At 40.1% G+C, this 144,179-nt stretch overlaps 2 protein-coding genes across 3 annotated transcripts; both read right to left on the bottom strand.

The window, feature by feature from the left end:
* Positions 1-195: 195 nt before the first annotated feature.
* Positions 196-2,429, bottom strand: LOC148009158 (protein PHLOEM PROTEIN 2-LIKE A10-like). The gene has a single exon (XM_087673758.1). It carries the CDS (start codon positions 2,254-2,256, stop codon positions 505-507), a length of 1,752 nt encoding a protein of 583 aa, XP_087529884.1. The 5' UTR covers positions 2,257-2,429; the 3' UTR covers positions 196-504.
* A 19,681-nt stretch (positions 2,430-22,110) lies between these two features.
* LOC148009159 (tRNA-dihydrouridine(47) synthase [NAD(P)(+)]-like) lies at positions 22,111-83,557 on the bottom strand. 2 transcript variants are annotated; one of them, XM_087673752.1, is made up of 9 exons: positions 83,031-83,555; positions 68,377-68,493; positions 64,862-65,101; positions 62,574-63,167; positions 62,215-62,487; positions 25,234-25,512; positions 24,997-25,117; positions 22,972-23,141; positions 22,111-22,886 (listed from the first exon to the last, which is right to left on the bottom strand). In XM_087673752.1, the coding sequence occupies exons 1-9, from the start codon at positions 83,427-83,429 to the stop codon at positions 22,788-22,790; spliced, it is 2,292 nt and encodes a 763-aa protein (XP_087529878.1). In that variant the 5' UTR covers positions 83,430-83,555; the 3' UTR covers positions 22,111-22,787. The 2 variants fall into 2 exon arrangements, with proteins under 2 accessions (XP_087529878.1, XP_087529879.1); XM_087673753.1 differs by lacking the exon at positions 64,862-65,101 and having other exon boundaries at positions 83,031-83,557.
* Positions 83,558-144,179: the final 60,622 nt, after the last annotated feature.

Here is a 144,179-nt window from a genome sequence, read left to right on the forward strand (position 1 = left end):
GCATGAGAGTAAACACTCACAATAGCCCATACAAATCATACTTTGCTCCATACCAAACTCCATTGACAACAATTGACCTTCCTGGAATAACTCACTGACAGTTGTACATTTATTGAGTAAACGTATCTTAATCAGTGGCTGATATAAGACATAATATACATAAATTTTGAAGCAAAGGAATAGATAGAGACGAACTTTACATGAGTAATCAATGAGTCAAATTGAACAAGTATACCCGGCAAATGATGTAAGATATTATGTACATAAGCTTTGCAAGCAAAGGAATAGATAGAGATGCACTTTACACTAGTCATCAATCGAATTGAACAAGTATACCCGGCAAATGCCACTGATGCCAAGGACAATTCAGCAGGCAGTACCAGAAAAATTGAAGGCATTAAAGGACACTATGCAAAAGTTTGCTACAGTTTGACTGCAATGGCATCCTTATTTTTTAAAATTTTGCTGTGAATAGGGAAATGCCAAATAGCTATTCATAAAAGCTTAGATGTGTTCCATTGCACAAACTCGTGCAAGAACATGCAGGCATATGGCTAGGCATATGCTTGAGAGAAGCAATGCCTTGTATGTCAAATATTTAGATTTTAATTGCAGCTGATGCCCTTCACTATTCACCTGTTTTGCAAATAAATATTTCGCTTTATTCCATCCTCCACCTATGTTGGTGGAAATGCAATTGCCAGCTGTGGTGATAACAACGTCAACAAATGACTTAACTGCCTCTGCAGTCATGGTTCCTGCCACATCTACCACAAGCTTTCGGTTGCTTGGAACAGCCAAGGTCCTTGAGAGCCCGTCAATGAAGCTCTGCATGCCATTACTGCTGCCTTTATCACTTTGGCTGCCGTTGTATATTCCTCTAGGTGTTTCATTTTCTGGGCGGAACTGTGTCCCTCTGTCACCTACATCATTTGTAGTGTCTTCCAAAACACCATGCTCTACTGCTATCTCCTCACAAACCCTATTTGATACACCACTAGTTACCCATGTATGCACATTCGTTGGGAGAATTGATGTGCTTGGTGATTTCTGGATACTGTGAAACTCTTCTTTCAGCTGTCTAGCATCAGAGCCCCCTGAACTTCTCAGAAACCACACTTCGTGCACTGTTCTTACCCATGTTTGTACTGCACAACTGCAGATTGAGGTCAACAAATCTTTCATTGGATCTCGATGTAAGGGATTTGTAATACCAGCCACCATGTCATCATAGAAGTTCACATCCTTGGTCTTTTCAATGTAGACTGTAACAGCTGTGCTTACTAATGTCTGGATGCAATCGCCAATCAATTCCCTGAACTTATCATTACAAAGGACATCAATAATCTTGGTATTTCCACCAACCCTTTCCTTATTAGTGATCTCTGTCTCTGAGTCAGAATTTTGAGTCCGAAAGTTGTCAAAGAAAGCCAACACACAATTCCGAGCAAGATTTCCTGCCACAGCTGAAGCAAACCCAACACCAGGCTCGCTAAACATTTTCGACAGCAGTCTTTCCATGAAATCATCTTCTGATTTCTGCTGTCCTCGTCTAGCCCTGTCAATTAGAATCCCAACTTTCCGGCTCCGCTTTCGGACAGTATCACCGCTTGAGAAGCTCTTCTCAGGGATGTCACTAGAACCGGGCCATGTGTCCTTTCTCGACATTGCTTCCAATTCTGGCTCTGGACAGCTTGCCTCATTGCCTGTGGCCGCAGTATAGCACACCTCTCTGATCTCCCTACAGGCCAAATCATCTGTGGGATCAGTCCAGTTCCTTACCAAGACACGAGGCGCTGAGCCAAGGGCATCATACATCTTCCTTCCTCTTTGCTCGAGCTCCTCTTGTGCTGCATCCTGCGACAGGGATCTCCCTGCCTGCCCTTCCCTTTTCTGCTTCTGTTTCGCACCACGGAGCAGCCCCGCGGTGAGTGCAGCCGAGAGGACCGTGATGGTCTCTTGGAATTCCGAGCACTGCCCAATCTTGAAGGCCTGGCGGAGGCTGCGGGGGACTGTGTCAGAGTCCGAGAGGAGGAAGGATCTGAGTTCGTAAGAGAGGATGGAGAAGGACTCGGCAGAGTGCGTGACAGCATCGCTAAGCGAGCAGGCGGCACGGATGATCTGGGCGAGGCGCTGGCGCTTGCGGGCAATGGCAGGGGAGTGGTAGAGGCGATAGGACGCATAGCCACCGGCTGCGAGGGCGAGGGCACCGAGCAGGATCCTGCGCCGGCGGCTGGAGAGGGTGAGCAGGGACATGGCTGTCTTCTCAGGTGTTTGTCGGCTTCCTATTCTTCCTTCTGGTCCTGCTCTTCATCCAGGAATCATGTCTTGATCGGTTGATCTCTGCGTCTCTGTGCCTCTCTCTCTCTCTCTCTCTCTCTCTCTCTCTCTCGCTATGCCTGCTCTGCGTTTCAAGAGAGATAGACATGACAAAAGCTCGAGCGATAAATCAAAAGACCACCCAAAAAGAATTTATTTTTTATCCTAATTCAAATATTTTTATTTATATCGAACTTCAATTTTAAATTTTAACTTGGAAACATATTTATAAAATTTAACAATTCCCTTCACTTGCACCAAAATACCTTCATCTTTTAGCACAACTCAAATAATGCCTTTTGCACAAAATTGCATGTTATTTTGACACAACTTTAGTTTTGGACTTTGAAGATTATTTAAAATTTTCAAGGTATTTTGTATTCTATTCAATACAATAAGAATATTTGAGAATATAAATATTATTTAAAAATATATTTTCTAAATTTAACGATGCACTTGACATTGAACCTCAATCCAAGCGGAGTGTCTGCACCAGACTGCATTCTTACACAGGCATACCTCAGATAATGCCTTTGTACAAACATTCTCTCCTTTTGTGGGCACAATTATTATGGGGGCTAACCCAAATTACCCTCTTTTAATTGTCACAATCTAAAATAATGTCCCATCCTTTTAGAGATGCTCTAACATTTATGATACTATGCTTTGCTTCTTCCATCCACCAAGTGACATTCATCTTTGGCTAATGCCTTTTTTAGTGTAAACTTTGAAGTCTCTCCCTCTTGGTCTCATAATGAAGGACTATGTTTTGGAATATCTTCACTCCAAAAATATCTTTTTTAGGTAGCCTATATTCCTTGCTTGAAAAGCCATGTGATCTCCTTTCAAGCAAGAAAAAAGAGCACAAATTGTAACTTTCTAAAGGAATGTCCAACCTATTGTTTCACTATACATGAGTTTCAAGTTTGGGAGACGTACAAGGGGACTTTGAAGTTGATAATTAACTCGAAGTTCTGCAGATATACAAGTGCCCTTTTCCTTGTGTGTTAAAAACAAAGATACATTTGTCTTATATATGAGCACAACATCAATAGTTAGTATATATCTACTCTATTTGGTATTATACATTCACCTTAGTCTTAATGGTCACAATTCTTATCATAATCATGGTACAATCCACAGCAATGTCTATTTACTCTATCATGTTTTTTAGCGAGTAGGCCATGATTTATAAGTAGTCTATTTTTTGTTTGGTTTTGGTGCATTTTCTCAAGTATAAGGTGCTTTGGGTGCATGGAGGATGAAGATTGTAGCATTTTTCTTTAAATACAATACAAATCAATGTCCAAATACCCTAGTTAATGATGTGATGCCCAAGTTTTGTTTGCAAACTTAATTATGAACTAGTGTTCCTTGCATAGGCAAGGAATGCTAAGCTAATTCGCAACAACTACCATGAAGTGGTCTTGCAAGGGAAGTGAAGTTACCATGGTACCGCATGGCAACTTCCCTTCCCTCACTTCTTCCCTTGTCCTCCCTTTCCTCTTTTCTTATTTTCTCTCTCCCCTCTTTATTTTTATTTTTCTCTCCTCTTTTTTCTTATTACCTCGCTCCCTCTCTCTCTGTCTCTCTCCCCTTCATTCTCTCTCTATCTACCTTTATTTCTTTCTCTTCTCTCTCTCTTCACTTTCTAATACATACACACACACACGTGTGTGTGTGTGTGGTTGTGTGATTTTAGTTTCTTTCTTCTTATTCCTCTCTCTCTCTCTCTCTCTCTCTCTCTCTCTCTCTCTCTCTCTCTCTCTCTCTCTCTCTCTCCCTTAAACTCTCTCTTTCTCTCCCATGACTATTGCCACATGGCCTTTGCTACCACCACTAGAGCAACTTGCCTATAGTGTTGCATACTGTTGTGGGGACTTGGTGTCCCTCTTACCACTGCAACCCTCATGCAATGCTTGCAAGAGCTGCCACTTGCTACCTACTTGAGCTATCGCCCCCTCAACACTATCTCCAACTAGGTCTTTAAGACCCTGTAGAGTTGGGATCAATAGCCAGGAAGGCACCCGATGAAGTGAAGTGATTGTGACAAGTACTTTTTGTAGAAGTAAACCCATCCAAAATAAGTAAATCCAACCAAGCATGTAAACCCAACTAGTCGGAAAGTAGATTGGTTGTTGCTAGTTTTTTATCCACACATGTTGCTTAAGCCCCAGCAAACTCATCAAGTGGTGGTGTAACATTTTGTGGCGTCCACATCCACATTAAATGGAGCGGTGTGGAGTCCTGTGAATCTAGTCATGGATAGCCTTTGACCAAAAGTAAACCCAACACAAAATGTAAACCTAGTCAACGAATCTAAACTGAACCAACCAAAATTCCAAAGGTCGCCCGAAATTGTTTTTACCAAAAATGCTATTGGTATTACTAGTAAAAAATCTCTACACACAAGCCGTGTTGAGTGAATGTCTAAAATGAAGCTATGATGTCCTTATTCAAGCCATACCCAATCTATTATCGTGATAGTCATCACAATTCAGCACCTATGACTTCCACATCAAGTTACATCTCTCTCTCTCTCTCTCTCTCTCTCTCTCTCTCTCTCTCTCTCTCTCTCTCTCTCTCTCTCTCTCTCTCTCTCATGTTTCGAATAGATGCATTATGACATTGTGATCATTTTTTAGGGATATATGCTTCTATAGTCAATGTGGATGGACTACTGAGACCAATCTTAACATTGAGGACCTCAACATGGATGAAGAATTATCAAATGGATCATCAAGTGAGGAGATTGAGATGCATGAGTACTTTGCTAAAGATAATGATATGACATCACAAGAACATGGTGGCATTGCATCAAGTGAGGAGATTGAGATGCATGAGTACTTTGCTAAAGATAATGATATGACATTAGAAGAACATGGTGGCATTGCACCAAGCCCACTCAGTTTTACCTCGTCAAAGTACTTCCCTCTCAAGAGAGAGCTATAATTTGATGCTAAGTAATTTAAATGGAAAAAAAGCCATCACATTGGAGGTACTCAAATCACACAACAAAACGGAGTTGCTAAACTTGAAGAAGTGGAGAAGGATCAAAGAAAGTCTTTACGCTGACATAAATGTTATTGGTCAACTGCTGGCCTTGAAATCAAAACCATCGTTGCAATTTCATCTTTGGAGGATTAGGAGAGCATTGTCTCAATGTGACAATCGACTTTATCAAATCCAAGTGGTGTATCGATGTGAGGAAACGTGACATTCCTCTTTTTTATGTGAAAGAGCTCATCAATTCTTGTACTCACAAGGTGTCTACAAAGTCCAGTGACTGTAATGGTTCTTTTCTATTTCTAGCAAAGGGGACGAAAGAAGAACACCTATCTTGGAGCTTATGTTAGATTGATCTCTTGTGGAGCACAAGCTTTAAGAGATAATGGTTGAACACAAAGTTAGATTTGGCATGCTTCATTCAACCAAAATGCATGGTTCATCCAAGACAATAGTGGAATATGCATGCCATCGCTATGGTAGCATAGCTCAAAAGGGCCCTCAAATATGTAGATTGAGAACCTTTAAAAAAGGTGGTTGCCCATTCAAGGTGCAAATCAAGTGCACAAATGATCTCGAAGAAGTTATTATATGAGTGCATGCTCTACATGAGGGGCATATACCAAGTTCTCACGTTGATTTGTATTCATTTACCAATGCATCCACATGTTATTGATTGCTATAAGGAGGATTTGTTTAATGTTGGAACATGCCGCCACGTTGCCAAGATGAGCATGGCAATAGAGTAATTTCATTTGAAAAGTGCCTTAGCATTGGATGCCATCTTTAGGTTCTTCATGATCCCAAAGAAAGTGTAAACATTATCTTATCAAACATGAAATTAAGCTATGTTCTCTTGTTTTACACTACAATTTTATGATCTAAGAGTTTTTTGAACATCAATGGTACTACTACTTGTAGGCAAGCTTTCCAAGGATAGTTGGACAACAATGTACTTGGAGGCTCTTCATCTACGAGACCAAAACAAGTTATTCACCTTAATACTTTTCATATTTGGGTATTATAAATTTTACCAAATCTATGAAAAAAAGTGTTTTTAATTCCTATGTGGGTTGTATTTGCTAGCCATATAATCCACATGCAAAAGAGGACAAGGATAGATCATTTGTATTGGTTATCCAAGATGGATGGATGTTAGAAATTGTTGAAAACATGGATCTAGAGAATGGCAGCTATGGAGGTTGGAAGATGAAGACTAGATTCATAGTGACATGGACAATGAATAGACCAACTGTTAGACAAGTGAATTAGGTTCCAAGATAGAAGCTTGGACTCATAAACACAAGCTTGTGTAAGATACTAATAATGACAATGATACTAATTGAAAGTACAAAGCATCATGATATTGCATTACTCATCTTGAAAGTGATAGTCGAGTACAATGCTTTATAGTAGTTGGGTTGTTCCACTCTCCTCATTGTGCATATGGGATTTAGGACATCTCTTCCTAGAGCATACATCATTTGTCATTTCTTTCAACACCCCCCCTCAAATGATGAGTTCCTACACTTGCTAGCTTTTGCCCCCCTAAATGATGACATGGGCTAGGAGACTAGCTCATAGGTAGCCTAGTCAAGTTAAAGCTTGAAACTTTACATCTTTGGCCAGGGTTTTATTTTACAAAGCAAATCTACTAAGGGAAACAAAATACACTATGGGAAAACATAAGATCCACTATGGGAAAGATAATTTCTTCAAAACAATCTATCAGAATTGTTGTTGATTGCAGAAGCATCTTCTTCATTCATGAGCTGATTTTGATTGTGGTTACCATTCTACACCTGTTGTGCTCTTTTACAATGGAAACATTCACTGGCTATATGGCCAGTCTTACCACAATAATGACATGGCATCCGATCTTTGTTGTCAGAGTTAAATCCTTAGCCTCAATCCTTTGCTCCATAATTTCCTTTGGTACACAACAGACTATCTTTCTGTGTTGAGACAGCTCCCTTTGCATCCTTGTTTTTATGTTTAGTTTCTTCATCAAGTAGAGAATGCTCAATGTCCTTAAGTGAGAGATTTGGAGCATTACTTAAGGTAGATACAAGGTTTTCATATGGCTCTTGATTTACACTTGCTAGTAATACTGCTATGGCTTCATCTTCATCAATGTTCTTATTTAGAGTAGCAAGTTGAGTTTTTAGGCTATTAAACTTATTAATGTGCATGGTCATAGAAGAACTATCTTTTACATCCAGTTTGTAGAATTGCATGAGTAGTTTTACCTTGGAGTTTTTTGCTTGAGTTTCAAAGATCCTGTCAAGCTCATCCCATGCCTTTTTTGCATCTTTGATGCGGGAGATATGGTGCAATACATCATCAAATAGTCCCCAAGCAATGATGCCTAGAACCTTGTTATTAATCTTTTTCCACTCTTTTGTCTTGAGCCTGACTTCTTCAATGAACCCATCTTCATCATCTTCCTTGTTGTTATCTGCATCTCTTGTATCATTCTCAAATAGATCCCAAAGATCCTTCCTCATGAGATGGTACATTGTCTTTTCTTTCCAGATATGAAAGCCTTCACCATTTAATTTGGCTATTTGCTCAAGTTTAGACATTTTGAAGGAGGTCTTACCGCGAGTATACTTGGGCAGTGTCTATCCTTTTACAATGAGATTGAAGCTTACAAGGGATTTAATCTGTTGGGTATTCCATATTAAAAATCTTCATGTTTGTCATTGCAAGTAAAACTAGCAAATAAATTGTTCTTCGATGTGTCAAGAAACATAAGTGCCAAGAAGCACTAGATAATTATCAAGAGATAATATCTTGATGTGAGGCTTGATGATGCCTGATCTTCAAGTAGGTTGCTTAATCTTCAAGTAGATTGCTCGATCTTCAAGCAGGTCACTTCAAATATTCTTCTTGAAGTTTGCACTTGTTGGAACTGATAAGATCTAAATGATAAAAACTCCAGCTAATTGAGAAGGATGAGAAATTGAAGTGGGAGAAGAGCTTGAGTTTGGTGGCTATGGATGCTTGGTCTTCTCTTGAATCTTTTTCTTGCTGACTTGGAGGGAAAATCTTGCTAGGAACTTCAATGACTCAATGAATCAAAGTAGCATGGACTTCTTTGAGCTAAGAGAGGCAAGAAAGTGAAGAGATTTTTAAGCTTGAAATGAGGAAGTTATGGCTTCCCTATTAGGGTTTGCAGGCAGCTACTAGTTTTCCTTCATGTGTAGCTTGTAGAAGAATAATTTCTTGGATATATTTTATGGGGAGATAGCTTGGATATGGAGCTTTAAAAGAACTATAGTTATGCAGAATGAACCGTGGCGTGCAGGAGGAGAATCGACGGTACGAACAACATTAGGAGCAAATAGGACAATGACTATGAATTTTTGAAATGTTCAACTGCATAGTGGCTAATGTCTCACTGTGATGGGCCAAGGAGAAGCACAGAGTCAAGGGAGACAACTCTAGAAGGATGCTCAAAGAGATAAGGCTTGAAGAGAGATATAAGAGCTCAAAGTGCTACAGGTCTAGTCTAGCTATGGCTACCAAGCAGTGAGTGTGAAATTCAAGTGAGAAACTGAAGTCATGCATTCAAACTGAGCTAACTTGAGGTTGAGTAGAGCTGAGAGGAGTGAGAGGAGAGCGGAACCATGCTCAATTGACCTCTGATACCATGTTGAAAACATGGATCTAGAGCATGGCAGCTATGGAGGTTAAAAGATGAAGACTAGATTCATAGTGACATGGACAATGAATAGACTAATTGTTACACAAGTGAATTAGGTTCCAAGATGGAATCTTGGACTCATAAACACAACCTTGTGTAAGAGACTAATAATGATAATAACACTAACTGAAAGTACAAAGCATCATGATATTGCATTACTCGTCTTTAAAGTGATAGTCAAGTACAATTCTTTATAGTAGTTGGGTTGTTCCACTCTCCTCACTATGCATATGGGATTCATGACATCCCTTCCTGGAGCATACATAATTTGTCATTTCTTTCAACAAAAATGAGTAAGAGTTTCTCCAAGAACGATGCTTGGGTGATTGATAGTACATTTGGGACCAATGTGTTTGGATTTCCACTTCATGTAGTTGTTTTACCAAATCAGCATGGAATGAGCATCCCTATCTTGTTTATGTTGTGAACAAGTGACAATAGTTCCAACCAAGAGATTGTGCCATTGTACATCACAATAAAGTTAGTGCTCTCTAGATTGGGTGAGGTGTGCCTTGCTACTCTTATGATTGACAAGTCCTAACAAGAGCTAGAGACACTCTCCATGGTTGTTGCAGATGATCCTCATTGTTAGACGATTGACTACCTCAATGGTGATAGACCTCAAATTTGCATGTCATAATATCTTATGTTGGTTCCATACAAAAAAAGCTTGGGTTGAGAATCTTTTCATGCATGTATACATTATTTTCACTTTTAATATTACTACATATGTGTGTAGAATGATTTTGGAAGTGATTGGTTTTGATCTTCTTAATATATGTCCCTCCAGATAAGCATGACTATGCTTACATATCCTTGTCCAATCTCATGCACTATCCAACTGAGTTACAATTTGATGAGATGTTTCAATAAATGGTACAATGTTATTCTTTCCATCTAAGTGTGGTATGTTATACCACTAATGGATGGTGTGGGCACACTTGTATAGAGGATGGCCAAAGTTTGGTCACATGTTTCCACATGGTAAGGTTGACATAAGTAAGCTCATTGAGAGGTTATGGCAATACATCTAAATGCACTCTTCTTGATGCTAGGATCAATAGGTTTATACTTTCTCCTCTTCATGCCCTTGTGGGAGACTCATCTTTAGGGTCCAAAATGCAAGGAATTGTACTTGAGTTTTTCAAACAAAAGTAAAAGATAGGTAATGCCTTCTATTTCTAAATTTGATTTTTGTTGTCCTTTGAACATGGTTGTATTGAGTGGTTGAGTCTAAGCAGACTTGCTTTTGAGTAGTTGAACATGGTTGCATTTGAGCGGTCTTGTTATGTCATTGAATAATTAGACCAATTAGTTGAAAATGATTTCCAACAATAGGAAACTTTGTATCAAAGTTGCTAAAGTTCATGCATTTCAAAACTCAATTTGACTAGCTTAGTCATTTTATGTGATCAAGTTAATTACATGTTTGAATATCTTCAAGATTGCATTCAAGAAATATTGAATATCTTAACACCTTATGTTCGCCTATGTATAACATTATCTTCATACCCTTTAGTCCAAACAAATCTAACAAAGCAATAAAAATCATAATGTTGCCCAATAATTAAAGGTAGAACCCTCACTTCCAAACTACCATGTAAATATTGTTCATGGAGCCAATTGAGAACATAAGGATAACCTCACCCAAAATCAATAGGTTTAACTTAACCTTACTCTAAGGCACAACCCTCACTTCCAAACTACCATGTAGAAGTTTATTCATGGAGCCATTTGAAAACATAAGCATACCTAGCCCAAAATCAAAAGTATAACCTTACCTAGAATCAATAGGTTTAACATTACTCTAAGGTACAACCCTCACTTCCAACTACCATGTAGAAGCCATTTTATGTGATGAAACTGTACATATCAATTCCATGACATCATGAGACTCAATGTACAACCATACTTGTGTGTCCTAATGAAAATGCCATACTTATCAATTACCTTGATAACACATTACAAGAACAAACATACTTGCACAAATTCTACATAGACAAATTCCTTACTTATCAAGTACTTGCAAAAACAAACATACTTGCATAAAGTTCTACATAGGCAAGTTCCACATAAAGTAGCTATAAATAACCATGAAGTCATTGCACTACACAATTACATTGTGCCAACATCTAACAACCATTTGTACAGCTCCTCTTTGATGACACAAACAAAAGCACTAATGAACTAAGCCCTTCTCAATTAGAAGCATGAAAAACAAAGATGATTAACCACTCATGCATTGAAATATGAACATGTAGAATGCGATGTTTATATAAAATTTTGTGTGCAATATGTCTACCCAATTTCATGATGGTTCTCCAATGACGCCACCTTCAATGATGGCTTTCATGTATGCCATCACAAAAGCCACAATCCATGGCACTGTGTTGCTAGGGACCCTGCAAAATGAGAAAAAACAACGAGATTAGGAAATGACAAAATGAGTGGAGGCTTGCATGCTTATTTATCCTTTAATGGCCTACCTTTAAGTTGATGAGCTTTACTTAAGATACAAGACCCAAAGCCTGAATACTGTCAATGTTTAGAAATCCAATGATTGCCATGTCACAATAAAAAGCAACATAAATTTTTTCTATCCCATGAAAAGTACCAACATAAATAGAAAGATTAGAAAATTACCTCCTAACACAATGTAAGTATTTCATAGGATTTACATATCCTAGAGAGTCCAAAAATATAATGGCCCCTCAATCACTGGGCAATCGGGTAACCTCTTTGAGATGTGGGTTCTATACAACAAACAAGCACCAGCGACCTTTGCAGCAATTGCATCTTCTTACTAAGCCTAAACATTAATTTGTAGCAAATACTAAAGTAATGGAAACAACATTCTTACCTCAATACCACAAGAGGTAGGAAAATAAATACAAAATGACTAGCATCAATGTCCTCAAAGTAGTTGTGCAAGGATGTCTCATCATCCTTGTCCTCAATCACATTGAGGTAAGGATACCAAAGGCTATCCACCATGAAGCACACTAAATGGAGGTGTTGCATCCAACTATGAAATCAATCAAATTTAGGCAATCAACACAATCTTATGAGAGACATGTACTAGCCATCGCAAAAAATAAATACACATGGCAAATAAGTTCATCCTTTTTGTTGACATCTCCTCAATATGCAATAGTATGTCTATCAAGTGTGTGTCAACATGAACTCGAAGCTTCAATTAGCTTGCCATGAACTCCACATGTATACCCTACTCTAATCTAAAATGGGTAACAAACATATTACGAAATCATAAGAAGGTAATAAATCTACACCAAGTAGGCACTATTCATAATATAAACATGCCTCACCGTTTCCACTTTTTTCCCCCTAATCTTGATGGGACTAATACCATCGTTTGGTATTAGTATCCGACATGAACACATAGTGGGAGGCATATGGGGTGTATTGCTAAGGAGAGGAGATGCTAATAGGGGGTGCGACACTCTCTAAGATGACTTTCTTGATCATTGTATGGTGATAGAAGTAGCACCATGAAACACTTCCCCTCGCCTTACAAATGCATGGGAATAAAAATTTATATGATAAATTAATATAAAAATGCAAGGGAGACCTCAAAAAAATGTAAGAGAATTCATCTACTCGCAATCATAACGCTTAAGAACTTACCAGTAACACAGTGTCGTTAAAGTGATTGGCAGTCCATCCCAAAGCATGCCATCTAAAAATTGGCCTTCAAACTCTACAACTCAAGACCATTATGAATGGCCTCACGCTGATCAAGATCAATCCCCTCACCCTCAACTTGTGGCACTTCCTCTGTTTCTTGTGTGCATGATCATTTCTACATAGAAATTCATACATAATTAGGAAAATGTGAATGAAGAGTTTTATCATTTAGATCATACAATACATGGTATTGTTTATGTCAATAGTAATAATAATCAAATTTTGTTCAAGCTACTTACATGATTTTTGTAGCCCTCACCAATGAGATTTTGCATTCTCTAGATATGATATTCTCTTTTTGAGTCATTCTCCATGGCTCTCATACAAACGCATGTATGTACTCCTCCCATGCTATGGTATGCTCTAAATCTTCCAGCAAGTCCCATAAGGAACTTCTCTTATTGTGTTGAGCCTTCTCGTGCTTTTTTCAAGCCAGATGCAACTTTCTTTCCAAATTTTCAAAATGATTTTGTGCTTGATGGTGCCATGAATCTATAGCAACATGAGCATGAGATATTCCTATGAGATGGCTTTGCCAAGTATATCAATGTACACAACATGCTCAACTCTCAGATGCTCAATCATCCTCACTCTTCTAGTAATATTCATGTGTCTTTTTAGGCAAAGAATGTTAGCACGACACTCACATGTAAAGGACCATCAAAGAATGCAACCTCTATGCATGGCAGGTGTCCTTACATAGAAAGTATATCTAGTTCGTAGTGGACTTGAGGCAGGTAGAGAGCTCTAACAAGATTCTACTCCGTATCCTAAAGAAAATAGTTGAGGATAGTAGGAAGGATTGGGATGCAAAGCTGGATTTTGCTTTATGGGCTTTCAGGACTGCATACAAGGTGACACCAGGACTTACACCTTTCAAGTTGGTTATGGATTAGAGGAAACTGTGCCAATGGAGTTTGTGGTTCCTAGCTTAGGAAGTATATTAACTCCTGAACCCCCATCAAGAAGAACATCATCATGCTTCTTTCTTGCATATTCAACTTGAATGGTCAAAAGTTGATAGTCTACAACTTCCTTTTGTGTGGCTATTACTACCTGACATTCAGGACCTACCTGATCTTGAAATGAATTGCATTCAAGAACCTCTTATTGCTTTTGATGAATCTTCAAGAGTAACTTTTCTTTGAACCTAGGTATTAAATCTAAAATCTAATCCAAATTCAATTGCAAATGAGCATGTTGCTAATGCTTGAAATAACTCTTTTGAACCTCCTTGAAACTTCCCTAAAGTCTTATCTTTAGGATAATAATCGTGCTAATCAGGATTCAAGGTACCATGCCCCTCTTGATAATCAAACTCCTCAAGTACTACTTTTCCTACCATTTTATGTAGCTTCTTGACTTGCTTAGTTTCCCTTTTCCTGGCTTTCTCCTGTTCTTGCCAATCAAGTTTCAAACCAACTTGGCTTCTTGTAACTACTAGTACCATGGCAATCCTCTACTTCAACGCAGTTAGAACGATCACAATGAACATGCATACTTACAACATTAGAGTCACCTAGCATCTCCTCCGCCCTTCCTTGATCTTGCTCTTGATTAATACTCTCATAGCCAACAATCTTTGCCTCTTCATTGCCTTTGCTCATCTTCATTAGGTAGTCCTATCAAGAGTACTACTATTGGGGTGAGTGAATGTTGTTGATGAGGTGCTCCTGCAAGTCTTCCAAGATGGTGGGTCCTTGCTACTACTAGCATTCCTCTATGAGTCCTATGCCTTCCCCAAAGTTCACAGTTTGGCCCTACAAAGTGTCCTTGACCTCCACAATAATGACATGCTCCCATTTGAGTAGTTTGTTGTTGTGCTTAGAAATTTTCCCATGGCTGTCTTGCTAGCATTCATCTAGGTCCCCTCCTAAAGGGTCTCTAAGGCATTGTATCAGTAGTTAATTACCCAATTAACTACACCTGGCTGCACAACTCTTGGCCTAAACTACTTCATTATTGGCACCTGCTATGCCATCTTAATATTAGGATTGTACCACCACGTTTTGGTTTCATGACCATTCCTATGGCATATTTCATAGTACTTGTCCTTCCTCTTAGTTTTAGAAAGACCCAAGTCTTTAAAAGTCTACTTAATCTTCTTATCCAATTTACTATCCTCTATCTTCTTCTTGATTTTCTCCTTTGTCTTCTTCTTCTTGCTCTTGGACGAACTTGATTTCTTCTTCTTCTTGTGCTTCTTTTTGCTGAACTCTTCATTGTCCGAATCACTAAATTCATCTTCTATTGTTGACCTTGACTCAGTACCCTCATGCTCACTATCACTTTCTAATCTTGAATTTGAGTCTAAATTAGAATGTCAATTTGAAGAATCATCATCCTCACGGGTCTTTGATTGGGAGGTACCCAGCCTCCTCTCCACCCTCATAGCAGCCCTTATCATGGTATCTAGTGTATCATTCTAACCGATCTCCACATTAGCAATTGGATTCTCCATTTTATACCTCAAATTTCATGAAATAAATAATATGTATCTCTACTGATTGTGCATGTGCAGCATCCAACCTATTAAGCAAGTTCTTAAGCTTTTGAGCATAATCTACAACCAACATATTCTTCTACTTGATCTTCCTAATCCTTCTCAAGATGTCTCCAAGAGTTTTATCCTTCTTGAACTTGTCTAAGAATGCAGTCCTTAATGCATCATATGTATCAAATGCAACCATGCCATAATTGCTAAACCAATCCATGGCTTTCCCCTACAAGGTGGCTGCAAACTATTGCTTCTTAACTTGATGTCCATACATTTGGTTCAATCCACTTGCTGTCCACCTTGTCTCAAACCGCGAGTCACATGGTAGCCATGATCTTCATTCTTTTTACTTGGAAACTTAGAAGTTCTCACCTTTGGGTTGACCAGTTGATTTTGATTCATTGTAAAATGCTTTTGAGACTTCCTCAATGGTGGCAAGGGATTAAACTTCAAAGACTTCCTTGATTGAAGTCTTGTACTCCACAAGAACATTATCCTCCCAAGCACTATATACTGCAATCTCTTAAATGCTTGTTTAGGAGGAGTATCACGATCTTTAGGTGACAATATTGATCCATCATCATCCAACACATTTGGTAGGCTTGAATGAGTTGGAGGGGTTGGAGGAGACTTTATAGAGGTAGAAGGGAATTGTATAGTATTATTGCGGTACTTGTACAAGTACCCATATCTTGACAGTCCTATCTATCATTTGTGAAATGTTCTTCATCCAACCTGCCTAGTCCTCCTACTTCTCCTCTATTATTCAGCAATGCATCATACTATTGTTGTCTTGCCAATACTTCCCTTAATTCCTAGGATTTTCTTGTTAAAAGAGGATTTGACAAGTATGGATAATGTTTTGACATATATGTTGTCCATGAAAGGTACCTGACACATCTTCAATGCCATTAGCATTGTGCACTCCTGTAGCCTGTTGATCTTGTAGTAATTGGTTCTATGCCTGATGCGTAATTCATGCAAATTATGCCCATGAAACCACAAGGATTGCCAAAACACAAACCTGCCTAAAATATCCCTATTGCTGCAGACAACTTCTTGAATCGATTTATAGCCATATTAAACATATAATATTTTGGACTGATATGCAAACATAAAACACACATTATAATCTTTCAAAAGCACTGCTCTCCTAAAACATATCAATCAAATTACTCTCATTATGATCATTCCCTGAACATATAGCTTATCACAAACATCATTATTTTCAGGGGAACAAGTAGTACATAATAGAAGAACCAGACATATGCGACCCAGTATGGACACCATCCTGAAGATTTTCACATTTCTTATCACAAACATCATTATTTTCAGGGGAACAAGTAGTACATAATAGAAGAACCAGACATATGCGACCCAGTATGGACACCATCCTGAAGATTTTCACATTTCAAATGATCCAATATATGAAAAGATATAATCATAATACACACAATAGTCACCACCCTTCAAGTGAAGTCACACATTTCCAAGACACTTTTTTACATATGTTGATTTACTGACGCCTACATGCATATAAGCATTGAGGGGAATGATGCAATTCGAGCCCTAACACTTTACATCACAATGGCATTCCACTATTTACAATGAGTAAACAATATAAACCACTTAGAGAAGAATTGGAATTTTTGTATTAACAAAAAAGGTGATTCAACAATGGCTTTTTATGCTCCTACACCTCTAAAAGTGACACTTAGACAATGATTTAAATAGAGTTTATGTCAATGTCTTCAAGCTTGCTAGATGATCTCTAACTCATTGAATGGATGATCATGATTCTAGGAAGGCTCACCTTCTTATGACCCACGAATATGGTAGGTCAAATTGATTAATATGCCATATTTTCTACTTTCTTTCAATGTGGCATTGACCATGTCTAACATTTAGGAGCTTGACAATGGGATATTGCAATCCTTATTTTTTTTTAAACTACATCACTTGTTCTTGGCACATTTTTCTCACGTGGATGGCTTTACCTCTCACTCTTTATCTCTATCTCTTGCCTACTTCACTTGTCACCCCATGTTGAATGCAAGAAAACAAGAAAAGAAAACAAGAGAATGTGAGAAATGCTACTAATGCTCTCCTTCTCCATTGTGTTCTAGATTTTGAAGGTGAATCTTGAATACTTACTTGATTCAAGGAAAGCAATATGTAGAAGCTCATTTTTCCTCTACTCTTCCTTGATCAAATCTTCCATTCCTTAGTCAATGAAAGCGAATAAGAAAAATAGAAGATGAAAGCTAGAATTCTCTCTCTCTCTCTCTCTCTCTCTCTCTCTCTCTCTCTCTCTCTCTCTCTCTCTCTCCCCCATGGAGTAGAATTTAGAAAGAAGAAGGTAACAAGAAGCTAGGAGCTCACAAAATTTGCACAACCAAGAATTGGATCTCTATTCATTTTTTGTACTTTAAATGTAGGATTACAAGGTTTGGTACCCGCAACCCTTTCCTTTCTTGTCATATCCATTTTAATGTGCATAAACCTTTGCACCTTGCCCATGAGACTCAAATGTAGAGTATACAACTATCCTAATTTTTATAAATTTGCTTGTGGATTCAGATAGTTTATACTACTTTTATTTACAAGTGGAGAACAAATTTTATCTGCACATGACTTATACATGGAGAATAGACTTTATCGGTATATTAATAGAATACGTAGGAAAGTGAGTCAACATTCCCAATTACATTAGATAAATTTCCTATACTACTAGAGTTCTTTGAATCGTTGTTAAAGTTTATAGAACATAAAAAGTAATTGGAAAGCTCTACTTTCAACAATGCCAATACCTAAAATAATTCTAAAAATTACACTTCATTTTATCATAAGAGGCATTCTTCTGTATGGAACCAACAAAAGTAGAGAGAAACAAAGAGATATGTTTGCACAAAATCTAGCATTGTTTAATACAAAGTTATTAAAGAACTCTCTACACCACACTGATTACATTGGCATATCACAAAAACCCATCTATGTATTTTAAAAGGACATAAGTACTTACATCTACATGTCTTTACCTCTACATAATAACATAACACTAGGTCTAAATATAACCTTAACTAAGATTTCAATCACATAATAATAAGCTTATGAGCAATGTAGAATAATGTGATATTTTCAAAACAAATCATACAATGCATATATATTTCTTGCCTCATGTATAATTACATTTTCTCAAAAGAAAAATCATCCTATTAGTATATCTTCATCTCTCTTAACCACTCAAATTTTTCTCCCGATTTTGGTAAATAGCCTATACATGTTCATTTATGGAAGCAATTCATTACAAATAGAGCTATTATAACTTCATTTTCTTATATTCCCTTTGACTTTTGTATTTTACCAACTATTTTTTCTTTTTCTTTTCTATTCATTTTCCTACTTACTCGAGTCTCTATTTTGAAAGCTATTCAACTTTTATTTCCCTTGTGAGTGTATTTTTGAGTTATCAATTAGCTATTTATTAGCTCTTATTTTATAGTGTAATTAAGACAATTGATGTAGTTGAGATACCCTTAAACTAAGATGTCATTAACATACAAACTCACTAATTAGTAAATATAACTAAATAATTTTTTAATATTGTTACCATAATATATGTGTTGATGACATGGCTACATGTTGAGGTGTAACATGTGATCAAATAATGTTAAAAATATGAGGTCTAACATGTTGATGAGATATAAGGTATATAGTTGATGCATGTATACGTGTTATACCTCATATTTTTATATCAATCCCATATTTTACATCTAATATGCATCCAACCTAGCTTCCAAGCCTCAATGCCTAGCAATAAGACATATGAATAAATTTAATTGTCTAATATGTAGGCTATATATTGATATTGAGCTTGTTAATATTATCCAACCTTTACTTATGATGCTAGAGAGTACTTCAAGGTCAAAGAGTAAAGAACCAAAAGAGGGAAAATGTGGCAAGACCAATTTGGAATTATGTCTAGTTGTTATCATTAATTAACCAAAGTAGATGTGCTTGGCAATGCATCAAACGAAGGACATAAAACCAACTTGGAGAAACAAATTTTTAAAGCTTATTAAGAAGACACCAAAGTATATATGGACAAAATTTTGATGATGAATGGCTACTACTAGCCAACATTGATATATGCCTTAATATATGCATCAAAATAAACATTGGATTATATCAAGGCTTAGTCAAGAGCACATATTGAGGGTTTTATGTCCACACAATGTATATATATTGAGGTATATACCGACATCATTGAAGAAAAAAATATGACATTATTCCTCTCAATCTGCAAAAATAACTACAAATTAAAGGCACAAAACATGTGTAGCAAGATACTTGCTCAATTGAAACCAAAAAGATGAGATTACTCCTTTGGCTCAATCTACCAAAAACCTGCATTTTAAAGGCACAAAGACATGCAACAATATACTCCACACTCACTTTCTCATTTTCTTACACACACACACACACACACACACACAAAAGCATCTACGATTTCAAGGTTTCATAAGTTCTACACATGTTAGAGAGAGAGAGAGAGTAGTGTACATGACTATGGTGTGTGAAAGAGAGAGAGAAAGAGAGAGAAAATGTTTAACTACTGTTCATTAAGAGAAACAAGTAGTTCAATTTAGAGAGAGAAATAAAGAGAGATAAGCTTGCATTATAAGCGTGAGCTTAGTATGTCATACAAATGTTAGTGCATATAGAATAGGTAGAGTATGTGTGTGCATGAGTAAGTGTGAAGAACAAGAAGAGAATGAGTAAGTGTAATTTATATGTATAAACCAATCATGTTTTTTTTTTAAATTTGTACATGCAATTACTAATTGAGGAACAACGAGAGAGAGAGAGAGAGAGAGAGAGAGAGAGAGAGAGAGAGAGAGAGAGAGAGAGAGAGAGAGAGAGAGTGTGTGTGTGTGTGTGTGTGTGTGTGTGTGTGTGTGTGTGATTTTGATACCCAAATACACAAACATTTAGTAAATATTAATTACAACATAGATGGACCAATAACACTAATTGAATTGGACTAATCAAATATACAAACACCTAGTAAATATGAATTACTATGTAGATAGACCAATGACACTAATTGGACTAATCTCTCTCTCTCTCTCTCTCTCTCTCTCTCTCTCTCTCTCTCTCTCTCTCTCTCTCTCTCCCCTTAGATCCTGGCCCACGTATCTGTAATATATTCATAAGAGGATACAAGAGATTATTGCTCGTACTATAGTTAAGCCGCCCCATGTACCTCTATGATATTATTAGTCTTCCATGTACACAGCTTCATCACTTATAATTGAACCAACTAAGGATTTTCTCATAAGTTACATTTATTATTTTTTTGTATCACCAAGCATATGATTGTAACACTTAGTCTCACAAGTCATTTTTGCCTTTTGCAAATGTTAATGAATCATTTTCTTTCAATTTTCTCTCTCAAAAATATCTAGCACCTCCCAAAACCCTAAGCCTTACTCCCAAATATAACCTTGCATGTGAAAACTCTAAATTACTCCCATCCCTTTCTCTTGCCCTCCTCCCTTTTGATCAAGAAGCTATCCTAAGTATGAATAAAAAAGTCTAGGGTCCAAAAAATAAATTTAATAAACATTTAGGAAGCCTCTATATAAGAGTTAAAAGCTAAGAGAATATATTTCATCCGAGTCTTGAGTTCTGTATGTTAAAATCACCATTGCTGCAAAGCAAACCAGCCTTTGTGCAATATAGTTATTCTCGTGTAAACTTATTTATGCTAATTCGGCATGGGCCCATCAAGCTTGTAACAACACAATTTCACAAACAACAAACATTGCTTGCAAAGTGAGCAAGTTGTTATTTAATTTATATACATATATATGCACTACACTCTTGCATGCAACCTTGCACTTCCAATAGAAAAGATATACACACACTTATATTTGGTTGTTGGTAGTATTATCACATGTCATAAATGATAACTTCATTTTGCAAGAGAACACCCAAGGACACAAAAAGAGACATAAAAGGTAAGGGACTGCGTATATAATCCCCTAAAATTTTGGCAAAATGCAAGGTGCTAATACACATATCTACTAGCTTGTGACCTATAGGAAGCACATGCATTTTTACACCTAAATCACCTTCTCTAGCCTTCCAAACCCAATGGTTAGAGAGAACATTTTTGCCATCCCCTATCCCTACTCCCTTATCATCAAGGAATAGTCATCATCACCGACTTTGTCTTACACAACAAAAAGAAGAGCCATGATCGCCATGCTTTTGGCTTTTGCCTCTCACAATGGACTTGCACCCTCGTAAAAATCTTCAAAGTAAACTTGTTTCATTCCCCTTGATGACAACCTTGTTCATTGGCGTTAGAGTAGGTTCACACTCAACAATAGACAAAAAAAGGCAAGGGATGCTATCTAATGTGTGTACTTTTCATTTTAAAAAAAATACAAAAACACAATACTTCAAACACCATAACTTGATTCAACATGTGCAAACTTTTGTAATTGGTGGTGCTTTTCAAGAATAAAAGGCATATTACCATACACTTTTGTCACTAGTGTGAACACCCATGGCAAATCTCAAAATTGTTAAAACTTTTGCCACCTTAGTGTGAACCTAACCTTAATCTCATCTCTTGGGATCTTTGGGACACCAAGGGCCACTCAACAACAAAAGACTATATACAACAAGTAAGCGTTGGTGGAGGCGTGTCCTTCAAGAATATGCCGTTCTACTTCCTATTTTTGGTTAGTTTATGAGGTCAAATCAACTTAAACCCAATGCATATCTTTGCTATGTCCTAGCAATACTTACGTGGCATATTATATTGGGACCCCAAAGGTGCTCTCTTTCAAACTCCATCAAGTATCACATATTTAAGGCTTTTGATTACCATGTGATGACGTGGTTGCATAATGCTTATTGCATAGAATGTTTTAATGTGGTTGTCTAGTCTTAGGCACAACTGCATTGCTGCAAAGTAATCCCTATAGACATTAAGTTGTAGACAATGCAGTAGGATGGTGATAAGTAGGGTGGCAGAGCTCCCATCTCCTGACCAAATGAAATCCCTCATGAGGCCCTTCATTTGGCCAATACATGACCAAGCTCTTCAAAAGTCACAGGAAAAGCATAAGAGAGTGGCAGACTACACACAAGTAGTAGCCATAGTGGCTTTGATGGCTAGCTACTAAGATAAATGTTGGAGGCATCCATTCCACAAACATGCCTCTGCATTCAAAAAAAAACATTGGCAAACATGAATTTATATGAGTGAAGCTTATAGGCCTCCTGGTGTGATTTCACAACCTCAGCCAACTACAAAAACAATCGAGTGCAGATTATACCACATCTCAAACTGAGCATGAAGTGCATTCTGTAAGTGCATTCTGTAAGATTGCTTTCAAGCTAAAGCCCTATTTCTAGCCCTTAGCATCCTCTCTAAATAATGAGCACATCCTTGTGTTCATTATTAACCTTGGCAAGGTCTGTCGGCTGCAGCAATTTGAAAAACACCACGCTTGCAAGGATGGCCAGGTAAGCTCAGCCATTTTCAGGCCTATCATATGCATTGGACTTGTGACGTGGAGTGAAAGAAAAGTTTCTGGGGGCAGATCCCAACAGCATTTCAGATATTCGAACCTGCAATAAAAACGCATGCTGACTATGAACAAATAGATTTTGTACAGCTCGAACAAATGTGTACTGCACTAAAGAGAAAACTGACCCAATCTGCAGCACTATCAGATGCCATAAGAGTTTCAAGTTCATTTCGCCCATAATAATGTGGAGGCCTCCAATTGAGCCTTTGAGGCAGAACTTCCAACAAGCCAACAGGAATATAGCGATGCATATAGCTTAGCCATTCCAACAGGAAATGCCTTGTTGTCTCCACGCCTGCATAAAAGAATATGTCAGAATATGCAGTTCACTTGAAACTTGCCTGCAACTGCGTTATGTTGACAAGAAGCATGTCAGGCTTTTATACACTTATGGACTTAACTGCCATATCACCTTCACAATAAGCTTGTCCTCATTCGATTTTGTCTTGTGGCAAATGCAAGAGTGCAGTAAAACAATAAACTCTGAACCATCTGACAGATTATCCAGGTTTGCATAGCAAACAAATGAAGTTAAAAGTTACTGCTATCAGCGTGGAATAGGTGATAACTTGCTGACTAGCTCTGGTCAAAAATAAAAGTATTGAACCACAATCCTATTGAAGGAGTCAGGAGGAAAAACAAAAAGAGCATATTCATTTCATCGCCCAAGTAAGCTATTCTCATCTCTTCCAAGTGAACATCTACAGAACAGCACGTTTGGAATTCCTTGCAGTCCGAATGATCCAGAAGGCCTAATATTGAGTCAAGTTGGAAACAAAGCATGCAAGTACAGCTACATAGTAAATCCACCAAGCCCCAATTTTTCCTAAATCCACCAAGACCAAATTTTTCCTAAATCCACCAAGCCCAAATGAAAATTTTGGGCTTGGTCGATTTATTATGTAGCTGTACTTGCACGCTCTGTTTCCACCATGCCTTAATATCTAGTCAAGTTGGAAACAGAGCGTGCAAATACAGCTACATAGTAAATCCACCAAGCCCAAATGGAAATTTAAGAATGCAATTAAGCCATTCATCTGACAAAATCTCTGCAATTTGCATCATAAACTAACCCACCCCATATTGTGTATATGGCAGTTTCAACTGACTGTTGGCAGCTCCAAAAAATCATGAGATATTTTAGTCGTAATGGATATCAGTCAGGCACAAAACTCCAGGATAGTATCCCAAAGACTTGAACCGCCTATCTGAGTGAACCCTAAACAAGATAGATGTGGGATGAATATGGCTACTCGAGCCAATTCTCAGATAGGGCATTCTCCACTCCTACATTTTCCTCTTTCAAGAAACTTGACATCTTTGTCTACAGAAAATGCTTTATGTCACACACACGACCCTTAATGACAGAAATATTCTGTCGCGCACAAGATGTCACTGAAGGATGATAATCACACAAGAATGTGGAACAAGAATACCAACTGGTACACGTGAGAAGCACCTATTCCTTTTCTGAAAGTTCATTCACCTGTTTCATGCTTTCCTCTTGTTGATTTTAGCTAACCTCATAAAGAGGCCTATCAAGAAATGAGCTCCCTAGAACATAATTAATTCATGATTCTCACCTGTAGATAAATTGTGACTCTGGCCATCAAAACCCTAAACTTGAGATTGGATCTATCATACCATACGGTGATAAACTGATACCAAAACCGCAATATTTTTTCTGCTGGAAACAATTCCTTTCATGTGAACATACAGAAACCCAATATGATGATTTAACCAATCTCCTGTTGACGAAGTAAGTGTCAAAATGACAACATTATACAAAGCCTTGAAAGTCATTCTGGGAATTGACCCTGAACTTAATTGCTATTTCCCAGCTCGGCAACTAAAGTAATTCATCAGACAGCTAGCACCAAGGCCATAAAGCATGCCTTTCTTATTCACTTCAGTAAATCCAGTACAATACATCTACAGGTCTGCAATCATCCAGCAAATAGGTGAAACCTGATAACACATGACCACATGCTAGCAATTTCCATCTAACTTGGATTCTCTCTAAAGACTTCATTGTTATAAAGGAACATACACGGTAAAAGCAAACCAGTTGAAATTTGAAGAGTCAAAGAAAAGACACGTTTCTCATAATCGAGCTTGTGAGCGAAAAAGAAAAACTGAGAAAGGGGGACCTTTAGAATCTGATCCCCAATGCTCAAGTCCAAAGCGCACATAGTCCTGCAAGATCTTGAATCTCTCATTTGAGGATATGTCCCAATGACGTTGCTCCTTTATTTCTGTAAGCAACCAAGGCTACCCAAATCTTCTAGGTTAGCTTTAGAAGATGGCTTACACTACAAAAGCCATCTATGTGAAAGGATTCCATGTTCTATTTTCACTTTTCCTTGAGCATGCTCCTCTAGACTTACCTTTATTAATACACCCCTGGCAAGCATGCAAGTTGACAATTTTGATCTGCTCAAATGGTCATTCCAATCTGTGTAAGAAAAAATGTCCCCATTCCCAATAACTTGCAACTGATCAGATGCAAGGGAGCCAATTTCATAGACATAATTCCAATCAGCAAGCTTGCTGTATCGCTGCTGACGTGTGCGTCCATGAATTGTTAAAGCAGAGGCTCCCCAATTGTGAACATCAGTAATGAAAGAATGAACACAATTCCTCCCTTCAAAGTAACCAGTGCGAACCTGAGAATAAGCAACACCAATTCTGTCAAAAAATGCCAATTCTGGCAAAGAAAACTTATTGATATGTCAAGATTATTATTCTGGATATGACAGCATTGGTTTGTTTACTGGTTTGGATTAACGTTGAGAGGACAATATACTTCTTTGTAAAAGCAGTATGTGTTTGAACAAATTCTAAGAGCTCCAAAGTTAAGACTGCATCCTGAGGTAAATGTAAGGTTTGAGAGCTTTTATTGACCCTTTGGCACTACAATATTCTATGAATTGTCAGTTTAAGCTAGTATGAAGGTCAATTGAGCAAAAGACCCAATTTGGTGTTCAAGGTCAAAAAAAGATAGCATGAAAGCCTATCGGGAAGGTTTCAGATTAGATATTTGCCATTCTTCTTGACCAGTTTACTAAGCAGCTTGGGTTTTAACCATAGTCACATGGAACAGGAACATATAGATGGAGCGAGACTCCTTTTTGAAATTGGAACAAGGGCACGAGATATATTTGGGAACGCCACATTACTATGATGCATTGGCAAGCTTTCAGCATAAGATGATACAAAGGCTCAAAACATACAACTATGTCAGCGCAGCATTGCAGAACACTCTCGTATGATTGAGAAGTGATTTAATTTTAGGATTCACCATATAAACGCTAAGGTAGCTTCATCGCACCATGCGTGCTATGGAAATGGAAATGGTGATGCTTATGGGACGTGTTCCAAGTTCCGTAAGCCATGGAACAGAGTTCCATTGGCTATGGAGCTTTTAACATAGACAGATAACCAGTCAGAAGGCCAAGAAGAGGAATCAGAATAAATTAGTGATGGATTTAATGCAATGAGTTGATGGTGAGAACCACTTCAAGGATAGAAATATGGAAGTGAGTATGCAGAAATGTAAGTCAAATAATCATATCTGGGAAATAGGTACAGGAATTATAGCAGTGTCATTCCCAGATTTATAATAACCTGTAGAATTTTAAAAGAGAAATCAGCCTTTGGATGTGAGATTGGTGAAGCATCATGAAAAGGAAGTACTCAAAACTTCAATCATACCTTGATCTGTGAGCCACAGAACAAGTTGCCAATTAGAAAGAAAATAAGCAAATTCAAGGACACCTATAATATGTTGCTGCAAATACACATGGACATATGAAGAAATACAAAGCAGTACGTTCAACAAGGAAGATAAGTAGACAATAAAGATGCAGGATGTACATAGAAGGAAATTGTAATGGAGACAGCATGGAACCCAAATTTTTCACCTAGAGACCATAGAAGATCAGGTATTTTTTGTTTAGCAATGATGGTTTTATGACAAGTGCAAATAAAAGGAGCTTGACAAAGTTTTAACTTAGAAACCACAGAAGAAGACAACAAATTAGGTGAGTATCTTTCGTTTAGAAGTGACGGTTTTATGACAAGGTGTGAAAAACATGAGCTTACCTCTTAGAGCAAGTTGGCTCTGACAGAGTTTGCAGGAATTTAAAAAGCTGCCATCAAAAAAAGATGTGATTTCTGACAAGGATTCACTGAAGCCTTAGCAGGTGGAAACACGAGTGCAGAGGAATTTGGACAAAGGAAAGAATGAACACAAGAAATGTGAATGCCCAACAAAATAAGGATCGCACCTGGCAAAGCTGAGATAATGAGAACTGTCGATACGATCGTGGCATGTGGTATAGGCACAGATGCTAAGATGGTCCAACCTGAAATGTTGTGAAATATGGCCAACCTAGTTACCCTTCTCTGTCCTGGATTGGCAGTTGAGTACCGCTAGTTGGTAGAGGACTTTGGGTGCCCCTCCCCTCATTTGTTGATGCAGTGATGGCTGCAAGTGTTCCAAAGGTACGGGCGGCAATGGAAGACACCAAAAAATACCCAAGTTCTAAGAGATCGAGGTGGGCTGGCACACATTTAGACAGCAGATTATTGTGATAGGGCAGCCTCGCCAATGCCTGTGATGCCATGGCTTATTCAGGCATCAAGCCCCTGAATGTTCTCAGTTTGGGGCAAAGGCATCTCAGCCTATGGCCCCACATGCAGCTGATGATGGCTTCACAAGGGTTCAGCAGCGACAGCAGGTGAGGAGGTAGGATGGTGGCCTCTCAGACAGTGCTTCTGATTGTGGATGGACCTCAGTTGGCCTCTCAGACAGCCCCTGCAGCAGAGGGCAGGACAGGAGGTGACCACCCGCCGATGTCCCCAAACAGCCACCACACCCCCGTCTGCGGGAACACATACACCCCCCTACCCCACTCACCTATCCTCACCCGAGACAGCCTCCCTCTCACCTGGTCACCCCACCCCAAGACTAGACACACCATCCCATCCACCGACCCCTGCCTCCTGAGTCAGCTCACCACCCACTCACTGCCCAGCCCACCCCCACCACAAACCTCTTGACAGCACAATCCCCACCCCCCAAAAAAAAAGAAAATTCTCACCCCCCATTTCCCACCCCCAGCCTCTTCCCACAGGAGGTGGTGAGCCTCACACACCCATCTCTTCTCATCAGCGTCCCCCCCCCCCCTTCAGGCAAAAAAAAAAACAACACAGTCACTAGTGCAGTCACCCCGGCAATACGCTGCACTTTCCTCGGACAAGCACAACTCATCCCGCAAGAGTTCTTCCACAATGACCCTTGGTCCTACATGAGAGTTGTGGACCAAGTAGAGTTTTCGCTTCCTCTAGAAGTGGGAGCCTTTATGGTCCACAAGGTGAGGGGCAGTTAAGGCCCATTTATTAGCACCACTAGATGGGCCGAAGTATAGATTCTTCCTCTTTACTTCTAACTCTACGACATGGATGCCAACACAAGTGAAGGAGATTGTGAGGGACTACATAGCAAACCATGTCTCTCTATGGCTGGGAGAGGTAGGACTAGCATTACTAGCACAGTAGTGGCCGGGATGCATGATGGACATTCATCGGCATTGTGGGGCAAAGATCCCACACCTCAGCATTATTTTCAGAGCTTCTCCACTATAAATATTACCGATGGATGTAATCAACTGGACACTCGCACAAGCTACCCAATTCTACCAGACCACTAAGTCATGCCTCTTAGCCTAGCTTACGGAGGCCCTTGTAGTAGTGCAAGGGGCAACCATCAACCCCCTTCTCCACCCTAGGTCCACCATGGGGGGATGTAATTTTCCCTCTAGGCTTGCTACGAAGTGCATGTGCATGCCTCACAGTTCCTCTTCTTCATCAGCTTCTTCTATGTCGAACAAATGCCTAGAACAAATGCCTATTCTTGAGAAACCCTGCACCCGCAGTTTGCGTTTTTTGCGTTTCTGCATTTTGCGTTTAGGGTTTGCAGCCCCAAAAAGGGGCGTCATCCTAGACTGACTATGCCTATTTATAGGCCACTCTCTCATTCATTCCTTACAGCTCATTCACTCAGTTAGTCACCTCTTCTCTCCACTACCCTCACACCCCTTCAGGAGGACATTGAGGTTCGTGGTTCGTGGCTGTCTTCATCATCTTCCTTGTGCTACAGCACCCTTATTCCCTTGTATCACATTCACTCCATGACTCAGGTCTTCATCATTCCATTCATCAAAGTTTCTTCTCTCTTCTCTTCTCTTCTCCATGTTTGCCAAGTTCACTCCGTGTTCCTCCCCGCAAACCCTGCTGTCTCATTGGTACGTCATCTTTTGACATGGTATCAGAGCTGGATCTGCTCAAACAACGGCAAAGATTCTCCACTCCAGTGAAGGCAAAGATCGGTGGCGGGTTCGGCATCCACTTCCCTTCTTCTTCCATTGCATCAAAATCTTGTTTTTCCAGATTTCAATCTCTTACTGCTAGTCGCATCCTCCTCCCACTAGCAGCTCACTTCCAGCCTTTCCACTATCCTCCCACCCCTTGAGGCGGACATTGCGATTCGTGCTTCACACTGCTCTCACACCCCTTGAGGCGGACATTGCGGTTCGTGGTTCATGGTGGCTGACCTCTTCCTTCTTCAGCAAGGCACACTAGTACCATGGTGTCTCCCCCAACAGATTGCCCTTCTACTGGGCGTTCCTACTGCGACACGAACGGTCATCCCACCAAAGATTGCTAACTTCGACCCTTGCTCCCCACCCGACGGAGTATATGCGTCTTCCACCAGGCACTCCTTGTGCCACCTCTCCTTTCTGGGCCACAGAGATCGTTCTGCATCGGCTATCAGAGTACTATGCTCAAGGCACTAAGACGCATCCAATGCGCACTAAGTCCTTTCGAGCACATGGAGGATTGATTGGCGCTACAACCTCTTGGAGATCGTCACAATGCCAGCGGTAATCTTCTCCCACTTATTTTTAGGTATAGTGGCTTCCACGACCTACGGATCTGCAATCCGCTCCATCGAGAGACAATGTGTAAGAAACTAGGAATAAGGACTTAGTGTAAAAATAATATTGATATTATGCCATGTCACACTGACATTGGTATAAAAGGAGAGGACATGTAATTTTTCACATCTTTTTGACACATTAATACAATTACTGTCATTCTCTCCCATCTTGCTCACAGCTTCCATGGCTTCTCTCTTTCCTGTCTTTCTCTCTCCAAATCTAGTCTTTCTCTCTCCTCGTCACTCTTCTTCTCTCTCTTCCTGCAGTATTTTTCTCTCTTCTACAGTCTTCTCTCTCCTCTTTCTCTCTCTCTAGTTCACTCTCTGACAAGTGGTATCAGAGCATTGGTCTTTGATCCATTTTTCCTTCTATTTTTCAGTCCTATTTTCCTTCATCAAAATCAATTTCAGACAAGTATTGTACAAGATAGTGACTAGTGGAGTGATGCAAACCATCTACAGTTAGTAAGAGACTACATCTAGAGATATCCAAGGTCAGATATGACGGAGGATGGCTAAAGTGGCAAGTCGTCATCAAATTTCATGCAAAACTGGAGGTAACTAGGGTAAAGGAGAGTTAACCGGGCTTAGTTTGAGGTTAAACTCCAGTTACTTTTCAAAAGGGAGCTTCTCTTCTCTCTCTTCCAAGCTTTTGGCTGAAGCTTCAATGGTGGCTGCCAAAAAATCTTCCAAGTTCTCTCTCTATTGATCATTTCTCACAATTAAATCATGGAGCAATGATTCCTTATCATCTGAGCTTCAAGTTGAGTATCCTAGTCAGGTAGCTAATGCAAAAGATGGAGCAGCATGAAGCCCAAAATTTACACCAAAAAATGCGTTGATTTTCCTGCTCTCAATCTCTTCCTAATCTGCTCAAGATCTTCTATAGATTGATTACTTGCTTTGAAGCACTTCATCAGGCTCTATTTCAGCAACCTCCAGCTGGAGGGGAACTCTAATCTTCATCTCCTTTGTTCAAAACCCTAAAACACAGCAGGGCAGCCATAGCCACAGACCTGGAAGCTCAAATTTCTTCAAATTTTGGGCTTCTCCGACCTCCAAGGTTTCTCTAGTACTATGTACAAGTCGGATAGACTTCAAGATTGAAGACATTGTAGAGATTTCAGCTCGTGGAGGGCATTGGAGCTCAAATTGAAGGATTATTTTGGGGCTTTTCTTCAAGAGGCTTGAATCTTTAGTATTCAAGTATTCAAGCAAGCCCGGAGCATTGATTCTTCACGAATTTGATCATATTGGAGCTGGTATAGACTGATTCTATGGATATTTCAAGCTTTATGATGGATTTATGGTGGATTTTGAATAATTCTTCCATCAATGGAATTGGAGCCGACATCTATCATCTTCTTCAAGCTTAATTGAGGTATTTCTTTTACTTAATCTCTGAAACCTCTCAATAATCCACTTGCTAATACTTTTCCACTTATTGATGGGAGATTATTGATCGATTAATTCTCTGAATTGATCAATAGATCAGAGATTAGTGTTATTCCTCATTAATCTCAGCCTATTCCATTGAATTTCAGTCTTGATTCAACCATTACTTCATCATAGATATCATTTGCCAAGTTTGATGCATAACCTTGACTTGTTTTGATTGAATTATTTTGTCCAAGCTGAAATATTGTAAAAGGATAAGTACTAGCAATCAATGAGTCACTGAATTGCATTGGTAAGATCCTTTCCCTATCCAAACCTTCAAGATTTTATTCAATTGCATCTCATGAAAGGGGCTGAATGAATATTTCAGAAATTCATTTCATGTTGATTGATTAGATTAGCAAGCTACTGCCATGTTGATATACCCACCGAGGAAAAAGGTGGATGCCGGGAGAGATAGTGGGACAAAAGAGAGGTGACCCTCCCTCACTATCAAAGATCCCGAAGGGATGCAACCAACCGACTCGGGGGAAACTTTGCCCACCTCCCAGTGATTCGGAGCCCATGTAGGAAGCTTGTCATTCCATTTTATCCCTCACACAAGTACAGCGAGTGGAGAATTGAAGATTGAAGACTTTCCAAAGACTCAAGTATCTTCAGGATCAAAACAAGGTAAAACAAGGATTTTACAAGGCACTACAGGGAATTTACAAGTAGTTACAAGTACACCCTTCATTACTGAAGTACAAGTGCAGGTACAACAGGGTACCCACAGGTCCTATTCAACCTTCTATAGAGTTTGGTAACCATTTGGGATTACTATCTTACCTTACAGGGTCAAAACAGGGCACTTACAAGTTAAAACAGGGTGCAGGCCTAGACAGTTCAAACTCAGAAATCAAGTTGCAGAATTTTCTGTCCTAAATCTGTTATACCATGCTATAGCTCATCTCAAAGAGGGCATTCTTGGCTTCGATTTGAACTAAAAAGTTTTGAAATCGAAGTTCCCTAGCAAAATTTATAGCCATTTTTCTGACAAGGGGTACTGCAGGACTGCACTATTATGGCAGGACACAAGGGTAAATATAAAGTCCAAGAAGATTATGCTCAGCAAATCAGAGATTCCATGTTGGATAATGCACCTCAAGAGAGCCCTGAAGAGCCTCAACAACAAGGAGAAGTTAGTATATTCAATAATACCTTGTGCATACATGAACAAAGACATAGGGAACGTCATGAGGCCATATTATCAAGAATGGAGCAAATGGTTTTGTCTACTGATCAAATGAAGTCTTCCATTGAGAAGTTATTAGATTCAACGACTCAAACAAAGACTTCTATTGATAAGTTGGTGGAATCTAATGCTCAAATTATGGCACAATTCTCCCAATGGATGCAAATGCAAATGAGATCCAAAGAAGCTAAGAAGAAAGCTTATTCAAACAGTGAGCCTTCAGTCCCACTTCAGCCATCTAACCAAAATAGTCATGGTCATGGGATTATTGGAAGAACAGGCATCCCAAATAGCCAATATGAAGTAGGTGAGACTTCACAACAGCATGATGACTATTTGGGCAGTTTGAATGGAGCTAACTCTTAAGCTTTTGGGCTGAATACTCAAATTCCTAGGGGTCCTCTACAAACAGGAAGATTGCATAATGGTTCTCAGCCACCTATTGGGAGATTTTCACCTCAATTTGGGGGTTCCATACATGGTACTCATGATCAGTCTATTTTGGAACAGCAACCATTCCATGAAAGAGAGCTAAAGGACAAGATTGTTCTAGCCAAATTTAATGGTCAGTCATCTTTACCATCTGATTTAGAGGAGTGGACCTCTAAGATGGAATCCTACTTTGACATATTCCCTAAAACTGATGACATGAAGAATTGCTTCCTTGCATTTGGAGGAATTTGCCCATACTTGGTGGAGGTATATAAAAAAAGAAAACATACTTGTAGAGAATTGGGAAGCTTTCAAGGCACTTATAGTTGAACTATTTGCCTCCTCTCTTGAAAAAGAGAAATTGGCACGGAGATGGTATGGTTTGGAACAAAGAGGCCTAAGTGTAAGAGAGTACACTAACCAATTTCTCAACCTAACCATGTATGTAGAAAGCATCGGTGATGAGACTAAGCTCCACAAGTACATGTATGGTTTAGAGCCATCTTTATCAGCTGATGTCATGGCACAAAATCCTACTTCCCTCTTTAAGGCTATTGAGCTTGCGAAGCGCTATGGAAGAAAATATAGAAGAGAATCTTCATTTTAGCCTGGTTTTGGACAGCCAAGGACTGTTTTTAAACAAGGGCAAGTTGGTAACACTTATGGCAGCAATCATGTGCCAAATGGGAGCTTAAGGGTACCAACTTATCCACCATTCAATGCTTCTAAACCTCAAAGTAATTTCAGGACAGCAAACAGTCCTAGAGTTGACTTCAAACAAGGGGACAGCAAGCCTAAATCCATTTCAGCCAACATGAATCCTAAGTCTATTCCTATGGATCTTTACAAAGAAAGAAAGGAGAAAGGCTTATGTTTCAAGTGTGGGAAAAAGTATACACCTGATCATGCCTCAAAGTGTGTATACAAACATGTCAAGCCCAAGCTTCATAGTATGTTAGTCTTTGAGGATTTTGAAGATGAGATGGATGAAGCTAATGCAATTGCACTTAATGATGAAAATGAAAATCTTGAGGAAGAAGTTGGGCAAGAGTATTTCTATGATCCAGCCGACTCTTTTCCTTTTAATCCAGGTGGAAATGTTCCTTTTGATCCGGGTGGGACTTGTCATGAGTCACTTACTGCCACTAATTGTTCTATTTTCATGGATACTTGGACAGGACCTAAGAGCCCTAATACACTCCGTATGAAGGGAAACATTTGTGGAAAGCCAGTGTTCATTCTGATAGGCATCATGGACAAGCTGAATTGTATTCCCACAGATTTACAGCAGCCCATTAGAATTCAAGTGGCCAATGGTAAAGAGGAAATCAGCACACAGATATGCCCACAGGTTTCTTTACAACTGGCTGAAAATTTTGAAGCAAAAGTAAACCTGATCACTTTGGAAATGGGGCCTATAGACATTGTACTCGGTTGTGATTGGTTGATGATATTAGGCATGATCACTATGGATTTCTCACAGTTGTATATGGAGTTTATCTTCAATGGACAGCTTATCCATTTACAAGCAAGATCACTATGGATTTCTCACAGTTGTATATGAAGTTTATCTTCAATGGACAGCTTATCCATTTACACGGAATTCCTAGTAGATCAAATTTTCAGCTTATTACCATTCAACAACTCAAAAGGGAGTACAAGAGGCGCTCACAAATATTTGTTTTGCATTTGAATAAAGAGATGCAAGACCAGCCCAATAATTCAACAAACCATCCAGCCTTGACAGCTCTTCTTGAGGAGTATAGCAATTTGTTTGAGGTGCCTATTTCATTGCCTCCCAAGAGAGCAGTAGATCACCCCATTGATTTGGAGCCCAACTCAAAGACAATCAATAAGCCACCTTATAGATTATCAAAGTATGAACGAGAGAAAGTAGCCAAGCAAATCAAGGAACTTCTTGAGATGGGATTCATTGAACCAAGTTCTTCACCTTATGCATCTCCAGTTCTGTTAGTCAAAAAGAAAGATGGATCTTTCAGAATGTGCATTGACTACAGGGATCTTAATAAGATCACAGTGAAGAACAGGTATCCGGTACCCAGGATTGATGATTTGCTTGATGAGCTCAAGGGGGCTCGATTCTTTATGAAGATTGATTTGAGGTCCAGGTATCATCAGATTCGCATGCGAGAGGGTGACGAAGTCAAGACTGCTTTCAGAACTGATCAGGGGCTCTATCATTTCTTAGTGATGCCATTTGGGCTTACAAATGCTCCAGCTACCTTCCAAAGCCTGATGGATAAGATTTTATAGCCTTTCCTCTTTCAGTTTGTCTTGGTATTCTTTGATGACATTTTGATCTACAATAAGACTTTTCAGGATCACTTGGCACATATGAGAAGGGTTTTTTATGTTTTGAGACATCACAGGCTTTTTGCTAAGGAGAAAAAGTGTTCTTTCATACAAACTGAAGTGGAATACTTGGGACATATTGTCAGTGAAAAAGGAATACAGACTCATCCGAAGAAGGTGCAATGTATAAAAGATTGGCCAACACTTACTACTACTACTTCTCTTAGAGAATTCCTTGGTTTATCTTCATTTTATCGCCGATTCATCAAGCATTATGCGGCCATTGCAGCTCCTTTGACTGATAGGTTGAAGAAAGAGGCTTTCTTTTGGAATGCTCTTGCAGATAGTAGCTTCAACCAATTAAAAGGACTCCTTACCTCTACTCCTATCTTAGTATGCCCGAACTTTTTCAAAGAATTTACCATACAATGTGATGCTAGTGGCCATGGCATTGGGGCTGTTTTGTTACAGGAGCATGGAGTGATTGCCTTTAAGAGCCGTAAGCTTATAGATAAAAAAATAGCCATGAATGTTTATGACCATGAGATATTGGCTATCTTACATGCAATTAAGAAGTGGTACCATTACTTGTATGGCAGCCAATTCAGAGTACACGGTGATCACAGGGTTCTTAAGTATTTCCTTACTCAGTCCAATCTTACTCCTAAGCAGCGTCGGTGGGTTGCTACACTACAAAATTATGATTTTGACATCACTCATACGAGGGGCAAAGACAATATAGTGGCTAATTCTCTTTCTCGTATGTGGGCTTGCAAAGTTTCAACTATGACTAAATTGTATAATGATTGGATTGAAGAATTACAGGAGGCTTATCTTCTGGATGAAGAATTCAGCCATATTTTTCAAAAATTACAACAAGGTCTTATGGAAGAAAACTCGTATTATCAATTCAAAAATGGCCTTATTTAGTTGAAAGGCAAGATTATTATTCCTTCTACCTCTTCCTTTACACAGAAAATTATGGAGGAACTACATTCTTCGCCTTTAGCTGGACATTTAGGAGTTTTCAAGACCTGTGACAAGATCAACAAAAGTTTCTATTGGAAATGACTGTGGAAAGATGCCAAGGACTTTGTTATGAAGTGTATGCCTTGTCAACAAAATAAGGACAGCACCCATAAGCCAGGAGGTTTGTTATAGCCATTACCTATTCCTACAGGTAAATGGACTACTACCAAGAAGGGATGGAATAGTATATATGTGGTAGTAGATAGACTCACCAAGGCAGCCCATTTTATTCCAACAAGATTCAGTTTACTGCCTCTCAAGTGGCCAGTCAGTTTATGGAGCAGATTTTTAGACTACATGGATTACCGCAAGTGATTGTTCATGATAGAGACTCAAAGTTTATGAGAAACTTTTGACAGGCGGTATTTACATCTATGGGCACTAAATTGGCTCCATCTATGGCCTATCATCCAAAAACTGATGGACAAACAGAAAGAGTCAATAAATGGTTGGAGACTTATCTTCACCATTTCTGCTATGATGTTCAAACCTCATGGGATTCTTGGTTACGCTTGGCTGAGTTTGCTTATAACAATTCTACCCACGCTAGTATTGGAGTTTCACCCTTTGAGGCTTTGTATGGTTACGATGTGCCCTTACCCACAATCATCTTTAATGAAAGGATCAATCCTCATGGGAAGGAAGAGTTAGAAAGAATGCAAACCCTTCTTCAGCCATGCAAGATGAATCTTAGGAAAGCTCAAGACCAAATAAAGATGTATACTAATGAGAAGAGGCGGCCTTTAGAGTTCCAAGAAAAAGAGTTGGTCTTACTGAAGGTGCCCAAGTCCACGTACTCTACATTAAAAGATGAATCTAGTAATAAGCTTGCCCACAGGTTTTATGGCCCTTACCGGATCCTTAAGCGAATTGGAGACTTGGCATACAGATTAGAGCTTCCCTCTTCCACAAAGATTCACAATGTCTTTCATGTTAATCAGCTCAAGTCTTTTTATGGTAATCCAGTGGATATAGTTGATGAGTTGCCACCTATTGATGAAGAAGGTCTTATTTAATACATCCCAGAGGCTATTATAGGTTAGCATGAGAAGAAGCTTCGATCTCGTTCTATCATGGAATATTTGATCAAATCGAGAGGTTTACCGCTTGAGGAAGCTTCTTGGAGGCCTGATTCTATATTGGATGAGTTTCCTTTCTTAAGGATACATTGGTAGCTGAAACCTATTGATTATGGAGCTAGTAATGATGCAGACAGGATCAGGATAGCAGGCTGTTTTAGAATAATTTTTATCGTGCCTAATTTTCAGAATTAAGCCATCTACATGGGCTTAAAGTACTCTTCAAGAGCTCCATTTGGATATATGGCACGCCTCATTTGGACACTTCTACTAGAAGTTATGGCAGATTTGGTCCAGCAGGGTTTGTTCACACAGCAAGCTGTCTACGTCATTTTGAGATTATCTGTTGAAGATTTTATGGCTCCATATACTTTTGAAGTATTCCAGATCATGTATATAGCTGAAACCTACTCTTATTCTTCAATTTTAGTCCATATGTTAATCATTCTTCATTCATTTTCCCATTTGTAAAGCTGTAAAAATAGAGTAATACTCTGTTCTATCCATCCTTTACTAGTCTTTCAAGTTTGTTTTTGAGGACAAAAACTTTTGGGAAGGGATGGATTGTAAGAAACTCAGAATAACGACTTAGTGTAAAAATAATATTGATATTATACCATGTCACACTAACATTGGTATAAAAGGAGAGGACATGTAATTTTTCACATCTTTTTGACACATTAATACAATTACTGTCCTTCTCTTCTATCTTGCTCATAGCTTCCATGGCTTCTCTCTCTTTCCCGTCTTTCTCTCTCCAAAATCTAGTCTTTCTCTCTCCTCGTCACTCTTCTTCTCTCTCTTCCTGCAGTCTTTCTCTCTCTTCTACAGTCTTCTCTCTCCTCTCTCTCTCTCTCTAGTTCACTCTCTAGCACAGTGATTGTTTGATACCGTCTCCTCGTCAGTTTGCTCCTTCGAGAGACAGTGGCTGCTCAACTCCTTTCTCTTCTTCGGCTACCCAGCCTGCTCCACTGAGAGACAACGACTATTGCCTACCTCTTGCTCATTCTAAGCCCCATCCTCGACTACTCAGGTTCAAGAGGCTACCTCTGGGAGCTCTTTGGCACCCCAGATACCTTATTCAGCACGATCGGCAGCACTTCCTTCGTCATTAGACATTTCGAAGTCCGTGATCCATGAGTTTTTGGATTCCCTATCTACTTCGAAGGGGGATGTTATTTCTTTGCCCTTGGAGGGGGCATCTACTTCTTCTTCGACTTCAGCGGTGGCCCCTTCACCTCCCACCTCAGAGGGGAAACCTACTCCATATGAAGTTCTTCACCCATCCTCTACTTTCTTGGGGTGGCTGTCTTCGATTAGTCATCTCTTCTACTGATACTCAGGATCTTCAGGTACCACCTAGATCGGGACCTCAGAGATTCAGCCGCGACTTGATGACGAGGCCTTCGTATTCCTTCCAGCATGGATACACGGAGCTAGTGGCTTTTCCCGAGGTTGAGTTTCAAGTTCTCCAGTTCACTCTGTCTACTGTTCTTTACTGCAGGTTCCCTTTCCGATGGAAATCTTGGATCTTAGGGATCCTCTACATCTTGCTTCTCTTCTCTTCTTGCCTTGGTCACTTGGTCAACATGGAGCCAACTCCCAATATGGAGTACGGGCATATCCTTATGGTTCTCCGCACCACACAAAGTCCGACATTCCTCCTATGCATTGCATGTTTTCATCATCTTTGTACTAGGGTGCTTGGGCAAGTGAACAATTTTCCCACGAGGAACACTCTCCAAGTGACACTTGCTGCATGAGCATTCTTTGGCATGTAGCATTGCATCTCCACCTCACTCTTCTCATGTTCCCCTTTTTGGGCCTGAGAGGAGGTGTTGAGAAACCCTTCACCCGCAATTTATGTTTTCGCGTTTCTGCGTTTTGCATTTAGGATTTGTTTAGGGTTTGCAGCCCCAAAAAGGGGCGTCATCCTAGACTGACTATGCCTATTTATAGACCACTCTCTCATTCATTCCTTAAGGCTTACTCATTCAGTCCGTCACCTCTTCTCTCCAACCTCTCCACTACCCTTATACCCCTTCAGGAGGACATTGCAGCTTGTGGTTCGTGGTTGTCTTCATCATCTTCCTTGTGCTACGGCACCCTTATTTCCTTGTATCACATTCACTCCATGATTCAGGTCTTCATCATTCCATTCATCAGAGTTTCTTCTCTCTTCTCTTCTCTTCTCCATGTTTGCTGAGTTCACTCGTGTTCCTCCCCACAAACCCTACTGTCTCGCTGATACGTCATCTTTTGACATATTAAGAAATACCCTAACACAGAAACATAAACAGAAACCGTACGACAAAGCACAGACTAATAAAAGAACATAGTTAGGATTAGGGTAACTCAAAGACACTGAACACAATGAATAAATGAAGTGATATAACTACTAAATAATACGAAGCTCATGCAACAAACACACTATGCAGTGAATGAATATTGAACCTCGAACTCCTGTAGCTCAAGAATCAGGGCAAGGGTAATGAGCTGAAGAGTGTGTCGTACTCTGAACGGATCCCGAATCGCAACAAGGCAACCTTCGGATGTCAAACAACAACAAACACAGCAGTGAGAAGTTGGATCTTATGCAGACAGCAGTGAGATGAGAGAAATACTAAAAACACAGACAGGACAGCCTACAAGAGAGAGAAATACTAAAAACGTAGGCAACAAGTAAGAGAAAGACTCAAAAAGCAGGCAGGACAGCCTGCAGGAGAGAGAAAGGCTAAAAACGCAAGCATGACAGCTTGCAAGAGAGAGAAATACTGAAAACGTAGGCAACAGGACTGTGATGACGTGGCAGGCTGTACAGCAGTAAGTCTGCACAGGAATAGCAGTCGCCTACCTGAAATCAGCTCCAAACTGCGTGAAGAGGGCTCGAAATCAGACGCCAACTAATGGAGACAGCAATGGACAGCTTCAGCTGAGATGCCCTCCACGAACGAGGTGTGGATAGCAAGTTGAAACACTTGAAATCTGCAAAAACGAGATTGAGGGAAGAGTGGAAGGCTGGCTGCCAATTTATAGAAAATTAGGATTCTAGATGCTCTCCCACTTAACTCTCTCGATCCGCTCCCCATTTTAGGGTTTTGGCTAAAATAAGTCTAAAATAAGCATGTTTTGGGGCTGTTTAAGTAACTAAGTGCATTTCTTAGCACAACACTCTCTCTTAATCCCAAAATAGAACTAGAAAAGTAGGCCAACCTAAATTTTGATTTACCCCAAGGCGTCCCATCCCAAAGTAGCCAGGGCATCGGACAAATGTTATGCGTCGACTGCCCAGTGGCCTACCAAGACTACAGAGACGATGGTTATCTTACCAAGGGAGCCCAAGTGATCACCCCACAGAGGCGAGGACATCGGACCAAGGATGCACGTCAGCTGCCCAAGGGCCTACCAAGGCCTACAAAGGCGGATGGATACAACAATGGACTGTGTTGGTTGTATTTTGGTTTTTTTTTTTTTAACGTTTTAAAAATACATAAGGAATATAGGGAAAGCGGCCGATTAAGTGACAGATAGGAAAGGATAAAGAGAGTTTTAAACCCAAGTCATTCACAAAACAAGCAAGCCAATCCCTCGCACTGACTAGGATAAGTACTTAACGATGATAAATGTGTGTATGTGTGTACCAATCATGTGGTGAATATATGTAGAGGCAAAAAAGATGATGGTGGACTTAGCAAGACAAGCAAAGCAAGGGTAGGAAAACTGCCTTTTAGAAGAACTGCCATGTGTTATGCCACAAATATGGTGGATCCTAGAGTCGACCACTCCAAAAGACTGAAGAGAGATAAATGCGCGCAGGTGCATGTTTACATGAACAGAATACCAATGCATAGGGTAATGCAAAGGGAGATGCAAGATGACATGCTTATGCAATATGCTATGCAACGGTGCCACTTGGGCAGTGCCCTCACAGGGAATTATTCACTTGTCCAAGTACCCTTTTACAATCATGTCATCCTGACAGTGCGGATGAAGTTACAAATGTCCATAATGCAATACAAAAGAATAAATGAATGTAATGTCTAAAAAATGTAAGCATCATCATTGTCACTATCAAGAGTAGAAGCCGCCCCCTCTCAAAGTGAAAGGGAAAGCAAGAAAGAAGCACCCTCTCCCCGTCAAGCTGAAAAAGTAGAGGAGAGTGTACCCAAGCCGATCCTTGGTAGAAGGTACTGAAGAACCGGCCGGATGACCGCTTCGGTCAAAATGTCTACAAAATTATCTGATGAAGGCACGAACTCTAGGCAAATAGTGCCTAGCTCAACCTCCTCTCTTGAACCCTAATTTTCTATAAATTGGCAGCCAGCCCTCCACTCTTCCCTCAATCTCGTTTTTGCAGATTTCAGGTGTTTCAACTTGCTGCCCACATCCCGTTCGCGGAGGACATCTCAGGCGAAGCTGTCCATTGCTATCTCCATCAATTGGCGCCTGATTTCAAGCCCTCTTCACGCAGTTTGGAGTTGATTTCACTCAGGCAACTACTATTCCTGTGCAAACCTGTTGCCATACAACCTGCTACGTCATCACAATCCTGCTGCCTATGTTTTCAGTCTTTCTCTCTCCTGTAGGCTGTCCTGCTTGCGTTTTTAGTCTTTCTCTCACCTGCTGCCTAAGTTTTTAGTCTTTCTCTCTCCTGCAAGCTGTCTTGCCTACGTTTTTAGTCTTTCTCTCACCTGCTACTTGCGTTTTTAGTCTTTCTCTCTCGTCACTACTGTCTGCATCAGATCTAGCTTCCCACTGCTGCGTTTGCTGGTGTTCAACATCCGAAGGCTGCCTTGCTGCGATTCGGAATCCGTTCAGAGTACAACACACTCTCCAGCTCATTACCCCTACCCTGATCCTTAAGATACAAGAGTTCAAGGTTCAGTATTCATTCACTGCATAGTGTGTTTGCTGCATGAGCATCATATTATTTAGTAGTTATATCACTTCATTTATTCACTGTGTTCATTGTCTCTAAGTTACTCTCACCCTAACTGTGTTCTTTTATCAATCTGTGCTTTGTCGTACAGTTTTTGTTTATGTTTCTGTATTAGGGTATTGGCAAACACTAGCTTGTCCCATGAGTATGCACCTAGCATCCTAGAATGTGAACAGCCTCCACAATAGTGGGGTGCATAGTTTGAGAAAGCTAATAGTGACACAAGAGCTAAAACTAGCTCTTAGTGGACAAGTTGACATCTTACTTCTCCCAGAGCATAAGATCAAATAGTAGGGTGGGAAGATATTCCCGAGCAGGTCATACACTTTTCCTGTTGAAGCCCACAACAAGGTGGAGCACATACCTCTATTGGCCTAAGTTTGACAACTTGTGTGCGAAACCATGGGAAGATGGTAGCAAGCAAAGTCCTATGGATTAGACTTGACTTGGGGTCTCGTGTCTTAGGGACCTCAATGTCTATGCTCCAATCCACACATACATCAGTTTTTAGATGAAGATTGCAACAAGTCTTCACGAGGTGGACTATTGGATTGTTGGAGGAGACATCAACAATCTAAACACCTTAAAAGATTAGTAGGGCCACTGAAACCAACCTTCCTCCTTGAAGATAGTGGTAATAACTTGATTAATCAACAATCACATCTAGCATAAAATTCACATAAACTGAACATACACATTTTACCTCTTAATTCTTGGACAATGGAGAGCCTGTTGGCCCCAAAACTAGCACCCCTTGCAATACTCCTTTAACTTCTGTTGCAAATAGATGGAGTATAACTGAGATTCTCTGATCTCCTCCACTAATCCAAGTGCCTCCTGCTATCAAAACTGACCAAAAAGCCTTCAAACCAATCAACCCGTTGGTTTGCTTGGGAATTAGCCTCCACCCTGCTTCTTGAAAGACAAATTTGTTAGAGCTCAGCTAGTGAGCAGCAGTTCAAGGAGTGTGTTGGTATACAAAGAATAAAATGTATTTATACTTAGGGCACATAAGGGTGCATTCACATATACAACTAAATAATGTACGTGTACTATACACGGAGGTGAAAAAGGGCCTTTATCCCAACAACCTCCCACTTAAAGGTCCGAAGTGAAACTCTAACCAACGTGATTAGACCATCTTCCAAAATCTATCTGATAAAGTGATATCGCACATCTATAAGCTTTGTGCGTGAATGATACATGGCATTCCTAGCCAGATACACAGCACTCTCACTATCACATCCCAACACTACACTACCAATAGACATGCCGAGATCCTCTGCAAGTCTACTCGACCATATAGCTTTCTTAGAAGCTTCAGTAGTAGCTGATATATATTCAGCTTTAGTAGTACTCACTACTACGATGTTCTGTAACATAGAACACTAAGAAACGGCCCCACCAGCAACACTGTAAAGATATATCCACTAGTGGACCTACGAGTGTCCAAGTCACCTACCATGTCGGCATCACAGTAACCCTACAAACTAAGTGCACCCTACCCATAGCAAATACACTTTCTTTGTGTACCCTTTAGGTATCGAAGAATACACTTGACAGCCTCCCAATGTGTTTTGCCAGGATTTAACATAAGCCTCCTAACAACTCCCACTACATAAGCAATGTCTGGACGAGTAGCAACCATAGCATACATAAGAAAGCCACAAGCTGATGCATAAGGGACTCCCTTCATAGCATTTGCTTCCACGTCATCTTTTGGCCTATTGGCTTTATTAAGCTTAAGGTATGGAGGTCAGGGCATCCCAAAAGGCTTAGCTTCAGCCATGTTAAATCTGTCCAGTACCTTTTCAATGTACTTTTCTTGAGATAAAAACAGCAATTTCTGCATTCTATCCCTGCGAATTCTCATGCCCAATATACGCTCTACATTCCCCAAATCTTTCATGGAGAAAGCTGATTTCAGCTAATCTTTGAGAGTATCCAAGCTAGTCTTTCATTTCCCAGCTCGCAACATATCATCCACATACAAAACAAGTATGATGGGGCTGCCATCTGTATCCTTTTTTCATGTACAAACAATGATCTGCATGGCTGCGTGTAAACCCATGAGAGAGTATGAAAGTGTCAAACTTTTAGTACCACTGCCATGGTGCTTGCTTCAGCCCATACAAGCTACATTTTAGTTTACACACCATCTATTCTTTTCCAAGAACTACAAAGCCCTCGGGTTGTTTCATGTAGATCTCCTCATCAATATCACCATGCAGAAAGGCTGTTTGCACATCCATATGGTACAGCTCTAAGTCCAAGACAGCAATGAGACCAAAAAGCACACGTAGAGTGGTCATCTTCACAACAAGTGAGAAGACCTCTTGGAAGTCAATCCCTTCCTTTTGTGCATACCCTTTGGCAACCAGTCTTGCCTTGTACTTGGGTTTCCCATCAACTGTCTTTACTTTGTAAACCCATTTATTTGGAAGAGACTTCCTTTCTTTGGGCAACGACACAAGATCCCAAGTTTCATTAGCATACAGAGATTTAATCTCTTCCTGCATAGCTAGCTCCCACTTACTGCTGAATTTGCATAACTTGGCCTCCTTATATGTAAGAGGCTCACCCTCATCTATAAGCATTACATAATGCAAGGAGGGGTCATACCTATGTGGTTACCTTCTTACGCGTGTAGACCTGTGTACCCAATGATCTACATTTTCAAGAATTGGGTCTACATCTGGAGGTATGTCATTTTCAACATTTATTAGCTGCTGCAAGCCATTTTCAGCATGTTGTTCATGCTCTACAGCACCTTCATTTTCATAATCAGCAAGTCTATCTTGTTATCCATGACCTCCTTGTGCTTCTATTTGCTGTCCATCATCATATGGCTCAAAAATAACTGGCTGATCATCAATTTCAGTCTGTGGTACAGCATCATGAGGCTCATCATCTGAAGTAATAGGTGGCTGAATTCTGAAATTTGACCTTTTTCATATCTTCATTAGAGGCTAAAATACCTTTCAGCAATTTTACCTCATTAAACACAACATTATGGCTGCCAATAATTTTCTTGGACTAAGGTAACCACACTCTGTAGCCAAATTTACCCTCATCACTATAGCCCATGAAAATGCCTTTGGTGGATTTTGGGTCAAGTTTGTTCCTCAGCTCATCTCTAACATGCACAAAAGCATCACAACCAAATATGCGTAAATGGTCATATGAGGCCGATTTGCCAGACCAAACCTCCTCACGGATGCCATTATTTAAGGACCTGTTTGGAGAGCAGTTGCAAATGTGAACCACCGTTTTAAGTGCCTCTCCCCAAAATTCATGAGGCAGATTAGCAGTGGACAGCGTGCACCGCACTCTTTCACATAATGTCCTATTATATCTTTTAGCCACCCCATTTGAAGAAGGGTTGTAAGGAGTTGTAAGCTCCCTCTTAATTCCATGCAAGTCACAAAAGAACTTGAATTCAAAAGATGTGAACTCACCCCCATTATTAGTTCTCAAGCATTTCAGCTTTCCACCTTTCTGAGTGGTCACAAATGCATGAAAAGTTTCAAAGCTTTTCTTTTTCAACAGATAAACCCAAATCTTCCTGGAAAAATCGTCAATGAAAGAAACAAAATATGCAGCACCACCCAACGATTTCATGGGCATACTACATACATCAGAATGCACTAAGTCCAAGACATTTGACTTACAAGAGATACCAAAGTAAAAGGAATTTTTCATTTGCTTTCCAAACTAACACTCATTACAAAAGTCAAGTTTAGAGCCTTATCCATCAACCCTCTTCAAAGAGGTAAGGGCATCAAGTTCTTTCTGGCTCATATGGTATAATCTCTTATGCCACAACTCCAAATGACAACCAATTTCAGCAACTACAAGAAACTTGCCATTCAAAGCTTTACAGTGCAAACAATACAAAGTGCCATTCTTGGTTCCTTTTGCAATCAGCATGAAACCCTTTTTCAATTTCCACAAACCACCACCAAACAATATAGTATAACCATGTAAGTCAAGCTAACCAATGGATAGTAAACTCTTTTTTATGCCAGGCACATATCTGACATCTTTCAACACAAGCTCTTGCCCATTACTAAAGACAAGTGTATAGTGCCAATCCCATCAATGCTACAAGCATGGTTATTTTCAAGGTACACTTTTTCATAACTCCCTGCATTGAACATAGCAAAACACTCCAAGCAAGGACTTACATGGAAAGAGGCACTAGAGTCTACAATCCAAGTCTGAGTGACACCATCATTAACTGACAAAAGTGCATCAATCACATTAGTCTTGGTAATTTGCATATCTTGCATGTAACATACAAGGGCATCATAATCAACTGCATATAATACATCAGTCTTTGTATCCAAAAGCTCCTCTATGACTACACTGGAGGCCACATTGGCCTTTTCCTTGCCTTTGATTGCCTCAGATGCATTTGTCTTATCCTCTTTCTTCTTTTTGTCTTCTGCATTCTTCTTTCTCTCTTGTTCCTTCTTGTAGTTCTGCAATCAGGCTTCTTGTGGCCCCTTCGACCACACTGATAGCAAGTAATGTCACTCTTTTCCTTTCCTTTGCTCTTGCTTTTGTTTCTCTGTCCAACATTTGCATTTTTCTTTTCAGCCCTGCCTCTTACAATATAAGCTGAGTTGTTGCCTTCTCCACTAGACATAAGTCTAATTTCTTCATTCAAGATTGAACCTCTCACACCATCATATGAGAGATTGGGGTTATTACTGAGAGAAACCACCAAGGTCTCCCAAGAATCAAGCCGTGTCATGATCAAAAAAATCGCCCTCAACTTATCATCAAAATCCAAATTTGCATCCTTGAGCTGATTTAAAATGCCAATAAATGCACTCAAGTGCTCAACTGCAGGTTGTGACTCATCCAGTCGCATATTTACCAACTTACGCATTAAATACACCTGATTAACAAGTGTGGTGATCTCATAGGTAGTTTTCAGCTTCTCTCATATTGCATAACATGTAGCTAAACCTTTAATGTTTGTCAAAATGTCATCAGTGACACCCATCTTTATGTAAGCCACAGCCTTTTTGTTAACTCTGGCCCAATCTGCATCAGACATTTGTGTGGGTTTATCTTCCTGCAAAGCATCCTCACAATCCTTTAAGAACAATATGCCCTACATACGGTCTTCCCAAAGGTTACAGTCATGACCATCAAACTGTTTGATTTCCATCAAACTCTTGATGTCTAAACTGGAAGAAGTTGCAGCTATTTTTATCACGAACACAAGAATAAATGCATTAAACTGCAGAAGCAAAAGTTGAACCAGTAAAATACACTGATGTTCTTTCTCAAACAGTAATAAGTCTCTACTGTTTATACATAAATCAGCCACCACACGGGTAAATACTGCAGAAATTTACCAAATTCTGCACAAAATCCCAAAATTCCGGGTCCAACAATGCATAAATGTCAGCCAATTTGTCCCAACTGAGTAAAATTTCATCAAAATATGAAAAGCCCCAATTTTTTTGGGGTCCAATGTCAAGAAATTTTACTTGAAAGAGCAAAAATCTAACAAATTTGGCAAAATCCCCAATTTGACTGAGGTCAACACGCACAATGTTAGCAATTTCTAACACGAATGTCATTGCCATGCCTAGATGAGATCAAAACTGGAAAAACCCCCAAATTTTCCAGACTAGATATCACAACTCTATAGAAACAGAATTTGTATCCTTTTTCATTAATTTGTCTATATAATGATTTATTAAATTTGTTTCCTTTGCACTAATTAAATATAAAGAAAAGTGCATTGGAGCTGGCCACTGATGAGTGGTCACAGGTTATGGTGGACCCACGCGGTGGGTTAGAGAAAAGATAGATCACACTTCCACCTATATGGCTCGATTGGACGCCTGTGACCAAAACTCACGCATATCAGGGTTAGACTCGCACACAGAAAGAATTAATGCCTTGAAGTGTGGGCTAGATCCGCCAGAATAGACAGTTATAATCAACAAGATGGCATGATCATGAAATGCTTGTACAAAGTGCATGTGTGGGCTGAAAGCTTGAAATGCACATTTCTTTGCATAGGAAAGTCACATGAAGATTCTGATACCGTTTTTGCGATATACACAGAAAAAGCTTTCATATGACACCCATATTAGGGGGTCCCTAAATTTTAGGAACCTCGAATTAGCCTAAAAATGCTAGTCCTAAAAAATAGGGATGTCATTTTAAAAATAGTAAATTCTGTACTCTGACTGTGCTTACTAAATTTGGTTGTTTCTATTCTTGACAGTATTCAGCCCAAAAAGGAAGGCCATAGAGAAGAGACAAGTGTCAAGACACTTGTCACACAAGTTTCCAAGTGTCCCACCACTTGTCACATCTCATGACATGTGGTTGGACACTTGTCTTGTGCTACTCCACTTTCCCCTTTTGTACTAGCTTTTCCCTCTCCTATAAATAAGAGCTCATTTTTCTTCATTTAGCATCATTTTTCTTTGCCGTAAACTCATGTACAGCACCCACAGATAGCCAGAAACTGGCCCCATCCATCCCCATCATCATCCCCCACTTCTCCATTATCAAATTCCTCCATATTGCCTCTTCTATCACTGCTGTTTTACAGGACAGCAAGCCTGTAAATTCATTACAACACCTCCTTCTCGAGCTCTTTCTTCCATTTTAGCAACAAGAAGCAAGCCCTATCCGTATATTGCTGATCAACGATGGAGAAAGGCTGATTTCCCCTCTTTCTTCTCTCATACTGTAAAGAAATCAGTTCTTATCATTGCATAATAGATCATGCATGTGTGTTTGTACATCTTTGCTTTTACATTTTCATAGCTGAAATTTTGTGAGTAATTTTCATTTTCAGCTTTAAGTGTTCATTCTCTTCTATATTAAGTCTCAAAAACAAGCGAATTTCATAATTGTTAAGCATACTACGTTGTTCGGGGCGTTTACACTAGATTTGCACAGATTCGAAAACTGTGCTTTCACGTGCGAACCCCTGTTAAGGCAAAAGAGGAAACTTTGAAATTAAAGAAAAAAAAATTGTTTTGATTTCTTTGGAAATACTGACCACAAGGGGAGTCTGTTGACCTGCCGACTCCTCACGTGCTGGTCGCCGCTCTGTCACGCCTGGTGCCCATCCGCCTTTTGCCGCTGGTCGCAGGTCACTACAACGTCGCCTGCACTCCACACGCATGTTGGTCGTCGCGTTCCTGTGCTGCCCGCTGAACGTCACGCTCAATCGCCTACAGGTGGTCATCGCGTTACTATGCTGCCCGTTGAACGTCGTGCTCGGTCGCCTGCAAGTTGTCTTTGCAATGTCACATGCTCATGACCCATTGTGAGCCCCATCTTCTACTTGACCTGTTCGCGAGCTGACTGTCGCCTATCAATCTTGCAACTAACAGCTTATGCATGTGGTCTCGAGAAGCGCGCACAACCTATGCTCTGATATCAGTTGTTGGAGCTTAGCTAGAAGAATGAGTAGCAGTTCGAGGAGTGAACGTGACACAAAGAGAGTGTATGAAAGTACGATTAGATTTAGGTGTACCAACAATGTGTTGGTACACAAAGAATAAAATGTATTTATACTTAGGGCACGTAAGGGTGTATTCACATGTATAACTAAATAATGTACGTATACTATACACAGAGGTGAAAAAGGGCCTTTATCCCAACAAAATTAAGCCCCATATCTGATACAAGCTAGCTGGCCTCTTAAATCTCCTTGAATTTTTTAAATTTCAACTGCTGAAATTCAAATCCTAGGCCCTCAATTTTGAGTACGTATCCCAAGGTGACTGTCAAACCTTAATTTTTGCTATAAATTAGGGTTTACAACAACATAGATTTTCCAATATCTCCACCTCCGATGCCTCAAATGGCTAGATTTTGCTGAGATAACTTTGAGAGATGGCTGTAGGATGAGAGAGAATGCTATAGAGAGAGAAATTTCAGAGTTTTTATCGTAAGAAAGGCTGAAAAAATACTACTACTCTGCTCAAACAACCATAGAAGCTATCACCTACAACTTAGGACCACCAAAGAGGCTGTTATCCCCTCTTCTATGCTATCACTTGCACCAAAAGGACTTTGGGCTACTATCACTTGTATCTAGAGGGCTCCAAACTACCGTCGGCTACTATAAAACTGATCACTTGCGGCTGCAAATCATATTAGCAACATCTCCTTGGTCTCTCGCAGCCTCCTTCTCTCTAACAATGGGTGGAATATACTTCCACCAACCCCCAAAAATGTTTTTCCCACTTGCATGAACAAGTTGCTAAGTGGCAACCTCCTAATCTCATTTTCTAGCATTATCAAACGCATTAAATTAATTTTCTAGGACTACCCACCTGCATCATGAAGAATAGGTCATGGCTGCCCCAAGTGAGCAAGAAATGATGAGGGAGCTCCTTGTGCGCTAGAGAATCGCCCTGCACCTAGTCCCAATGGCCATAGAGGGAGTGGATGATGAAAGTTGGCCAAGGTCGATACTCATAGGCACTCTATGCAAAATATCATCTGACAACATGCCTTCCAAATGTGCCACCTTGTGAGGCTCCCAATGATCTGCAAAAGTGTGCTGGAAATCTGCTATATATAGCAGAAAATAGGGAGCAGCAAAAATAGCAGTTGGCCTGCTAAATCTGGCCGACATGTGCCAAATTTGACCAACTACAAGAAAAAACTGTCCGATTGCTAACACGTGGCAACCTGTGGCCAACTACTTGATTGCTAATGTGGCATCCTGCAGTAAATGCAACGACTGTATAGGCTGATCAAACTGCTGCAAGACACATACCTATCCAGGGGATGACCAAATGACCATATCTCTAACACCCCCTCTCAGATCTTAGACACAACATGAGGTTGAGGGGTTTGGAATGCTGACGAAGTAAAGCCAAGGGAAACACCTTCGTAAACAAATCTACTAGGTTGTCCTTTGTCTTGCAATAAACCACATCGATAGTCTCATCTAGAGGCTTCTCCCGAATGAAATGGTACTATACCTCAATGTGTTTTATCCTAGTATGAAATATTGGGTTTCGGACCAAGGCAATACAACTTTCATTGTCACAATGAGGTGTAGTAGGACTTATTGGGTAGCAGCCAAGCTCCTCCAACAACCGCTGAAGCCACGTTGTCTCACATGTGGTAGAAGATGCCGCTCGATCCCCCGCCTTAGTCGAAGATAAGGCAACCACGGATTGCTTCTTACTACTCCATGGAACAACACCTACACCCAAGGTAAAGCAATAACCTGTCATGGATCTCTTGTGGTTCACATTGCCAACCCAATCTGAATCACTCCAACATATAAGCACAAGATTTGAACCATCTATACCTATTGGATACAAGATCCCTAGATTGCGGGTCCCCTTCAAGAACCACAAAATCCTCAAAGCAGCTTGCCAATGTACCTCTTTAGGTTCAATCATGAACTCGGCCAACAAAACTAGAGAGTAACACAAATCAAGACGTGTTGAGAAGCCAAATCAGGGACCCAATAAGTTGTGTGTAATGGGTAGCATCTGCCAAAGGTCAATCAACATGGGTTGTGGCCTTCCAATTCGGATCCATAGGAGTCAATAGGGACTTGCATCCGTCCACCTCAAACGTAGTCAAGAGCTTCTACACATACCGCTCCTAGGAGATGAAGATGCCCAATGGAGTCTGATAGATGTCATGCCCAAAGAAGAAATGGAGAAGTCCAATGTCCATCATCTCAAACTTCTCATATAGTGCTGCCTTGGTTGCCTTGACCATTTGTACATGATAACCTATCAAAATCAAATCATCCACATAGAGCACAAACAAAGCATGTGCCCCTTCTAAAATGTGGACATAAAGCTGTGGATCGGCCATGGAGCACCAATACCCCAACCTTTGCTGGAGAAACGAGTCTACCTTCTTGTTCCAAGCATGTGGAGATTGTTTGAGGCCATAGAGGGCCTTCTTCAACCTATATATTTGTTCATCTAATGAGAAAAAGCCAAGAGGCTATAACATAGATTTCCTCCTTCAAATCACCATTGAGGAAGGCAGACTTCACATCAAGCTGATAAACCGGCCATCTCCTACGGCTAGCTAAGGCAAGGATGGCTCTAATAGTAGCCATACGAGCTGTAGGTACAAAGGTATCATGGAAATCCAACCTTGGCCGCTATGCGAAACCCTTTGCTATGAGCCATGCCTTGTGCTTATCCAAAGTACCATCATTGTGATATTTGGTCTTGAAGACCCATTTGACACCAAGCACCTTCCTATGAGCAGGTTGAGGCACACGATCCCAAGTGCCATTTTGCTCGCTAGCATCCAACTCGTGCTCCATAGCCGGCTATTCTTCCAATGGGGTGATTGCAAAGCCTCCTTCACGAAGGTGGGCTCCTTATCCTACATAAGACAAGTCATCAGACAATAGTTAGAACAAACAAGCTCAACGGAATGTACTTGGTTCCTCCAAGAACGCCGCAAGCCGTCCTATGGCTGCCACTCCTCAAGGACCCTCTCAATCCCTACATCACAGTGTACCGCGTGCCCAATGAGGAGGAGGCTGGATCTCTCCTCGCGTCGCTCTCCATCTACTGAAGTCTCTGGAACATCCACCACCAGCAATGGCTCATGTGGGATGGTTGGAGGTGAAAAAAAAATCTGAAGAAAAAGCATCCCCAAGAGGCATTGGCTCCAAAGGAACTGTCTCTAGTGCCCAACTATCTCCGGGATCTCCAAGTATAGGGTGCTTATCACCATCCTTTGAAGCTGGAACCTCCATAGATCACACATCACGACTTGTGTAGACATCCCGCTTAACAGGATCATACAAGCAGTAGCCCTGGAATTGCAAGCTATAGCCCACAAACACCTATTGCTTCAAAGCCACTTCAAATTTGTCCCTCTAAGTCTTTGGGATATAAACATATGAAGGGGATGCAATGGCAGTGGAGAAGAAGAAGAGGAAGATGCGGGAGAGAAGAGCACACACAATATAGGTGCTGTCCAACTGAACTGACAGCCTTACTGCACTATCATATTATATATGAATAAAGAATGGGCGGTCACAGTATACACGGGTAGACCCAGAGGCCTTTTACCCCAACAACCTCCCACTAAAAGGCCGATGTGGCTAGGGAGTGAAAATAAAGAAAAGAAAAAAAAAAGACAAGGTGAGGAATCATAACATCTCACCCAACGCCCAATCGGAAAGCGAGCTGTGCAAGAAGTGTCGGGAACCTCTACAGAAGAAGAGTCAAACATCCTCGAGTCCATGGTATCCAAGAGATAAGCGATCCCGCAGCTCCATACAACGAAGCAATCCAAGAATGCTTCTCACTGCTGTAAAATCAGCCATAAAGCGTACTGAACGCTCATCAAGAGGGCTAAGAGGTGTCTACATCTCATAGAAGACAACATGATGGCTGCGTATGACTTGCTGGGCATCCAAATCCCATAATCTGTAGGCCTTAAAGTCACCATCTCCATAACCAAGGAGGATACATCTACGTGACATAGGCTCATGTGGCATACGTACAAATGCTTGGCAGCCAAACATCCTCAAGTAATCATAGGAGGGTTGCATGCCACTCCATGCCTCATGGGGTGTAATATCATCCAAGGTCAAGCACGGCGTCCTGTTAACCAAATAGATTGCTATCATAAGAGCCTCAGCCCAAAAGCCATAAGACAACCCAGCTGTGGTAAGCATAGAAGCAACCTTTGCCTGTAAGGTTAGACACGTGCCATGAGCAATCCCATAATACCGTGGGCACAAGAAATCAATCCCATATTGCTGACAAGAGGTCCGAAAGCTCGGAGAGAGAGCATGACTCTCATAATCCATCTGCAAGCACCTAGACCTGCTACCAGCAAAATCCATAAACCTGTCAAGCATAACTGCAGCATCCTCAATCTACACCAAGGGAAAAGCCCAAACACGATAGGTAGCATGATCAACAAAGGTCACAAAGTACGACGCTCCACCAAGTGACTGGGAAGGCATAGGTCCATATACTGCACAATCGACAAGATCTAGAGGAGCATGCCTCATACGATCACCATAAGCCAAGGGGACTCTGCAAGGACCAAGAGTGCAATCAAGGCAAGCATCAAGATCTGTAAGTGACATAGGAGGCAGCAATGAGTCTAAACGAGACAAGATCTCCATCTCTCTGTGGTGCATATGGCCTAGGTGATAATGCCATAACAATGCATGTGGTATCCGCATAACTGCAACCATAGAATCTCCCACATGAGAGACATGCACTAGATAATGAGAACCAACTCGAGAACCTCTGGCCAAAACCAAGCAACCATGACAGATCTTCCATGACCTATCCTGAAGAGAAACAAAGTAACCTGCATCATGTAACTGACTGACAGAAATCACGCTCTTGCTGAGCATGAGAACATGTAGAACATCCCTGAGCATAAGAGAAGTCCCATTAGGCAAAGCTAGGTGTATGTTCTGTGTACCAACAATAGCATAAGTCTGCTCAAGGCCTAGATCAATACATCCATCAATCTCCCTGTAAGAAGAGAACCATGCTACTACATGACAAGATGCCATAGAGTCGAAAAGCCAATCAAAGGCATGGGCCTGATCATTGAGCAAGTAAGCTGTAGGGAAACTAGATGACAGGAGGACATGCTCAGTTGCATCATCATGGGTAACTGCATGTACCTCACCACTAGAAAGAGTAGTAATACCTACTGCATCGCTGACTCTCTGCTCATGTCGAGTCCGTCTCTGTCTCTGCTGCTCTCTAATCCGTCTAAAGCATTTTCTTTGAACATGCCCAAGCTTCCCACAATGGAAGCAAATAACATCTGAAGTAGAAGAACCTGTAGAAGATGACAAGGAATCCAAGTCATCATGAATAGGGCTATCCATAGCATCCATGGAGCTCAAGCAATCAAGGGCTGTCCCAACATAGGGAACCTGCTCATAAAGACAATCATCTGCTAGTATATCAGTGGTAGAAGCATGCTGCAAATGCTCATGAAACCTCAATGGATGGGAGGACATAAAGGTATCAATCAAGGATGCAAAAGCTCCCACATGAAGAAGAGTCGTAGCCAACTGCATGACATAACCAACCACAGTACAGTAAAGCATAGGACATCTATCATAAGAGCATATGATATTCAGCCATGAAATCAGCCCATAACCATATGCATACGCATAGCTTTGCAGTACATCATGCCACTAAGAAACATCCAAGTCAAGTAAAGACCGACAAGTGGCAAAGCATCCTGCAAGAATCAAGCTCCAAGTGAAGCCCAAACATCTATACAACAGCATCCAAATAAGTAGCTCTGTAAGGTATACAACAGTAGACCATGTGCATAGACGAGTAAGCATGCATAGCATCTGCTCTCTAACATGGATGGGCAACAGGAGTCCAACTAGCATAGAAGCTAGACAACAGAGGAGCAAGAAATCCATGACTGTAAATCCCAAGCACTATCCAAGTCCACTGATCAGTAAGTATCCCACATATCAAATGCAAACGAGCAATCACAACTCAATAGGCAACTGCCAAAACAAGGGAGCAGTTCACTGCTCAATACCTGTAAGTGTATCCAAGTAATAGCCAAGATCCATAATCGGAGCATCAAATCCCATATAGCATCCAAGGTCGTAACGGAAAAAGCCAAGTTAATGTCCAACTGCTCAAGGAAATACTCAAATGAATGTGGAGATGAGCTCAAACAACTGCCATCCACAGCCAAAGCATAAAGCATTCACCAAGACATCATAACCCGTACTGGGTAGCCTAGGCATAAACCATGTCATAGATGAAATGCCAGCTGCAAAGAAGTGACAGTCAAACCCAAATCGAGCTCTAATCTCAGCTCAAAAGCATTCCGGAGCATAAATAAGACATGTGGCATAGTCCAAATACATCATAACATCATACCGAGTAGCCGGGAGCACCCCGTAACCAATAGGCATAACCCAACTGTAGCATAAATAGCTTCAGCCCTGAAGTTTCCAGCAGCATATAACCTCTGTAAACTGAGCAAATCAGTGCTCAATCCAGGCTCAAATCCATAGGCAAACCATAGGCATACATTCCCGTATGTATAGGCACCAATCGGACATAATCGGGCATCAAATGCCAAGACCTGTGAGCATAAAATTGAAGTAACAGGTGGCTGCCCTGTTTTGGACAGATCTGGGATTGTTCAAAATAGTCAATGGCTGAGCTAAATCAGCTCCAAATGCGTCTCACATAAGAGGCATAACATCCACAAGTGATCCGGTATCAATAGACATCAATAGAAGCATCACATAAGCCATAGGCATATAAATACATGCTGTCTCAGACCTGAAATTTGTTGCAGAATATTCTGTCATCAAAATTTGGCAAATCCGACATCACCATTGCGTCCAGAGCGTGCCAAAACCCCAATTCAGACTCTTACCTTGCTTGAATCGGGTTCTGAATGCCAAAGATATAACAAAAAGAGTGATTTTTGGGCCAGATTTTGAAACATGCACAAAAAAAACGTGAGCTGGCTGGGGAGGTCTGCTGTCCCACGTGTCAACAATGGGGCCCAAAGGGGGCACAAATGGGGGCCAAAGAAGGCCTACACCAAGCCTCAACAAGCCTTAATAGGCTGGAACCAAGATCTATGTGAAGAAAGCTCCAAGAGGTGTGAGCTATGGCTACCCACAACCTGTGAAAAACCCTGTTGAGCTGAAAACTGAGTGAGAATGAAGATCTCATATCTCGTGTGGAAGGCTGGAATGAGCTCTTGAAGACCCGCTCTGATACCAGTTGAAGGGGATGCAATGGTAGTGGAGAAGGAGAAGAGGAAGATACGGGAGAGAAGAGCACACACAATGTAGGTGTTGTCCAACTGAACTGACAGCCTTATTGCATTATCATATTATATATGAATAAAGAATGGGCGGTCACAGTGTACACGGGTAGGCTCAAAGGCCTTTTACCCCAACAACATAGGCTTCACATCCAAAGATCTTGAAATAAGAAACATCTAGCTTGACTCGAAAATAAGCCTCACAAGGGGTCATACCAACCAAGACCGAAGTAGGTGACAAAGATCTTAAAATAAGAAACATCTAGCTTGACTCGAAAATAAGCCTCACAAGGGGTCATACCAACCAAGACCAAAGTAGGTGACCAATTGAGGATGTGGACAGCAATAACCACAGCCTCGACCCATAAACACTGAGGTGTCTTACGATGCTCCATCATGGTCCTAGCCATCTCAACCACACTCATGTTCTTCCGCTCCAACATGCCGTTCTCCTAAGGTGCGTTTGTATTTGCAAACTCCCAGTAAATACCACAATCTACACAAAATCTAGCAAGCTCGTTAGAGATAAACTCTCCACCTTTGTCTAACTGCAAGGTCTTCAACTTCTGGCTTGATCAGTTCTCCTCGAAGAGCAACCAATCTTTGAAATTGGAGGCGGCCTCCGACTTCAGCATCAAGAAGTACGCCCATGTCATCCTACTAAAATCGTCAACAATGAGCATGAAATACAAACTCCCCTTAAGGGACTCCATCCGCATAGGTCCACAAAGATCTATAGAAACAAGCTCCAAGGGTGCTGAATACCGCCGCGAAGCCTTGCTGGGAATGGCATCACAATGCTATCTTCCATGAATGCAAGATACACAAGGCTACTGGCTCACCACTATGTCCTCGAACAAGCTATCCCCAAGAAACCTTCCAAAGGTAGTCATAATTCAAGTGACCAAATTGAGCATGCCAATGCTCGAACTGTGTCTCTAAAGTATAAAGAAGAGAAGTCAAGGCACGCGACCTCAACTTGTAGACTTCATTCTCCTTATAACGTATAGAAAGCACCTTTCTCCAGCCACACTCAAGAATCTGAAAAGAATCTGCATCAAACTCAACCAATAGGCCAAGAGCACAAATCTTGTGCATGAAAAGCAAATGGTAACCCAAACCTCGCACATAAAGCACCTCGGATATATGAGTACCTACTACCACCTCATCCATCTAGAATCACTTGCATATCACCCCTACCCTGCATGGAAACAGAAGAGCTATCTCCTATGAGAATCTGCCCATACGAAGACCACAAATGGGCAACACCTGCAAAAAAAGGGGTAATGTGCCAAGAGGCATCACTGTCAATAATCCATTCATGGGGGTGTGGGGTCGTCAACACAGCATCAGAGGCCTTGGAGGTCAATGCCTAAACCATCTCCAAATGGAGGAAAGTAGTTGATGAGGGAGTGGCCACCACTCCAAAATCCTTTAAAGCCTTCACCTTCTTGGTGTCCTTCTTATCCTTGTCGGAGCAATCCTTCTTTTGGTGATCTATCTTGCCATAGATGTGACAAGTAGAGTCCTTCTCTTTGTCCTTCTTTGGTTTATCGTCCTTCTTCTTCTTGTTACCCTTCCCCTTCTCCTAAGAGGACTAACCTGTCAATGCCTCTGACTTGGAAGCATTCCGCCCTTTAAATTGTTTCTCTTGGTCCAAGACCATAGGAACTAACTCCTCCCACCGAAGAGTCGACTCCCACCCTAAAGTAATCAAGGCAGAGTAAAAAGCATCAAACCTAGGTGATACCTGTGACAAAAGAATCATCACCATGCCTTCAGATGTGATCACCTTCCTTGCATTGGAAGTTCCTATAGCCTGTTCACATGCTCCCGCATATAAGATGACTTGTTAGGATTCAATGTCTGCATCTACACCTCCAAAGACACCCATTTCATAACGGTCATTTGGTTGTACAACTAATCGAGCTCCAACCATATGTCCCTAGTCACCGTCAAGCGTTCAATTTGGACAATCACAACTAGAGTACATGAAAGGAAGAGAAAAGAGCAAATGTAGACATTCAACTGATCCCAATGTGCCTAAACCTTTGCCAACTCCACATGATCATTTGTAGAAAGTTTGGACTCGTCTATCGATGTAAGACGGTCAATGACATCCGTAACAAGCTCCGATAAATCATAGGACTCCAAGATGGCAAACATCATAACATGCCAGATGCAGTATTTCTCACCATCGAGCTTCTAATCTGATGGAAAGGCTGGTAGGACGGGCACCTTCCGATCCATAATCGCTTGAAACTCCATATCGGTCTCAGAAGATATCTTCACCTGAAATACCTGCAAAAACACAAAAGCAGCCCCTTTGACTATGAAAACACAACCTGCTAGGGTTCTTCACTGCTTGTCTTGCACCTTTTTCACCTACCAGAGGCAATGAGAAGGTCTGCAATTGAATACTCAAAACGCAGCCTTCCTCCTTCCTATACAGCAAAAATCCGCAGTACAATCAACAACTTTGCTCCTGTCCCGAACGCCCACATTTGTCTCAAACTTGTTTCAATGCACAGCCCTCCCACTCACCCTCGAATGCTGAAAACACAACCTTGTGTCGCGCTAAAAACTCCTCTTCAAGTCTACCCATGATAAATCAATCTTTGCGCTGCTCTAATATCGTGTCAAAGTGCAGCGGTGCGGAAGCATATGACCGAGATTGAGGAGATAGATTGAACACGGAAAGAAGAGAGAGAGAGAGAAAGAGACAGAAGAACATAGATCTCCAATATGAAGAATGCTGAATAAGGAATACAAAAACATACACAGATGTGGTTCGTATGTCTGCGTATCTCCATGTCGATGATGTCACCCTGCCGTACACCTCGAAGTCTGCAGCAGTCAGCACGATCTCTGCCCCGAACTGAGCCTGGAATCTGCTATCATAAAGTGTGAAACTGTGCTGGAAATCTGCCATATATAGCAAAAAATAGGGACCAGCAAAAATAGCAGTCGGCCTGCTAAATCTGGCCAACCTGTGCCAGATTTAGCCAACTGTCTGACTGCTGACATGTGGCAACCTATGGCCAACTGTTGACGTGGCAACCTGCTGATGAGTCCGACTGCTGATGTGGCTGACTGCTCGACTGCTGACGTGGCATCCTGCAGTAAATGCGATGACTGTACAGGCTGATCAAACTGCTGCATGACACATGCCTGCCCAGGGGATGACCAGATGACCATATCTCTAACAACTCGGTCACCTCAGACATAATGCAAAGATGATTTATGATATCAAACACCTTGGAAAGGTGGAAACCTGTGAAGGCCCCCTCTAGAGCGATGTGCTCAAAGGCTAAATTAAGGTTACGGTTTAGGATGTAGACCACAATGCCGACAGACTCTGCCCGAAAACCATCATTTAATTGTCTCCCCTATAGCATGGATCTAGCCATCTCCATCACAATCCTATTCTTCCACTCTAGTAAGAAGTGTACAAGATAACTGATGCTTTGTGCATGTATCTGTACAAATCTTCTCAAAATTTCATCGAGTGAACTCTACCCATTGTCACTACTATCTTGATTCCTCCTCCAGGTTCTAGATGTTCAATAAAACTGAGATATTACTGGATTAGAGGCATGTGTGATGCAATATTATCTAAACATGCATGAAAACCACACAAGCTTAGACAGGTAGCCCATTGTGTGTACAACTGTAGAATAGAAGGTGGTGTCATGCAATTTTAGCAACATATAGCAACCCCCAAAAAGACAAATCTCAGAGACCAGTAGAGTTTCATGCCCATGCAATTGTTGAGGCCAACGTGTAAAGCACTCCTGGACTTGACAATGCTCCAAACTTGATGTGATTCTAGCACAGTAGCATGGCACGGCCATTTTCCAACTTACCATCCCAATCCCATCACATCTTTATGCTATCTCTGTGCCATCCCCATATTAGAGCCCCCTATCATGGTGACAGGGGATGGCACTTCTTGTCCCCATCCTTGTCCCCCAAAACCCATCCCATGTCATAGAAGGTGTCATCATGTGGGAGAATTTTTTTTCTATGAGGCAGCAATGCATGTATGCACTTCCTGCAACTGATTAGAACTCCCATGATGCTTTACGTTGTGAGCTCAAGGCATTTTTGCTGGCAACCTGTTGGCCCCTTTACCCTAGTAATCAGTAAAATATAGGACACAAGTTCTAGGATGCCCACAAATTCATCCCTTCATGCTTCTAATCTGTCTTCTAACCCAATGTCTCACATCGGCATAGAAACATAAAACACCATTTTAGCCCATTGAAATGATACAGATCTCTCTTAAACCATTTCAAGGTTTCAGAAACAACATAAGTTGGAAGCAACACAGGTTATTAATAAACAAATCCCCTTCATTGCCTCCATGCACCATTCACTTCTTACTTTTGAAGTTGGAATGTAATTTGCTGAAGCATGAGTTTGAGGTTATGTTGTAAAGGAGGATTACACATTTCAAGCCTTACTCTAGTAGCTACTACCTAGTAAAAAAGTGGATCCTACTTGAAAAGTCAAGGATTTTCTGATGCACATTCTAAAGCTATAGCTACTAAAAATTAGCACAAAACTTTTGACCAGATAGAAACTCCCATTTTCTTTTCGATGTCTGAAAATGCGTGCAACTGTGCCCACACATTGGTTTGAAGTGATATTGTGTTGTGCTAAACATATGTTTTAGGACTGGGTGTCTGTATGTCTGCCTTCCCATACTACACTTCTTTTCTCAGCAAATATAGAAGTTCTGGAGATCCCTCTGTCCTACTTCTGCCCACTGCACATTGGAAGTTCTTTCACCTCCTACTGCATACATGTGAGGAGGAGAGGAAGGGAGACACAAAAACAGATAGACAGGGCAAAGGTTCTATCTCCATCATTTGCAAGTCTAACTAGACCAAATTATAACTATTGAAAAAAGCAGCACTACGTTATACAGTGTCTGCACTGCATTATTAGATATTGCACATGATTCTGTAAAGCAAATTGGAGTACATCTAGAATAAAAATTTCAGTATCTGCAATGTACTATGAGGTATTTTACATAATTATGTGGAACAACGTGGAGCCAAATGAAATAAGCATTTCTTCTAACTGCTACCTGGCTAGAGGAGTAACAAGCAACACTTCCAAACAGGCAGTTACCTTCAAGGTGAAAGGATTGTCAGTTGAGGCAGAAGCTGCCCTGACTATTTGTTGAAGCCTCATAGGTTTCGTCAAAAGACAGGATCCAGCTCCCTTATTGACAACCAGGTCAATAGGGCAACCAACATTTAAGTCAATAAAACTAACTTGGCATTCTCGATCTATCAACTCTGTAGTGCGTGCTACTGTGTCAGGATAAGCTCCACATATCTGTACTCCAAAAACATCTTCACTGTGATGCCGCCTCAATAGAGCCCATTCTGAAGCCTGGCCCTGTGATATGATAGCAGAAAATTGCAGTTGTGAGCATATAAGACTATGAAAAACCATTGTAGAACTCAAGGCAATTAATCATCTACCTGCAGCAGGTTGATACACATAGCCATCTCACCACATGTAATATCAGCTCCTAATTGTTTGCACACTCTTCGAAATGGCAAATTTCCCACTGTTGTCAATGGAGCCACATAAACTTTTCCTTTAAAGTCAATAAGCTTCTTCTCACGTTTTGTCAATCTGCATTCAACATCAACTCCATATCGCAAGTTTTCTGGGTTGCTACAAGACAGATGAGCACTGTCTTGTAAGGGCAGCACACTTTCGTCATTTGTTGACTCAGGTTTCAAGGATTCTTTGGAAACATCAGTTTTCTGCTTCTTTGAGGCCTGCAAAATGATCCCCTCGCCAAGTTGCTTATCTGCAGATTCTGACACCAAACTGTGGCCATTTGTAGTGCATTTGACCTTGGATGTACTCTCGACAGAACCATTGACTTCTGCTGGACATGAGCTTAATGTTAACATGCATTCATCCTGCATTATAGCAGATTTGTCTACATCTGATGATTGTGTGTTTTCAGTTTGCTGTATGCTGGATTGGTCCTTGGACATGATTTCAACAGTCCCATCTAATTGAGAATTGGAAGTTTTTGCTGCCACTTTCTTCGCTTTTCCCTGAATCAAGCTTATGCTTCAAAGCATTCCCTCTCTCACTTCCTCACTAAAGTCCATGCCTCTCTCTCTCTCTCTAGTAGATTAAGGCACACAATTAATGAGTGAATTTTCTAATTTAATTTAGGATTGTTCATCTAGAGCATGTGAAAGATATTGGTCATCCTACTCTTATATACACACCAAGATACATAACAAGCTTAGCGCTAGGTAGGTATGCCAATAGATCTATTGTCGCTCTAACAAATGTATATTATGCAACATGCACAAGACGCCTATGACTGAATAGATAAAGTAGTTAAGTCTTGATTTACAGTTTATAAGCTAGTTTCTAATGATTCACAATAGAAAATTGAAATTATATACACTCTCTCAACTTTCAATTTTTAAGTGAATTTGGATGAGTCCCTATTAACAACTAACAAGGGCCACACTTACAAGTATGCATAGAAAACGAGATGCTGGGTAGAATGCCATATTTAGAGACCTCTATATGGAGCTAGAGAAGATTGACCAAAAGTCTCATGTACTAGAAGGCAGCAACAACCCATTTCTTGAGGTGTTATATTTGATGGCAACGCATAAGTTGCAATCACAGCTTATGTGAGGCATGGCTCTAGGAGTTTATCTGCAATAGCTACTTATGCTTATAAAATGCTCCTATTTGTGAGCTTGAGTATGATGATCAGGGCAATTTCCTTGAGGTGATGATTTTGGCCCAGCATGCATGAGTCCCATCTCACTTATGGGAACGAGGACTTGTGTGATATGAGCTCTTAGGTTTATTTTCCTAGGCTCTCTTGAGTCTTTTGTTTAGTGACTATTATATGTACTATGAGTCAGTGAATCATTGGCAAATATTTGCCTAACAGAGTCCACTTTTGCACTCGTAACTTGCCTAGCTCTCCTTTCTTTTCATGCCTTGACTCTTGAAATTTATGAATTATATTGCACCTTGGATCTATCTTTATTACTACTTGCCTTGTCACTCAACTTACTCTTGTCGTGTTAAAACAACAAATTCAAAGTTCATACTGAATAGATAATGACTTGTCACTCTATTTCATGAGTCATGACGCATGATGTTCAAGCAACAAGTTTAAGTTTGTATTTCACAGATTAACTATTCATTTCATATGTATTTTTTATGGACAGTATGAAACCCTGTACTTTATCCCAAACTCTTTCTTGTATGTTCTATACCATGCTATGTCTGCGGACTAGACACATTATACGTAACATACCTGACTATTCTACTACAAATATCAGCACAGACTCTGACTAAGCTCACAAGTGGAGATGCCATAAAAGTCCCAATTTCTAACTCTTTTTCTAGCAAATATTTCCATTATGCAGTCAATTCTTGGAAGCTATCTGACAGCAGGCGATTGCATGACTGAAAGTCCAACGACTCTAGAAGATTCAGAGGACACATTTGCTCTCTGAGAGCACGCATCACTCTTCAGACCAACCTCCTTTGAGAATAACAGAGAATAATTCCAGTGAAATCCTGCCCATTTCACAAATCTGGGACCTTGTAACTTACTCCACCATAGGGACAACAAAATGAGTTAGCAAATGTATTTCAACAGACTTTAGCCAAGTGGTGAAGAGAGAATGTACAATGAGTGGAAAAAGGTACAACCTCATAGGAGAGCTCCAAATATAAAGTCAGAACAAGATATCATAAATTTTACCAAGAGATCCATGGTTTGCAGTTGAGAATCGGCCCTTGGAAATGAAACTGAATTTTTCCAAAGGAGTTTTTGAAAGTCCTTTTTGAGAGCATTCAGCTCATCCCCATCCTCAGCTTCTAAAGATCCCACATCCATGGCATTTTTTTCTTGGTGGGTACCAGAAAGCCTGCATGCTGCTCCAAATGGACAAGGTTTGTTGAGTGCCATGAAAGGACATTGGCCTGACAAATCTGGAGGTTTCTGCACCAAACATAAGACTTTAAAGATGACATGAATTAGTAAATCTTTAAAGCAATTTTCAGTACAACCAAAACTATGGGCTGTTTGTAGGCTTGAACACTCCAAGGAAATAGTGCTTGCAACTTTGACGACTATAATGTTCAATAGCACATTGCCGTTACATTAATGTGATTCCTCGTGCAGTACATATTGTTACAACTAAATATATCCAGAGACCATAAGAACTATGCATATTAGACAAAAGTGAGCCTCAGATGGTGGAACAGATTAGAGTGGCTTGACCAGCAGGTTGACTGCAGAGAACATAAGCAACACCGTTAAAAAAGGCCTAGACTGAACCTAGGACCAGCAAAGATCATCTGTTGACCTTGAGTAGTCATGTTGGACTAGAGAGGAAAGGAAACTACTGTGGCAGAACACGATTACATCAGAAGGCATGATATGCCTGGGTTTACCATGAGGCTGCAGTTTGGCTTTTATGAATTTGAGAATCAACCACCCCAAGCAAAGCACAAACTCTCTTGATTACTAAGCATCTCAAAGACTGTTTTCACTTTGGTGCCTACAATCAGCTTCACTTACATTGATTGAGCCACACATCACCTCAATTTTCACCCAACACTGGTATTTATGACTCCTCCCTAAAATGCACAACAACAAAAGAGATAAGAGGAACAAAAGGCCAAAAATTTTCTCTCACTAATATTTCAAGGTAAAAACAATGATGTGTGCAAGGGAGAAAGGGCTGTCAACAGCAATTCGCGCTGCACTCCAGCCCATATGCAGTCTTGCATGGTCCCACACTCTGTATTCAAAAAGAGTATGCTTGCTGTCCTATCCAGGACAAGCCTCTAACAAACTGCAAGACATCTCAATCCATGAATTGGTACAATCCAGCTCTTTTTAAACTTGCCAATAATGACTGAAAAGGGAGAACCGGCCCTTTATGCGGTGGGGCTCTAGCACTGGCTGACCAACTGCCACATGACTATGTTGCCCATGTGTGCTTGCCTGTTGTGCACCCTTGCCCGAATTCCATAGGGCAGTGCCTAGTATATGATATTCTCCCACACTATCAACATCCTGCACTGTGCTGCACTCCTCCAAATCCATGAACATGCAACCAACCTCTTAAAAATTGACATAAGGCCCTAATCTATGGTAGCCAGGACCTGAACTTCCCACAGTTACCTTCCTCTCTAGAGTGTCCTCGTTCCTGATTAATGCCATTGCCACTATAAGGATCCCCCATAAGGTCACCAGCCAGAATCCCGAGCCATGTTAAGTAAGCGAATCCTATGCTCGCACTCGTCCAAGCACCTAGAAGACCTAAGAACCCCATCCATGTGACATTATCAACCCAATGCTGCAAAGAAGCCTTTGAACCACCATTTGGAAACTGTCCACCTATCTCAAGAAATTTCCATCCTACTTAGGTTTGCTCTTTAATAGGCACCTATAACCACAACTAGAGATCCACCAACTGCAAGGCATACATCTTGTTCTCTTGATGACACTCCTCCATGTTTGGCTTATCCAAATATTGATTGTTTCCCCCTTATGGCAAGGTGCACACCAAGTGCCACCAAACACCCATAGACCTATACGAGATGTGAAACTAGCCTTCAGTAGATAAAGGGCAGGCAGTATAACACACTATTTCTTTCCTAAATTCAAACTAGAAATCCCAATACTCTGGAGCTAGATAGTTCCTGCACAACTTAACAGTTCACCTAGACACTGAAAACAGATTAGCCCAGAATTTTTGCGCAAGACAACTTTGAATCCTTCTGTACCAGCAACATGCACCTACACCCTGTACAAGCAATCCTCAATCCCTACACAACATCCCCAAAACGCGAGCACAGACATACAAAACCAGCACTCTATATCTTCAACCAGCAGTGTGTAGTCCAGATCTCCTGCCACATGACTTACAACAACAAGCAGGCAACCACTACCACATTCCATGCTATGATTGCAGGATCAATCGCATGACTACAAATCCATCTTAACAACTGAGCAGCTAACCAACACAAATAAAAAATCAGTCACACAACTAATTTAAATTGACTCTATGTTGCCAAATCTGCAGCAAGGGCTCTCTCCCTATTTAGAAAAGCATAAAAATGGAAATCAAAACAGTAAGCACAACTGTATTTTTTAATTTTGAATTTATGCTTATTTTTTAAAATATAAAGGTTGGGAAGTACCTTGCCTAGTCTAGATAAATTTTGATGCCACACCAGCAAGCTGTCATGCCACATTAATACTTCTACATCATCATGATGGAACGTGGTCATTTTCATACTCAAGTGGATTGTCTCAGAATCCTCTTTCCAATTGTGTGATTTTTATCAATAAATTACATCTCTGATAGAATTCCCTATTCTTGAACCATCACTAACTAAATTGGTACTTCATTGTCCACCATGCAATCCTGTACATTTCCTCTTTGTACACCACTATCGTATAGTAAGGTTATACCTTGATATATTAGGGTCAAGATTTATATACAGAGAGAGTTCATAATCACAGTTGGTCAATTACTTAAGGCCATAGTGTAAGCCCTTTTGAAAAGCTTGCATACATCCTCAATTGCAGCCTCTGAGACAAATCGTGTCTTTTTGTAAAAGCTGGGCTCGAGTGATGTTAAATTTGAAAAATGACTACACATATACATCCAGAAACTGAGGAGCCTCTGTCTACACAATAATCTTCAACTTCTAAAATACTGAAAAATGCACTATTCTCCATTCTGATGTTTTGTCAATGCCTCACCAATTCAAAAAACTACGAACACTCACATACATCCCTCTTATTTCATAGATTTCTTTACAATGTCCAGAATGGCAACCCTAAAATTCACCAATCTCATTTAACTCCTCATGGGCCAAACTTGATAGTTGATAGGGAAAGTACAATAAAATTCACTCGTCTCCAGGAGGGAAAAGAAACACATCACGTCCCAAGAAATCTAACATCATCATATAGATTGGGTCCCCAAAAAGGATATCCATTGTAAATTCTCAAATCTTCTAGGAGTCCAATCATAAAACCACTCCATTTCCTTTTCTTTTAATCCAGAAATTAAGAAACTTTGAATATTCTGCCACTGTTATGTGGCAGTTTCATGCATGTGCCAAACACCAAAATGCTGTAAGCAAGCTGTATGCACAGTGCAATAGTCATGTTATATTTGCTATTTCACATTACTGAAAAACATTGAACTCTTAGAAATTTTTGACAATCCAGAAAGCAATCATTCAATATACCTGTGCTAGAAAAGCTGATAAATCATGATTAAATCTGCAACCTTGGCCATATGGACAAGCATTTACATCATTTGCTTTTGCAACTGCTCCACAAATGTTTTCTGCTGATTTTCTTGCCTGAAATCCCCATATAGATAAGGTCAAGCTGCAGAAATCTTTTAGGAAAGCATTTCTATCACCACCCCTTTCTCTTCCTTAAGGCACAAAGTGCAGAGAAGAATAATAGACATCAAATAGATACATAAAGATAAGGTGTGCTCTATCAGAAAGTACAGGGCTTGCAGCAATAAATAAGATCCTTATCTTAGATTCAGAATCTATGTGAGACAAAGAAATAGTATGCTTGAGACATCTGCTCAAATTTCACCAAAAATTCTGACGATATAAGATCCACAAGGAGAAAATGCATGGTATTTCACAAACGTAGCAAAGAAGCATAGAATCTACAAATTGCATTAAAGGGATCCTTGTAAGTTCACAACATGAAAAGAAAAGATTGACTCAGCTGCAGCTTTTGAGAGAACAATGTGTCCATACCAATGAAGCTTCTGTTTTCAATAGCCTACCAAACAGTACACAACATTGTAAGACAGAAAGGTAGAATACTCAACCAGCCTACTTCACACATGTACAGATTGATCACTAATGATGCTGACAATATAAACTCCATAGAAGGGAATGTTTAGCTTGTATCAGAAGATAAACAATGAGACATGATTCTTTTAAGAAGAGTCCATGTGATGGGACAAGCATTTCACATCCACTTGCGATCCCTGCACTAAGTTGTGGCTACTTGATACTCTAGTTACATCCCCTCGCTTGCATGCAGTACAGATTTGGGGGCCCAGCCTTGACAACTGCAGCAGATCACACCATACATATGATGGATGGAGATCAATGGAGAGGCCATTGGTATCCATGATTTCCAAGATGGTCAGGTGCAAGGCATCAGTCCCACATGAGATTGCTAGAGCTGAACTAGGGACTCCTCTCATTGTGGTAGAGGCTCCATGACAGCTCGTCGCAGAGGGAGATGCATCATGTTGGTATGCCTAGATGACACCATGGCTTGAGTTACACGGTTTTAGCATGGATAGGCTACCTCCCTTCTAGTACTACCTTGATGCACCTTCTTTCACTTTGAGCCACTCGAGATTGGCAAGACTATAAGACAAGACCTTATTTAATAGAGACTAGGAGGGAATGGCATGGTTGACTCCAATACATGAGATGGGGATGAAGATGGCTTTCTACCAAGACCATTTTATCCACACCACTAAGGATGGGTTTCTTATACGCCCAAGGTACATGGGCACTCACCTATCACATGGGATTAGATGTGTTATCGGACAAATACGCACCTCCTCATGTTACAGTGCAACAAATGCAGAAGCGTAAGGACAAGGACAAGACTAAAGGGCAGCCTTAGTCGATGGCTGTACAGCATCACCCTTTTGTTGATTTTTTGCATTTTGCCCAACCTTACCTTTGCCTTAGAACTTGGAAAGCATAGCTACATCACCTAAATGCAATGTAACATTCTTCCGAGTATGCTCCTCTTGCAACAAGAGGTCTTCCAACTCTACAAATGTAAGGGGTTGTTGCTCCCTCCCCCCCGCCCCCCCCAAAGACAATATCAAAGAGGTGTGGAAACCAATATATGACTTTGGAAGAGAGTTCACTATGATGTTCACCGATTTAGCATCCTAAATAACCTCATCCACATTTTCGAGCGTTATGCTAAGGTGTCTAAGGTGCTAGATCTCCTGGCTGCTGCAAGTCACCTGTAACATAGTCCCACAACTCCTTCTCCACAAGAAGGTTGCGGACCATAAGACTCCACGACAGGTGGTTGAGTGAGGATACCAAGAATATTGCTTTGATCATTATTCCCTTGACATGCCATGCTATCAATAATGAACAAAAATCTGCATCCAAATACTTTGGTACTGAAGTATAGAGTGTGTACTCCTTAGAGTAACAAAAATCCCCATAAGATTCAAAAACAAGTACCAAATTGTCACATAAATGCCAAAGTGTGCACAATGTCACCCAAATCAACACTCAACCAAGAAATAACAGCAATGCATTGCTTCACGCTAGTGTACTACACCTATCTCGAAATGCATGCCCAAAAGAAAATAGTTTTCAATAATTTAATGCTGAGTCTCACCAAATTTTACTGAAAATCCACAAAATTTGTGGCCAAATCTAACTATCACAGCAAATTAATGCTGTTGTACCGCCTATTTCTTGCCTTGGAATGCATGTCGAGCTAAAGCCCCAAATTTCTTCACAAAATTTCAAAGAAATTGAAGAAATGTATACCTTACAATCAGAATTTTTGCAGAAATGTCACCTTGGGATGTGTGCCCAATAGTAACCAACTTTTGGAATCTACCTCATGATGCATATCTAAGCCAAAAAACTGAAAAGCCCCAAATTTCTCGTACCAATGTCAAAGAAATTATGCAATGTTGGCAATTTCAATGAAAATTCATGCATGGGAACTCAAATCTAGCAAAGGCCCCAACTTTCCTCAAAGAAATTTTGAGAAAGTTTAAAAATTGAAAAAGCCAACCGAAAATCCCCAAATTTCTTGACACAAAGTGTGAGAAATTGAAAATTTCTTTGAAATTAGATATTGGAAAATTAGAGTTTCTATATTTTTTCTCAAATTTGCAAAAAATGGTAGGCAAGGTTGAGAAAATGGCAACAAGGCTAAGAATATTACAAGCAAGGCTGAGAGAGGCTATGTGTGCAGAGTTGCATACAGGATTACGTGCAGGCTGACAACTGCAACAGCACCTTTTCCAAAACAACTACTTCTCTTCCTAAACAGTAGCTCCCCTCCAAAATAGTAGCTTCTCTTCCTTTGTTGATTAAGTGGACTCCGCGTGGGTGGCACCAACTAAGCGGTGGAGAGACAAAACCCACGTCTCTAACGTTGATACCAAATGTTGGAAATGGAGTAAGAGAGAGTGTGTGAACACAAGACAATAAGCAAGAGTGGGCAACAATTCTACACTCAAAAGATGCAAGTGCTAGACTAATAGAATGAAAGTACAATAGGTCGTAAGTTAGGTCTATCCCTAACTGAACTAGTGTTATTTTAACTCTCAAACTAACTCTAGAAGTGGTGACACAATTTATTAATATAGTTGTATTCACACTACAAACCAACTAAAGTATTGGGCATTGCCCATAGAATTGGCGAATTCTAACATACTCAAAGAATGAGATAGAGCATAGAAAGCACTTGGACATTGTATTCAATGAACTGGTAAGCATAGGCTCATTATTAATGACAAGAAAAGTGGATTCTTTTTGCATGATATCCACTTTTTGGGGATATTGTATCGGCTGATGGTATTCGTATGTACCCTGCAAAGATTGAGGCAATACGATCATGGCCACCTTTGAAAAATGTACATGAGATCCATAGCTTCTTGGATATATACTCTTACTATAGAAAGTATATACACGGGTTTACTGAAATTGCATCTCCATTGTATGGTTTGCAAAAGAAAAATATGCCATTTAGATGGACAGCACTAGAAATTTCAGCATTTTAAAAGTTAAAAGAAAATATGACTTTTGATTCTATATGGCTGAGTTATGGCTTATAAGAGTCAACTTCTCCATGGTGCAAATAAATATTTGCATGTCTATGAGAAGGAGCTCTTGGCTGTAATTCACGCACTATCTACGTGGAAACATTACTTCTTAGAGACTGATTTTACAATGTAGACAGACCATCAAACTTTGAGATACTTTTTAAAGCAAACAAAGTTAACAGAGAAGCATATGAGATGGGCAAATTTTCTCTCTATGTTTCATTTTCAGATTATACATATTGATGGTAAAAAGAATGTTATGGCTAATGCAATATCACGTAAGCCGCAAATTTCAGTCATGAGCATGGTTTATCACACTGAGTTGGATACTATGAAAGAGCAATATGCTGCTAATTCGGACTTTCAAACGTTTATGATCAACTTTGCAATGTCTAAAGGCATGAGCGCTTTGTGCTGAGAGATAGATTTCTAATGATACATGGAAGACTATGTGTCACAAAGCAATTGAGCCTTGGAGTAATCATTGAAAATCATGCTCCTCTATATGCAAGACATAGAGGTATTCATGCTACAATCAAGGCAATGGAGCATTTCTTCTATTGATCAGCTTTGAGCCATGATGTAAAGCAATTTGTTGGAACATGCATCATATGTCACAAGGTTAAGCATGATAGACAAAAGATGCCATGTTTGTTGCAACACTTGCCTATTCCTGATAGGCCTTGGAAGAGCACTGCTATAGATTTTATTTTTCATCTTCCTAAGACACCTATAAGGAATGATGGAATATGGACTATTATTTGCAGATTTACCAAACAAGCTCATTTCATTCCAGTGAAAAAGAAGATAAATACTGATCATATGGCACAATTGTTTTTGCAACACGTCTTTAAGGATCATGGTATACCAAAGTCCATTGTCAGGATCGAGATCCTCGGATGACTAGTCTATTTTGAAAGAGGTTACTTGAGAATATGGGTACCACACTGAAATTCTCATCATCCTTCCATCTACAAACAGATGGTTAGTCCAAAGAAGCTAATTCCACAGCATTGGATCTTCTAAAGTGCTATGTTTCAAACCATAAGACATAGTGGAGGCAATATTTGCCATTGGTTGAATTCGCATACAACAACACAGTACATAGTTCCACTCTAGCAAAGCTCCATTTGAGATGGTTGAGGATGGCATGAGGGTGCCCTATCTTGCAGACAAAGAATAAGATCTTTGAGGCTAATCGCTATGTGGAAAAGTTGGATGCAACCTATGCAAAGATAAAGCATGCACTTCAAAGATCACAAGAAAAGCAAAAGAAGACAAATCATCGCCATAGATGTACTTTGCAGTTTGCAAAGAGCAATTATATATTGCTCCACTAGCAAAGCTCTATTTGAGTTGATTGAGGGTACAAGAAGATACTACCTATCTTGCAAACTAAGAATAAGATCTTTAAGGCTAATCGCTATATGGAAAACTTGGATGCAGACTATGCAAAGATAAAGTATGCACTTTAGAAATCATAAGAAAAGCAAAAGAAGGCAGTTGATCACTGTAGATGCACTTTGCAATTTGTAGAGGGTGAGTATGTATTATTGTATTTAGAAAAGACAAGGCTAAAAACAATGGAGAAGATCAGTGATATGGCATATCAACTAAAACTACCTCCACATTGATGGATACACAATGTCTTTCATGTCAGTTTGTTAAGGCTTTTCATGGTGATGTACCAGAGGATGTCTTTGCTGAAATTCAGCCTAAGGTTAAGAAGTTGAATGAGATCTTCGTATCCAAGCAAATTTTGGCACATAAGGAAAGAAAGGTCGGAGGTAAAGTTTCTAGGAGATATTTGATGAAGTTTCAGAACTATCCACCAATGGATCAAAGTGGATGGAAAAGGATGACTTGGTAGATCATCCTCAATTGTTGCAATTTTGCCTAGATACCTTCAGTTAGAGCCGACTTTAGATCGAGCTCATTAAGGTTCAGTAGAGTAGAGGTCCAAAGTAGTGCCTGATGCTCAAAGAGGAGGTAGCACTTCCACTCCATCGGTTGTGGACTACTCTCATCTATAGTGAATCTTGGATATTCAGCATGCATCTAAGATACTGGTAACTATGCTGACAATATGTCTGACATGAGGTCGCTACTCAATATACTAGTCACTATGAGGCGTATGCAAATGAGTATGGGTTTCACCATGGCACTAAAACTAGCACGCTTTTGGCTTTTGAGTTTGCTTTTGTGCCAAATAGAATTAAAGCTAATGGACGGACGCCCAAGAAGTCAGGCATACCCAATACAATGTCCAAATACAAATATCTAAATCGTGTGCCCATGCGCATACAAAAATAATAAATAAATATCAAACGCCTTGATAAATAGGCGCGACAAAATATAGGCGCCATGCCTAAGGTATACGCCCATCAAAATATATAGATGATAACTCGAATACACGCTATCCTCCAACGCTTTCCTCCGCCACTGCTACTATCTCTACACATTAACTGAAGCATTCACAATCGTTAGTAAAATAATACAATTAAACCGACAAAAGTAAATACCTAGCAGTCTTCAACTGCATAAATAAATCAATTGGTTAGAAATCAATCCTAACCTTAATTTATCAAGAGTGCGTATTCTAAACTCATAAACGCTTATTAATTTAAATATGTATTTTGCGGACTCATCCGCTATGGAATCACCCATGTACACACTAAATTAACGAAACACCCGAAAAGGATAGGTGTCCCCATTGACTTCTCGCACAAAGAATCCACTTTGTGTATGAGCCCCGGTAATAAAAGTTTACGGAATCTACCGTAAAACCTCACGGAATCCACCGTGGCATGGAATCCACTGTGAAATATGCCTCCTGGCATCATACCCCCGGGGTGGGATAGCAATTGTCCTCAATTACTATTAGCTCAATGTGGAGCTAACAGAGTGGGGAAAGCATTTAAGTCTCTAGCGTGCATCCATTGGGCCTCTTCAACATGATGGTTTTTAAACTTGACCAAATATCTAGAATATCTACGGCAAGTTCTAGTGGTCATAAAGTCAGTATCTATAATAGCTTCAAGCTCAAGGATTTCAGTCTCTTCATCTAACAAAGGTGGGTTTTCATAGACAAGGTGTACAGGTAATTGGCCTCTAAAGGATCGTAATAAACTAATATGAAAGATGTTGTGAATTTTCCAATGTGGTAGTAGTTCTAGTTTAAATGCATTGTCATTGATTTTGTGTGTGATTTTGAATGATCCATAGAATCTAGGTGCTAATTTCACAACTGGGTGTTTATCTACACTTTGTAATCTACATTTTTCTATTCTTAACCAAACATAGTCATCAACTTTAAAATTCATGGCCTGTTTTTTCTTATTTGCTTGTCTTGTATATGATTACTGGGCTTTGGCAATCATATATTTAACCTCATCAAAAATAGTAGCGTGCATGTTAGTAATATCATCAGTAGTCTGAATTTTATTTGATAAAGATACAACAGGTGTAGACAATCTATAACCATAAATAACTTCAAATGATGCTTTCTTTGTAGCTGTGTGTGGAGTATTGTTATATGCAAACTGAAGTAAATATAGATGTGTATCCCATGTGTGTGGTTTTGAAATAGTATAAGCACGTAAAAGATCTAAAATAGTACTGTTAGTAGCTTCTATTTGACCATTTGTTTCAGGATGAAATGCAGATGAAAAATCAATCTTTGTTCCTAAGTTAGCAAACAAAGTAATCCAAAAATTATTACAGAATCTAGAATCACGATCAGAAATAATAACTTTTGGTAAACCATAATTTGTAAATATAGTTTTCAAAAACAATTGAGCTGCTTGAGATGCAGTTAAAGTTTTCTTGCATGGAATGAAATATGCTTATTTGCTAAACATGTCTACAACAGTCCAAATCATATCATGGTTAGCTTTAGTATTAGGTAAATCAATAATAAAATCCATAAAAATCCGTTCCCATGGTCGTGATGGAATAGATAAAGGTATTAGTAAACCATGCTGTTTACCATGATGTCTTTTAACTCTTTGACAGACTCAACATTCAGAAACAAAATTAGATATATTAGTATCCATATGTGACCAATAAAAATCTTTAGTTAATGTACGTAAAGTAGATATAATACCTCTATGACCTTGATATGGAGGACAATGAATCTCATTCAAAACAAAAGATCTAAATGGAACTGTAACACATAATCTCTTTTCATAAAACATGAATTCATTATTGTAAGACAGCGAATCAATAGGAATCCAATTATTTGCAACTAATTTATTCCAATCAAATTGAAAAGTAAGATCCTGATTATAAGTATATTTCATAGGGATAAGGGAATCAAATGATATCACAGAGATATTATGAATTGTTGGTAATCTATTTAAAGCGTCGGCTACTACATTCTCTTTTCCTGATTGATATTGTATAAGGAGATGAAAACTTTGAATGAAAACTGCCCATTTAATATGTCGGTCAGATATTTGGGGTTGTCTAAGGAGATGTCTAATACTTTGTTGGTCAGTTTTAATCATAAATTCAGAACCTATTAAGTAATGTTTCCATTGACGTAAAGCTTCTACTACAGCTAGCAATTCTTTATCGTAGGTAGAGTATTTAAGTTCAGATGGTTTCAGTTTACAGCTAGAGTAGGCTATGGGATGGTTATCTTGCACAAGTACGGCTCCTATTCCAGATCCGCTAGCATCAGTAACTACTAAAAAGAATAGTCTATTGAAATCAGGTAGTTATAATACAAGAGCATGGGTTTATGCATATTTCAATAAATCAAAAGATTTTTGTTGATTATCAGATCAGTTATAAACAATACCCTTCTTTAAAAGTTTAGTCAAAGGTAAAGCAAGTAATGAAAAATTTCGCACAAACTTTCTGTAAAAACTAACAAGATCTAGAAAAAAACGTAACTCATGCACATTTTTTGGTATGGGCCAATTTAAAATTGCTTCTATCTTTTTAAGATCAACCTTAATACCTTCTGATGACACAATATGACCTAGATATTCAATTTCTGTTTGAAAGAATTCACTCTTTTTTTAATTAGCATATAATTGATTATCTTTTAACAACTTGAAAACTAAAAACAGATGTTCATAATGCTCATTCTCATTTTTACTGAATACTAATATATCATCAAAGAATACTATAGCACAATGCTGATATTTCAAGAATATGCGATTCATCATTTCGACTAAATGTAGCAGGTGCATTAGTCAATCCAAAAGGCATCACTAGAAATTTATAATTTTCAAATTGTGTTCTAAATGCAATCTTGAATATATCAGCTTTATCCAATCTCACTTTATGATAACCAGATTTAAGATCTATCTTACTGAATATGGCAAAATCTTGTAGTTTATCCATAAGATCATCTACCCTAGGAATCGGATATCTATTCTTAATTGTAATTTTATTCAGGGCACGATAATCAATGCACATGCGATAAGTATTATTCCTCTTCTTTACTAATAAAACAGGTGCGTCAAATGGAGAACTACTAGGTCTAATTAAATCCTCTGTTTAGCAATTATTCTACTTGATTTTGAATTTCTTTATGTTTAATTTAATTATGCATATATGGTGCTTTACATGGTGGTTGTGTACCAAAAATTAAATCTATTTTGTGATCTTCAGATCGTGAATGTGGTAGTCCAGATGGTAAATCATTAGCAAAATAATCTTTAAATTGAGCAAAAAATTGTTTAAGCCTAAGATGCATATGTTTTTCTTTAGCTTGAAGTTCATTCACCCAATTTTACGCAATACACGTTTAGCTTGAGTATGAGTAAGCAATGGAAAATTATTGGATGCGTGCATACCATGCAATGTAATTTGTTTTCCTTGAAAATAAATTTTAATTGAATGCGTTAAATAATCTATATCAGGATTATACTGATGACGCCAAGGCATACCTAGGATAATATCACTAGACTGCAAAGGTACAACTAGGAAATTTCTTCGTTCAGTGTATTAACCAATTTTAATTTCTAAGTTACGCACCTCTTGTGTTCCATTATATCTTATGCCTAGGAATGCTGCTTTAATGCGATAATGTGTAAAAACAATTTGTAATTTCAATTCTTTCACTAACTTTGCAGAAATAAGATCATGTGTACTATCATCATCATGCAAAATAATCTTTTCTTTACCATACACTAAACATTTTATTGTCAACAAAGAATATGGAGTTGATACCTGGTGAAATATCCGAAGGAGTAGCAATGTCGTCATCATCTTCTGTAAAGTCAAGCATTTCCTCACATTCTTCATCTTCCATTACTCCAAGATAATTGATATGGACAGGTGGTTTCTTCGATTGACAATTGACTTCTAGATGTCCAGGTTGATGGCATTTGTAACAAACTACAGGTTTGGCTTTAGATACATTGTTGGCAATGACAGGAAGTCTAGGAATATTAGGATTTGACTGTGAGAATGGCTAAGGATTTTGATTGGTATTTGATGGCAAAGCAAGTGGTCGTATCCAAGACTTACGGAATGTAGATGGAAAAAAACGACTTTGATTGAATCTTCTAAAATTTGAATTGAATTACTTGGAACCATAGTTACCATTAGCTTAAAATTGTTGTGGACGCTTGTCTCTTCCTCGAATCTTGTCTTCAGTGTCATGAGCCAAGGAAATTGCATCTTCAAGGGTTGTTGACTCGAACATATTGACTTCAGCATAATAATGTCCAAGTAAGCCAAACATAAAATTGTGTTTATGAGTCACTTCAGATACGTCTTCTAGCATACGTAGTTGCAGTACGACATTCCAAAAACATTCAGTGTATTGGGAAATAGGTTCACGATCTCTTTGCTGTAGAAGATCCCATTGTTTTATGGCTTTTTCATGGAATTGGAGAGGAAGGAAATTCTGCAGAAACTTCTTCTTGAAACTCTCTCAGGTAGTGGAACAATCAATGCTATTGCGAACCACAGTCCACCAAAGAGATGCTCAATCGACTAAATGATTAGTGACACATTTAATTTTGTCATTTTCAGCATATGTCTCTTCATGAAAGCAATCATCAAACTGACTGATAAATGCAAGTACAGTCTTTCCATCTCGAGTTCCATTGAAAGTACGAAATTTGAAATTTCTTTTACTTATCTTTGTTTCTTTGCGGATGGATTGAGCTTCGAGTGTTACATCGATGATACGTCGAATAAGATCTTCGAGTTGTGGTCCATCTTTATCGGTGGTAGATCGTCGCAAATTGGCCAATTGAACTTCCAAAGCTTGTCGGACTCTTCGTTCTTCATCAAGCTGCATCATAATTAAATCCAATTTTTGTTCCATCGTAGGTTCAGAAAGATCACCTTCAGCCATTAAATCGTCCATATTTTATTCCGTCATCCTATAAAAATCCAAAAGACCTCACGCTCTCGAAATCTGATTAGCGAGATGAGCGTAGCTCAAAGTCGGGTATACAAGGCTTATAGATTTTTTGTTTGGCTTTTTCAGTCTTTGTCTTTTGCGGTTGCGATGTTCGTAGTCTTCGTAGAAATTGCGTATGACCTTCTGCGTGTGCTGAAACTGGTTCAGCAAGTCTGTGTATGTGAACAGAGTCTTCTAGGGAACAATTTTGTGATTCTGTGCTTCTGCGCAGGAACAGTCTTTATGGGAGTAATTGAGATAAGTCAGTTTTGATCCTCTGTGACTTACAGGACTTGCAAAGTAAGTAAGTTTGAACTTGGGAAGCTAGAGAGCCTTAGTAGACTTGTAAGGCTAAGAAGCTTTAAACTTTTGAAGCCGTCATAGAAATTTAGGATATGAATATATCCTCGACGGATTCGTCGCTGCCTAGCACATGCCGCTGCCGTCGATTTTCAGTTTTAATAAGCTAAGCTTTTTAAAGCTTAGTTCTAAGCTTTGACTTTAAGCTTAAACTTTTTTAAGATATGGAAGCTTATCTGTTGACTATAGAAAAAATAACTTGGAGAGGGAGATGTAGAAGTGGTCCTCCGCCTCCTCAGGCCGGTCTTTCGCGATCAGAGGCTGCAGACAGAGGTTCTTGACCGCCAGGAATCCACCCGTATCGACCGTTCGCGATGAAACTCACTGTAGAGCTTGATCGTTCCAGAAGCTCCGCCTTCGCGCAAAATGGGTAGCGATTGGAAACTCTCAATCTCAGCTTCACTCTGATACCACTGGTATGAACAAGAGACTAATTTGATGCAAAAAGTAGAGTTCTTTTGTTCTTGGGGACCTTCTGACGCTCACTACGCGCGCTTACGGCATCCGATCTGTGTACCAGGATATCAATCTTAGCTCCACAATTTGAACCTGCCACACTTCAATCGATGCGTCAAGGAAGTCCCTCTCTGGATTATATGCATCTGTGTAGACATATAGATCAGGCATGGCTGCCCTATCTCACCACCCTTTCACACTCCCTCTAGCATTGGAGAGTCATGAGGGATGTCATCATCACCACTACTAGAAAGCCATTGAGAAAGGAGCCATCAATCCCTTTCCACGATCTGAAAAAGCTGATATTTTCCGCGCCTTGGATTTCTTCTTGGCTGGAGGATCCAAATCTGAGTCAAAGATAGATGATGACTCGTTGGAGGAGTCCACGTTCTGCTTCATCTTCTTCACCTTCTTCTTCCTGGAAGCTGCTAACTCGTTGCAATCCTTCTGTAAATGACATTTCTTCCCACAATGGTAATACTGGGTCTTTGACTTCTTCTTCTTTGAAATCCTCTCTGAAGCTGTAAAAGCCTCACTAGAACCTCCATGAAACTTATCATCAATGGATGTGTGCAGAGGAGCCATCTATAGAGCATTTAGAAGAGAAGTGCAGAAAAGAAGAGATTTGGAGAGGAAACACAACCAAACCACAAGCACAGACTGCAAAAAATGAGAGTTTGCATGCAATATTCACCAAAATCTGACCAAAACAAGAAGAAATCTGCTACGAAAAGGTAAAAAAGCAACCAAAAACCACCTGAAACAGCAAAAACGGCCTAATATTGCAATCACCCAACCAAGAGGAGATGCAAAAACACTAAATCGCAGGCTGAAACTAACACGCAGGAGAGGGGTTGACGCAAGTGGTACGAATGCTAACACCATTAAAAACGCAAGAAAAACAAGTCGCTTGGTTGAAGCAACAATTGCCTATTCAATATTGGTCAAAAAAATCTTAAAATCAGCAAAGAAAACACAGCAGGAGGATAAAACCTGAAATCTAATATTATGTCAAAAGTGGAGTAGCAATGGAAGCGTAAATATATGATGTAATAAACTGCTGAAACACAAGACAAAAGAGAAAAAGAAAGAAAAAACACAATACAGATGAGAACTCAAATGTATGCTCGGGAAATGGAATACACATATCCAACACGAGACAACCGCATACAACAACGAGTCACTAGCTGCGTGGGCAAGCACCGGCACTGGCTCCTCTTTCCACGGAGTCTCCACACATGTGATGGCAGATAAGTCATTGAGTGAGAAGGAGGAGTCTGAATATATATGACAAAAATATGTCCTCAATATGATCACGTCGGCCAACATTTAATGCTGAATATAACCAAAATGAAGACCATAAGAAATGCCTAAAATATCCTAAATAATGTGCCCAGCCTCTACAGGCACAAACTCACACATGAGCTGACATATCTACTAACAATTCAAGCTTGGAGCTAGTTTGCAGTTTAGGTTCATGATGGGATGTTTGATAGAGAGTGGTATTTGCTCCATAGTGTATTCTCACATGAGAGAACACTTTGGTAATCTAGTCGAATCCATGGTCATGATAGTGTGTCAAAAATAACGTTGATACCATGTCAAAATAAGCAACAGTGCAAAGAGATAGTAGGGTTCGTAAGAAGTGACACAGAGTGTGTACGGCAAACACTGAGAGAGAAGAGAAACTCAAAAAAACAAAATGAACACAATGATGATGCACTAAATCATGCTATGAGAAGAAAAGGTGATACAACGAAGCTGACGCTTGAGATAATTGCACTGTCCTATTTGAATCAAGCAGCAATACCTATGGGAAATCTACACAGTAAAGGGAGCGAAACGCAATCCTCCAAGCAATGGGCTATCGAAGTAATCACTTGAAGGTGAAAGACAGCTATCAAGGGAGTAAACCCCAGCCCTCTGATGCCATCGGAGATGTGGAAGATCATCGCCAGATATTGAGGGAGCGAACCACAATCCTTTGATACCGGGGAATGCCCTGGGCAGCAAAATGCACATCCCAGAGTGTCGAAGCTGTCAAACACAAGGAGAGCAGCCCAAATGTTGATGCCAAGTGGATAATGATGATGGAAGATGAGCCGGCGGGCTGCAAAAACACTTGTCCAATAGCCTCTATGATAGACGAGTGACGCTAGGTGATGGAGGAGGAGCCAAGCTACAAAAATGCAAGTTCCAACAGCCTCTGTGATAGATGAGTGACGCTAGGTGATGGAGGATGAGCCAGGCTACAAAAACACAAGTCCCAACAGCCCCTGTGATAGATGAGTGACGTCACGTGATGAAGGAGCTAGGTTGCAAAAACGCATGTTTCAACAGCCCCAGTGATTAGCAGCCAAAGCAATATGGTTTTTTCATTAAGTGTGTGGATATTGTAACTTTTTTGGTGGCCACAAGCATTTTAGCTACCAATCCGGAATCACTACCACCATTACTACCTACCACTAATGCTTAGATTATGTTAATGTACTATGTACATGAGGTAAGGAGGCCACTAATGCTTAGATTATGTTAATGTACTATGTACATGAGGTAAGGAGGCGAAGTCTCCAAGATTACCAACACCGTGCTAATATTAGAAACATCAATTGATCTATCTGGCCCATAAAGAAGTAATTACAAGGAGGCCAAGTCTCGGTACGCCAATATTCGAAACATCAATTGATCTATCTGGCCCACAAAGACGGAATTACAAAAAGATTTTGAAAATTTGCTTACGAACGAAGGATGTCCATATAATGCGCTTCTATACCACTATCACTACCAATTAACAACTACTGTTGTCTTATCAAAAGCACTCCTTCACAATGAATCAAAGTAGGGCTTGCCTCTATTCTCTCCCGTTTTTGCTGGCGTTTGGACTTCTTTACTGTAGAGATTTTGGAAGCCCCGCCATCGTTCTTCTCTGATTGAGTATCATTTTTGGTCCCTTCCAAATCCTGGTCAGGCAAAGATGCACTCGCAATGACGCGAACCCCGGCGGCACGAAGAAACTCGCGTTTGACAGGAGCTCTCCCTTTGGCAATCAATTCCAAGGCAGAAGAATGAGCATCGGGAAGAAGCTCCACGGGCGTCTCGTCGGCCTTCTCTTCTCCTTCTACCTCGTTCACGGCGGCACCATCGTCCGTTGAAGCCGCAGGGACTTTCACCGCATGGTCCTCGTCCAGCTCCGTCATTGACTGCCGCGGCGAGGTTGGAATGGAATGGATGTCCTGTGCAGCTTCCATAACAGATACTAGCTGCGTTTTAAGCCACCGTAGTCATAGTCAGACATATTAGCTTTCTCCCCTTAAGACTTCACTTAGGCTAGGGCCTAGGGTGGTAACAAAAGCATCGTCCATCGTTCAAACAAGTTTGCTTGGTCAGCCTAAGGGCCTCATCATGCCTTTCGACACGAATATATATGTTGTGGGGGAAACGGGCCATATGGTTTGGAGTCCGGTACCCTTCTAGCTCGAACCGCAACCAAACCACTATGCCACAACCCTATTGGTGGCCTAATCATACCTTTGCTTGCTAGGAGCTTCCTGCTCGTACAGGCCAATGAAGTGACATCCTCCAGTAAGAAAGCATGTTGGGGCCAATAGAGTTTCACAAACACATGGAGATTGCAAATTGTTGTCATAGGGTTCAACTTCATTACTATATTGGTCCATCAAACAAACATGTTTGAGTTATTATGGTTTTCACACTTTATGTGTTTTTGCCACAATGGCTATGGTTGCATGTTACAAATTCGTCTCAATCAGATACAATTACCTACGTACATCAATGCAAGCTAGCAAAGGCTCCATCAATAATTTCTATCTTCAAGCTCAAGGTTTTTCCTTTTGTTGACACTATTCTAGTTCTTTTATCTTGAGTGCTTGGCAATTAGTTGGCTCTTTGTTTAGCCATGTTTAGAGTGAGGTGATTGCTAGTTAAGTTGCAAGTGGGGTATGCTTTAAGGCATCTCGAAATTGTGGCTACCATGTGATACTCTCTTTAAAAACATGGAATGTGGGTATATTGCCATTCATAGTTGTCCTTAAGGTACCTTAAATCACAAGTACATCAACCAAACATTTTGAAGATGAACACCCCTAAGATGAATGGGATAAATCGATATAATATTGATTTGATCTATTTCAAAATGGGTAGTTTACATAAAATAATGGCACTAGATTGGTAAGAAAAGTGATGAGATGAATATTAAATGTATGGGGGAGAAAGCCCCAAGTCACACTTCACAAAATTGCATTGAGGTCATAATTGTTTGCTCTTGATAGCTAATGGAGGAGCGACCCATGAGATTCTAAAACATAAGGCATGCTAACACATCACAAAAACTGTTTTAGAGAAAGCAATCAACATAGACAAATAGACAAACAGAACATAGAAAGATAAAGAGTCCTCTCACAAACTTTCATTTTTCAACAAGACATAAGTTACACGGATCCTTATGCTTCTTTTTCTCCTCCATCATTTTCATCTTATTGTTACTACATACATAAACCAAACATCTTTGCCAGTCCTTGCGGATTTTGCATGCACTTGAAAGCATTGTTGTATATTGTGAGACTGCAAGGCAACAATAGCCTTCTATATCCAAAAATAACACTCACAAGATATACATATGGCGGCACAAAAGTACAAGTATAATAAACAAGGAAATTAGTCATAGAGATAGAGAAGATAAGAGAATAGAGACTGGAGAGAAAGAAACAAATATATGTTGAGTGTGCGTGAGAAGCAAGCTTTTCTGGGCAACCTCCATTTGTTGTTCCACATAGTCCACTTATTCCTCCTCTTCTCTTGTGCGCATATCAAGCACCACTACTGCCCCTTATTGACGCCACCACCATCACCACCTCTACCACCGCTGTCACTACCACCTCCACTGCTTCCACCACTACCGTCCCCTTCCATGTTTCTCCCCCGTGTTAATTGCCTCGAGTATAGGTCTCTCTCTCTCTCTCTCTCTCTCTCTCTCTCTCTCTCTCTCTCTCTCTCTCTCTCTCTCTCTCTCTCTCTCTCTCTCTCTCTCTCTCTCTCTCTCTCTCGGCAACTTCTCACTTTCTCCCTCTCTTACACTCACCTTCTCTCTCACTTTCTCTCTCTCCTTGTGTCACTCACAATACATACACATACACACACTCTCTCTCCCTCTCCTCTCTCTCTCTCTCTCTCTCTCTCTCTCTCTCTCTCTCTCTCTCTCTCTCTCTCTCTCTCTCTCTCTCTCTCTCTCTCTCTCTCTCTCTCTCTCTCAATTAGCAACGCCTCTCTTTCTCCCTCTCTCACTCACACACACACTCTCTAAATTAGCAATTTCTCAGTCTCTCCCCCTTCTTAATTTTGCAAGGGTCATCTATCCATGTTTCACAACCCTCTTATTTTTGCAAGGGTCAAGGGTTTGCATGAGATCCATTGTCTTAGACACTTTTAGTTGTTAATATTAGAATAAAAAGAAAATCGCATTGTTAATCTCACATGCATATATACGTTCACATATCTCTCACTTTTATGTGTATGATTTGATATTATATCCTTATATATCACATCCATTGTGCACACATAAGCGAAACCATATCACACATATTTTCACTACTTTCAATTGAGCATTATTGTTATGTGGACTTACTATAAGAGGATAGGGTATCAAATAGTTTATTACACTCACTGCAATAACATGCAATATCTATTGCTTTTCACTTTGTTTGAATAGTTAATATCAAGACAACAATATTACCTCATTGTTACTCAATCCACTGTGCACATATACATTCACATGCATGCATGTTTCTACACTCCACCCTTCCCTATATATTTTGCAAGTGCTTTATTTACATATCTTGTAATATTGTAATTGAGTGAATGCCTATACATAATCTCCTTCACTTGCATATTCTTCTCTCTTTCTCCTCTTCCCTCTCTTCCTCGTTTCATTGGGCTTGTAAATAAACACAATCTAATAATTTTGAAAGTACATATTCATCATGCACATCAAATATCAATCGAGTTCCATTACTGGGGGTGGAATTGGTGATCCCTAACAAAGTCTAGGACTGAACCATGGAAGCACGCTAGCTCAATCAAGTAGGGAAGCATGTGCTCTAGAAGAAGGACAATATCCAATGGGTTTCCCTTAAATGGGGGTGGGCATATAAAGACGTTGGGTGGGTTCATCTGCATCTTCTCCATGCTATCATCCACAAATAGTGTCATTGTTGGGCTGAAGTGCGACCAATCAATGTCATCAAACATTTCATGAAAAGGGGCTTTGTGTAACTCCTTTTGTTGGAAGTTGTTGTGGGAGTTGCCTTGCACTTGCCTTGTCCATATTGAAATACAAAAGTTGGTGTTTACTTTGACGACTTCACACATTCACTTCTAACCAATTGGAGTATCTCACTTAAGGTGTCTTCCTTCATGGGGCTTCGGATGGCAATGTCAAACAATGTAGATATTTCCTTCAAAAACCTTTTGAGCTTTGGCTGCAAAATCACCCAATACCTGCCCACTTCCAGGGGCTTCACCAGTAACGATCCCTTCTACTTTGGCCGCCTATGTAGAAGCACCCCATCCATATCAAACACGATTAATTTTTGGGTTGTGGGAGGTAGCTGTACATATGCACATGGAATGGTGAACACCCATGTATTGGTATGATGAAAAAGAACACTACATTACAATCAAATATTGTACAAGTTTATGTAAACATGTTACCTTTGCTCTTAGATATATTCCATCTTTGGCCACGCAATATAGACATGTAATCTATCTATTGGAATTTAGAGCTACTGATGCAAAGTCACCACATCCCGCATTGCAATCTAAATTTGTGTCCCCTTCTTTTGTGTATGTTTGCAAGAACGAGCTCCAAAAAGCCCTACCACGTTGTGTGCTATCACAATATGTGGTATTCATATAACAGATTATGAATCTACTAAATGTTTACAAAACATCGTTGTAGTATTTTAACAACATTGGATCTCATATTGACCTCTCAGTGATTGAGGATCCTGATGTATCTCACACCCACTCATTTGCAGTAATGTCATCTTTCGTGAACTCTAGAGGGATGACACCATTGTAAGTGGCATTTGAATGCATGTACACTAGAATATATGTCACATGTACCTGTATTTAAAGCTTAAACTAATAATTTTAGTGATTGCACTCACTAAACGGAGCCAACAAGTGTGATACATAAACAATATCTAGCACGACCATATCATGACTTTTAAACTCTTATCTCTCTACCTGCAATGACATAGACAAGCATCTCGCAATGACAATCATGTGCCATGCATAAGGCCCAACACTTTTGCCTTAATTCAATCAGTCAATGTCTATCCTCCACAACTTGCTTGACAAGCTCTACAATGGAGTGTGTCGTGGCAAGGAAAAGCAATATATCCTTGTGTCCTTGAGAATATGATCATCCATATACATTGCATCGACTGACTCTGCCTCAGTATGGGAGTTCCATGATAGAATTACATCCCCCAATCCATGCACAACACTATCTTCAGGGAGACAAACCACCATGATATCACATGTTGTGTTTGTGGTTTCTTCGTCAACCTCGACCATCTTGTGTTGGTTGACCTCCTTCAATGCCTCTGCTAATTGAGAGAATGCCTCACTTAGCTGATCATTTCGCAATGCATCTCCTGTCTCGAATGGGTCGCACAAAACAGTACACCACTCCACCTTCGCCATCATAGTGGCATGGGATATAGCGACTTGCAAGGGGTCTTCCATGGGGCTTTTAGTGTGGACCTTTGCACATTGACTCCTCGATTAGTAACATATTCTTCTTACTGAATGTTACTATATATAATATTCTTGATACGTGTTTGTTTACCTGTGTGTGTGGTTGGCACATCTTACACCATTGTAGCTTCGAGGGAGATGATGTCTTGCAAGGGGACTTTCACGTGACTTTCAGTATGGCCCTCTACACGATAAATTCACAATTAGCAACATATTCTTCAATCAAAATGTTATTGTAGATAGTATTCTTGAGGTATGTTAGTTCACTAGTGTCTATGGCTGGCACATCCTCTAGCATTATAGATTGATAATAAAAAATTGTATCCCCCTCTGCAAAAATACAGACCATTCTTATTGACATTGTATTGTGGGAAAAAAAACCATGAGTCACGCTTGTTTACTGGTTGCTAGCTGCCACATCCCCTAGCATAGCTAGTTCGCGTTCTTGCATTCTTTTATTTCTTACACAGGGACACACGTCACTATTAACATTATATAATGACAGAATGTTTTAAAGCTCTAACATTGTCCAATCATGGCGCGTGTGGAATTCATGAGCATTGTTTATTTACCTCTATATACGCATAAGCCACGTTCGATGCGACCTCAAATCTAACACGCCCAATTCTTCCACCCTCTACACAGTAAAAAATATATTCTTATGGTTACTTTGGTCATGAACAAGAATTACGTGCCATCACATCATGAGCTTTGTGCAAAAGCAAGCTTACCATCTCGGTGCTCTATAATACGTGTCAATTTGATGTGATACCTCACCACTTCTTGTCATTATCATGTATCTCTCTATAGCGGTGTGTAAGGTAACACTCTCCATCGCAAGATCTAGAAGAACTTGTTGTATTCTTCTATCCATGCTAATGACACGGACCTCCTCGATGGTGCCTTCCATTACAATGTACTCTTTAGTGGTATCAATCAAGGGACCTACATGGTTTGGTGGTTACGATTAATATTCTAGGAACTATTTTCACTACAGGGACACAAGAAATGTCTTAGCTATAGTACTTCAAAAAATCAAACCTTTTGGGCGTGGAGAATCCAAATCAATTGGTGATGAGGACCGATCTCTACTTGGCCTCTCTTCAATGATATTAGATGTGGACTTACTCTTTTGTTTTCTTTTATAGTAACCATACTATTAGTATCAGTTTCCTATGAACCCATCATAGTCTCTTTATTAGGAGACAACAAAGTGCAATATACTCCTAAGACTGCAACTCGTTTTCCTTACCATGCCTCTGGATCCTTGTGTCTCTTGTGTTTGTTTTTTCCTTGATTTATTTTTGATACAAACCCTTCTCATTGGAGGCCCATTCACCTTCTAGATAGTTGAGGAAAATAGGGCATATTCGATATACCTCCTCATCCCACTCTTACTGTATCTAGTAATCCTCATACATGTACTGATCCTCCTGCATGTTTGCCCACTCTCCTCACATTCTCCCAATAGAGTTTGTATAGCCCCCCTCTCCATCTGCCTGTACATGAACTTGACTTGCAAAGTCACCGTTACATTTCTGGAATGTATTGGCAAGATAGCATCGTAAACATGCTACTAAAGAAGGATTCTATGAACTACATGTACAGAAGCCTCCATTTTGCCAACTTCGTTGACTTATGTGACTCTATATCTTCATTTGTCTTGAAATCATGGAAGACAGTGTGAAACATTTGTTCTCTATGTTTGCTATTTATCTCTTGGGTATATTAGATGCAATAATTTAGATGAACAAGAGTAACCTACGTTCATGCATGCCCATCAATGTTCAAATTTTCCTATCAAAATTGTCCATGGCCTTCAATACCCTTACGTGATCTACCTCGTTTAGCATTGAGGATGCCAATGTGTATACTCTCTCCTCGTTCAATACACCCCCCATCTTGGAGTCCCACTCCAAGCATGAGATAGTTTTGCATTGACAAAAACATTGTTAGTCTGGACCAATGTAGTTTGACTACATATAAATGGTAGGTACAAAGAGGTTGCAACTTATTGATATCACTTCTCTCTGAGGCTAGGGATTGCAACTCTTATCAAATGTCGAGTTTCCTTGACGAGCTTTTCATTAACACTATAGTACACCTTGCCCCACTTGGTTCTAAACTCAGAGTCAAAGAGATGTGTCCGTTTATGTTCAATTAGTCACACTACCATATCATACTCGTCCTGCACTTGGTAATTAAGGACAACGTCATTGCATTAGGAAAAAATGCATTAGGAAAAACATTGTTAAGTTAGCTTGAAGAACTACCTACCTTCCACATAATGTGGGCAAGTACAATCAACAATGCCTTGTACCATGTAGGAACGAGTGCCATCTTTCAGTGCACCTGCACCCATGCCTTTGCCTCATCAATTAACTTGTCAAAAATAGTTGCGTGGTTAGCCTATCCTAGTATCCTTGCTTCGCAAACAAGGTCTAGATACGAGGTATGGACAACCCCCTTTTGTGCCGGCCTCCTGTGTACATTCAATATTAGGGTCTCATGAGAATATTTCATCATCCACGTGACCTTCAATGCACAAAGGTAATACAAGCATATGTGAATATGGTCCATTGTATACTTGTTTGTACAAGAAATAGCTGACAAAATCTCCCCCTCTGCCACACTTGTCACTTTTACAAGGTGACAATCAATGCACGCATGTTGCCTCGCGTTATCTAGAAAGGTTGTTGCAAACAATCAATTATGTTAACGATGATGTAAGCAATAAACACATTGCAAAATGTTAAGGTACTACTGTTTAGAGCCACTTACATTTGCGTATCTCATTCATCCATGTTGTGAGCCAATGGTTACCATCCCAAACGTAAAACATGCAATTTAATAAAAAGGCCCAATCAGTATCGTTGATTTCTGCCTCAAAGTCCTCATGCTTCTTTAGCTAATGGGAGTCCCACTCATTTCCAATCATATAATCAACCTCTTTGCACTAGTGTCTTGGAGTCTCTAATGATACTATGAATATACCCATCCCTCTAACATACTCGTTACTGAAAAATGTCTCTGAGTGTTGCTTGTACCTCGATGTGACTTGTCTAATTATAGGCATGGAAACCAAACGACATAGGATGGGTGGCAAAGGGGTGGATGTTAGCATCTAAATGAGACGATGAAGTGATTAATATCCAATCAATGTAAATAAATAAAACCATAATCTAAATCATGCTACCATCTCTTATAAGCACTCACTGTCAACGTTTCCAACTGGTCTTCTATGTATGCTTGCATAATATGTTTATTGCAAGTGACTGTGAGAGCAATCTCTCTAGTCATTTCACTAGCCTCTGTCATGTGCTCTATAACGTGCCTACCTATCAGTTGTCCAGGCACGTTTTTAGCGGTCCATCGAGAGACGAGTCTAGGTGACGCCGCCCGGCACTCCCGTGGAATGTCATGGGGTTTGTTACCTAGGGTTTCTTGAGTCCGCCTCCCAACAGAACGTTCAAGGCTAAACCCACTAGGATCGACCTAAAGCTTGGGTTCCTAGGGGTCAAGGTCTCCTGATAGCATTCTAGCGTAGGGTTTTGGACATCCTACTTTACACAGAGATACCCAATCCGAAGCAGATCCATGCGGCACTTGGTTCAAAGAGAATGGAAAATGAGAGGGACGCGCTGCTCAACCTCTCTGCCCATAGGGCCTAGTCCCATTTCGGTCTCCTAAAACGGCATGAATCGGGTTTTAACCTAGCAATGCCTAAGGTCAAATGATGGTAAAACCTTGTGAGAAGCCTCTCAGTTCTTTGGGACCACCCTGCCGTAGGACAGACCCGTCGGGGTTCTGCCCACTTACTTCCCTTGATAGCTTTAGTTTTCTAATTAGGTCCTACCACAATTATGTGTGACATTTAAAATCAGCTTCGTTAATTAAGCCTTTTAGGGAACAGGGTTCGTTTGCGTAATTTACAACACATACATGAATATAGAGCAAGGAGTCCTTTGACAAACAAGTTCAAACAAATTCCTTAACTCATCTCAAGTTAATCTTTGTTTCGTGCCCATACAAGAGAATTATTTATATCTCCTTCTATCCAACAGAAGTACCCCTTCTACCCTCTTTTTGAAGTAACTAGCCCAAATCACATGGCACCACAATTTCCATCCATTATCTAGAATAGGATTTTTCAACACCTTAGATGTTGGGCTCATGGCAATCTACAACTCTGTTTCGGTTTAGGCAAGGGGTGTCCAGAGCTCCGTTGACCCCAAGCAACCTAGGAGAGAGACACAACTTCTGTGATTGCCCTTTTCACCACTCAACCTTCGGCCCATGAATCAAGCAGTGCCCTCTCGGGTTGAAACGTGGCATGACCTTGGAGATGATCCACTCGCGCAAAATATCCTTCATTAATTAATCCAATTAAGAACCAAGCACAATCGAGACAATCAACCTATTATCATCCTCCAAGAAAACATTCCTTTATTTCCATGGCAACTTGTCATCACAGACCCCTGCCATGTATTTACCATCAAATACAAACACTTGGAATAGTCATCCAAATCACATCCCACCATTAGTTTTATGCAAAAGCATTTATGATGTTATTTGATCATTCAACAAAAACAATGGTATCCTTTTCCAAACATTGCAAGAATAGTCGTGATAACCTTTTCATTGTATATTTACTCTCCCCCTTGGGATCAGGAGCGATCTTACATAAAACTTACTTAGCATACCTTTCTTTCGGCTAAGGCATATGTTAGGGGTTTTAACACTGTACGCGACATAAGTTCTATAGGTCACTTGCATTGTTCGATAACCCAACCCTGAATTGGATTGGTGGGAGTCATAGTTAGCAGATGGATCTTAAGACATCTCAAATCCAATCCTTGTGATTAATTTCTTGTACTAGCCCCTAGTCAAGCCATAAACCAACATGAAATTATTTCCATATATCGAACATGTTATGGGCATAATGTGTAAATACTTGATAAGATAAGTGCTAGATAATCTTAGGTAAACTGGACTCTAACAAGCCTTGCATTGAACTAGAATCTAGGTTTCCTTGTTATTTGGGCCCTTAGGCTAGGTACTTTTGAAGTATCCAAACTTTAAACTAGAACCTTCTATTTCCTGAATCTTAATGTCATATTCTTTTGTCAATTATGCTAGTTTTAAACCTTGACTATGCTTTAACTTAGCACTTGTATGCACAATTTCTAGTGTCGTTCTTTTAGCGACTATACTGTTCATAACCCTTGACTAGTTCCTCCTTGCGATTGCGCTATTAGCAAATAGGTCATATGCAACTAAGTTGGATTAAAAGGAACAATCGGAATGCCAAGTTCTAATGGTAGGAATAGGTTCAAGCTATTTGCACATACTGAAGTGATATAGCCTATGACTCATTAATAGGAAAGAAGGCAATTAATACATGGGTATTCGGAGATGGCTTAACCATACCCAACGTTGCATATTCGAATTGACAGTATCGCCCGGACAGATGGTTCCACTGCCGAACGTGGGATTTCCATTGGTGCGTGTCACCCTTCGTTTTGGGGCCATACTTCAGCTTGTAAATTAGTAGTTTGTAATACATTATTTGACTTTCAAGGCTACTTTTCTTTATGTTGTATCTTATCTATACATTGTGTACATTGTATTATGTGAGAAAGAAGAAGAAAAAACCAGTAAGAAAACATTTCGGCCTCCATCCCTCTTCTTGTGTTCTCTTCTTAAGCGAGAAAGAAGAAGAGAAAACCATCAAGAAAATGTTTTGGCCTCCACCTCTCTTCTTATGTTCTTGAGCGAGGTTCCTCTTGTGTGTATTGTGTGTTTGGCGCAACAGCTCAAGCAAGTCCCCTCACTGTGTGATTTGTGACATGGTATCAGAGTGACGCCACTAAGAGAGGCTAGTTTTGAAGGGATGTTGACGTGAAGAAGAATAAGCAAGAATTCGAGCAAGCAAGCAACAGTAAAGAAGCTCTCCCATTATTCTACTCTTTCTCATAAATAAAGCCTATGGAGGCATCGGAAAGCATGGGAAAGAAAAAATCTCATATTGCTATGAGATTTGGTGTGCAAGCAGAGCATTGTATATTCTACAAACATGCCCTTTAGGACTTTTGTCATTGCCTTTTTAGCCATCTGATGCCATTTCAGGTCCTATTTTAGATCCACAAGGCTGTGGACAACAATGTTATAGTATACTGCAATTTCGGATGTGTTGACCAAAGGTGGATGCATAGGTTACAGATTTCAATTTTATAAATTTGGAGGTGTTTGCCAAGAAGCAAACACAAGTTTTATCTGCAAATAGGTTGCAGATTGCATGTCCCATTGAGCAATCAATGAAAAAGACTACTTAGTGTATTGCTATGCACTTCTTGTAAAAACAATGAGAGGGCAAATTCTGTTACCAATGACATCAACAAGAGATTGTTAGTGGTTGCCAAAAATACACATGTAAATGGCTATTGATATAAAAGTTTCACGCATGAGAAAAGTTTAGTGTTTTTGAGTGGTTTGAGATACTTGAATATGGAAGAGTTACTTTGGAAAGAAGTTTCAAACAAGTAGAAACTTGCAACGAGGAGAAACTCGTCCAAATCTAACGTATAGACAGTTCAAGAACTGATTTGAATGAAGACTCGCTATTTGTTAAACTTTCTTGGTTCTTCTACTTTTGAAAGTGACCTTCTTATAGCAACCTTCCATGTGTGTTGTTGTTGTTTTTGTTGTGTTAGATCTTTTATGGGCTATTTGCTTTTACACGTCATCCTATTCTAGAAGTTTTCTATAGCTTTTTAGGATATTTACAATAAATAATATAAAAATTAGGCTAAACTTATCCAAAATTCATGTATTTTGGAACTAACCATCCTATGGACACTAGCACTAATGAGACTAAGATGACATTGACTCTCTAGATTCATGAGAAAGCCAGATGATGATACACTCTATGTTTTTTCACATAGTGTCCACATTAGACACAACATCCATCCCCTCTAAACCTACACATACTCTGATATGTGCCCCCGATGCACCACCCGGGTCAAACACCCATATCGTCAACTTTTCGCTTATCATGCACATAAGAAGGCAACCCCCTAGATCATAGATCAAAATACTTAGTATCTGGATAACTCTTGAACCACACCTAGTGCCCCATCTAGGGTCATAAGGCCTTGGGTGTGCATCATATACCAGAGACTGTTGAATCTCCATATACAGGCTATCAATGCACCCATCAACAAATACATAGCAACATGCCTATTCTTTCAAAGTCCAGCGCATAGAAATTTGCTTATATTGACAATTTCTCCCTCTCTCTTCTTCTCCTCTCTCTCTCCCTCTCTCTCTCCCTCTTCTTCTCCTCTCTCTCTTCCTCTCTCTTCTTCGCCCTCTCTCTCCCCCTCTTCTTCTTCTTCTTCTTCTTCTTCTTCTTCTTCTTCTTCTTCTCCTCTCTCCCTCTCTCTTCTTCTTCTTCTTCTTCTTCTCTTCTTCTTCCTCCCCCCTCTCTCTCTCTCTCTCCCTCTTCTTCTTCTTCTTCTTATTCTTCTCTTCTTCTTATCCTTTCTCTCTTCCTCTCCCTCTTCTTCTTCTTCTTCTCTTATTCTCCTCCTCTCTCTCTCCCTCTTACTCAAGCCGGCAACAATGGGGGGAAAAGAAATTGATGTGTTATCCTCTCGCTAAGGGGGGGGGGGGGGGTTATAGGGGAAGGGTGGGGTATTATAGGCCAGAATGAGGCAGTGGGAGGGGGAGTGTGGTGGCACACGTGTGCCCCTCCCCCTTTGATCTCATCAATGTCTTCATCACTGTAATCTCCCACGTCGTAGTTAATGTCGCATCATCTCCCTATCGACTCTTCCTCGCGACGTCTTCCTCCTCTTTTCGCCCGTCAACTTCTTCTTTCCTCTTCCCCTCGCCACCTGTCGGCGATGATGGGGGAAAAAAGGGAAAAATTTTGATTATTTATTTATTTATAATAATAGAGGGCATTCGTAACAATGGAACGTCACACGCTCCTTTGCAGTTCTTTACGTTCACTTAGTATCACTCTTCAATACTACAAGCTTGCCCTTCCTCGTCTATTTCATCAAAGTGTGTCCACCTTCTCCTAATGTCACTCCTTCCCCACATGCCATTGCAATGGTTGCCTGTAACTCAACAGAAGTCAATGATTGCATTTGTGTTGCTCTCCCCCTCACTCTTGGAGGGCGACTCCCCCCTTGTGACTACATGTTGCTAGTGACAATAGCCTATCCCGATCTAGGTCATGGAGGCAAGTCAAAGTCCTCGGGAGACTCATTCGTTCGTCACTCTCTTTCCTACAAACAATGATTCGAATAGGGTAAGAGGGGGAGACAGAGCGATCATAACAAAAATTAAGAGAGGGGCTCCTTACCATCTGTTCCATTGGCCATTGCACAATTGTGTTTTTCTCAATGTCTATCTCAGTATTGCCTTTGCTTCCTTGATTTCCTACCAATCAAACACCAATTGTGATAGAGAGAGAGAGTGGGGGGAGAGCGAGAGGGGGAAAAGAGGAAGAGATGAAATTGGGATGAGAGAGAGAGAGAGGGGGGGGGGGGAAGCCTGGGATAGAAAGGTGAGATAGAGTGTAGGTGGCTGTGAGAGAGAGAGAGAGGGAGAGAGAGAGGGGGGAGAGAGAGATAGAACTGTGTCGAGGGTAGAGGGGGGTTCTTTTAAAGACAAAGGAGAGAGAGCGAGGGAGAGATAGAGAGAGAGTCACATATCGAGAGTCGTGGTGGGAATGATTTGCAATGTGAAAAAGGGGGGGATGGGTCCTTTTATAGGTGAAGGAGAGAGAAAAAGTGATGAGAGAGAGGGCGAAGAGAGAGAGCATGCAATATGTGTAATTTTTTCTTACAAAAAAGGGGTCGCTGGTAGTCCCTTATTGGATGCTTTTTTTTTCGGCGACCCATTCTTGGCGAGAGTAAAATTTGGTCCAACTAGATTTGTGATTTTTTCTCGCCCAAATAAGGGACTGCCCGACAACCCCTTCTTAATGAAAAAACAGACCACGGTTCCGAGAATAGATAGTATGGGGTGAAGAGAGAGCAATAGAGTGTGGGTTTTTTTTGTCCAAGAAGGGGCTGTTGGTGACCCCTTCTTGTCAAAAAAAGAGAATCCATAGGTCCAAGAATAGAGAGTATGGGGGAAAGAGAGAGTAATAGAGTGATGAGGGAGGGAGAGCATGCAATATTTTTTCATCTAGGAAGGGACTGCTGCCGATGCCTTCTCGGTGAGAAAAAATACTATATATTGCATGCTCTCTCTCTCTCTCTCTCTCTCTCTCTCTCTCTCTCTCTCTCTCTCTCTTTCTCTCACTCTCTCATCCCCTCTCCCATCACTTTGTTACTCTCTCATCCACCCATGTATTCTTGGACATGTGGGTTTTTTTCGGTGGCTCCTTCTTGGGCAAAAAAAAACCCACACTTTGTTGCTCTCTCGTTTTCCCATGCTGTTTATTCTCAGAACTGTGGTTTGTTTTTTTGTCGAAAAGGGGTCACTAGCAATCCCTTATTGGGTGAAAAAAACCAACAAATCTAGTTGGGTGAAAAGTTACTCTTGCCAATAATGGGTTGCCAAAAAAAAATTTGCCTGATAAGGGGCTCTTAGTGATCCCTTTCTTGTGAGAAAAAATTACACATATCGCATGTTCTCTCTCTTCCCCCTCTCTCTCATCACCCTTTCTCTCTCCCCCCATTTTCTCAACTAATTAACTAATAATTACTTAATTAACTTTACGATATATATACATACATACATATATATACAAACACACACACACACACACATATATATATATATATATATAATTTTAATAATAAACTAATTAAGTAATCAAATAATTAACTAACTACTTAAATATATATTAATTACTAATTGAATTTTAATTAATACTTGATGGTTACTAATTATTAATTATTAGTTGCTAATTATTAGCTACTAGTTATACTTTAACTATTAGTTACTAATTATCAATTACCAATTTTAATTATGAACTAATGATCAACTAATTATTAATTATTAACTAATTTTTAACTAACTATAAACTAATAAATTAATTAAAAATTACTAATTATTAACCATTTAAAAATTATTTTAATTAATTATTAACATAAAATATAGCTAATTATTAATATAAATTTGAATAATTAAAATATTAGTAAACTAACTAGCTTTCTAATTACTAACTAACAAATAAAATTAATTAATTAACTAATAAGAAAATTTCTTTTTAGGGGATAGAGACCTAATTATTCTTTTGGACATTGGGGGATGAGAGCCAAAAGGTGTGTTGGTTGTTTTTTTTTAAAAGTCTTTTTGTTGTTTTTTTTTGTGGAGAGGGAAGCAAAAAGTTTGTTTTATTTTATTTTTTATTTTTTTGGAGGCAAAGAGTTTTTTTTGGGGGGAGGGAAGACAAGAAGTATTTTGTCTAAGGGCTTTGTAGCTATACCATGGTGTTGCTACCCAAAACACCTATATTGGGAGTAGTAGTGGCTCTAAGCCTTGCTTGGTCTCCACTCTACATGTGATTCCATATATGCAGTGGTGTACCCTCATATGTGCAGCATCATGAGGGTATAGTGTTGGGTTGTGCCTATGTTGTACCATTTCTTTGATTGAATAATACAAGAGTATACCTTGCTCTCACATATCGTGTTACCTTTTTGTGCCATGTTGAGTGAGTGAACAAATGCAAGTGCATCACACTTGGTATATCGGAGTAACTCTTGCTCGGAATGAAGGAGTGCTTATGGAAGTAGGAGAGGAGACCTAGTGCCCCAAAGAAGTCATGCTGAAACAACCCATGTCGTGTCGATTCCCATCGCGTTGACCCCCGATGTGACAACCCTGACACGATGAACCTGACACCAGCTAACATTTGAAGACATGACGTAGCTTCCCCAGAATGCGTAACCACCACCCAAAAGGCAAAATGTGGCTTCCTCGCGTTGACAACCCTGAAAGCCAATGTGCAGCTTCCCATGACCACATGGAGGATGACAGAGAGAATGCACCCATCCCAACAATGGAAGAGAGGAAGAAGAGTAGAGGGCAAGAATGGAGAGTAGCTCAAGAGGAGAAGGTAGCCGAGGACTAGAGAGGTAGTTGGAGGGCATGTTAGGCCTATTGGACTCAATTTGGAGGAACATGCAGATGAAAGAGGAAGAAGAGGAAATGAGAAGAAAACTAGAAGTGGAGCAGGGCTATAGAGAGTGGGCATTACAGCAACAAGAAGAGGAGAGAAGACACAACCTGCAAGAGGAGATAGATAGGTTAGGGAGAGAGGAGACTTCTAGGAGGGCGCAAGATACAAGAAAGGACAAGGAGAAGGTAGTGGAAGTAGGAAGTACAAAGAGGGATAAGAAGAAAGACAAAAGACACAACCATAGAGAAGAGGAGGAGAGCAACAGTTTAGAAGACGAATACGGCAAGTTCAAAATGCCTCAACCCACCAAGTACAAAGGAGAGAGGGATGGTTTGGTTTTGAAGAAATGGAGGGCCGAGTTAGACAGATACTTGAAGTATGCTAGGACCATAGAAGAAAGGAAGGGAAAAGTGGCAACCATCTACTTAGAGTTGCTAGTTGGTACCTACTAGAATAGGAGCAAGGACACACCATATTTTCATGGGAAGAACTCCAAGAGGAACTCAAAGACTATTTCATTCCAATGATGCAAAAATTCAAAGTTAGAGATGAATGGAGAAACCTCAAACAAACACAAGGGAAGATGAAGGAGTATGGCAGCAAATATAGGCAGCTCATGCTACAGTTACCCAACATGGACATCGACATTAAGCTACATGGATTCCTATTTGGCATGCAAGAATGGGCTAGAAGAGATGTAGAGAGACATGAACCAACTAGTTTAGTTGAGGCCATGGGGATGGCTGAAAGATTAGTGAACATAGAAGGGAGGAGGACGACCCAAGGAAGTCAGCATACCAAATTTAACACCAAACTCAACAACAACTCCTGGACCCTGAGACCTGATACCCCTAGAGGTCCATTTCCTGAGAAGTGCAGAGTCAAACCTCAGGCACAACCCCTGTTGTGTCACAATCCACCTTAGAACCAAGAGGAGTGATTGGCAGATGGGGGAGTAACCACTACAAACCAACTCCAAGTGCATCATATGGACCCACGGGATCAAATACGTCATGGTGGAGATCCCAAGGCTCAACCACATGGATTAGATGTTTCAAGTGCGAGGGATCCCACTATCAAAATCAATGCCCCATGGACAACACAGCCTCATCAAGCGGGTCTAGAGTGGCAACCACTAGTGCATATGGAGGAGAGGAACCACAACCCTTGCACATCCAAGAAATACTGAGTGGAAGTGATGAAGCCTAGACCATCCAAGGGTGGGGATAGTTAATGCTTGTTCCCAATGCATGGCAACCCGTGTTGCAACTGTCCAACACGTATACATCAAAGGCAGAGTGAGTGAAGGGGATCAAGCCATCATGGTGGACATAGGGGCCATCCACAACTTCATCACACTAGACTATGCAGCCAAACATGGGCTCAAATTGTCTAAGGCCCTAGAAGGATTAACAATAACTTTTGCACGAGGAGAAGCCAAGGAGGTGAAACAGTCTTGTAGTGCAAGTAGAAGCAGGGAAATGGAAAGCCAAACTCAACTTCTTAGTCATTCCCATGGATGATTTTGAAGTCATACTAGGTATGGAATCCTATGACAAGTATGTCATTGCAATGTTTGGGAAAGGAGTTAATGAGATGATGTTGGATATGCAACGAGAAGGCATTAGAGTACCCTGTGAAATAATGTAGTTGCCAGGTAGAATATCAATCAAAGTGCAAATGAAGAACAAGCCTGGAGTCTCATGCCAAATGGTGAAACCAAGTACAAGCCAACTAGGAGCACCAAGCCAAGCACCGCATCATGACTTGTAGTGCCAAGCAAGTGGATAAGTTAGTAAAGCAAGGAGACATGGTGTATCTATGCATGATTCGACCCATTGAGCAGGAAGTTAGTAAGAAAAACCCAAACTCCAAGTTAGTAATACAGAAGTGGTAGAAATACTTGAGGACTTTAAGCATGTAATGCCAGTAGAACCACCCAAGGGCCGACCACCCAAGAGAGATGTGGATCACAAGATCGAGCTCATTCCAGGGGCCACCCCACCAACTAGAGCCCCTTATCATATGAATCACACAGATTCATGGAGTTGAAGAAGTAGTTACATGAATTGGAAGAGCAAGGTTTCATCAGACCCAGCAAATCCCCCTTTGATGCCCTAGTGTTATATGTCAAGAAGAAGGATGGGAGACTCAAACTATGTGTATATTATAGAGCCCTTAATAAGATCACTATGAAGAACAAGTATCCCATACCCCTAGTTGAGGATCTCTTAGATAGGCTACATGGAGCCAAATACTTTAGCCATATAGACCTTAGGTTAGGGAACCATCAGATTTGCATAGCAGAAGAAGATATCCCCAAAACAACTTTTTATACCTGATATGGCAGTTTTGAATGACTAATCTTAGGTTTTGGATTGAGTAATGGGCCGAGCACCTTTTATTGCCTCATGGATGGAGTCTTTCAGCCCAAAATAGATGTCTTCACCATTATCTACATTGATGATCTCCTAGTATATAGCAAAACTCTAGAGGAACACAAGAAACACTTAGGCATAATGTGAAGCTGAGACAACACAAACTATATGTCAAGCCAAAAAAATGTGAGTTTGTAGTAAAGGAATTAGAGTTCCTACGGTTCATTGTAGGAGAGGCTGGCATCAAAGTGGACCCCAAGAAAGTAGAAGCCGTAAAGCATTGGCATGTGTTGAAGACTATGAGGGAAGTGCGAGAGTTCCTAGGCTTCACAGTGTTTTGTAGAAGATTCATCAATGATTATAGCCTCATCACTGCACCACTATCCCTCCTCACCAAAGAAGATAACACATTTGTATGGGGAAGCGAGTAGTAGGCTGCTTTTGAGTTGATGAAGAAATGTATGAGTCAAACCATTGTCCTTAAAGTACCAAACTTCACAAAGCCCTTCAAGATCTCCATAGATGCATCATATTATGGCATTGGGGGCGTGCTGGTGCAAGAGGGCCACCCCATAGTTTATGAATCCAAGAAGCTCATAGATGCCAAAATCAGATTGAGCACACATGAGATGGAGATGCTAGTAGTAATTCATTATCTTAGAAAATAGAAGTATTATGTCTAGGACAAACACACAGTAGTCTTCACAGACAACATTTCCCTCAAATACTTCCAATCCCAACTGAAGCTATCTACCAAACAAGCTCGATGGCTTGACTTCCTAGTAGAAATTGACTTGGAGATCAAACACAAGCCAAGATTCACCAACAAGATAGCATATGCTCTAAGTCACAAAGCTGATTTGAAAGCCATCAGTGTGGTCAACAGTAACTTCCTTGAGTTAGTGTAGGAGGAGGCTTTAGAATAGGACCAAGACATGCACACGATGACAGAAGAGGTGAAAGTTGACAAGACACCGCATGGTATGTATACCCTAGAGGAGGGAATTGTGTTTGTAGGAAAGATATTGTACATTCCCAATAGTGGGGGATTGAAGAAAGTCATTTTACATGAAGTGCATGATGGAAAATTAGGTGGGCATAAGGGACAAAGCAAAAGACTTGAAGTACTCAGAAAGCAGTTCTTTTGGCCCAACATGAAGGAAGAAGTCATAGACTACATCAATACATATCCTATGTGCCAACTTGTGAAGGCACCATGCTCCAAGCCAACAGGCTTACTTCAACCAATGCCAGTACCTAATCGACCATTGGATGTAATCAGCATGGATTTCATTATGGAGCCCCCTAAATCCCATGGTTACACCATCATTTTTGTGGTGATGGATTATTTTTCAAGCAAGCGCACTTCATACTTGCCAAGCCACCATTGAATGCCAAGAAGGTAGTCTGTCTCTTCTTCACACATGTTTTCAAGTTACATGGTTTACCCTTAGCCATAATGTCAAATAGAGATGGAAGATTCATGAGTGACATGTGGAAGGAACTCTTTAAGACCTTGGAAACATAGTTGAGATTCTCATCATCCTTCCACCCCAAGACAGATGGGCAAATAGAGCGAGTCAACCAAGGGATTGAAGACTATCTCAGGAGCTATGGATGGGTGGACCAAAAGGATTGGGCCTTGTACCTCGATGTGCTCGAGTTTCACTACAAGAGCTCAATCCAATCCGCCATAGGCTACACACCCTTTGAGTTAGCCATAGGAAAAGAAGTCATCACACCCCTTGCCTTAGCCTTAGGAGCGGCCAAAGCTAAAGATCAGGATGCAGAAGAATTCTTGAAGAAATGTTGAGACTGCAATGTCGTAGCCAAGTAGAGCCTAGAATAGAGCAAAATCACCATGATCAAACATGCCAACAAGAAGCGAAAGGTAGTACTCTTTACCAAGGGAGACATGGTCCTAGTCAGCTCCAAGCATATGTCCCTTCCAAAGAATATGAGCCCCAAATTCAATCACTGCTACTATGGACCTTACCACATTACTCAAGTGTTGAATGAAGTCACATACAAACTTGACATGCCAAAAAGTATTTGTGTTCATAATGCATTTCATGCTAGACTTCTGTGTAGGTTCTATCCCGACAACCAATAGGGGCAGCATGTACCAGTGCTTCACTCCAATGGTCCCTTTGAAGTAGAAGCATTTCTTCGACCCCGGGAACACAAAGGATACTCTGAGTATCTCACCAAGTGGAAAGGATGCATTTTCAAGGAAGCCGCTTGGATTTCAGAAGCGGAGGCGTGCAAATGTGGCAAAGATGCTTTTGCCATCTGGCTCAAGGAGAATCCCACCAATTCTTCCAATGCCCCTTGAGTCATCCATGGAACTCATCATAGGCCCAGTAACACCTCCACTCCTCATATGTAATTGAGTCAAGGGTGGACTTGCATGGTTGCTAGAATAAATCAAAGCACCCAAACAATCTAGATAGGTAGACACTGACCAACTTGATAGAAAAAGCTGTGTTAAGACCCCCAAGTCCTAGTGTGGCAGAGACTGACCAGTCTGATAGTAAAGGTTGTGTTAAGACCCCGCTAATGTATTAAGTCTTAGACTCCGACAGACAATGGCCAGCTTGTTAGCAAAAGCTGTGTTAAGACCCCGAATGCATCAAACAACCTCTACCCTTAGATTATCGAGGATAACAATCCAGTAAGCGAGGGTAAGTGTAAAGGCTTTGTAGCTATACCATGGCATTGCTACTCGAAACACCTATATAGGGAGTAGTAGTGACTTTAAGCCTTGCTTAGTTTCCACTCTACGTGTGATTCACTATACCCAATGATGAACCCTCATATGTGTGGCGTCACGAGGGTGTAGTCCTCGAATGTGCCTATGTTGTACCATTTCTTTGATTGAATAATACAATAGTATATGTTGCTCTCACGTATCATGTTACCTTTCTGTGCAATGTTGAGCGAGTGAACGAGTGCATGTGCATCACATTGGGGGGGGGGGAGAGAGGGGACAATATTTCAGCCCCGGAAGAAGGGGGAGCTTGTTAGGGCTCCCTCGAGTGATCGTACCCTGAGCGTGACCATTCGGCATTGCCCGCCCGCCCGCTACATCCGCCCCACCATTCGTGCTTCTCTCTCTCTCTCTCTCTCTCTCTCCTGCATATATATGTATATACATCTATATATAAAAGTTAAAAATGCTTTTACTTTTTCTAAATTAATTTATTAATTAACTAATTAATTAATTAGTTAATTAACTTACTAATCAACCTATTGATTAATTAAGTAACTATTTAAAATTAAGTATTAATTTCCTTAAATTAACTATTTAATTAATAACTTTTTAAAATTTATTATTTACTAACTAATGTACTAATTTACCAACTAATTAACTAATTAATTATGTAACTATTTAACCAATAAATTAATAATTAATAAACAAGTAATTAACTAATTAGAAACTAATTAACTAATTAAGTATCTAATCAACTAATTAATTATTTAATAATTAATTAAATAATACATTATTTATTAGTTCATTAGTTAAAATTAATTACTAATTAGTTAAATAACTAATTACTTAAAATTAATAATTAATTAATAGCTAATTAGTTAAATAACTATTAAGTCAATTAATTAGCTAGTAAAATTATATATTAATCGATTAATTAAAATTAATAACTAATAACTAGTTACTTGAAATTAATAAAAAATTAGTTAAATTAATAACTAATAATTGATTATTTATTTACTAGTTATAAATTACTTAAATTAAAATTAATTGACATAACTATTAAGAACCAATAAATATATTCAATTCAAGTAGTAATTACCAATTTTAATTTTATGTATTTATTTTATTACATTATTATTAAATAATGTTCTCACATAATTATTTAGTAATTAGTACTATTTATTACTAAATTGATTAATATTAATTGATTAATTAAATTATTAATTATTTCTTTTTTTAGTATTACAATTAATCAACACATATATAAATCACTTAATAACTAATAATTGATTATTTATTTACTAGTTATAAATATTTAAATTAAAATTAATTGAAATAACTATTAATAACCAATAAATATCTTTAATTCAAGTAGTAGTTACCAATTTTAATTTTATGTATTTATTTTATTAAATTATTATTAAATAATTTTTACATAGTTATTTAGTAATTAGTACTATTTATTACTAAATTGATTAATAGTAATTTATTAACTATTTCTTTTACTAGTATTACAATTAATCAACACATATATAAATCACTTAATATTTACTAAGATGGTGTCAATTAGTTCATTAATTAGTTAATTAGTGTATCGATCAAATTATATCAATTAGATTATTAATTAATTTCTTAATTGATGTTAGTTAGCTTGTTTATTAGTTCATGCATATCAACTAATTTATTAATTAATTAGTTATTATAGTGATCCATTAGTATGAAGTGAACCATTGGTATATTAATATTACTTAACTTGTCTATTAATTTATATATTAGTATTAATCATTTCATGTGAATCAATGTGTTAGTATACTAATACTAATTAATCAATTAATATGATAGTGCATTAATATGTTAGTTGTGTGGGATTTTTTTGGAGGGAATGAAGAGAAAGTGCAAGTGCGTGTGGATTAGGATCATTCTACCCGCTGAGAAAGTGGTCGTCGGTACCCACATGTATCTTAGTTCTTCGGGTTTAGGGTCTACAGTATGTAAGAGAGAGTGTGTGTAGGCCAGGATGGTTGAAGAGAGAGAATACATGTGGGCTAGGACCATTTTATCGCCAAAGAAGGTGTTGTCGACGCCCCAAAATTTGGTGTAGAAAAATATGATAAGCACCCCTCCCTCCCCCTTCTCGCATCTCTCTCTTTGTATGGCACATGTTTCTAGTCTCCCTTTCTCCATCTCTCTCTCTCTCTCTCTCTCTCTCTCTCTCTCTCTCTCTCTCTGTGAAATGCATTTAATTCCCCACTATCTCAAAGTGGTTATATAAGTCCACACACCCCCTATGACACAATGCCTCCCCCTCCCTCAAGTTGTGGAATATTTCCTTAATCTCGTAGGTATGTACATCTCTCTCTCTCTCTCTCTCTCTCTCTCTCTCCCCCCTAGGTCTCTCTCCTTGGCTCCCTCTTGTTGCTCTCCAACCCCCCCTCTCTCTCTGTGGCACCCACATCTCATACACACACTCTCTCTATCTCCCTCTTTTGCTCTCTCCCTCCCGCACAAATCTTTATATCCTCTCTCTCTCTCTCTCATGCCAAATACTTTATATATTTGGCACTTTCACACACACACACACACACACACACACACACACACACACACACACACACACACACACACACACATGCTCTCTATCTCCCCTCCCTCTCTCTCTCACATGCACATGCTTTATATATCCTCCTCCTCCTCTCTCTCTCTCTCCCTCTCTTATATATGACATACATCCCCATAGTCTTTCAATGACACCCATATCAAACATGCCTATTCGTACATGTGTAGATAGCTTTGGAAATGGATCCAGCATCACGTGCTACACCAAACACCAAGGTCCGCATATATGTATCCTCCCTCTCTGCCAGACCTATTATGCATTACACAAGTAGTTGGTTCTTGATGTTGAAGAGGGAAGACATTTGCAATGGCAATGGCTACCGTGTTCTTGCTATCAACCATGCGAATGGCCGAATATAAAGCACATAGATCCATTGTAATAATGACCATGAGGATGGCCAGGTATATGTTCTAGATACCTTGGTATGGCAAGACTATCTTGTTGAACAAGGAAATGGGCCTACATTGCAGCCTTCCCCCACCATAGACCTCGTCTAGAGCCCTTGTTACAACATTGAGAAAATAACAATCATTGTGGAAGTCTCACCACCTACCCTAGATATTGAGAAAAATAAAAGCATCCCTATCATGCTTGATGTGGAAGAGGAGGGGATGCGACAATCCTCTTATGCTATAAGTGTGGTTAAGTACATAATGTCTTCGGGGGGCCGAGACTGAGTGTTATGTCATTTGCTTCAGAAAATGAGTGCTATTGAGAGAGTGGAGGAGATCCCAGTTTTGTATGATGGCAATGTGGTGTACAAGCTTTCACCACAATAGTAGACAATATGCATACAATGGAGGGTATGGAGTAAAAGTATGATGGCCATTCCTAGACAAAGCCTCTGTCAACATCAATGGCATTCCTTGATACTATTTGTCGAAGCAAATGTGTCAGAGAACTAGAGTATCCCAATAGAAATTGTGTTGATAGGTCAAATTTTGACTCCCCAAACAAGGTGGCATGGATAGATACAAGAATTTTCATTCGCTCCACTATCATTAAAATGACTGCGGAGTCACATGACATGGTTCTAGTACCTTGTTGCAAGTAAATCATACTAATCAAGTCCCAATACATGCCATGCAGTTAAACTCAATACCAACATATCGATCGTCGAAATGTTAGCTGATGGTCTTGGAAGCCTTGGATGCTTCTATTGTAAGAACACCCCCCCAATCTTCCTCTCCAAGTGCGAGTGTGTAGTGTATTATGTGATGTCAACAAGGCCAATGTCGAGACTATTCATCCATGAAGGCACACATAACTATGAGGTGCAAAGAGACATGTGCAGAGCTAATGTCAAAGAGGTGCAAAAGACCATAGAGGAAATGGTAAGAGACTTTAGTGCAACTGGACATCAACACCTGCAAATGACTGTGGCTAGAAGGCTAGTGATGAGTGCCTTGGTTTGTGAACAAGGTGTCCCCATGTCTGACATTGAACTCTCAACGATGCTCAAGGAGTTCCAACCTCTCATTCAGATGAACATGTAACATATTATTCCATTCACAACACATTCCAAAATATCATTAAAAAGCCATGCATATGAAGATCAATATTCTGTGTATGCATGTTTAAACACATGGTCCATGATGCAGCAGCATGTGTTGAGAGCGATCAGGGATTGGAATCTTGTCTTCTAAAGTTAAAGCAATGTTGTGCATATAGATTTTTCTATGGTATCATGTTTCCTGGGCAAGCCGTGAGAATGATAATAGGTGCTTTATATTCAAAATGTCAATGAGTGGGCCAACCTCAGGGGTTGACTTAGTGAATCATATGCAAAGGAATGGCACTGGGAATCTATGCAATAGCTGGATATGCTTTGACCATGTGCATCGCATTAATGATTGGACCACCATGGCAGCATGTATGTATGACCCAAGGTAGTTTCTCTTACATGATTCTACCGTCACAACACAAACTTAACTAACAAAGTTATCCTTACTCTTCCATTGTTGTCTTGTGTTTCTGTAGTGTACAAGAGTTGATAACTCTAGCAATATGTGAGATGAAGGAAGAGGATATAGATGCATAAGCTCTTTTTTGGACAAAGATGAATGAAGTGATGAAGAAGTGTGGACACCCAAGCATTGATTTTCGAGGATTCATGGCAGACACGAGGCAACTACCAATTGGAGGGTCATCCGCATAGTGTTCAATGGTGGTCCTCCAGACAATGTAATGGAAGGAAGGGAGAGATCTTGCTTATTTCATTGAGAACAAAGTCTCCAAATATTCACATCACAGTATGTGCACAAGAGTTTCCAAGATGAGTATAAGCACTTATACTGCATGTGGAGGTGTGCAACTACGGAAGATGATGCAACAATACAATATCAATTCATTTGGGCTTGATGGGCCTAAGGGAAAGTTGCGGATTGCAATATACTAGCAATGGATTGTTGGCTTACTTGGTGGCATATTAGATATCCACATTGGAGGCGACACTTTGTCGGGGTAAGACTAGTTCATAATAGTAGGATGTGATGTGTGGTGCATTTGTTTTCTCACGCTTCATACTCTCTTGTACTATATTTTTGTCCAGGTGGTAGAGGACATTGCTCATATGCCAACCACGAACCTAGTAGAGCCAATGCATACAAGCTAGTTGGCAAGGGAGGGATTGAGGGGATCTATTAGCTTGTACGATGCATATGTTAATGATTTGGCCAATGATCTACTACAAAGCACAAAACAACATGCATTCATTGGTGGAAAGTTCCATGGTGCAGGACCTAGTGCTGCAAAGAAGCTTTTGAGTTGACCACAACAAGGAATTAGTGACAAGGATGGCCGAGGAGGTGGCAGGAGGAACTGAATCACATCAACATCTTGATTTTTGAGGAGACAATGTGATTGTAGCAAGAAAACGCAAGGTTGATGGGAAAATGGGGTCCGAGGAAGCCAACACCTCTCACAAGCCTGAGTATGTGATAGAAAACATACCCTGAAGAAAGGGTACAATAAACTAAACTTTGAGGACTCTTTGCCTTTCGACCAATCAAGCGCAGTATCACCAAATTATTTAGAGGAAATGGTGGTGGAGACAATCCTTCATGACACTGTTTGGGCTATAAGAAGGATTCTAGCTCACAGTCGTGTACAATGTAGAGGATGGTTGGGAGCTAGAGAGGGAAAATGCAAAAAACCTATTAAAAAATGTGACACATGGGATGCTTGCACCTGCTTTTTGGGGCATCGTGGAGTGGTCCAACTCAAAAGGAGAAGCTAGCAATGAACATGGAATGTGGTGCCAGTTCATGTGGTTTTGTAATGATAGTGTGGACCATACATGGAACATTTATTGTTTCATTCATCATGCATCGCCCAAGGTTCCATGAGTATGGCCAGTGGCATGAGGCACAAATTTGACCATAGAATAAATCCACTTGTTGGAGAGTGGTGGGTTTCTTCTACAAAAGACGGCGCCTGTGTAGATATCAAAGAGGTGTTTCATAGGCTGTAGGGAAAAGGATAGACTTAGCATTGGCTCGAGATGCAACTGTGAAGGGCCACACAATGGTGAAGCTCTTGAAGCATGAGATTTTCAAACTAGAGACACCTAACTCAAGTGTCATGTAGGAGTGTTATCATCTGCACATTGCAAAGAATCCAATATGGAATTGCCGAGATTTCATGGACCATGTCATAGAAGGAAAAGCGTATTTGGCATGCAAGCACCTATACTATGTGTACCTCCAAGTGTTTGGAATGGATGCAAATGCCAACATGTTTATACACCAACCCACACTCACTAAAGAAAACTTACACATTGTATTTGGAAGTAGAAGAACTTTTCCAACACCACCTATACTTTGACCAACAATGCAATGCCAACACGACCTCTTAGCAAAACCACATTTTATTTTGCCCGGAAAGTACTGTTATACAATTCGGTTGAATGGCTTGTGTCAAAATTTTGACAAGCCTTTGGTGACCTTGTTTCTCTTAATTTGTCAAGCAAATGCACTTTTTCCAGAGTTAACACAATATAAATGTACATTTGGATTGCTTGTATGAATTGTCTTATATCATATTTGTTGGGGAGAGGGGGAAGGGAGAGAGGGGGGGAGGGGAGGGAGCTATTAATCCATTGCAATTAAAGTTCTAAAAACACCGAGTGGATACATAAGCATTCACATTATGTGAGAGAGAGAGAGAGAGAGAGAGAGAGAGAGAGAGAGAGAGAGAGAGAGAGAGAGAGAGAGAGAGAGAGAGAGAGAGAGAGAGAGAGAGAGAGAGAGAGAGAGAGAGAGAGAGAGAGAGAGAGAGAGAGAGAGAGAGAGAGAGAGAGAGAGATGCACACAGACTGAAGGTAATGGTGGCAATCGTGGAGGTGGTGAGGGTAATGGTAGTTGTGGTGGAGGTGGTGATAGTGGTGGCAACAGAGATGGTGGTAGTGGTGGTGGAGGTAGCCGTGGTGGTGATGGCAGTAGTGGTAGCAATGGCAGTAGTGGTGGTGGAGGAAGCCATGGTAGTGGTGGTGTTGATGGTGGAAGCCGTGGTGGTGGTGGTGGAGGTAAAAAAAATCTAGGGTGGAATAAGTGGACTATGTGGAACAAGAAATAGAGGTTGCCCAGAAAAGCTCGCTCAAAAGCTCTCTCAAAAAGGTCACTTCTTGTCCTACCTCAGATATGTTAATATCAATTGAGACCGAATATGACCTATGAGACAAAAATATGTATAATAATAATAGTCCCTACATATCAAAGTGTGATGTGCTAAATGGTACTCAATGCTATATAGTGTAGAGCAGAGTGTAAAGTGATGTACAACTCAATGCCCATATAGGGATACACAAAAAAAGAAGGGGGTGAGTGATGGACCAATACATGGATGTATCATTAGGTAATGATGCAATGATATATCGCAACACTCTCTTGCCTCGGTCTATCTCATCATGGTCGATTGATGGGTATAGTATATCATACATCCTTAACAAGAAAGTATATGGGTAGTATCTAGATTGAAGTCTTACCTCTATCATGTGCTACTCATGTTAGTGATGGATCTCCATCTATAAGGTAGTCTCTATGTCTTGTACCCTTGCTCCCTCAGTTCGTGGCCAACTTTAATCCCCTATGCTCTTTGGACCATCATCTTTGTGTCTAGTATTCATGCACCCTCAATCGACATGCAACCCTAATCTTCTATGCTCTTTGGACTATCACTTCTCTCTATGTAGGTGCAATGTTTGGTCATGTTGTTTTGAAAAATTCAATGAGCAAGATTATCTACCCCTTCTCTATAGGATGCTTAACACTAGAGTCATGTTGCATGGAGCCTCTAGATCTCAAATAGGAATTGGCCCAAGTGTTCCTAGTTTGGGAATCCCATGACTAGTCTCCAAAGCTATCACCTTTGAACAATGTGGAAATCTCACTCGAGTTGTACTATATTCCTTGCATTTGTAGATGTAGTGCTCCTCACTTTCCACTTCCTCTCGACATAATCTACAAATCCTCATGACTCTAGGAATGTGGATTGCTCTCTTTTTCTTGATCTTAAACTCATGAGAGGAGACCCTCAGCTTACCAATGACTATTTGCATCTCATGTGGTATGTATACTTTTAGATATCCAGGCCTCTCAATGAAACCATCCACCATGGTCCTCATGAAGTGATCCATACAGTATGACATGTCCAGGGGGAGAGGCTATTGGGTTGAGATCCATGTATGTTGTATATGTAGATGATAGATATTCTATTACATGACCATGTTCCTCTATCTGAAGAGGTGTATGGAGGGAGAATCAAGGTCATACTAGAAGAGGGGGAGGTGGGCCATTGATCCCACATCCTATGAGCCAATGTTCACCCAACATTAGAAGTTAGCCCCCACTTTTGAGTAGATTGTAGCCTCATAACAGACAAAATGGGCAACATAATAATACTGGGTAGCATGGCTAAACTGGGCAGCTTATGATCAAGAGATCTAGGAGAAGATAATTCTCACCAAATAGAACATGCAATCATTGTCCCCATAGAATCTAGAAGAGCGTATAGCCAAGTTGGAATCCTATTTTGACCTCTACCCCAAAGATGGATGGGCAAAAAATTCATTTTGTGACTCTCCATCTTGAGGGTTTTGCAGACACTTGGTGGTGCTATGTCAAGCATGAAAATCTGTCTATCGATGGATGGGATGAATTCAAGGAACACATGGTGCATGTGTTTATCTCCTTGATTGAGAGGAGTAGTGGGTCAATAGGTGGTACCAACTAGACCAATGTAGCTTTCCAACCATGAGAGAATACACAAACTAATTTCTCAAATTGACAATGTATGTGAGAAGTGTTAGTGATGACACTAAATTGCATATATATATATATGGGTTGGAGTCTGATTTATCTGCCATCGTGGATGTGATGGCACAAAAGCCCACTACACTTTTCCAAGCAATATAGCTAGCCGAAAGGTATGCCCATGAATACAATAAGGATATTGGATTTTGGCATAATTTTGGACATCAAAGAGCTAAAGCTAGACAAAGCCCTTAAGGAGGTGCTTATGGGGGAAGTAGTATGCCTTACAGAAGCCCCAAAATACCCACTTACTCGCCATTTAATACTTCAAAACAATAGCCAAAGCTTTAGGGCAACAAGTAACACAAAACAAGCTGAAAGTAGACCAAGGAATGCTTCAACCCAAGGCACCTAGCAGGCCCAAAAATTCATCCTGATGGACCTCTTCAGAGAGCGTAAAGAGAAAGGCCTATGTGCCCTATTAAAAGGCAGTGAACAAGTCACCTTACATGCTCTCAAAGTGTGAACGTGAAGAAGTTGCAAGTAAGTCAATGAGTTGCTTGATATGGGGTTTTTGAGCCGAGTTCTTCTCCTTATGTATCTCAAGTCCTATTAGTTGAGAAGAAAGAGGGGACTTTTAGGATGTGTATTGACTACAAAGACTTGGACAAAATGATGGTTAAGAAATGGTACCCTATAGCTAGGATTGATGACTTGCTTGATGATCTAAAAGGGAAAAAGTACTTTACCATAATTGATATAAGATTTGGATATTATTGGATACGCATGAGAGCAGGTGATGAGATAAAAATAGCATTTCTCATTGATCAAGGGCAATAACACTTCCTTGTAATGCCATTTAGGTTGACAAATGTGCATGTCACTTTTCAAAGTCTCATGAATAAGATCTTACATGCCTTTCTTTTTTCATTTGTGCTTGTATTCTTTGATGACATTATCATTTATAGTAGCAGACCATTGAAAGAGCACTTACTACTCATCAGGAGGGTGTTTGATATACTAAGGGAGCATAGAATGTTTGCAAAGGAGAGCAAATATATGTTCATGCAAACTAAGGTAGAGTACTTGGGTCACATTGTGAGTGAGAATGGTATATAGGCTAACCCCAAAAAAGGTACAATGTGTCAAGGATTGACTCACACCATCTAATACTACTTCTTTACATGGGTTTCTTGGTCTCTTCTCATTCTATCAGAGATCTATTTGCCATTATGTAACAATTGCAACACCCTTAACTAATAGGCTGAAGAAGAAGGCCTTCTTTTGGGATGCTCTAGTTAATTGCAACTTCAACCAAATGAAGGAATTGATTTAGCCCCATATTTATTTGCCTAAACTTTTCAAAAGAATTCACCGTTCAATGTAATGCTAGTGGAAGGGGTATAGGTGCTATCTTGTTGCAAGAACATGGTGTCATTGCATTTGAAAGTTACAAATTGGATGACAAAGAGAGGCAAATGCATATTTATGACCAATAAACATTGGCCATCCTTCATGCTATCAAGAAGTGGCACCATTATCTATATGATAGCTTGTTTAGAGTGAAAAGTGACCATCGAGTGCTCAAGTACTTTCTATCACAGCCAAATTTGACTCCTAAGCAAAGAAGATGGGTAGTGACCTTATAGAATTACGATTTTGATATCACTCATACTAAGAGAAATAATAATGTTGTGGATGATTCACTCTCTCATATGTGGCATGCCTTGTATAATCTATTATTGAGCTTCACAATGATTGGATAGAGGAGCTTCAAGTAGCTTATTTTCTTATTGATGACTTTAGACCTATCTTTCATAAATTACAACAAGATATTATGGAAGAGAACTCACATTAGCAACTCAAAAATGGCCTCATATGGTCATGGCAAGATTGTGATCCCTCATATCTCTCCTTTTGCACAGAAATAATGGAAGAGATACATTCTTTTTGCCTATTGTTGGTCACTTGGGTGTCTTTAAGTCATGATAGAATCTCAAAGAGTTTCTACTAGAAGGGCCTCTAGAAAGATATCAAGAAATTTGTATCTAGATGTGTGCCATGCCAACAAAACAAGAACAACACGCTTAAGCCAGGGGGTTTGCTACAACCATTACCTATCCCTAGGGAGAAATGGACACACATTATGATATATTTCATCAGTGGCCTATCGTGACCAAAAAGGGTTGGAATAACATTTATGTGGTAGTGGATCAGCTCACTAAAGCAACCTACTCTATCCCTATTAAGCCACAATATCTGAGGTAGTCATTGGAAAATTCATTCTAAGAATATCTTATTATAGGGTTTGCCCTTGAAAGAAGCTTCTTGGAGATAGCAATTATTTTGGAGGAGTTCCTCTACCTCAAAGATACACTCTTGGTTGAAGACTAGCTTATTTTAGCCTAATTTGGACTACATACAACTTGCAAACAACACAATATTTTGGAATAGTTTTTACCCTACATTAATGATAGCCAAGTGTAAGTTATATGGAATAAAAGTACACTTCACGAGCTTCCTTTTGACATGCCATATATCTCATTTGAACTAGCCCATAAATAGTTGTGATTGATTCTCTATAGTAGATTTGTTATGGAAAGCATTCTATCTGTTGTTTGTAAGACCCTAACTATCAAGAATTGGTAGCCAAGCTCATTTGATCTCTCTCTCTCTCTCTCTCTCTCTCTCTCTAGTCTTTCTCTCTCATGTTCTCTCTTTCTCTCTCCTCTTTGCAATATTCTCTCTCCTCTCTCCTCTCTTCTCCCTTTCAAACCCTCTTCATTATAGTAGTGTGCAAATTGAAGAGTGTTTATGGGATTAAGCAAGTACCTAGGAAATGGTACCATAAGTTTGTTACTTTCATGCATTCACAAGGATATTCCTACAATGATATAGATTTGTGTCTATATAAGAAAAATACCCTTGATGGTAGCATTATTATCTTGGTCCTTTATATTGATCATATGTTTATTACTGAAAGTGCTCATGTTGAGTTGGATGCTTTAAAAATAGCTCAAGAAGAGCTTTGAGATGAAGGACATGGGGCATGCCTCACACATACTTGGTATGACTTCTCTACTTGTCCCAGAAGGAGTATATTCAAAGAGTACTTGAGCGATTCCATATACAAGATGGTAAGCCTAATAGCTATATGTTACCTTCTCATGTGAAGATTAGCTAGGCAAATTGTCCATAGTTAGATGATGAGAGAGCAAAGATGGCCAAGGTTCCATATGCATCTATGGTGGCAGTTTGATGTATGCCGGGATAGCCACTCACCCTAACATAGCATTTGCAATGGGAGTTGAGACACACTATATGGTTACACCTAGGGATTCCAAAAGGTACCTTAAAGATATAATAGATCTGTGTATTTGCTATGGTAGCCAGGATATATAGGAGTTGTGGGTTACACTGACTCAGATTATGGGGAGGACATGTAGACAATAAGAAGTCTATCTTTTGGGTATGTCTTTACCTTTGTTAGTGGTGCTATCTCTTGGATGTCCATGGTGCAGATTTGCACAGCCTTATCTACTACCAATGTTGAGTACATTCTAGCCACTTAGACTTGCTAGGAGGCCCTATGGTTAGATTGTCTAGTTGCAGATGTTAGTATGACTATGACTCCTATACTGGATTTAAAATTGATGAGTGCCATTTAATTGGCTTTTAATCTAGTCTTCCATGTAAAGACAAAGCACATTGAGATGTGTTATCACTTCGTCAAAGAAGTAGTGGATGAGAAATCCATTAATCTTATCAAGATCTCTATCGATACAAAGCCTACAAATTTACTCTCTAAAAGTCTCCTAGTGGAATGATATGCCTTCCTTAGGAAGATGATAGGTGTAGGATGAGATGACATCTTTCCTCCTCATCTTGTTGTACATGTTATACTTTTCTCTTTTTCTTTTACTCATTACTCAAGCACATTCACCTTTAAGTGGGACGTTGTTGGGGGTTAAAGGCTATCTGTGGCTAGTCACATATATTTACTTGTATACTATACCTACACACTTGTACACTATAGGTGGTAAGTGCCCATTACTATTACTTTATTATTTATTATTTATTCTTTTCGTGGCAATAGAATAAGGGAAGGTAAGTCATACATTGTGACTATTAGAGTTCCCACATACTAGCATCTCTCTTCTTGCTTGAACCTCTATATCTCTTTCTTCCTTTTTTCTTTCACTTGTGTGTCCACTTTCACTTCACCTGTTAATCATAACAACCAAAGAAGAAGAAACAAGTTCCTTAAAAAATGGTAGAACCACCTAACTAAAGGTCCATGCATCAAAATTTTTCTAGAAAAAGAAGGAAGATCCCAGTTAGCATGTGGCCAAGCTCAAAACAAGATGAAAGCCCATTAGTTTTAAGAGATTATCAAGTAATATAGTTTAGCACCACTTGTGGAGCAAATCTATGGATTGGTTTAGTAGTTATTGCTTAACTACTTTTGTGTTGCACTACATGAGCTTTGCATTGGGACCATTGGGCACAACACATTATTTCAAGGGTATGACACACTTAGTCAACATAGCCTACTCACATGTTGACTCAAAGTTTGGGTGTAAAGAGTGCACTTACCTAGATTACATCATTGTAGTTGTGATACTTTGATAAATGATGCTCCATAATCCATGCAATGCTGTGTGGTTTGATCTATGTCCTCACATCCACCTTCACATGCAATATGGAGAGGAGAGTAAGATGAACTTCATGATGTGTTCGCCGTCACTCTCTCAACCTCACACACATACCCTCAACCTCGCCTCTCACCACAAACGAATGGATATGGAAAAAGTGGAATGGCAAGAGCTTCTCTCTAGCAAGTCTCTCACTCTTGCACTTGCTCTCTCCTTATCCCTAAGGTGAAGTTTAACTTGTGCACTTACTCTCTCCTTATCCCGAAGGTGCAATTTAACTTGGAATGGCAAGAGCTTCTCTCTAGCAAGTCTCCCACTCTCACACTTACTCTCCCCTTATCCCCTAAGGTGCAATTTAACTTGTGCACGCTCTAACCTTGCCTAGCTCTTAGTTTTTTATATCAAACTAATTGTGGAACATATCACATTACAAAAAATAAAAGCTTCCATGCTACCAAAATTATCCACCAAAAATGATATTGTGTTTGATCTTGCACCTTGTTGTACATTTGTTAACATTATGCCCCCATCCTAGATAAGTGCTAGTCCCATGGCACTTATGTCAAAGGTAGCATGCTATAGCTTGCATCAAATATGAGGAATGTTGGGATTATTGATGAAGAGCCTTGGTAGAGGAGGGATGGAAACTATTGATAAATGACTAAAGCTGAATATGGAGTGAATCTTGTTAAGGTTGAAGCTATTTGGTACTTTGGTGTGGGTGATGAGTAAGAAGCTGCATTACAAGGGTGAAAAAGTGATAGCTACTTCAAGTTAACTGGTGGCATCGTGGAAGAAGATGACGCATATGATGCATGCCACTAATGTCAAGGGGTCCTTAGGGGATCCTTCACAAACCTATAAGCCGATTCATACACTTTCTAAGGGGTGTGTCTACCTCACTTGTATAGTGTCTAGTGCATGTATGAGTATAACTAAGAGATATGTTAAATTCTAAGTAATTCCAACATATTGTCCCACACTTGACAACCCAATTGGTGTAAATTTTGATTGTGATGTGCAAGTCTTAGGTGGCAGGTCATCCAAGTAAGCTTAAGATGTCCTTACCCTTGATGTGCCCTAATATTATGCCATGGGGGTTAGGGCTAGGGTGTTAGAGACAGAGCCAGTTGGTCAATGCCATTAGAGGATGGGGTGTCCTCCAAAGGCATCCCTTTTGCTAAGATGCAAACTCTCAAAGTTGCAATGAAGACTTAGGGAAAAATGGGCGGTACATTTAGAGAATATGCTATCCACAATATCCTCTAAGAATTGTGTACAATAAGTGCGCTACAACAATGCTCACACAAGGAGTCTCATTGTTGCCACATGATCAATTCTTGCATTTACATCAAAGATAATGGTGGGAGCTCATCTTCGTAGGGCACATGTGATCAGCTATTTTGGTGGCTTGATTAAGAGCTTAAGGTAGTGCAAGTTGTGATTAAAAAAAAGGATCTAGAAGTCATGCACAAAGTGGCTGAAGGAATGCACTAGATTCGAGGCCTAGAATAAATAAGTTTTATTTGTATATCCTCACATTTGGAATGCTTGGGAAGTTATACCTTTCATGCTCACTTTCATTATAATGACTACCATGCCTCTATCACTAGGGGCAAAATAGTGATTTGCCCTGTCATCTTGATGCAAATAGCAATAAGTTTCCCATGCTCTTTTATTGGATTTGAGGATGGAGTAACACCACTCTAACTAGCCTAGCTATGCATCCTTAGGTTTTCCCTTGAGGTATCTACCTTTACTTTCCTAGGCATGGGAAGATGTACAAAAGGCCACGAGATTCAATTGGTCAAGCCATTTGTGTGTATGTTCTCAAGTGCCCCATTGAGAAACCATATTGTGTACAAAGAAGGTGGTCTTCTCAATCTACTCTCTTCATTTATCTTGAAGTCAAAAGTCTAGGGTATTTGGCAATTACCTCTCCTTATATCCTCACATAGCTTCTTCAAGGTTCTCTTCTTCTTTGTGTGGTAGGATCTCAGGTGGGAGAGGGAGAGGGTGGTCAATTACCTTTTGAGATTGTGCCCTTAATGTCTATAACATGGATTCGCATGCTTCCCTTTGCTCTTGATCTTTAGTCTCTAGTAAATGCTCTCTTATCTCATCTGTATCACAATTTGAAGATTTGGGTCTACTGGGGATATCATGGCTATGTGTGGCTCTAGAGCTACTAGAGATCCTTGCCTACGTGTCTATGGTTGCCATAAGCTGACTCCATTCATCTCTTGGTCTCCATATCCTTCATTCCTTAAGTAATAAATCAAATCCTCCTTGGTTGTTAGCCCCAGATCTAGACAGAAGCAAAAGAAGTGAAATGCGGATGAAATGGAAGAAGCAGGATGGAGAACAAGTAAAGGCACAAGGGCGGCCTCTAAAATCAAGTTAAAAGCAAAAGTGCATTTTTAAGTGAAAGGCACCCCAAAACTTTTGTAAGAGAGTGCTAGGCTCCCTCCTATGAAAACTGTAAAAGGGTAGACGGGCATAGGCTAAAGAAATAGGCCAAGTAGAAGGGAATGGAAAAGAGGACCTTGCCACAATGGCCGGTCATGTAAAAAAGGGGGAAGTCAAAAAATGAATGAGAGCTCATTCTTGGGTGTGTGGCAACAAGAGACTCTTTTTCTTCTATTCTTCTCTTCGCTTTGCTTGCTTGTGTATGCTTGAGAGAGGGAGTGTGAGAGTGTGAGGGAGTGAGTGTGTGAGGGTGAGGGATCAAGGAGGTGAAGTTCTCCACCATCTCCTCTCTTCTTCTTCTCTTCTCTTGTCTCCTGCACGGCTATGGAGGATAGAGCTTAAAGGTGGAGGCCTGAGGATGCTTGAGCTTGCATCAAGAATTGTGGAGCTACCGGTGTGCTTGAGGGAGGAGGCAACTCATTTGGGCATCAAGGTAAGCTCACTACACCCTGATAGGATCGAAGGCGCGTCGGATAGGTGAGAGATAGCCATAGGTTCTTGCTTGAAATGCTTAAACAAATAAGCAGTCCATGGGTCTTGGCGGTTGAGCGTGAGCTCCCTCTACATTTTGGTTCCATTTTTGGACCAACAGATTCAAGCTTGAGTGCTTGTGCACCTTAAATCAAGCATCAAAGTAAGGGTTTCATTCCTAAACCAGAGCTTGAGATAGATATGAAATTTTGGGTTTTTTAATCTTCGCAACAAGTAAGTATTTTGGTTATTTTGGTGGTTTGATGATTAGAAGAAATCATTTTAGTAATTTTCTTTCGATTCTTGTTGCATGTAGAGTAGGTTAGGATTAAGAAATTGGATTGGAAAAGTGCAGGGTTTGCTGCTGTAAAATAGGCCCAAACAGGGCACAAATCAAGAAAAATGGGGAAAAAAGAGTGGCAAAGGGGATTAAGGTCGACAAGCAAGTGAGAGCTCCATTGCATGGATTCGCTTTGATCTTGCCACCCACTGATGAGTTTGTTACCCGCTACAGATATATCCAACCCTTCTCCTTAATCCATAGATATGATTTGGAAGTGCTCAACAAGTATCTTGCATTGAATCTCTCAATTTGTCGGATTTTTTGTTGTTTCGGCAAGAAACGCACTGCATCGGCCCATTCAAGTAGCTCGATTCTAGGCCGAGTCCTAGAATCGGCCCTCGTGCACTTGTCTTTGGCCTCCTCGGCCTAGCTGACTCAGTCTTGCTCACTCGGACACACAACCACTTGGCCCACCTGGACTTGGCCCAGTCAAGCTGCACATTTTGACACATTAGGTACTCGACTCGTATTTCGCCTCGGCCCACTTGTGCCATGTGTCATTCGGATGTCCCAATTTGGCCCATTTCCACTCGGCCCGTTCGAGTTATACATTCGGCCCTTACAATTCAAACCTGTTGGGCCAAATTTGATTTTTCTCAAAATTTTTACATTGTAGACTAGACCCACCTAGACATTGACCGTACGAACCTTTGAAGGCCATACAAACACTTAAAACACCTTTATGGGACAAGGAATAGAAGAACCAGCAAGACATAGATGTAGCAGTGATGCTAGTCGACTATCTAGTGATCCAACCTGTTAGCGGCATCAAATGGAGTTGTAAACCCCCCAAACGAATCTTGACTGAGCGGAAAGCGCAACGAAAACCCTATAAAATAGTGAGGATGGTTAGAAACTGAATATACAAGCCTATCATGCCAAACCCATAAATGAGAGTGCAAGAGCTGCTTAGACACTTTGTTTTCTCACTCACTCTGATTTTTAGCACTCAAAACATACTTAAGAAAAGCTAAAAGCCTGATTGCACACAGTGCACGAAAAAGAGCGCGCGCGCACGCACACACACACACACACACACACACACACACACACACACACACACACACACACACACACACACACACACACACACACACACACACACACACACACACACACAAAGTGAAGGTAAGTTCAGTACTGCTCAAAATTAACAAGGAACTCACTCAGACATAAAAAATTGAAAGAACCCATGAGCAAGAGAAGATTCCAAGACATAGATGGGTGATCGAATCCCCAAGTATAGGACCAAGTGAAGAACACAACTGAAAAGCTAGACACAGCAAGGACCGACACTATTGGGGATGTGGATCTACCCGATCTCATAAATGTGATCAACAACTTGGCATAATAGAAAATCCTAGACATGGAAGAGGGTAGCTCAGATCATAAAAACAATAGAGAACTTGACCTAGGAGAATTTCCTGAGGCAATCCAGCAATTAATGAGAGAATATGACACTGAAACCCAGATAGAACATCGCGGCATACCTGCAGAGGACATCATAGTAGACCTTGAGGAGGGGAGGAAACTAGCATGCAAAGCTTTGCAAGGCATAATCTCTCACAACCAAGATCAGCAGACTAGGAGGTTATGCCAAAGCATGGAAATGCGAGAGATCTAGAAAGTGCTAGCCCTACTAGGCAGAAATCAAACAGAGAATGAGATAGCGCTAGAAGGAGACCTCATGCTGATCAAGCTTTTGATGATGAAGCAGCTACTAGATAACACGATAGCAGAGTAGAGTGCTACAGCATTAGCAACATCGCTACTAGTAGGGTAGGAGTCAACCAAGGCTCTAAGAGCCAATAAAAAATTCTCGAAGTAGCAAGGCAGCTGGACAATTATCAGCCGATGTACAGCTTCGTAGAGCAGTTTGAGCAGGTCTACGAGGCCAACAACCTCACTGATCTCACTCAATGCTTGAAATCTTTTGGTATGTGCTTAGGCAATAAGGGTAGGACCTGCTACACGAGTCTAGATGTTGCTGAGTGAGCCAATTTCAATGGCCTGAGAAATCTCTTCATTAAGAGATTCTCCGAACGTGGATACTCCAATAACCTGCTTAGTGAGACTCATGAATGTCAAGTAGAGAGAGAAAGAGGACATTCAAGATTATGTGACCCATGTGAGGAGCCTCTTCAAGAGAATCCCTATAGGTGAGAGACCAAACGAAAGAGTGGTGTCCACAGTATTCATTAACGGAATACGAAGTGAAGAGCTCTACAAAGCCTTGGCATGCAACTCGAGCTTGCAGCGAGATGTGTTGGCAGGGGTCTTTGAAAAAGCTACTAGAGTTGACCAACTCAAGGAGAGAAGCTCCAAGAGCTCAAATTGAGAAGAGTCCAGCACTAGAAATTCTGAGAGAGTTTCAACGCCAAGTGAGAGATCAGGCCCAAGTGCTCAGGATAAAGGGAAGGGCACTGATTCAAGATAAGAGCTAGTGGAGATGAAGATAGACATAGCCAAATCACAGGAGATGATGAGACAACCAACACGCCCACACATCCAATGCATGTATTGTGGTGGAAACCACCTGCAGTTGAGTGTCAAGACCCTAGGTCACGACCTTGTGCTAATTGCGATAGGTTTGGCCTTGATGCCATGCCTTGTCAATTACCTATGAGACTCCCATGCTCTCAGCCTTACGGTCAATCCTACCTTGCGAATAGGCCGCCGAACTTCTTTGGAAGGGGAGCCCCATTGGCCCTCCCAACACCTAATGACACTAAGTTGGCCATCCTTAGGATGAAGATAAATCCTATGGATATTCCTAGACCACATAGACCCTAGGTAACCTATTCATCAAGTGACACTCTAGTCCATTATGTGGAGGAGTCGAATGGCGAAGAGCCATATATACACCCTTATGTATCATATGATAAAGAAGGCAATGCAGTCCTTATGGATTACCGACCAATATCGATGATGGCATTGGGTAGAGGGAGAGGCAAAGGCCTAGGAGGGCAGACCCAAGAGCCATTTGTGCTAAGAAGAAGACAACATCGGAAAAGTAGGAGGAAGAAAGGAAAAAAAAGGAGAAAGGAAATTTGCAGAAAGCCAAGAAAGAGTCGAAGAAAGTGTGAGGTGCCTCCTCCAACATATTTGGAGGAGTCCTCTAGTAGAGTCAATTGAAATTCATATCTATGCACATCGCCATCCCGTCTCCCCATGGGAAACCTTGGACTTAGTTGAACATGTGAATCTCAGTTCTACTTCATAGGGGAAGCGTGGACAAGTCACCCCTAATATCAATCTAACGCGTACCTAAGAAAGACCACTTTGTAATCAATCAAAGGCAGGAGTGAGGTTAACATCGCACTTGGTTCAAAGAGAGTGAGAGACGAGGGAGAGTGTAACTCGATTCCCCTACCGATAAGGTAAAATCTCAGCTTCATCGCCCTAAAATAATGTTAAACCTAGTAACTAATCCTATCGATATTGGGAGGGTCACGATTTAATCAGCTCTATCTAATCGGGTCCACCCAGGCCATAGGCGTCCAATTGTCAGGATCAAAGCCTCCCACTTTCCTCGATGGGGTTTGCTTAGTTTTTTGATTAGCAAAGCATACTACCACACTATTTGGACATATAAAATCAACTTTTTTTTATTACTCCATTAAAGTGGGTTCTTTAACCTCGATCTTTAGCATATAACAAACAATTCAGAAATCAAGTACTTTATTTCACCATCACTCTGCAAAGTGATACAAAACCATCTTTCCGTAGAAAGACATCATCTAGCCTAGGATATGACCTTCCAATCCCTCCGGATTGGGTTGTATGTGATCGCACTCCATTTGCGGTCAATAGGGAATTTAGTGGCTCAGAGCCCATCTAAGATTCCTTGAGCCTATGAAGGTGTCATACATAACAGGGGCACTTACCACTCGGCCCTCTGCCCTCTCAGGTGCTCGAGTTATTAAAAACCAAAAACACCTACCTCCCTCGGGAGTGTAGGACCCCCACTCGTAGGTGAGTTTTTCCACACTCTACAGAGTGTAAGGAAGCATTGGGTTGGGGACCCCAATGTCCCGAACCACCACAATCCACAACTCGTCCAGTTGTGCAAGCTCGGAACCATAAGAGCCATAACACATCATTCACAAATCCAAAAGCAGTCATAACCATTAGACATTTTAACACAGTTATCAATGCAATGCATAGAATCTATCCCCTTCATCAATTTGTGCGTTCCTTCCTAAAAAGCATTTGATAATACTCACATACTTTTACAAGTCTAAGTAAGTTCTAACTAATCGTGATCCTTTTCTTATGTACTAACCTGATTATCTCCGTTTGGCCATCCATTGTGATTACGGGTTATAGCTGCAACCTCAATTTGTTGTGGGATGGTTAGTTCTTCGGTTTGAATGGGTTTGGGGTTAACTTTCGATTGTGCTTTAGCATCGTGTTGAGTTCCCTCACCAGCAATGATGACCACTTCCTTTTGTTGGGGAACTCTTTGAGCGTGACCTTGCTCAGCATCTCAAGGTCTCTTAGGAGCCATGGAAGAAGCTTGATGGGTTCGTGCAGTGCTTTCGCATAGGGGTGGAGACAAAGAGAGAGAGAAAGAGGGGCTTGCCTGATTGCAGCAGAGTTTTGTTGCGTCAATAGCAGCAGAGAGACTTATACATGGATCATTGTGTGACCTTGACGTGACATTCTACCCATGTGTATATAGTAATGATGGGGGGGGAGGTAAAAAAGAGGGCACCTGCTTTTTACTGTTTTTGATGATGTCCTCGACGATAAAGAGAGAACACTTTCTTTTAGAGTTTTTGACAATGTCACCGATGATGTCAGGGAGGGGCTCCATTTTTGTAACGGAAGATAAAAATTGACGAATATATGGGCGAGGATGTACTGTGTGTCGTGTGGTCGAGCGGGTAGCAACTAAGGCGGCAACCAAGGCATAGACCTTAGCATCTTGGCCTTGGCATACTTGGCAACGGGCTACGAAGGCTTCGTTGGTGCGGTTGGCTGCGCGTGAGAATCTCCCACTAGCTTGTAGGAAAATCTTCCTTGGGGGTCATCCATCCCGACAGTGTCGTCACCCCTTAATTGCCAAGTGACTATCCACTAGGCTAGTTCTTTTTGTTGTTCTATACTATAAACATAGTTTTAATAAGCTAGTCTTGGGAGGGTTTCCCAAGTCTTTTTTTCCATGAACTAGCATATAATACCTTATTAATAATAACAATTATCTTTATAAGTAGAGCCAGTTTCATTATTTTTTAAAAAAATGTGCAACATAAATCAATTTTCTTTGGAATGTATATGCACATTGTTTATTAAATTAAACCAAGTAATGGGGACATTAAAGAAAGAGGCGAAGGAAAAAAAGAAAAAAGAGAGAGGAGTTTAAGAGGTTGGAGGTAGAGTAAAAAAGAACCGAAGAAGAGAGGACACCCTGGCCATGGTAGATGCTAATAATCTTATAGTGGCCTGGGTGCAATATTTTGTTAACAAGGAATTGGCTCAAGCAAAGACTGCGGAAACCCCAATCGTAGGGCAAAAGAGACCGGCAACAAACAGACGTCCGAGTCAAGGTAGGACCCTAAGTGCCAAAAGGTGGGAACTTCCACAACTCCCATCCCCACAACTGTGATGCCACCCGCTAACTATGACGAGTATGTCACCGGAGCTACTCTCTTAGCTGGAGAAAGCCAAGGAGGAAAAGAAAATAGCGGTGGGCTGAGTTGGAAGCTTAGAAAGAGTCAGTGGTGGCCTTCTAGTTGGAAAAAGCTCAGTAGGTGGCCATGTACCAAAAGGAGATTAGCGAGCTAAAAGCAAAGCTTAGTACCAAGGAAGAAAAGGAGGAAACCTGAAGAAAACAGCTCAAAGATGAGAACTAGGAGCTGGTTGGACTACAATGTGAATATAAACTGTTAATAATGCATCATGAGGACCTAGAAGCTCAGATGAAGAGAGTCCAACTGGGCATGGATGAGCTTACTGCAAGAGAAGCAGAAAGAGAGCAGGAAGAGGAAGAGCATCACTGAGAGGTCGAAGACCTGGTAGTAAGGGTGATGCTAGAGATAGATGAGCAAGAGAGGTTGGAGAGAGAGATCGATCACCTGGAAAAGGAGAAGGAGGTAATAGCTCAAAAGTGGAAAGAATAGGAATCGGCAATAATTTCCTTAACACAGAGGCAAGGGGAGAGCTTCGGGGAGATGACGAAGAGAGCAGAAGAATGGGCAACCCTCAATGAAAGGAGGGTAAAAACCTTGGCGCATCATCTGGCTCAAGTGGAGAAAGACAAAGTACTCATTGAAAGTAGAGTAGAGGCCACCCAAGTGGGCTTTCAAAGTTAGCAACACGCCTTCTTGAATACTTTACTAGATGTCGTACAAGCAGAGGAAGGAGAATCCATAGAAACCGTAAAGAAGAAGTTAGGGATAGCATGCAGGGCCCTAAGAGTAGGCCTGTAGATGCCACCCAACCCGTGGGAGCTGGCTTTAGCCTTGAAGAGCAACGCCACTATCTCTTGTTATTGGCAGGTCTAACCCCACAAGAAGTTGATGCACTTGGATTCATAGAAGGGGCACATCAAGAGACAAGGCAGGAGGAGGTGACTAAAATGAACTTTGAAATGGGACCGCAGCAGGAAGAGCTTGTCGCACCACCTCCTTCCCCATGACCAAATGAGCATCAAGCAGATAGAAAGGCATCACCGAGAGAAAGGAGAAAACAAATGGTGGAGGAAACAAGAAGAAGAAGGAATGCCAGAGGAGTAATAGCACCACTTGTACATATTCCACCATGCAAGGACGAATTTCCAACAAGCTTCCATGCCGACCTTGTGATTTGGGAACGGTAAGAAATGGTTAGGAACCCCTTCAATTTTAATTTTCACTTCCCCATCACCTTGCGTAGAGTTCTGCCCATCAAGGTGGTGGAGGAGGTGATTAATATCGGAGGTAGACTCAGGGAGAAATGGTTGAAGGAGAGAGAACAGAACCCCACTATGTGGGGCATTGAAGATGCTGAATTTTGGCAAAACAAAGTTTTTGAAGTGCCGAGGTCTGTGCCTGGTTATGAATGCCAACCTACATGGAGAAGGCGTATCTACGATGTCAACATGGACACTTGGATGGCCTTTTGCAACACTCAACCATTTGAGTGAAACCCAACATTCATGCCATACCCTCAAAGGGTAGGAGTGGATTTCGTCCCAATGTCCATGGCCACTATGACTTCTTGATAATCTATAATTTGCATTGTACTACATATGAAGATGCCCTTATTTTCACATTAAAAAATTTGTATGATACCATGGTCTACTTCATCAACAAATTCTCTTCGTGCCCTAACCTCGCCTTTATTACCACTTGTGATTACCTTAGATTGCTTAGGATACTCCTTAGGTAAGACCCCACTCCGTAGGAGTGCGGCTTCCCAGCCCTCCATTTTGATCCTAACGCTATATATAGTTGTGAAATGGCTCGATTAATGATGCAAGTTGCACTACTACCTTCATTTTGCTTAGCTCTTCTAGAGGATATAAATGATAGCTGCTTCACCCAGTTGCAATCATCCATTCCTCTCTACCACTACCCTTCAAGTCCACCTAGACCTCAAGGGGTTACCTCCACAGCTGCCAATTCCTTAACAAATCTATTAAGCCTCCTTCTTCGCCTCACTCTGATGAAAAATACTAGCTTCTGTCATGATTATGTAACTCAAAAAAAAAAAAAGAGGAAAGAAAGAAAGAAAAGACAAAAGTGCAAAACAAAAAGAAAAACAAAGAGAATGGAAATGGAAAGAGAGAATCACACAAAGACACATCAAACTGCACATAGACCACAGTCACTGCACCTAGGGATTCTCAAGTTAGGCATGCCCGGTGGCCTCATTCGGTCAATGCTCCATGTCTAATTCCCTAGCCCTTTTTGATCCCCAACTACACACGCTTAGGGCACGTCAAGGGCAAGACATACCTAGGGAGATAACACTCGCCTACGGTTAAGACTTGTCTCCCCAAGCGGCAACCACTGCACCTCACTCCTGTATGCATGGGGTCCTCAAGTGTGGGATATCACCTAGGCTTTAGACCTAGCTCCTCATTCCACTAGCACAAGCATGATGCACTACACGCTGAGGTAGACACTTCCCCTAGGTAGAGCATGTCTTTTCTTTTTGGGTACTCTCGCATGCTACAACCACCAACATCAGAGGCCCCGCCCTCCACTTCAACATACCCTCGGTCTCCAACAACGCAATCATTGCCAAGCTCCTCAACCACTACTAATCAACACAAGGCCTCATCATCCACTTAGGCAACCACCCTTTGAAGCACCAGACCCTCAACAACAAAGCCTTGCAAGTGCCATGGGACTGGCACTCGTCTAGGAAGGGGGTAATGTTAGCCCTAGATCTCGAGACAGAAGCAAAAGAAGTGAAATGTAGATGAAATGAAAGTAGGACGGAGAACAAGCAAAGGTGCAAGGGCGGCCTCTAAAATCAAGTCAAAGGGAAAAGTGCATTTTTAAGTGAAAGGCACTCCAAAAATTTTGTAAGAGAGTTCTAGGCTCCCTCTTATGCAAATTGTAAAAGGGTAGATGGGCATAGGCTAAAGAAATAGGCCAAGTAGAAGGGAGTGGAAAAGAGGACCTTGCCACAATGGCCGGTCATGTAAAAAAGGGGGATGGGTGCCCATGGGATTTCAGGGCATGTATATAAAGTTCAAAAAGTGAATGAGAGCTCATTCTTGGGTGTGTGGCAACAAGAGACTCTTCTTCTTCTCTTCTTCTCTTCTTCTCTTCTTCTTTTCTCTTTGCTTTCTTGTGTGTGCTTGAGAGAGGGAGTGTGAGAGTGTGAGGGAGTGAGTGTGTGAGGGTGAGGGATCAAGGAGGTGAAGCTCTCCACCATCTCCTCTCTTCTTCTTCTCTTCTCTTGTCTTGCACACGGCTCTGGAGGATGGAGCTTGGAGGTGGAGGCTTAAGGATGCTTGAGCTTGCATCAAGAATCGTGGAGCTACCGGTGTGCTTGAGGGAGGAGGCAACTCATTTGGGCATCAAGGTAAGCTCACTACAACTTGGTAGGATGGAAGGCACGTCAGCTAGGTGAGAGATAGCCATAGGTGCTTGTTTGAAATGCTTGAATGAATAAGCAGTCTGTGGGTCTTGGCGGTTGAGCGTGAGCTCCCTCTACATTGGTGTACTCAAGAGACATCTCATTGAACTCACAAACTTGTTCCATGCTCTTCAAGGTATCAATGATCAATCTAACAATCCTAACTATGCTATGAGATCCTTTGAATCGTTTGTCTATGGTGCATAAGCCACTAGTGCTACTACTTTTTGAAGAGTTCTTATTGCTTAGCCATTATGTATTTGTAAAGTTCTGCTTGGACTTTAACACCTGATAAATATCCAAATATTATAGTTAAACCATGCAATTTTTAATTTTCAGCCCAAAATTTAGCATAGTTGAAAGTTCACCCATGGTATTAGCATAAGATACCCCACCATACATTCTCAATATACATTCTTTAGCTTTAAGGAATCCATGTCTCTCCATATCTTCTTCTGTCTTGCAAGTATACTACTCTGTAGCCATATGAAGTATCATCTAGAACTTTGGTTTTCTTGAAAATTAGTGATGTATAGCTACCAAGGATATGAAAAGGAATCTTGTATAAGGAAGTGTTGTTCATCCTGAACATTCCCAATGGTGGCTTTCACATTAGGACATGCTACATACATGTCCCAGTGAGAACATGATTAGTAGCTGGCATCCTCCATCCATAGTCCATATCCCCTAGCCATCTACCATTTTCATAAATACTTTTGATCATCACATTAATTTTAGATCCATGATCAATCAAAGTAATGCAATGCACCTCAGGATCTCTCACTTTTACTAATGTCTTAGTGGTTGCTCTAACCCAATTATTTCATGTATAGTGGCTTCTAGGTATAACATCTATTTCCTATTCTTCATTGTAATGAACTTGACGTACTCCTCTTGAAGTATGGCTACAAAGCACTATATTTTCATCATCAAGAATTGCTGTTTTAAGATGAAAATTTGCATTTTTAGCATCCTCATCATATTCCTAAATTGCTTGTATACCCTGCAAGCCTGGTTCTTCTTGTCCCCAAATAGTAGCATACATTGGATCCCCAATAAATTGTCGATTTCTCTTTATAAGATCAAGAATTTCCTCATAGAATTCCCACTTAGTAATACCAAGAATCTCACCCAAGGTGAATCCCACTTTGCCATTCAAAATCCACTCTTTCAAAACCTTCTTTAAATCATTAGAGTAGTCTCAATATCAGACTACAATTTATAACACGGTTGCTTTTCTTTTGATTTACAATCATCATGATTTCTCTTTTATTTTACAATAGCATTATCATTTTGGGCTTTGGCAAGATATGCATAAATAGAGAAATAATAAATTAGAGCATCCCATCTAATTTTTTTCATGGATACAATTACTTGTCGTGTTCAATTCATCTCCCCGAGTCTTCCCTTTCTTTGCATTATGCATTCCATGTGTCTAGAGTTCTATTTTCTTGCCAAACATAGTCTCACAACAAGTATCCTTTTCAATTTGTAAGCCAAAGGTAGTAGCCGTAACTATAGTACATGCATTCTTAACAACCATATAATCTATAAGTTTTTGCATACCATTGCATTTAATGTTTGGATTGAGTGGCAACCTAGTTTCTTAGAGATGAAATTTACCACAGCTCACGGCAAAGTCTCGTATGGTGTTCCTGGTTCGCAACTAGAAAAAGTTTCCCAAATCTGACTTTTCATACTTTTGGAGAACTTTCAGCATATGTCTCACAAACTCTACCCATGCCCTATTTATAGGCATGCCAATCATGAAATTGTATAGGATGGCACTGCGACTCTCTCAAATGGCACCTAAACAATAAATGATACAAATAAAGCCTTTATGCAGTTATAAATGGATACCAAAATAGAAATTAATGGAATACAATGAACTTAATGACTTTGGCATCTCAACACCCCCTATTCTGACAAAAACAAACCATTAGCTAGCACGCACGCGCGCACACACACGCACGCACGCATGCATGCACGCACGCATGTGCATGCGCGCGCGCGCGCGCACACACACACACACACACACACACACACACACACACACACGCACGCACGCACGCACGCACGCACGCACGCATGCACACACAAACAAATGAACATAGAGAGATGACCAAATAGATGTAGCTCAGTTGGTTGAGTTGAATAGGGTGGTGACTAGAAGGTCTTTGGTTCAACTCCTACATTCCACATGGTCATTTAGGATAGGTGTTACAAAAAGGGAGAATTGAACATGGGTTAGTGGGTTAATAAGAACAAGTGGCTTATTGCTAGGGTAGCCACTTGATTACAAGAAAATGAAAAAGAGACAAATAAATAGAGATGTATAAATGGCTCTTCATAGTAGATCCTAGTAGGATGTGGAAGTAATTTGCTTATTGGGACATTTTAGAGACAAAATTTTAGGGCATCAAGCTAAATGGAGTTCTTAGTTACACAAACGTTTGGATGTGTCCAAGCATAGTAGTTGCTTATTAGAATGACTAGACAATTTGGCAAATGTTCTTACCATGGTGGATTTTTATGATGGCATTAATAGTTACCTGGAAACATATGAGCAAAATGTGTTATAGCTTAGAGGAGAGAACGTAGCAACCTAGCACTACCATGTCAAGATGACTATTTCTACGATGGGTACATGAGCAAGGGACTAGGCAAACATTCATATAGGAGTGAAAAGTAGGCTAGCTAGCTACTTTAGTTGATATGTGTCTAGATAGACCACACAACAGAGCGAATGATGAGTGCAAAAAGAAGCATGCAAGGCAATGGGTGGATGGAAGAATGGATACTTGATTTAACAATCCTCAGGCAAAGTTTGATGTTAATTTGTAATGAAAAGGTAGAGTAAGTTAAATGGTTATTGAATCTTTGACAAGGTACCTAAAGAGAATAGAATGAAAAAGAGTTGCTTATGCATGCATTGAGTGTAAAGAAATCTTTGACATGACAAAAAAAAAGAAGAACCTTGTACCAAGGCTTCTTTTTGCTACTTATCCTCTGATTTATGCTTAACGATGACTTGGTGTGGTAGTTCCTATTACCTAGACATAACTTGCCATTTTACTCCACTCTTGAGGGTATCTAATAAATTTGATAATACCTTGAAGCCAATGGTAGTATAATCATAATATCAATTGTCTCAATAGAAGAGGGCGTGAAGAGTGCTAGTATTATCATAATATCAATTATCTCAATAAAATAGTGCATGAAATATCCAAATTACAACTTCTAAATTTGGAATACATGAAAACTTGAAGATTTGGGTCTATCAAAATTTAGAAGTACAAAAAATAGGTCGAACCTATATCTTCTTATGCATAAAAGAGGGAAAGATAGTTGAAATAGAGCATACCTTTTTAACATTGGTGGAATCATCCAGAACACATTTTTGTTGCAAGCAAACCCACATAGTACCCAAGTCCTCTACATTAAGAGGCTGATTTTCTTATTTCTATATTAAAATATGTGGATCAACTCCATTATGCCTTGGGGATATGTTGTATAATAAAATGCTATTGGAGCTATGCTAACAACATACAACTTACTTTGAGGAACTTGAATCTTGCTAATCTTTGCACCTTACAAGAAGTTATTAATGTGTAAATGCTACAAAGCTAGAACAAGCAAATTAGCTTACTCTCATCAACAACTCAAAAACACCTGCTTGGAGAAGGTAGGAATAGCTCCTTGCCATGCATGCTTTTGCTAACATTCTCTCAATGCTTCAAGAAAGGTTCTTTTTGTCTCTAATTTTGCATAAAGCCAACATTGAGATTTGTGAAGCTTGAAAAGACTATAACTAGAAGACTTGAGTTTTAATGATAGAATGGTAATGCAAGGTTGCTCTATAAACTCTTTGCAAAAATGCATGGCAAATGGTGACTAGGATAGAGATTTCCATTGAGAGAGAAATTTTTTGGCATGCAAGGTAGTGGCAAGTCTTATCCATTAGAGCTTTTGACCCTAGCTCTATTTTAGACCCTAAATATGGTGACACATGCTCAACTAAAAGGGAAAACCCACTCTAGCCTGCTCAGTTGAGGACACATGCTCAACTAAAAGGGGAAACCCACTCTAGCCTGCTCAGTTGAGGATCTAAGGAGTGTTGGAAAAATGTGATAGTGATTAGGCTAAACTCATTTGACTCATATACATACACCAGCAATAAAGACATGTGACATCAATTGTAGGTTCATAACTCTAGTTCTCCTTAGCTCCCATTAGCCATTATGCTTCTATTACATGACCATCTAGCCCTGCCAGTGAAATATTGAGTCCATGAGTCTAGCTTTGAGTGATTACGTTATCCACCACAAGGAAAGATCCAAAAATTCTCATGCTAGACTAGCTGCCTCTATTAACATTCTAGCATCTCCACCCCCCATTATGACTTGCATCAACCTCTTCAACATGTGACCTTTCCCAAGTGGTCCCACACATGAAGATAAAGCCCCCCACCTTTGTAGCACATGATCTTTTTGAGTTGCCTTGTCTAAATTTGTGATAGTAGCCCATCAATGTGCTTTGTCATCCATTAACTACATGCATGCTAATACAAACCCAGGGCTTTGGCATAGTCACCCTCATCAACTATTCTAACACCATAATTTGTACAAATTAGTTTTGAAATTTTTAACCCCAACCAACATCATCTATCATAGTATAAGAATCAATAATTATCTTGTATTTATTTTTGTGAAAATTATGGCATACTTCAAGTAACAAGCAATCAACCTTTTCTAATATTCTTATATAAGCAAATGGCCTTTGACTTTCGTAACATTCTTTGAATTCATATTGTATCCAAGGTCTTTTAAGTCTTCTCTATGTAGAACATAATACTTTTTTGCATCTCTCATGTGCACAAGGCCATTTAATCTGTTGTATATAGAACATATTGAACCCTATTAATCAAGAATGAGCCTACATTGGCTTATTTTATAGGTTGAGGTTTGCTATTGTTGTGACCAAACTTCAATTCATGGTATCTTGTAAATAATAGCCCTAGATCAAATTTGAAATATGCCAGAGATTGCAATTTTCTCCCTAGCTTCCTTTTGCCCACTTTGACATTTTTCAATGGGCCTTCTTCTTTGCTCCTATAGATTTCTAACCTCAAGTAGCCTAGCTTGATAATTCCTTCTTTCATGCTATAAAGCCCCCCCCAAAAAAGATCCTAAAAGCACTATAGCAATGTCCATAGCTCCACGACAACTAATTTATACTCTTTAGGCCCTACAATATCTGCTTGTTTATGGTATTTGTTGATCACAATTTACTATACTATGATTCTTAGATTGTAGTGCCTACTAGAGGTCCAATTGCACTTGCTATGGATAAATCATTAATTTGTTCAAAACTCTTCATGTTTGATAATCTGGATTGCCAATCATCTTTCCCCACATGCAACTCTTGCATAATCAAAATTGAAATTGCTTCTATTGAAATTTGCACATCTTTTTTTTCCCTTCAAGCAATGAAACAGAGAGAAGACGAGAAAGCATCAAACTTCTCCTGAAGAAGCCTAGATACCCCATCTCTTATGTGGGGATGAAGCTAAACATGAGAGCTTGGGCCAAGCCTCTTTGCAAAATTTTTTGAGCTGTTGTTCTTTCCCAAAAATGATTTGCCAAAAGAACCCTCCATTTTGAGAGGAGGGCTACCTTCATCTTTTGTTTTCTTTCTCCACATGCCTTCATTTCTCTTCTTTCTTTTGGGCCTTAGTGAATAGGCGTCCTTCATCAGAGGCCCTTATTCACACACTAGTCATGTACACAAGTGCATATATGCACATATAAGTACATAAAGCTTGCATTAGTATGTGCAGGATTTGACACTTTCACCCCATTCACATAAACTCATAATCTATGCATATAATAATAAGAAAAATTATACTTTATATCAACATACATCATAAATATATTAGGCCCAAGGAAGAGAACATGAAAGAAAAAAAATCATAAATAAACATATAACTACCTCCAAAACAAACATAATAGAACAACAAGCACTCTTCTCATCCTTTCTCTTCAAGATGGATACAAATTCTACTCTTACTGTGACTAGATTGATTGCTTATTATGCATTCTCTATTTAATAAATTCATGTCAATAAATTAATGACTCACTTTTCTTTAAGTGTTGATGATGATCTAGCATGGCCATGAGACCATTTAGGGACCAATATTCCTAGTGTATCACTTAATGGGGTGATCAAAGCACTGTGACGGGGATAAGAGAAGGTGCAAGTGCTGCGAAAGCCCTGCTGAAATCAAGTGCTGCAGAAGCTTTGCTAAAATTAAGTGCCAAGAGGAGAGCCCTACACATATTGTGTAGGAGAAATGTATAGGAGAGAAGGAGACTCAAGAAGGATCAAAAGGTGCCAACTTCCAAGTTGTGCAAGTGTTAGTCGGTTGTATACCGTGCAAGGAACCGTGATCTTGTTTCCAAGATCTACAAGTAAGAACTGGCTTATGTGTAATAGAGGAGCTTGCTCCTTGTCAATAATATAACTCCACAAAGGGGGTGGGGGACTGGCCCATCTTCCAGGCCCATCTTCCAGTCCCTAGTGTGTTGCCAATTTCTCTACCTCTCTCTCTACATCTTTCTTCTTTTCTCTCATCTATTCTCCCTCTGTGCCAACATAATATTTGCCATATATATTTTAAGTATATAAGAAAGTCGAGCGTATATCTCGGATTTTATAACCCTTACCCAACTCCATCGCCACATTCTTTGAATGATATAGGAACTTATTTCATGACACTAGGGCCCACTATTCGAGCACCTACATGGCCCTTGTGCATCCTAGGTAAAATGATGCCATGCCATTGTTGTATTTTGTGCTCATACACATCATGTTTGTAAAACAAGTACACTTTGAAACCATGCTCTATATATCAAGCACTCAATGATCACTCAAGGAATGTATACGCATTGAAAAGATTGTGCTTAGCCTATTGTGCCAATGCACCATGAAAAGTTATTTGGGAACTCTAGACTCACTTCTCATTGAAGAAAAATGTAGCTCCACTCTTTCCCCCCACTTGAAATACTCTTATAAAAGTAATGAGCATAAAAACCCTAACTTAAGCTAAAGTAGCCCTTCATGGACCTCATCTCACCAACTCATTCTTCTCAAACCAAGGTTCCTATTGAGTGTTGGACCTTTCCCAAAATATCATGCAAAAGGTCTGTGCTCAATGATGGTGTAATCTCTTATGCATGTGCTTCTAGGGTTTTTGAGTATAGCATCATTAGGTCTTCTATCATGCAATGTATGTAGAAGGTGCAATTCAATGCATCACCCCCCATGGCATGGAAGTAGTGGAAGAAGTAGGGGTATATAGAACCCCTAGTACAATGCAAAAGCAACCTTTGATGTGATGTGCCCATGCTCCTTGTACTCTTGATGTGCAAAAGTTAGGGTTTAGAAAACTTTACAATCTTTTCATGTTGCTCAGCCTTCCAATCTAGCTCCTCATTACCAACTTGTACAACATCCAATCTTGACCCACAAAGTAATATATATTAAGGAAACCAAACCAAAAAAGACATGCAAACTCCTAGCCTATTGTCAAGAGGTTGGTATTATTGGATTATCAAAACACAAAAACAATTGCCACTCATGCAAAGAAAGTTATTGAACCTAGCTACTTTATGTACACTTAGGATAATCTAGGTTTAGTAAAAAATGCACCACAGTGTGTGCATGCACACATGCATACACATACACCCCCCAATATTGTTAAGCTTGATCTATGGACCTTAACACATATCTCTCTACTATTCTCTATTTGTACGTGTCCAAATCATCTCAAAGCTCTAGCATTGTATCCATGTTTAGCACAACTAGAGGCCAACCATTGAGATAATATAAGAGACTATAATTAGTGCTAGAAGTTTTTCAAACTACAGCCTTTAGACCTTGGCATATATTTATTTTCCCAAATTCTAGATTGCTTTTATGCTGCCATAAGCTTTCAAAATGCAAATAAAGAAGACTATATTTAGGGAGGGTCTCTCCTCTTACATGTGTTTAAGGCATCTTAAAGCTTTATCCTTGTTTCTATGCTCAACATATCTAGCAATTAGTAGTAGTCCATGAGACTATCCCATGTTGAAAAGGTCAATAAGAACTTCTACTCTTGGAGCGATTCATGATCTTCATCCCTCTTTGAGTAGGTCAAGATGTCATTAAAAAAGACAAGAACAAAGTCATCAAGATAGGGCCGAAAGATGTCTTGCATCAACCTCTTAAAGGTTGCAAGTGCATTGGTTAATCCAAAAGACATCACAATGAGCTTGTAATGGCTGTACCTTGTGTTAAATGTATTTGTGGAAGTTTCTTATTCTTTGATTCTTATTTGATAATAGCCTAATCTTAGATTAATCTTTGAGAAGAACTTTACACCTTGAAGACGATCAAGTAATTTGTCTATCCTTGGAATTGGATACTTGTTCTTGATTGTCACCTGGTTTCGTTGATGCAGAGACAAAGGGTTTCTTCCTTCTTCTTTTGGAACAACACAATGCACCATACATAGCATACATGCTCATCAATGCATTTCCTAACACATTATATAATATCCATTACCTCTACCTTGAAGATCTTGACATTTGGTCTCTCATCTCTCATCTATTGTTCCACTATGCTTTTGCAAGCTTTTAAATGCAAGTAAAAGCTAGTATATTTTGGGAGACACCATCCTCACATAGGCACCCAAAGTATCTCAAAGCTTCATCAACATGCCCATGCTCACTATATCAAAGAGACTACTTTGGGGTATTTGAACACTCCTCATGCATGAGCACCCATGCTTTGCATACATAGAACATTGCCGAATATAATTTTAAAGCAACCATATCTTGAGAATATCTACATGCATCTTATTATTGTGATGCGGGTCCTTTTGTCCCCACAAATATTTATCACCTCCAAAAGCATATAAAAATCATTGTGTGCATATATAAAACTCTCCCATTTTGTATTATAATTTGGCTTATTTTTCTTCTAAACTCCCTTTGAACCTAAATTGGATTTCTCTACCATACACTGATAGAGGTTGCCTTATTTTCTTGCACTTAAATTGGATCTCAAGCCCCTTTAACTAATTGGCACATGCCATGGAGTTGTACAACAATGTTTTGATTGATAGTATTGATTACATCTTGTGGTTTTGATTGTCCTCCTGTGCTCTTGAAATGCTAGACAAGTAAAGCTATGTGTAGGAGTGCAAAGCTAAGTATGATTGCATAGGGTCAAATGGAAGGAGGAGGAGAAAGAGAGAGGTGTAGCTTAATTGGCCATAGCCTTGCCAAGTAAAGTGGCATTACCTCAATAATCTCATTGGAAGAAGCCATGGTGAGAAGGAGCTCAAAAGAATCTCATTGGAAGAAGCCATGGTGAGGAGGACCTCTTGATTCAACTTTTGAAGGTGCTTATTTATCCCATCATGCCAATGATTCATTTAGCCTAGTCCCCATCCATGGCCTTCCTTTATCAAAAGCTCTCGACTTGGACACACAAATAATGTTGCTTTTAGATGATTATGCATGATCCACATTTGAATTTATTATGCTTATTTGTGACGGATTGGGAGATTATACTCTTATAGCTCCATTATCATATCTAACGTTAAGATGTCAACAATAATAAAGTTACTTTATTTACATATATATACATATAATTTTATAAATAATTTATTATTTTATTTATATATACATGCTATTGCAATGTGTTGTGTGTGTGTGCACGTGCGTTGTCATGATGTTATGAGGACACAGTGTGAAAAGGTATGGAATGCATCATCATCCGACTTCTTTATTGATCTAGAGAGTCAATGTGATCTGAGCCATTAGTACTAGTGTGAGTTGTATAGATTATCCAAAAATACTAGATTTTTGGATAATTTTAGTCTAGTTTTTATATTATTTATTGTAAAAATCCAAAAAAGTTAGAAAAAGCTTCTAGATTAGGATGGCATGTAAAAAGCCAGTTAGGAGATTTTTCATAAAAAGACAGATTGACGAAATCGCGCGCATCGCGATCGCTGAAAACAGGCTAAAAACTGCAGATTGAACTGAAAGAAGAAGAAGGAGTGATCTAGGAGCCATCAGATTTGGGTCACGAGCAGCAGAGAAGGAGCTGTAATTTTTATGCACGTTTTGTTCTACGAAGAAGCTCCAGGAGATCTAATTCCTGGAGATTGCTTCTGAGTAGTGTGAAGATTCCAGGTTCTTTCAATACATATTGATTCAATTCATTGTGATTTGTTTTTGTAGTGTTCACCACTTGGGTATTCTCTATCTTCTCTTCCATCTCCTATCTCTACTTCCTTCTACTTATGATCCTCAGTGGATTCGACCTTTTGACAAAAACCCCTCCGACATTGGTGAACCCGACGTGAAAGGTTGTCACAGAAGAAGGAAAGATAAGATGGGAGAACCTTTGAATACAATCTCCAGTGATGTTTTACAACAGTTGGTGCAAAATATGAATATGCTTATGCAGGTACAACAACAACAACAACAGGTGATATAAGCTTCAACAGTTGTACAACAACAACAACAACAACATTCTCAACTGCTTGCAAAGCATTCATCACAACACTTTCTGCAAAGCAGTTGAGCGTGAGAGGTGAAGTTATTCAATGGCAGGAATGTATCTGCATATGTACATACCTATGATCAGAAGATGGAATTATTTGGAGTTGCTCAATCTGCATGGAGCTGGTATTTTGTACGTGTTACTGTTCATGAACTGAAAGCACGTATTATTGAATTATACTTGTAGGATGCTGACTGGGTAGCCTTCAAGAAGACACTTAGGGAATAATTTTATATTGAGGATACCAATTTGATTACATGCAAGACTTTTCAGGAGTGGGTTATACAACTCAATAAGGGTCTTGTGGCTACAGAATTGTTAAGAGAATTTGAAAGTCTATTTGAGCAATTGGATCTCGTAGAATAGCAAGCTCTTGCAAGTCAGAAAATTGAATTGTTTCTACAGGCAGCTGATCCTAAGCTTCAAGAGAAGCTTGATGATTTGCTGGAGGATCAGACTACAGAGATAGGTTTGAAAACAAAGTGGAGACATGTCAAGGAAGCTATTACTGCGCTTGTCAAGAAGCATAGAAGAAGAGAAAGATTTCATGTATCTAGCTTGCCCACTGTTACGGGCAAAACAATTGAAGTATCCAGTAAGCCACTCGCTTCTGTGGCGAACCCTATGGCTGTACCTGCTATTGTTCCCTCTGTTAGGAAAGATGTCTTGGATGAATTGGTCAAAGGGATGCGGGATCTTCAATTGAAGGTTGCAAAATTGGACGAAAAAGGACAAGAGGAAAGGGGACGGGTAGTAGCCCTTAAGCCTAGAAAAAGATGTATGTGGTGTGATAGTTTGCAGCAGGAGAGAAAGGATTGTGCTGCCTATCAGGAGGCCTTGGCACGACAGCTTATCTTTTGGAAAGATGGCAAGATCCATGCACAAGAAACAGGATTGCCTCTTGCTTTGAATTTTGGAAAGGGAGGTATGCAAAAGTTGTTGGAAGACTTGGCTGTTCGAAATGCTTATGGACGGTACATGCTTGTTGGATAGAATGCATGGCCAAGTGATGGTTGGTCCAAAGGTTGAAATATGGACACATGCTTTACATGCAATTGAAAAGAGAAGGGTCACTGATAGTAAAATGTCTCATGTAGGGCAAGACATTCGTGGCATAACTGGTTGGGAATCACTAGTAGATGCATATTCAGTGTACGCATATTTAGCAAAGGTACAGAACACGGATGTACTTGTGGAAGAAAAATGAAAAAGAGATGAAGATATTGCAGAAGTATGGATCAGCCTAAAGTTGCAAATCAGCCACCTCTCGAGCATGTTATGGAAGAGGTCATTTAGGAGCAAAAACAGGATAACAAACAAGAGGGCAAAAAGAAGGGCAAGCAGCTAGGATATAAGTTGCAATCTGACATTGAGACAACCACAGATCTTAAGAAGGTTCTTGAAGAACGGATCTTAAACAGTCGGGTGGAATTTACCTTGGGAGAGGTGCTTGGCATTGCCAAGCGAGAATTTCATGATGAGATCCATGACATAATTAGAAGAAAGCGTCAATTTCTTGGTGATACCACTAGTGCATTGCTGCAATTTGAAGAGGAAATTGGTTTGTTGGGTATTCGGATTGAATATGTGCATGAAGTAAGTACAAAATTTTCTATGCCAAATGCTACTAATCAATGGACAACATGTGGAAAAGAGAAGAAAGTGGTTGAAAATGCATTGTCTTGTAGCAATATGCATGGTGGAGTAAGGCAAATGCTACAACATGGAGAAGAGACTCTAGGATTTATTCCTCGAAGTCACTACACAAAAAATCATTGGGCTAGAGCTACCACTAAAACGGTAGTGAAAATAGGGGAGCGTGAAACTCCTTGTGTTGCTTTACTTGACCATGGGTCTGAGATAAATGTCATTGAGTGGGGATTGTATGAAAATGATGCATGGCCTGTGGACACTGATCATGGTTGGCGTATGAGGGCTATAAATAATTCTTCAGGGGAGCTCTATGCTGCATGTCCTAATGTAAAAGTGACGATTGGTGATGTACAGGAAGAGCAACACTTCTTTGTGCAAGATAATTCCTCATATGCAGTGATTTTGGGACAGCCCTATATTACAGGTGTGTGTATGGAAACAAAGGTGCTTGATGATGGTCCTGCTTATGCAAGAGTCAGAAGCAAGGATGGGAGAAAAGCAATCCAATTTCTTACTGTTTGTGTTAATCATGCTAGAAATCATGATATGCTTCGAGAGTCTCCTTTGGTTCCAAATGCAAGGGAATTCAGAGACCTGGATTTTCATTAAGCACTACTGTAATGTGGGGCTACAGTAGTGCTGTTTAGAGGGTGTACTCGCCTCTTGATGAAATGAAGCATGTATTTACTATTGGTAATTCTTAGTTTACAGCAAATAGTTCATGTTGGTTTAAGCTTATGGAAGCTATGTGTAGGGCTGAACGCATATCTAAAAAACAAGCTATTAAGAAACTGAGAGCATTGGGGCTGTTAGCTGAAAATGATAGCATTTCAGGCATCTTTTATGGGCTGAATATTACTGACACTATGGCTGAAATTTCAGCAACTATACATGCAGAAAATGAGGCTGAAAACAAAGTGTTGTCAATATGTTCTTTGGATATGTATGATGTTATAGCATTGTTTGCTCAGTAGGAAGGATTACAATGGGCCGAAGCACTTGTGGAGACAAAGTATAAGATAGTTGACAAAAAGGTGAAACCAATTGCTTTGCCACTTCCACCAGAGAGTGAGGGTATGTATAAAAAAGTGTCAAGGTAGCCAAGTTTACGAGATCCTAAAGATATGGGTCATCAATTTACATCTGAAACATTACAGGAATTGAAAGTTGGTGCAGAAGGGTTTCTTTTGCCTGTTAAGAGAGACTATTTTATGCAGATGTTGGCTAGACATGGGAAGGCATTTGCATTTCAGCCAAGTGAAATAAGTGTGTGGATCCAAATGTTATCTCTCCTATGGTCATATTTACTGTGCCACATGTACCATGGAACTTGAGGCCTATTCCAGTGCCTAAAGCTTACTTGCCAAAGCTGATGGATTTGCTAAATGAAAAGATTCACATGAAGATCTTGGAGCCTTCTTCAGCCCCGTACTCAAATTGTTGGTTTACTATGCCCAAAAAGAATGGGGCTTTGAGATTTATTCAAGACATGCAACCGATCAATAAAGTGACCATAAGAAATGTGGGTGCAGGTCCTATGGTTGATGAATTTGCAGAGGCTTTTGTAGGCAGAGTGATCTATTCTTTGGGTGATCTCTACTCGGGTTATGATCAATTTCAGCTTGCAATTGAAAGCAGGGATATCACAACCATGAAGACTCCTTTGGGTTAGTACGGATGTGTCTCTCCCATAGGATGCAACAAACTCAGTGGCACACATGACAAATGCTATGAATAGGGTACTCAAGGATTTTATACCACAATTGACTATGCCCTTCTTGGATGATGTTCCAATCAAAGGGTGTGCAGTGGATGAAAAGAA

This window comes from Lygodium microphyllum, unplaced genomic scaffold, assembly GCF_053477565.2.
Source record: "Lygodium microphyllum isolate KBCC unplaced genomic scaffold, Lygodium_microphyllum_v1.1.10 scaffold_36, whole genome shotgun sequence".
In the NCBI taxonomy this organism is placed as follows: Eukaryota; Viridiplantae; Streptophyta; class Polypodiopsida; order Schizaeales; family Lygodiaceae; genus Lygodium; species Lygodium microphyllum.

Excerpts from the sequence above, each read along its gene's own strand:
- LOC148009159 (XM_087673752.1), bottom strand. The coding sequence starts at position 83,429 with ATGGAAGCTGCACAGGACATCCATTCCATTCCAACCTCGCCGCGGCAG. Across the intron at positions 25,118-25,233 it reads CCAGGGGTGTATTAATAAAG|CCTTGGTTGCTTACAGAAAT; the intron begins GTAAGTCTAGAG and ends AGATTTGGGTAG. Across the intron at positions 23,142-24,996 it reads TTGGGGATCAGATTCTAAAG|GCGTGGAGACAACAAGGCAT; the intron begins GTCCCCCTTTCT and ends TCTTTTATGCAG.
- LOC148009158 (XM_087673758.1), bottom strand. The coding sequence starts at position 2,256 with ATGTCCCTGCTCACCCTCTCCAGCCGCCGGCGCAGGATCCTGCTCGGT.